We start from the raw sequence: 111,468 nt of genomic DNA, 5'->3' as shown, positions 1-111,468 counted from the left end.
CTGCTTTAGCTTGACATTCTCCTCCTTCAGCTCGTGGAGATTGCCAGCAGAGTCCATATCGATCTTCTACTGGGCCATGGTCAAGGTGAGTAAGGACTTCATGGGAAAAGAGACAAAAGTCAGTTTCCTTTTCTCAAAACCATAAAGAGCTAAGAAAGTTCTCAAAGGGAACAAGCTGTTTACCTGACTGTGCAACTCGAATGTCGTAACCACCAAGTCGACAAGTCGGGAAGCCACGAATTTCTCAAAGGTTGTGGCAAGCTGGCATTCCAGTAAGGTGTACATTATCGGCTGCAAGTGTTCCGACAGTTGCCCTAAGCAATCCAGCACAGATGGGTCTGGCCCCGAGGGGGCAGGTATATCCTCAACCCGTTGCTTGCCCACTCTCTTGTGAGCAGCCATGGTCGCTCCCGCTCCCTTGTGTGAGCTCCCGGGGGCTGTCGAAGTGCCAAAGAGGCCTATCGAGGGCACTCTCAAGCGAGTGATGGGGTGGGGCTGAGTTCTCTCCGATAGCACCCTGAAGCCTATTGGCTCTGACTCCGTTTCCTCCTCGGCGGTCAACTGTTTCCTTTTCTTGATCTTATGGCCCATGGTTTTTTGCTTCGTGGCACGAACAACCATGGGCCAAGAAACTTCTGCATATCGCTTCGCGGATGGTTGCCTTGCGACGCTAATCCGTACCCCTTATGCGGGGGCGACGTTGGGGGTCGCCTCGACTAGCTCAGTCGGGCTGTCCCGGGGGAATACAAATCCCCCAGCTTTTGTAGGTGGCTTCGGAACCCTTAGTAGCATAGTCGCTGCACGCCATGAAAATGTGTTAGCAAAAACGTCATCTTTGGTGCAAAGTTAAAAGTTCTTATGGATACGAAGATACTTACGAGCTGGAGTTTCTAAAGATGCCTCAGGGCTAAAGAATTTGTACTTTCGCAGGTTAGCAACAGTCACGAGCAGTTTTGCGTCGTGACTTTGATCAGGTAAGCAACCAAATGCCTCGATACGGCTAAAATATGCTAGAGCCGACAATATGGTCGTCTTGTTCTCTATGAAAAAGAAAAGTTCCATTAGTCTTAACTACCAAAAAGAAAGGTATTGTCACCCCGCATTTGAAGATTGACTCTAAGATCGTAGTCATTCCCTCTAAAGGGTCCTGAACAGTATGCGACCTATGCTGGTAGAAGTTTACGTTGATTGCAAACTGGTCTACTACTTTTTGAATCTCATCTGCAGTGGCTGCTGATAGCACCGCCTATGCGGGACCCGTCGAGGTGCTCAGGGGCTGCAAGCTGGTTCCAACAGCTACTTTCATCTCCGAAGCGTCCATTACTCCTAAAGTCTGAAAAGGTGTGACACGAAGAGGTGACCCAGTCTCTGTACACAGTGTTTCATATAACGACTCGAAAGAGTAAGAAAACCCCTAATTTTCCTTCCTTAGCCCTTAAAAACCCTAAACATCCTTGAGAATGAGTTCCTAAGGATTTGTGCCTCAGGTTTTTTATTTTTAAGAGTGTTCTTTTTTTAACACCACCAAAGGATGTGCATCATTAAAAATTTACCAATCGTTCAAACCCACTATTGTTATGAAAAAATCGAGTTTTGAACAGGAAAGAAAAGAGGAAAGAGAAGAGTATTCCTTACCTCTTGGTTGCTAAGGATGAACGTTTTATCGTAGCAGCGAGTGCACATCAACTGGAAGAAGGATGAACTGGTTTTTTTCGTGCAAAAAACTCTGTTTTTTTCTCTCTGAAGATTTAAGTTATGTGAAAATCATGATGTCGATGCTTGATTTCCTTTGCAAGTGACGTTTAGGCGGGATGCATTCCTAGCCGTTAGATGCGACCACGTGTTATTAATCCTCGTGAAGAGTAACCTTCACGCTTCATGAAGATCAATCGACGTTTCCTTTCGTTAGAGAAACCAAACGTCCGCGTGGTTATCTTCACCGCATTGAATGTGCCCTCATCCGCATTAATGCTTTAAAAGAGAATGTCGTTTCAACATGGCTTGCATTTAATGCTCATGGTTGACACTTATTGCGCAAAGACATGTCTGTCAGATAAATCTTACTTTATTGAACAGGCCAACTGTCAAACGCAACGATAATATCTGAAGAAGTCGTTTGAATAAAACACTATTCTCCATGTACTTAGCTCGAAATCAAAGTGATTTTTTATTTTCAGTGAGAATTTTCCAAGTGTTTTCAGGTCGAGAGCGATGAGCAAAGTTCAAAGCATGTTGGTATAACACTATGCAGAATCTGACCCCAGGTCATTGAACCTTTAGGGGATGATCATCTCAGGTCGCTTGTAAAGTTCACCAAGCCTACGTCGCGACCTCCACTCAGTTCGTTGGTCGAGTAAAATCGTGAACTTCGTGTTATTTCAGCTGTCCTCTACTTGTAGCTCCAGCAAGCGATCTTCAAGGTGAGCCAAATCATAGCATAGTCATGAAGTTTTCAAAGTTCAAGTCTTGAACCTTAAGAACTGGGGGGGGCTGCTCTTCTATTACGCCTAAAAAATCAAGGTTGACGCAAGCTTACGTTAGCAATGACCAATCAAAATTCAAGAAGGCATTATGTCATCCAGGCGTTACCACATCACCCAAGGACAGAATGAGTAAGGTTGTCATCAACTTGACAGGTAAAAGCCTGGCGAGTGAGTGGCTAAGAGTCACCCACTTGCCCAAGCCCTACGCGATTTAAGGATATCTTCGGTGCAACCGACCAATGGAAAGCAGTGTAAGAACCGCACCGCACCTGCCCACTGACAGACCCATAATCATTACTTAAAAACCTCTTACTATAAATAGAGGGCTCCTCTCTATTTTTCGGGATTCTAGTCTTGATAACAAAAACACTCTCTCTCCCCCTCTGTACTTCTGTTCTCTTGGATCGCTGCATGCGACCTAATTATACTCTTTCATAAATAAAAAGACAGTGGACATAGGATTCACTTTGACCATCCGAACCACTTTAAAAATCGTCTCCCTTTTATTTGTTTTATTTTCCAATTCACGTGTAATTTCTAAGTTTGCTTAGCACTTTACACATACGAATAGTTGGTGTCAAAATTCAGCATCAACGAAAAAGGTTCATTTCATTTTGTATATTAGGTCTATGCAATATATGCCATAAGAACAATTTTTTATTCATTCTATCATATCTCTGCCTAAAGGTTCTCCTCTGCTTCAAAGTCCAATCCTGATATGCGCATCCTTCCAATATTAACTGCACAGTTCAAAACTTTGGTCAGGCATTGAACAACCAATTGACACTGCATATATTGACAGAGCAAAGAAAATAAAAAAAAGTGGCAGCGATTATTCTAGTGAAGCTTCATGGTCACTAACAGTTTAGGATTAGACTCTATTGATGCTACTGTTGTTTGCTAAACATGAAGAACAAAGATAAAGGGAAATGACAGAAGGAACTCAATCTTTTTGGGAGAAATTGTGTTTGTGAAAATGGGTATTCAAAAAATGCAAATTCAAATCTAGCCCATATTATAGATTGAGCTACACAGCCTTTTTGATATGCATAAAGATCATATTCTTGTAGCATTGGAGATAAAACTTCAACTATTGCTGACGTAATCCCAGCAATGGAAGTTATTAGTTCTATGATCCCACTCCCAAATGGGTCAGCAGGAAAATAACAGGAAAATATTGCCAAGACAAAAACACATTGAGATAAACATGTCAATTAACCAAGCTCAACAAATTGAGTTGATAATCACATTTGCACTCTGGAGACCCATTAGGCAGGAAGAAGTCCGAACAGGTGCTTAGTCAACAAAAATTTATCATCCGGGTTATAAAAGGGGAAAAAGCAAAGACCGAGTACATACCAACAGCATCCATCCCAGCTAGTTTGGGCATGAACTGCTTAATATGATCTTCAGCTGCTTTATCGGCTTTCAGTGTCTCACATTCAAACGAAACTTGAATCTTATTCTTCCCATGCTTTTGTTCAACCATTCCTACAACATCCTTCTCCCAACTGTGTACAAATGAATCATTAGAAAAGAAAAACCATTTAATGGACATAGTGCATGTAACTATATACCATTAACATACCTATAAAAATTAAGACAAGCAGATGATACTTCAAAAATAAAAAAAAGATATAAATTAATTTTCATCATATTCTGCTTGTCAGTTCAATCAATGTAATTTAAGAAGGTATAAATGCTACTTCTCCCAAGATTTGTCTAATTTCATCATCCTCCATTATGGCAAACTCATTCCAAGATGGCTTACCCATGAGCATGATCAATGTTGTGGAACCGAGCAGCATCATGGCCTCTACACTCGACTACAACAGCTTGTTCTTTCTTTCTCTGTTACATACTAAAACTCATTAGAGAAAGAGAATTTTTATGGTGGAAAGAATGAATTAATACTCAAAGAAGCTCAAAAAATAATAGTACAATTAAATTTGAATTTAAGAAATGAGAAGGCAGATAAAAGAAAAGAAGTACAGCTTGTACATTGTAGTCAATGACTGTGAGCTTGATCAACCGATAATCCTCCCCTCTGCTGCATTCCCTTTCGCAAGATAACTCTAAAAACATGAAAGAGAATGACAGAAACATTAAAAACGAAATACAAAGTTATATTTTAGGAAAGCTTCCTACAAAAACTTGACTGAAACAAAATGAAAAGGCAGTGTACAGGCAGAAATTCAACATTCCATAAATTTCTGATAGTGTTAAAAAACCAGATGCATTGCTTCATCAATAATGCCCTTGCAAATGTATGAAGACTCTGCAATGTTTTTCCTAACCCAATTGAAAAATCTGACGGTACAGCTAACCCACATTCTCAAAAACCTCGACATCACTAAAGATGGATCAAGCAGCCAATCAGTCCGTTAGACGAAACTGCCACGATGAATCCAACTGCAACCTTTTGGGTACCATTACCAAGCCAGTTATAACGCCAACATGGTAACAGTTACGAATCATGCCACGTATATTATTAAAATGATATTTGTATAACGTTAAACATTACCAAAACGAAGTTGTGGGTTATCAAAACACATATATTCCAGTAACGTTACAGTATTACACTCCCGGGAACATAGCAATTCCCTCCAAATAAACAATGTTACAACTGAACAACAAACTAAACCTTTCAGGCCAATTATTAAAATTCAAAGAAAGAACCAAGAAAAAGTCAAAAAAAAATAAATACCAGTGCCGTGAAGGCCATAGCAGATAGAGTGAGGAACATGAATGAAGTGCCCAGAGATGGACCCACATGGCAATAATGCTATTGATGCTACTCCTTCCTTCACCTCTTCCACTCTCTCTCTTTCTTCAACTTCTGTTCTTTCATCTGCCACCGTTTTCATATGAAAAGGATTACAAAACATTCTCAGTATTCATTGACTAAAAATAAAAATTAAATTAAATTAAAAAAAAAAAACTTTACCCATTACTTCGAAAGCGACTCCGTCTCTTGTGAGCAGAATGGTTCTCACCGTTTTGGCAGGGAAAGACAGCAACAAACACAGCGTTTTTGTAAGAGGTGTCACTGTTAAGGGGAGGGTTGGTTGGGGGTAATAGTTACTGTTGGTAGTCCCGATTACCTCCGCTTAGTTATGGTAAGATTAACAAAGTAATATATTTTTTTTTTTTTTGGGTTACAATTCTATCTTTTAATAATAAAATTTTAAGGCAATGATATCCTTATTTTTAAATTTATTTAAATGAATGTTGCTTTTACTATTTCACTTTAATTAATTAAATTTTTAGCAAAATTACCCTTAAATTCAAAACAAATTACAACCCACCCAAGCCACCACCCCAACTCACCTGTCGTCGCCTACTGCGAGCAATCACCGCCACGGCCAGAAAGGCACACAAAAGGTCGAGAATAGCCACGGTGCACCCATATGGCCATTTCCGGCAAGATATCTGACCGAAAATAGCCAGATCGTGATAAATCTGGCCGTTGATAGCCAAATCTAATCTAACTGTCAATGGCAAGATCTGTCGATCTAGCTGTCAACGGCCAAATCCGTCAACCTAGCCCTCAATTGTTAGATCTGTCACAATCTGACATTTGACGACCAGATTGATAGCCGTTGACGGCTACAGACGTGACCGTTAACGACCATCAACGGTTGGATCGATGGATCTAGTCGTTGACAGCCAGATCTCTGGCCGAAAATGGTCATACGACGCACCAAGGTCATTTCCTACCTTCCGTGCTCCATTAGGTTGTCGACTACCGATAGTTGCCAGCAGTCAGCAATGGTTAGGTTGTGGGGGTGCTTTGTTGATTTTTCAAAGTTTTATTAAAGGGTTGTTTTTTCTAAGTTTTTAAATAACAGGGTTACAATAATCTAAATAATAATCAATATTAAAAAATAATATAATAATAATATTTAATTAGAGGACAATTCAATAATTTAAATAATATATCCACTAATTTATTCCTCCCAATTAAATATATTAATAAAGCATACCCATTAATTTATTCCAACTAAACAAACATGTTTTCCTAAAGATTTCCAGTAATCTTCAAGGTAATCTAATTTTTCAGTAATCCAACATTCATAATATTCCAATATTCCCTAACCAAACACACCTAAAGGGTATCATTGTCCATAGATGTTTAATTGGACTATTATTTTCAGGACCAAGACGACGCCGCTTTTGCTGAAATGTGACTCTATTTATCAAAACTCAAAAGCACTCTGTTTTGTCACTCTCTATAATCTATATAGCAGAGCAACTATCTTGGTTTCAGGTAACGTAGCCTCATCTAAAAGGGTTTTCTTTCTCAAATATTAGAAGGGTTTTATATGTTATATTGGCTGAATCCATATGGAGTTTTATGAGTCTCAAAGTTCACTGTGATATTTCATGAATTCAAGAACTTTTTTTTACTGGAAGTACTTTTTTTTTTCGGTTAAGTAACGAGGAAGTAGCTTTATGGTACAATGGGTTCAATTGTTTTCTCCAGTCGGGTTAAATGCTCCCAAAGTTGGCTCTTTTTTTATCTACGTTGAATGGGAGTTGAATGAATATATCTTTAAGTCATTTGCTTATTGTTCTTTCTGAGTTTTTTAGCTATGAGTGAAGTATTAATGAATTCAGGTTCTTTTATGATGATTTCAAACGGGTTTGCTTGCTTGGGTAGCTTTAATGGTAGGCCTAGTTCTTTTGATTATAGAATTTGTAGCAGAAATTATGGCTTTTACATATTTCAATCTTCAGCTGTAAAGTCAAAAAAGGGGCATGTTTTGTTTGGTTGTACGCAAGTTAAGAGTCCACGAACCAGTTCGATTATTGTATCAAACATGGTTGAAAGTATGGAACCTGAGTTGGACTGTAAGAATGAGGAAGATGACCAATTGATTGAAAAAAGAAAGGAAAATTTTGATTTGGTTTCTTTCGGACAGAATTTGCCTCCTTGGGGAAATGTTGAGGTTCAGCAAGGTTCAGATTTGGAATGTAAAAGTTGTGGACAAACAGTCCCACGAAAAGTGGTCATCGAACGCAAAATTAGATCGTATATGTTGGAGGAAAGAAATGAAGAGGTGCTATCAAGAAGGGTTTTGATGCTTAGTAGGTCCAACAAGGTGAGAAGTGCCCTGGAGCTGTATGAGTCCATGAAATTCTCAGGTTTATGGCCCAATGTACATGCCTGTAATTCTCTTCTTTCATGCCTCCTGAGGAATGGACTGCTTGACAATGCCTTGAGAGTCTTTGAATTCATGAGAATGAATGAGATTACTACAGGTCATAGTTATAGCTTAATACTTAAAGCAATTGCTGATGCACTGGGTTCTGATTTTGCCCTTAACATGTTTGTAGAATTTGGAGGATATTCTAGACAGAGGAAGGATTTTGATGTAATTGTTTATAATACGATGATATCAATATGTGGTAGAGTGAATAATTGGATTGAGACAGAGAAGTTATGGAGGAGCATGAAGGAAAATGATCTTATTGGAACACGAATTACTTATTCTCTATTAGTTTGCATTTTTGTTCGTTGTAGTCAGAATGAGCTGGCTCTTGATGCTTACAATGAGATGATCCAAAGTGGATTCACACCAGGGGATGATGTAATGCAGGCTGTAATTGGCTCATGCACAAAGGAGGGGAAGTGGGATTTGGCGTTAAATCAATTTCGAGATATGTTGAATGGCGGACTGAAGCCAAATCTAATTACTTGCAATGCACTGATAAACTCACTTGCAAAAGCTGGAGAGGTAAAGCTGGCATTTAAGGTCCACGGTATGATGAAACTCTTGGGTCATTCACCTGATGTGTATACATGGAATGCACTGCTTAGTGCTTTGTACAAGGCAAATCAACATGCTGATGCTCTTCAGCTTTTTGAGAGCATGAAAAGAGAACAGAGCTGTGAATTGAATGAACATTTATATAATACTGCTTTAATGTCATGCCAGAAGTCGAGTTTATGGGAAAAGGCTCTACAACTTTTATGGCAGATGGAGGCTTCTGGACAATCAGTTTCTACTTCATCCTATAATCTTGTAATTGGAGCTTGTGAGAGTGCAAGGAAACCAAAGGTAGCATTGCAAGTTTACGAGCACATGATTCACCAAAAGTGCACTCCAGACATATTTACATACTTGTCGTTGATAAGAAGTTGTGTTTGGGGATCTCTTTGGACTGAAGTGGAGCAAATTCTAGCTGTAAGTTTACCTTTGGATAGTTTTTCCATTGCTGTATTAAAGCTTTGGTCTGTGGCTTAGCTCATACATAATGAAATTTGACTAAGCAATTTTCTAATTTGATCTGTAGCAGGTTAACCCAGATGCCTCTCTCTACAATGCTGTTATTCAGGGTATGTGCTTGCGTCGCAAGTTTGACTCAGCAAAGAAGATGTACACGAGAATGCGCGAGAGTGGCCTTAAACCTGATGGTAAAACACGAGCATTGATGCTTCAAAACTTATGGAAACACCAAACTTAGCACAAGTAATCCATACCAATGGTTCTCGTTTCTGTGCTAACATCAGCAGAAGAGCAACCCAGGGAAAGAGACCTTACAGAAAATGCATGTGTATGCTGAAGTGCACGGACGGTGGAATTACAGAGTTCAACTGATCCAAAGTCAACACGGTTGTTTACCATATTTCTGTAAATTAACATGTTTATGTATGCTTCTGTACTGTAAATAAACACGATATAGATTTCCTATTTCAAATGTTAATGTCTTCTCTCATTTCCTTAATATAAGAATTTGACAAAAGGGATACAACTTCTTTCCTTGAGAGACTAGCATTAAAATGTTAGAAGAATATTTAACTGAAATATGAGACCGTTTTCAGAAACAGCAGATTATAGGCTCCAACGCAAGCTTTGGATTTTGGGTGCCAAAATCATCTGTTCATGCTTCTGTTAAGCGTGAATAAGATTAGAGGAATCTGATTCTTCAAATATTGACATACTGTATCACATGCAAGAACCATAATTCTCCAAAGACTGCACCAATAAGATTCATTGAGAAAAGTGTATTTTTATTCATTATTGCTCCATCAATACAATGCCCCTAATAGTAAGTGTTGCCAACCAGTTTTGTCATCACTTTGTTTAATAAACACATTATGCTAATCATAAAACTATACTATGGTGTAGGAATCTGATGAAAGCATTGAAAAAGAAACACCTCCAGGTTTGTAATTTCTATTAGAAATGATGACAAGTTCATCAAGTAAAGAAAATTCACTGAAGCAAACTTTTTGACCTGTGGTTGGATAAAACTAGTTACATTTATACAGACAATTAGACACTCCGTGAAACAGCTTCTTGGTTTTCAGGTTCAGCAGCTGAAGCATCAGAATTGGCATCAACTCTCCTGAAGACTAGCTTTTGCTGGGGAAGCTGGCCATTGGAGAATGCTGTAACTTCTGTGTCAATCAATACTGTGTCTTCATCCTTGAAATCTCCTCTCAAGATACCCTTTGCAAGTTCATTTTCAACATTCTGCTGAATTACTCGCTTGACCGGCCTTGCACCATAGTTAGGGTCATATCCAAGACTTCCAAGGAGTTCAACAGCTGCATCAGTCACCTTGATTTTCATCTTCCGATCTGCAATCCTTTTCTGCACGCGTTCCAACTGAGACAAGCAAACATAATATAAGGTGTTTTAAAACAAAGAAACTGATGCTACTACTTTCGTTAACAATGTTATAAGCAATTGCTCTATGATCTCATCTCTCTTCACACAGGAGGATCTAGGGGAGATAGGCTTCAGTGAGCCGTTGTAAAACATCCATTCTATCATAAGTTGTCAACGTGTTTTCACACAAAGAATGGCCTTGATTTGGGGGGTATTTGTGGGGCATTGCAGTTAAATTTACTTTTCATTTGATGAGTCACAATGCACCTACCATAAAAGTTAATGAAATTTATCCTGCATTTCCTTCATAATTAAAATGCCTAAAGAAAAAGACTAGACCATGAGTCAATCTGCAGAAACTTACCTGTAACTTCACAATAGTATTTATCTGTTCGCGGTCCAGAGGCTGGAAGACTATATACTCATCTACACGGTTCATAAACTCAGGGCGGAATACAGATCTTGCAGCATCCATTACCCGCTGTTTGATAGTTTCATAAGCTGTCTCCTTTGGTAAGGTTTCATCATCTGTATTGAGAATGTACTGCGAACCCACATTTGAAGTCATAATGATAACAGTATTGGTGAAACTCACAGTGCGGCCCTGTGAATCAGTCACTCTCCCATCATCTAGAATTTGAAGGAACACATTAAATACATCAGAATGGGCCTTCTCTATCTCATCGAACAGAATTACTGCATATGGCCTACGCCGTACAGTCTCTGTCAACTGTCCTCCTTCCTCATATCCAACATACCCAGGTGGAGCTCCAATCAACCTTGAAACTGCATGCTTCTCCATATACTCACTCATGTCAATTCTTACGAGTGCCTCTTCTGTGTTGAACAGGTAGGAAGCAAGTGTCTTGGCCAGTTCAGTCTTTCCAACACCAGTAGGACCCATGAACATGAAACTAGCTATTGGACGGTGAGGATCAGAGAGGCCTGCTCGAGATCGCTGAATAGCATCAGCTACTGCTGTCACAGCAGGATCTTGACCCACAACACGTTGGTGCAGCACTTCTTCCAAATGTAAAAGCTTCTCCCTCTCTGATTGTTGAAGCTTAGAAACGGGAATACCCGTCCATTTACTGACAATTTCAGCAATGTCATTTCCTGTAACTTCTTCTCTCAACATGGATTTTCCAGAACTCAGGTACTCATTTAACTCTTTTTCAGCACCCGCAAGTTGGCGCTGCAGAGAGTTCAGGCTTCCGTACTTCAATTCAGCAGCACGATTAAGATCATACTCCCTCTCAGCTTGCTGAATCTCAAGGTTTACCCTGTCAATCTGCGCATTACAAAATAGTCAGTTAATTTCCAAATTAAAATTCATGAGCATCTAGTTACTCTCGACTAATTTTCCACTGACATCTAACTAATCTAATCAAGTTAATTTGAAGGCCAGAAAAATAACTTCCCCATTAGATTTCTTTTTAAATGATGTTACTATCTACTGACAGAAAACTAAGCTGATGACATGAAGATGCAATTTCAGGAAAAACAGACCTCTTCTTTAATGGACTGAATGCGAGTCATGACAGACTTTTCATGCTCCCACTGCTCTGTTAACTGAGCTTGTTTCTCCTTTAAGAGTGACAATTCAGCCTCAAGGCGGCTCAATCTATCTTTCGAAGCTTTATCAGTGTCATTGGCAAGAGATAGCCTCTCCATCTCCAGTTTCAATACTGAACGATTGATCTCATCAAGGGCAGTGGGTTTCGAAGTAATTTCCATTTTCAGTTTTGCAGCTGCTTCATCCACAAGATCAATAGCTGCAATTTGAAAGCATATTAGTATCTGATGCAACTTATAGATGCTAAGATATTTATCCCACAAAATTATATCATATAAGAAAAAGAATGCAGCAGGAAATGACATCAATCCTAAACTAACAACAGTGCAGAGAATTGCTAAGTACTTCAGCACTCAATATAGCTGCTACATATTACTAGATTTTTTGTTGCTCCAAAAGGCACCAGATAAATAAACGACTCATCATGAGTGATGCATATTACAACGAAGTAAAACACTTTCATGTGACCATTGTGACAATTACCTTTGTCAGGTAAAAATCGCCCACTGATATAACGATCAGAGAGAATTGCAGCTTCCACAAGTGCACCGTCAGAAATGCGGACTCCATGATGCAGCTCATATCTTTCACGCAGCCCACGAAGAATAGATATTGTATCTTCCACAGTAGGTTGGTCAACATAAACTTGCTGGAAACGACGCTCCAATGCTGGATCCTTCTCTATATATTTTCGATATTCATCAAGTGTTGTTGCACCAATACATCGCAACTCTCCCCGACCAAGCATAGGCTTCAAGAGATTGCCCGCATCCATGGCACCATTTGTGGCACCTGAAAAAATCCCAATAGGTAATCTATTAGCATCTGAAGCATTTTCAAATCTCATTTCCACAAACTGGGAACTCAATAGTACTAGGCTGGGTGCCTTCAGTATCTTTAAAAAAAAAAAGTTTAAAAGATCTAAAGAAGTTCCATCAGTCAAGAAGATTTTGATATAAACGGAATTAAATGGCTGTTTTCATTTACCTCAGGAACTATTGGATAAGGGAAAGAACCAGAAAGAGATATAAAAAAAATTAAAAAAAAAAAAGCTAACTCACTGAGAAAAGGTAATGACAACAAGAGTTTAATTAACTTATAAAAACTTCAGTCATCTGAAAATAGAGATATAACAGCATATTACCTGCCCCCACAACTGTGTGGATCTCATCAATGAATAGGATAGTCTGGCCCTCTGACTCTGTTACTTCCTTCAGAACAGCCTTCAGCCTGTCTTCAAATTCTCCCCGATATTTTGCCCCAGCAATAAGTGCACCCATGTCAAGAGATATTAGCTGGAAAATGCAGTTGTGTCAGGAGATACTAACCAAAGTAAAGGATAATAGACCTTTGAAACTATAACAAATATGCCAACACATCTCTCCCCTCCATACTCCACCAACATAAAAGAAAAGAAAAGATAAATGCACAAACTTCTACATGGAGCACATACCTTACGATCCATTAAAGCTTGTGGCACATCACCGTGTACAATTCTCTGAGCAAGCCTGTTTACAAGGAATAATAATATTAGCACATAATAAATTAATGTGCACAAACACACAGGGTGAGTTCTCCCAGAAAGCCTTCAAACCAAACCAAAGTAATTCAAACTATGCCTCACAAACTATCAGCAATAATGGAACCTCAAACTAAGCTCATTTAACAGATTACCCCGCAGATATAGTGTTAATTACATATGGATGTGGGCTCAGACTCTCAACTTATGTTCTCACTACTGAAACATATATAACATGTCTCACACAACTCTCAAGCCAAATGCACAAGACTGCAGACCACTATATGAGCCCAGCAACCTGATTTATGGCCATGCTATTTGCCCACCATTTATGTAATATACAAGAAAAGACCTAAAGGCTTACCCTTCAGAAATTGCAGTTTTTCCAACACCTGGTTCACCAATTAGCACGGGGTTGTTCTTTGTTCTCCTTGAAAGAATCTGGATACACCTTCGTATTTCATCGTCTCTTCCTATTACCGGGTCAAGCTTTCCGGCTCTTGCCATAGCTGTTAAATCTTTTCCATATTTCTCTAATGCTTCATACTTTCCCTCAGGATCTGTACCAATTACATGATGTCAGACCTTCAGACAAATATAAGAACCCTGAAAGTTCAACAGGTGAAACTAAATGATGACTCAAACACTAAACTAAACTACTACACGGGCATACATGCATAAGAAAAGACATGTTCTCCTGCTCACAACATCAGCATGCATCCTGCAATGTAACTTACTATGCCCCTAAACTGAAAATAAATAATCAAGAAGGGAAGGGGGAAAAGGTTCCATTCTTTATCAGGAAAAAAATGGCGGTGTTGAGGGGAAGAGATAAATTACAATTCCAACTCAGATGACAGTGCCAAGTTGTTAGCTAGATTAAAAAGTCAAACAATAAACGGTGGCTTCCAACAAAGATACAATACCTTGCCATCACAAGTATGACAATTGGTATCAAGCCCAAGAGTAGTGAACCTCGGTATACTTGCTGAAGATAATCATGCACATCAGGCATACTTATCAGAAGATCAGAAAATATGCATCATGCACATTTTTAACACAGTATTTTAACCTAGTGCCTATGTTCCCAGTTCAGAATACTTCAAGTGTGGACACAACAGTAATACTTTAATCAATGTAAGGCATTTTTAAGTTTTGTATAGGAAATTCTAAATTGGACTGCCAATACATGTGCATGCTACGTTGCTATGCTAAAGGTAATGAAAGAATATATGGTTACCTTGGTCAATACCGACTGACGTCCCCTTATCGATTCAATTGCAGATTTCAAGGCCCGTGGAGATATTTGAAATCCCTGAACAATTGCTTCCCAAGCGTTGATCCTGTGTAAATCCAAGAACCAAATGCTCAACAGAAACAAATGAGTCCCCGTACTCTTTCTTATATTCCCTAGCTCGCTGGAATAGGGCTTCAAGATCACTTCCTAACATTGAACCAGCTGTGTCACCAAGCACCTAATACAGTTAAGGGAAAGCAATAAAATAATCAAAATCAGCACAATTATACCAGACTCATCAACGGAAGAATTGAAAGATAGAAATCCTTGCATTTGCTCACAGATTCTCAAGCGAGTAGAGGATGTTTTTTTTTTATTTGTTTTTTTTTTTTTTTTTTTTTGGTATGTCGGGCTATTTTATTTATTTAAGAAAAAACCAAAATACTGATTCCATAAAAGACAAATTCTGACAACTTAATACACATGAGGTGTAGTACTATCATGCCAAGCTCATGAAATGATCTTCTGGTCATCCTTTAGCTCATTCTTTCGATGTTAAAAAGTTCATCAAAACGGACCAAGATGGAAGTACCCACTAGCTTAAACAAGTAAGATTCAGTACCAATTTGTAAATAGAGTCCAAATTATGCCTGAGTTTCCAGCTGCAGCCCACAGTTATCTTTAGCTATTGCAATCACATTTAAGACATATAGCATATTGAACAGGACTCCAAGTATGTATCTTATTCATATAAAAAGTAGGTGCAACTTGCAAACCAAGTTCCCAGGACAGAACAGCTTTCAATAATCTAAGATTCGAACTTGCACCATTACCCAAAAAGCTCAACTAAACTACAACTTTCACATACTTGAGACGCTGCACATACACAAAAGCTTATGTAGGAAATAAAACCGCAATGCATGATAAATTACCTTTGGTTGGCGTTGGATGAACTTATCGGTAGCTTCAAGAAGACGCGTATTGTCAACTCCAACCTTGGAAAAGATCCGACGAGCGAGCCCATTCTTCTGCTCCAACAATGCCTTCATCAAATGCTCAGTCTCCACTATTTGATGCTTGTTCTCTTTTGCCACATCCGGCGAGGACACAATGGCTTGCCAAGCCATTTCTGTAAATTCCTGTTGTGTGATCTGCATAATATTGCAAACAAAACCAACTCAGCACAGCATATACAGCACTCAAGCTTGAATCTTTCATAATCTTACCAAAACAAATTGATATAAACACCAACAAGGTCACTTCAAAACTTCATCAAAATCTATCATTTCTTAAACAATAAAGAAACTAACATTCCCACATTATAGCATTTCTATTTCAATACATCATTTTATATCCATTGAAAACCTACCGAATTCAATCAGAAAAAAAAAAAAAAAAAAAAAAGTCGAATTCAATAACTAAAACAAAACAAACCCAGAACAAAAATTTTGAAAGAACAAGACTTTACTCTTCCACTTGTAGCTTCACATCGAACACCAAACGACCTCGACCTCCTGGACGGCCCATTACTGAACAATCCATTTGGCTTTAATTGAACCGACTTAAAGTTCAAACCTTTAACCCAGGTAGCTTTCCTTGGGAAATTTAGCAAGCACTGGGGCTGCGAAAACAACAGAGACGACGTCGTACCGTTCTGGTGACGTAGCAGCGGAGTAGCAATACCAACCCCACTAGTGGAGGCTATAGTGGCCATTGTAACCGATTCTCCGAGGTGGGTATTTCTGGAAATGGAGAAAAAGGCGAAGGGTTTGCGTGGGAATGTGGAAAGAGAAAGAAGAGAAATGTTGGGTCGATGTTTTTTGAAAGTTTTTTTCGTTGTCGTTAATATAAGGGAGATGGCTTCTTGTGGTTGTGTTATGGGGTACGGGAAGATGTTTCAGTTTGAAGTGTAGAGACTTCGTGAAAGCTTGCGAAGTTTCAGCTTTGTCGAGACACGTGGCATCATTCGACTGTGGATATGATGGAGAAAGAGAAAGTTACAGAAGACTGAGAATCATCTTTGCTATAATTAGCCTTGCATATGTATGAGTATGATTGATGGGTAATCTACGGTAACGTTACTGATCCGCCGAGTTAATGTTATTGACGGTATTACTTGATTCTTGAATGAAAATATCTGATACTATATTTTTCCAAAGAGAAAATGTGATATTCTGTAATCTCAAATTTCACAACCACAATTTTTTTGAATTTCAAAGGGATATTCGTTAAAAGATAAAATTTTGATTGTTATTAACAACTCTAATTGTTAGTTGAAGTTTAAATTTAGTGTCAACAATAAAATATTGATTATGTATATATGAGTTTCGATGATGGGTAGTGTACCGGTAAAGACGAACGAAAGGAGTTGTGCATGACTTCAATCATAATCTCATATTCGATTTTCTCTTGGGTGCAAAAATAGTAACTTTGCCCATGATTTATCTAGTGGACTGTAGTGGTGGCCAGGTGCGGACCCAGCCCCTTGGGCCTACCCTCACATTTAAAAAAAAAAATTATTTATATAGGCTTATAAAAAATTCTATTAATATATATATACATATAAGCTTATCTTCATATTTAAAAAAAATAAGAAATATTATACATATATCCATACTTATAAAAAGCTTGTTATTAATATACATATTACACGCCTATATTATATTAAAAGTTTAAAACTCTCTCCACTCTTTTTTACGTGCATCTGTTTTTTATGATTTTATCTCTAAAATTATTTATTCTCTCATCAAGGTGTTACAATTAGTTTCGTTTTCTGTTTTCTCAATTTTAGGTATGTGTATTGCTCATTTTATTTTAGTTTATTTTAGGGTTGAATCATGCTTATTTTTTAGAGGATTTTTATTCTTTTGATGGAAAAATGTATGAATTTTGTGAGTTTGTTTTGTGTTTTATGTTTAAAAATGCTTTGGCTTTCCCAAATTAAACCTTAACTATATTTTACTGAATGTTATTTTTCACCCTTCACCCATCACTTTCTTACATTTCAAACATCACCATTTAGCTGTTTAAAATTATTAAAGAAGTTTGAGTTATTATATATGTTTATACTGAGAAAAATTTCCTTTTTTTTATTAATTCATATTAAAAGTCAAGAAAATATTGACTTAATTTAAGTTTTAGTTGACTTTAGCTTAGGCTATGTTTGATCAAAGTCATGAAAATTTATACTATAATCTTTGAAAGAAAATTTAAAAAAAAAAAAAAAAAAAGAGAAATAAGAAATTTATGTAGAACATTTTCAGTGAATTGTGATTGTTGTAAACTCTTTTAATTATATTGGATTTAAGTGGACCGTTAGATTCTCATGGTCTTTTGCTCTCTTTAATTGAAGAGGTTTTTCCATGTAAAAATTTTCCTGTGTTTTCTCATTAATTGAATTTTATTTTCAACACAATTTTGCTCAAGGTTTTGCTTCTCATAGATTTATTCAAGTGGTAAAGTATTGTGTTATTGCATTATTTTCTTTCATATTATTAATATTATATTATTTCCTTTGCTTAAGGTTTGGTGATTTTTTAAAATTTTTCACTAGCTGTTTGACAAACAATGACGGAGCCATTGAGGCCCTCCCTAGGCAAAAATCTAGGGTCCGCCACTGGTGGTGGCGATGGATTGTTGTGGGATAATTTTCTCTAAAGATTAATTGAGGTGTGTGTAAACTGGTCTGGACACTTTAGTTAACAAAAATAAATAAATGATATGAAAACGTCTTAAAAAAGTTTATGTATAATTGAGGATGAACATTTTGATATATGCTACCACCCATATATTAATTATAATATTATGTTACGTTAATGGCATACGAAATAAAATGATAATTCATAAATATGGTCTTTTTATTATAATTTATCAATACTATAGTTGTATTTTTACATTTTGGTATTGAGGTAGGGAAAATTGTGTTAAATTAGGATTTAATTATGTTTCCCTTTCTTTATTTGATTTTCTTATTTATTTAGGGTTTCATATTAGGAATTCAAGTAGTTTTCTATTTTAATTAAGAGTTTAGTTGATTTAGGAAGTTTTAATTTAGTTTTTCTATTTTAATGAAGAGTTTAGTTTATTTAGGAAGTTTTAATTTAGTTAAAGTTTACTTTCTTATTTTATAATTAGTCAACCGTTATAATTTCTTGTTTTAATTAGTTTTCGTGTTTAAGTATAATTTTATTTCCTTGTTTAATCAGAGTCTTGTTAGAGTTGGTTGTAACCACTCTATATAAACATATTATTTGTTTCTTTTGAGGATATAGAGTTCAATAAATTATATAGTTTTTACTTCAGATTTTGCGATTTAAGTTTTTAGGTTGAGACTTGTGTTATTAGTTCTAAAGATGTAGTCGTGTGCTAGCCTTGTTTCATTACGCTACTCGCTGTGTCAGTTGGTATCAGAGCCAGGTTAAGTTCGTCTGATCTAATGCAGGTGATGAAGTTGTGGGTGGTTGCGGTTCTCATGACGAAGATCAGGGAGCTGAGACCTTGCAAGGGGTGGCGTTGAGGGCTTTGGAGCAACGAATGGATCTCATATTCTAGCGTTTAGAACGACGTTTTGAAGAAATTGCAGATCGATTTGATGCTTTGAGCGTAGATGCCAACATAAATAGGAATGACGAAAGGCAACATACCGAGGATGATATCGCTCACGGACGGCCTATTGGCAGACCTGTTTTTGCAAATAGACGTAGACATTCAGTTTACGTGGAAGAGTCAGACGAAGTAGATGGTTATTATGAAGAACCAGAAAGGAACATGGGGTGTGGCAGAAATCAGTATGGTGACAGAGACTCCAACGAATTCAGATTAAAGGTAGATATCCCTTGCTTTAGAGTAAATTTAGATATTGAGGAATTTTTGGATTGGATGGCAGAAATAGATAGGTTTTTAGAATATATGGAGATCCTAGAAGGGATAAAGGTGAAACTAGTCGCATGTAAATTGAAAGGAGGAGCTTCTGCATGGTGGGAAAGATTACAGGCCAGAAGATTTCGTGAGGGAAGAGAACTAGTTAGAACATGATATATAATGAAGCAACTATTACAAAGGGATTTTCTTCCTCTTGACTATGAACATATCTTGTTCCAGCAGTACCAGAGATGTCATCAAGGATAGAAATCTATGCATGAATATACCGCAGAGTTTATGAGGTTGGCGGAAAGGAATGACTTAAGGGAGACTAAAGACCAACAGGTTGCTAGATATTTGGAGGGTTTGAAAGCAGTTATCAAAGACAAAATAAGGGTGCAAGTAATACGGAATTTAGCGAAGGCACGAAACTTTGCATTAAAGGTTGAACTATTGTTGCAAGAGAAGAGTAAACCATATTATTCACGCAAGAATTACACCAGGGAGAATTATAGGACAAATAATAAAAAGAATAAGGCAAGTCAGAATGTTCCTACACGCAATGACCAGGTCAAAGAAGAAAAGGCAGCCGGAAAACAGAAGATAGTAGATGTGACGGAAGGGTAGAAAGCTGCGAAATCGATCCCTAGGAAGTGTTTCAAATGTAACCAACTTGGTCATAGATCGAGCGATTGTCCTCTTAGAAAAGCAGTCCATGTTGTGGAACCAGAAGAAAAGGATAATGAGGTTTATTGTGGTCCAGATGGGGATGATGACGAGCATGAGGATGACGAAAATGATGGTCAGAACTATGTGGTGAGGAGGCTGATGCTTAAGCCAAAACAGGAGGACAACACCCGATAACATCAATTATTTCAAACCAGGTACACTATCACCAACCTTTTATTTGATGTGATTATTGACAGTGGTAGTTGTGAAAATATTATTAGCAAAGATGTTGTTGAGAAATTGGGTCTGAAAACTGAAAAGCACTCCAACGCATACACTATTAGGTGGATTAAAGCAGTAGAGAAGATTCAAGTAACAGAACGGTATAAGGATCTTTTTCCATTGGGCAATACAGAGATGAGGTATATTTGATGTTGTGGATATGGATGCTTGTAATTTATTATTTGGCAGGCCATGACAATTCAATGTGGCAACACAACATGACGGAAAAGAAAATACCTATGAGTTGGAGAAAGATGGCGTCAAATTCACCTTGCTGCCAATGAAAAAGAGTTCCAAAACCAAAGCTTCTAAAGTGGAGGGGGTGGGCCATCTTCACTGTTACACATTCGAGGTCAGAGTTAGAAGCTGCTTTCAAGGCTTCAAGGGTGATGCATGCACTGATTGTGAAGCAAGTATTGACTACTGAAGAGGAGTTGAACACAGAAGAGTACCCAGAAGCAATCAAGCCATTATTGGAAGAATTTAGTGAGGTAATGCCAGAGAAGTTACCCGACGGATTACCACCCATGAAGGACATTCAGCACCATATTGATCTAATTTTTGGAGCTAGCTTGCCAAACCTACCTTATTACATGATGAGTCCAAAGGAGAGCGAGATTCTGAAAGAAAAGGCGGAGGAATTACTGGCAAAGGGGTACATCCAAGAGAGCATGAGTCCATGTGTAGTTCCTGCCTTACTAACGCCAAAGAAAGATGGGAGTTGGAGGATATGTGTAGATAGCAGGGCTATAAATAAAATTACTATAGGGTGCAAGTTTTCGATTACTAGGTTGGATGATATGCTTGATATATTACATAGGGCATAAGTGTTTATGAAGATTGATTTGCAGAGCGGATATCACCAGATTCGAATTAGACCTGAGGACGAGTGGAAAACAACTTTTAAGACAAATGAGGACTTATTACTCTACTTCAAGTATCACCCACCAGATTGAAACTCGAGGACGAGTTTATTTTAAGAAGGGGAGTATGATGTACGGAAAATAGTGTTAAATTAGGATTTAATTTTGTTTCCCTTTCTTTATTTGATTTTCTTATTTATTTAGGGTTTCATATTAGGAATTAAAATAATTTTCTATTTTAATTAAGAGTTTAGTTGATTTAGGAAGTTTTAATTTAGTTAAAGTTTACTTTCTTATTTTATAATTAGTCAACCATTAAAATTTCTTGTTTTAATTAGTTTTCGTGTTTAAGTAGGATTTTATTTCCTTGTTTAATCAGAGTCTTGTTATAGTTGGCTGTAACTACTCTATATAAACATATTAGTAGTTTCTTTTGAGGATATAGAATTCAATAAATTATACATAGCCCATTTGGTACACAATTTTTCCCTACCCTATTTCCTATCATATCCAAAATACACATTTATGCTCTTATTCTCAAAATATTATTCTATTTTATTCAATTCTTTTTAAATCCTCTAGTTTTGTTAATTTAACTAAACACCCTCCAAAATAAAGTTAGAAATTGACAAAAACACCCCAGCAACCCACATTTGCCAGATTCTGACCACCACCGTCGGAAGCTGGCTGGAATCTGGTATAATGGCGCACTACTAGCTGGATCTGGCCGATAATGCGTCGATCTAGCCTTTTCCGACCAAATTCACCGTAGATCTGGCCGGAAAAGGTTATATCAGCGTACAACCGGTCAGATCCAGCCGATCATGCTCTGATACAATGACTCAGGCCACCCTCCGGCGGTGATGGCCGATTGTCGGTATTTAATGGGTGGTTGGGGGTGCTTTTATTAATTTTTAAAATTTTATTATAGGGGTGTTTATTAAATAAACAAACCTATAGGGTATTTTTGTTAATTTTCAAATCTTATATCGTAATAACTACCCAATTTTACTTTTTTCAAAATATTATTCCAAAAAGTATAAGAATAATAAACCAAGTGCACCCACAGTTTTTACTTCAGATTTTGCGATTTAAGTTTCTGGATTGAGACTTGTGTTATCAGTTTTAAAGGTGTAGTCGTGTGCTAGCTTTGCTTATCACGCTAACTCGAATAAATCATACCAACTCGATGCATCAGGTATGATTTATTCGAGTTTTATATTTTGGTTCTGTTTCATACATTTTATTCGGGTAAAGGTTATTGAAGAAGAAGTTATTGAAATAAAACTCATGATGAAAATGTGTGAGTTAATTGGTTAAGAAAATGTAAATGAGTTTTATAGTATTAATTTAACAAAAAAGTTTTAATATATCCGTCAAGTCAAATTTATAAATATATAAATATTTTTAAAATTTTAAACACTTCTAAATAAAGTAAAAGAAATTACTAGAAAATAGATATTCAAACATGTATCATATTATTAGGGTTTTTTTTCCTTGTTTCTCACCTTCCTGTCCAATGAGTCATGATGTTCCAACCAACGGATACAAACTTCATGCCAAAACTTTTCACTCACACAACAGTTAAAAGTGGTTTCTTTCAAAATGATACAATTTCTAACGACTCTACATAAAATTATTCAAGGTCAAAAACAGTTCTTGATTGACAGACAGAAAATGCTTTAGCACAGAACAAAGTCATGATCAAAATTAAACAAAAAATAGACTTTATATCTTATCATGTTTGATTCACAGTTCCAAAATCTTACCATGTTGATTACTCGTTTACAAACTCAAATTGGTCAACTTCATCGACAATTACTCTAAATGGCCCGAACCACTCGCAGCCATTTAGCACAATTCCTCCGAATTTAAATTTATATTAATAAAATATGGTTTGCATGTCTGGATATATGAGCCTTGGGATACTGATTCAGTTGATGTGGGTCAAAAGGAGTGGTCCATGATCCAAGAAAATGAAGTAACTCATAATTCAATTTTAAAATATGGTTTATTAAAGCAAAAAGGGATCATTTATTAGAGTACAACTTAACTTTATTTGGTTGCGGATAGCCGAAATATCGGAATCAATTGACACGTATTTCAATTAATCTAATTAATTTCTGAAATATATCGAACATGCTACAAGTTTAATGGATCTCAGAGTCTATCAAACACAAGACATCAAAGTAATTCACCCAGATGACTAAAGTTTTACCATTTGACCACAAGATTAGTCGTTAACTTTATGTAATTTTAGACAATTAGTTCTCACAAAATTCAGTCTCATTGTCTCATCATTTAGATTCTTTGCTTCAAATGTATTCTTATTGTTAAAGGATCCAATGAGGCTTTGCCATGAAATGTATTATTGTTTCCCTCTCTCCTACTTGGCTTTTTGTTTTTGCTTTTAAGAATGAATAAAGGAAGGAAGAAATGCTTTTTTCAAAAGCACCTACTTGCTTTGCCAGAGTGAACAAACACTTCTGACTCAAGAGAGGCAAAGAGCCAAACAATAATAATCCCTTCTGGTCCAAAAGAAAGATACACAGAGTCACAAAGAAACCTCAAATGGAAAGCTAAAGCTAAAGCTACATATCACACTCTTAACTTAGTCAAAAAGCTGAGCCAAAAAAAAAAAAAAAAGGAAGCACTTGGTGTGACACTTGAAGATAGAAGAATCTATAACTACCTGGATTTGCAGAAAAAATGTACAAGAATCAACCTTTACAACCAAAGAATGTTGTATTTTGATGTTCAAGGAAAATCCAGGGTGGCATGGGGGGCAAATTGTTTAGTTGGGCAAAATCCAATTGGTTCAACAGGGCAAGAGTTTAAATATTCATATGAAATGGAATCAAGAGACATTCAATTTCCCAGAAATTGAAAAATAATAATATGCAAGTTGTAACATGGTGACACCACCAGTATCTGTATCATCATGAAATAAAATGTCAATGAAGTCAATCATTGAACATTTCAGCCATGGAATTTAATAAATTTCTTTTTGGATAAACATTGCTTCTTCCTCAAGGCATCTGGATGCCCATTAGTACATTTTTGAAGAAGGATATGTTTGAAGGTAGTAAAAAAGTATTCAACAATCGATAACCTGTACTGCAACAACTCAGAACTTCGAGCATTTCCACTTTGTAAAGCATGAAAGCATCAACAAGAATTGGAGTACCAAGTCTGATTCCAGAACCACCGATGATAATTATACATGTAAAACAGATTAAAAGCATTAAATATGGTAATAAACACAATAGGAGACACAAATTTCAGATACTGTATCTGGGTATTGTTGCTTGATAGTGGAGTCTAATCAACAACTTAACAATGGACATGGTAAACCAAATGGATGAAAATGCAACAGCCATATGAAGAGAGAGTAAACTTCCCAAAAACATGACCTATCCTAAACGTGCTTAGTGCCACTGCCTCTCATCTATGCGCAATTCACCAAATCAATTATCTATACCAGCTCCAATGCCGCTTATCTGTGGATAAATTTAGAACACAACAGTAAGACTAGTTTACTAACAAAAGTGATGAGAATAACAGCCAAGTACCAAACCCACCTGTGAATGATGTCTTGGCACTGCCGGAATCGAAAATTATAATATAACACAAACGCATTTGCTCTGCTTCGGTTGGCTAGCTGCTTTCTTTTCTGCTCCATCATAAAATAAGAAACAGTGTAATAAGAAACAAGTGGGAGAACAATTGCTGAATATGCTTTAAGTTGGGGAAAAGGCCAAAGCAATTAGGTAATCAGGTAGGGTAGTTGGCCTTGGCTTGGTTGGTTCTGTACTTGGGCAAATAATTTAAGCTTGTTAATTTACAGAAAATGTTTGAAGATTTCAACCATTTCAATGATTAATGTTTGGTGACTGCATTTTTCATTATGATGCTACATTGATTTTTCCACAGAAGGAAAGAAAAGTTGGAAGAAAAAGGAATCACATCATTCTTAAAACACATTTTTTCAGCTATCTTTTCAGTATTAAATCTGCATACTGTTCAAAAAAAAGTTAAGTAATTTATTTCTAGAGTTCACCTTAGAAAAGCCTATTGGAAAGAAGAGTATGTAATAAAAAATTGGTACCTTTCTCCTGAGATGGAGGTTGAACAACAACATGCATGGTTGTAACACCACCTGGGATATCACATAGGGGACTCTGGCACTCCCCCAATGTTCTACTGTTCTCCAATATCTTTCCCGCGCTTATTATCTTAACGTCTTTGACTGTCCGTGGACCATTGTCCTTTCCTGTCCAAACAGATAAATGCCTAAATACTTAAATGTAAATTAACAAATATTTACAATCGTAAACAGAATCAGAAGTCACAGAGGAGAGATCTTTTAATAAACAAGAAGAAGACAAATGCAGCCACATGGCAATCAACATCTGAATAGTTTTAACACTTACTACTTGTTCAAGGTCATATATTTATCACAAGATTCACACTTCTAGAATTTGTTTAACAGAAGGCTTATTATGTTTTACAAATTTTTGCCACAACTGTTACTGAGTTGTTGATGGACTAAGACCAAGGATAAACAGCAATGAAAGATGATTTCCAGACTTTCATGGACCTAACTTTTGCATCAGCTCAACCGAGTATAAAGAGAGAATTGCACCACATCACACATGAGCAGAGACAGAATACAGATGACTAAAGAAAATATATTGCATTGTCTTCGATAATCAGAAATATATTACAAACTTTGACTCTTATAATTTAGGTGCAAAACTAAATAAAGGAAATATATTAGTTTTTGACACTTATTAGATTGGGGCCGACATGATTATATTTGCTAAGAATTTCACTATGAGAATTTTCTCAAAAACTTCACATAAAACCCAATTATTGCAGGTCAATTATCCTGTGATTGGAACCAACTCACTTATCAATTACAATGCAACAAAAGCAAGAAAGCAAACAAATAACTGTAATAGCATCATTTAACTGGTACTACGTGTATCACAAAGCATTTTTTGAGGCTATATAGACGAGACAAGATCACATCAGAACGAAAATTACATAAGGATGTTTCATATAGCCTGGACAAGTTTCCAACTGTCCTTCCACAAAATTCACAGTGAGTTCTTTTAATTGCCTTGAAAAGATCACCCATATCCAAATTTCATCAAGCAGCCAGTTTAAATATTTTGACATTAAATTGAAAACACAAAAGCACTCCACAACTGCTCTGCTCTAAAAGATGGATATGTTAATTCATCTGACAGGTGATTAATAACACTAACACAGAGAATCATTTTCATAGGAGTTTCTCTAATCATACATCAGGAAACAATAACAGATTTCCTAATTCTAACAACAATACATACTCTGACTTCATCCCACAAGTGTTTATGCGTGGCCATATTTTAGAATGAAACAGTTACCCAAAAAGAAACTTGATGGGAAAGTAGCTACAAATTTTAAACATTGCCTAAAAAAAACACCCAACTAACCTTTAGGCCATTGAGCAAGAATGCTTTCCTTCAAGGTTGCAACACTTGTAGCAGTAGGAAAGCTCTTGGGACCTATATCCGATCCATCAGTCAACCGAAACTTGATCTCTAACTGATCTTGTACACCTGCCATCTAAAACCTCTTCTGATTGACTCCAAGAATCTCTCAGACTTAAAACTCAAAACTCCAGGATCCTTACTGGAGCTTTCTCCTAAAGTATATATCAAATCTCAATAAGGTTCACTATGAGTAATCAATAATCACAGAAGTACTCGAATCAGGTCCTGACACAGTTGCAGATTGATCAAAATTCCCACTTTAGTAAACTGCACAATCCAAAAACAAGCAGCAGAAGAAGAAAAAGTACTTTTAGTATGAATATAAATCACAATAGAATTCAACAATCTTAGAAATGGAAACTAACACAAGAAAGGAACCATCAGGAATGATAAGGACACGAATTCTGATTTCTAGGCAATCAAAATTAACATCAATATCCCCAATTGGGATAATCCATGGATTGAATAAAATCCACATAAATCCCACCAGAAAAATAACAGTACCAAAACCACACAAAAGTAAAAGCTTTAAACAGCAAAACAATCCCAATCATAACAAATAATCAACCAAAATCCTGAAGTGGGTCACCTCTAAAACAATCAAAAACCCAAAACAGACACTGAAAAGAATCCAAAAACCTTGATGGGTAATCTTACTTGCCTCCAAAACTGATCTGGGTCACTCTGTTTTTATCAAACCGAGGAAGCAGACGAGAGGAAAAAAGAAAAAGAAGAAAGAAGAAAAGAAAGGTGATGGCTTTTCAATAATTAATAACAAGAAAAAGAGAAGGAAGAGATAAAACAAGTTGCATGAGAGGGGGCAGTTTGAGAGTTTTCAAAGTCCGCTAAATCTAAGGTCAATGCTGCCATTTCTTGCCTTCTCCTTCCAATCTCCTAAGGCTATGGAAGTGGACAAATTTTCCTCTCTCTCTTTATTTCTTTAGGACTATGACCCTCTCCCTAACTTCCAATCCAATTCACAAACAAACTCTTATTTTGTATCTCACTCACACTTCACTTTTGTCCATCTCAAATCATCACCCTTCATCTCTTTCATCATACCCCACTATTCACCACTCTTTGATGTGTGACTCCCTCGACAACGATACCAACTCCATATTATAGTTATAAGTCACATTATTATAATCACAATGTTCGATAAGCATTATCGACTCATAAATCATCGTTAAATTAATATTTACTGATTCGATTATGTTATTAATTATGTTTTCGAATTATACTATCATAATGGAAACCATAGGTAATAACCTATGTAATTAGTAATGACCTAGTCGAAAAATCCCCTAAAAATATCTTAAAAACCTTTTTTTATGAGATATATAATACTTTTCGATGAAATTAATCAATTTTGAAGAGAGGTATATAATTAGGGTAAAAGTGTGACTGATTTTACATGAGTGACATATTGTGGTATTATCCATGGTATTAAACTATCAATTTATGGGAAATGGTCAAGTTCAAAATTGGATGAAGTCTACAATTCTACATCTTCATGGTTGGTTCATCATGTGAACTTCTGACCAAGGATTTATGGGACCCTATCATGAATGTTAACAACCCCAAAAATGACAAAATTCAAGTACAATTTCTTTGGCTCATGCAATGTAAAATTTGGGAGTACAATACAATGTACATATTTCTTCCATTTTGAGTTTTGAAAGAATCAATTGTGGCTTATATAATTACAAGTAGATGCCACTAACTATGTCTTAATCATTCAATTAGTTTATTGACAAGAGGGGAATCAAATTTTTTGGTATTATAAAGAAGCAAAATGCCAAGGAGGTCCAATCAAATGTGGGAAGGTTTTTGGATTTAGAAAATTAGGAATATGTCAGGAATGAAACCTCTCTGCCTTGAAATATCAGAATTTCCGAGTCTAATCTATGGATGCCAAAATTAATAAAGGTGTTAAATTCTAAATGGGTTTCTTGTTAACATCAACTTAGCAAATTCCAAGAACAAGAAGAATCCTTCTTTATAGTTTATACCCTTTTGTTAATAAATTTTCCTAAAGATTCTCTTCTTTGATTGGATCATATTTATGCAAAAGCTATTCCCAAACATACCTGAAATAAATGAAATTATATAACTCTTTTATCACATATACATGGATAACTGTATAAAAACTGTAAAATCATAACATCATCTCTTGGAGAAGAACAAAGTTATAGAATTGCAAATGGTAAAAGAGTAGTTATGGTGAGGGAAGGAAGATGGATAAGAAGTTAAAAATAAAAAATAAATGTTTTGAAGAAAATGAATTATCTGCACATTTTAAATGTTTATCAGGAAAAGTACATAACAAATACCAATATGTAATGTAACCTAACAGTAGTTCCCCAATTGAATGGGACCTGTAACAAAGCAATCTTCCATGACCTACTCCTAGAATTCACCGTGATACCAAAAATCAAGGGAAAGGAAAAATGGGGAGATACTAACAAAAAATGAAACAACAATAACCAAAAAGAAAATAATAATAATAATACTGAAGGGAGAAAAACGTTTATGGACTTATGAGGGGAGCATCACCGAAAAACTTTCCTAGCATTCCTCTTCCCATCATCGACCAGTATGAAGACATCAAAATAAGCAGTCTCTTGTGTATTTCACTTTATTCCAAATTATGGACCAAGTAATCAAAAGCAAGATTCCCAGTAGGAATACCAATAACAGTATCCTTTTCCCAAGCAAAGAATTAACCGTGGATTTGTATAATACAAAATCAAAGAATGAAACTCAACGTCCTTGTAGTGATGCAGGTCCAGTCCTGCAATAGTATGGGGGATGACAGCAAAATCTGAACCTGAAAGTATTGCCCCTTCCGGCCAATTTTTTCAACTTGCTTTCTCAAATATAACCTTCAGAGAAAGTTCGAGACAAAAAATGTATGTTAAACCCATATCACTAATATCTTTTTCCCCTTCTATCTCTAGTTCCTAGCTCCACTAGTTGATTGACTACGTCTCCAAGATGTGGCAGTTCCTCACAAAATCATTGGAGTAGTTGACATACTTGTTCCAAAATGGCCGGAGATGCTCGAAGCCAATCTGCAGCCACGGTTTTGACTGGCCATTGTAGTGGATAACTGCAGCCTTCTTCACACTCTCGATATTGGTCTTATGCTGATAGCCCAAGCCAAGCATGTGCCACAAGGGGTCAATTGGGTGAACATGACCTTTAAATGCTATTAAAGCAGGTGGTAGGGTTCCAAGCTTCCACATTGTTAGGTTTGAGTTCAGATTCTAGTACAGAAAACCTCACAATCAGAATAAAATGATGATAAAGCATATGTTATCAAAGTAATAATACTAGCAATGGTGCACTCAAAAAGAAGAGAAAGAAATGAGAAAACACATTTACAACTCTTTGCTCATTTAAAGTAAGTCTTAATATTAGTCCAGAACTCTATTACTGAAAATTCAAATTTCAGCAATCACTTTACCAGCCTACAAATAGACAATACTAACATATATAAATGAAGAAATGACCATGATGCGATCTAGTTGCAGTAGAAAAAAAATTGGCATGGATACTCTAGCAGATATGAATGTTGAATTTTATTTCCTTAAATAACTTATTCAGCCGTTCCACAATCCTCATTATGACTTATAACACAAACAAGGAAGGAAGATAAAGTTAAAAGCAAATAATTATAGCAAGAAATAGAGTAATCAAAAGTTTACCTCTTTCAGCCAGGAATGGTAAGTTTCTCTTATATTTGTTTTCCTCCATGCACGAAGATCAAAGATATTCATCCCATAAGCCCATGCACATTCCTCAGGGTCCAAATTCTTTGCTATAAGGGGATGTGAAAAATTGAAGTAGTTTCTAAAACGCTTGGACATTACCCACTCATCTTCACCTCTACAAGTTTCTACAGCTCCATTAACCTTGCCCTTAAGATCAATTTCCCAAAGAGGTGACAAATCACGCTGGATTACAACATCATCATCTAGAAAGACCACTTTGTCGAGGTGTGGAAAGAGCTGTTAAATACAAACAATTGGCAAACATAATTAAACCATTGCACTCTCAGGGCTATAAATGAAATGCACAAGTTCTGAGGACAGCAAACAATCTATTTTCCAGTTACTTGATTAAATCACTAAGGCCCACCTAAATAAGCAAATATTAGATGTTTTAACAAATTCAAAATCAATAAGAGATTGTAATTTTCTTTTTGGATAATTTCCCTGAATTATCCTACTCACTGTAATGTCAAATTTTGGTATACTTTTAAGTTATTTAGGAGTATACAAAACATGAAAGATTTTCATCTCCACAAAAGAGAAGCTAAATAGCTAATATCAATCTACTTACCTCTGGTAAATATATGCGGAGATGGTTGAGTAAAGATATGTACTTTGGACTTCTAGCCTGCAATTTTGAAGCAAAATGTCGAGGAGTGGTATCACTGAGATTGGCCCCAGCAATGTGATTCCCATGGTAGTAGTTCCTGATTCCATAATGGTTCTCAACAGCCTCAAGAACTGGAACATTCTCTCTTGTTAACCAATCAAACTGGTGAACGCCTCTCACTTCAACAATAGCAGGGGAGACAGGGTTTAGTGCAAACCACGAGTGCATACCCGCATAAGTTTTCTTGTCTGTGATGATATGGAACACTATCGTTTCGGGTTTTAGAGATGACTGCACTGCAGAAGCAACAACAACTGAAGCAGCCAAAATGTTATCAGTTGGCAGGACGAAGTGGTGGTAAGAGTTGTCAGAAAGCAAAGGGAGGAGCTCTGGAGAAGGCAATTGTATGCGTGCATGAGCATTAGAGGAATATTCATCAGTCAAACGCAGAGAAAGACAGTGGATGCCTTTAGGAACAGAACTTGCAGCAAAGTGCTTGTTCATCAGTTCTGCAAACTTAGATTCCCTAATTTCTCTTTCAAATTTCTCCATCTGTGAATAAACGATGGTTATCAGTCTAAACCAGTGCAATAAATTTGTTATATAGAAGATTTTTTCTAATTAAAATCCATATTCATAATATAGATGAGCATTCAAACATTATTTGACTACAACCTTAATTATTTATTTATCAGTCTCTTTTCTCCTAATAAAATAATGGCAAAGGAAAAAACCTAAACAAGCAGGGCTAAAACAAATGAGGACATACAAAAAAGGTTAATAGTTTAAAGACATCCTCACAACACACTTGTAGGTGAAGAAACTCAAGGTGAAAACATTATAGAGGAGGTAATTTATTATTCCTATTTCTAATTAGTGACACAACATTCATATTTTCCTCATTTGTTAAAAGAACACACTATCATGGTCCAAGAAACTTGGGACAATTTTTTGTTCTGAGGTTAGGTGGAGAGGGGAACACGCAGTGGAAGTCTCAGTTGACCAACGAAACAGCCAATTAGACAGGCAGTAAGCCAAATATAAAGAAAAAACTGGGCGACAATGAGAGATCCCAATAAATTGCCAAATGACAGGCAAAAACAGCTGTCATACTGTCCAGGAACAATTAAATTGCTTAACTCATAACTTCTCAAACAGTTGAGCAAACGAGTTCTAGAAGCCTTAAGTTCCTCATCCACCTTAAATCCCAATATCACATACTCTGGACACTGAAAAGTGCAATCTAACTGAAATGTAGTTGCAATTCAAGTCAAAAAAGTATATCAGCAATTAAAATCAACCGGCCCCTAGGTACCTTAATAATCAAGACACATATCCTTACCCAAGCAAGATAAGCAAGATAACAATGTTGTGATCATAAGATCTGAGCAAAGAACATTCAACATATATCCTCAAAAAAATTCAAACAAAACACACATTATCTGCATCATATCTTTATTTGAACCACAAATTTTATACATATCTGATAGTATACTGAAGGAGGATTGACAAGAGTAGGCATCAGAGTTACACAGAGAGAAACTAAGGTAACTGTATTAACTACTAGACATCTACAGAGTCATATTTACCAGTGCATTAATATTCTGCAACCCAATTGCTTGCAATGTTAATTTGACTTAACGAAAATGCAGGGAGCTTTGTTTAAAATTGAAAAGTTGGAACTTAATTTTGTTAACCAATTAAATTTCCACAAAATTTACACTGTGATTATTACAACCCAGCACCTAAAGGTGGGGGCAAGTAGTAGCTTCATCCTGCTTCTTCAAAATACCCTCTCTTTTTTTTTCCTCCTTTTTTGCAAAAAGTAAACATACAATTAGAATATCAACTAAATATTAGATGTTCCTGGAATTTTCTCTGAAGTTTAAGAATATCAAGGGCAGAAAACAATAATTTACTTCTCATTCTAAGCTGCCTAAGACAAAGGATTAGAACATCAATCTTGTTACAAAGTTTTGAATGAAAGGAGATGCAAAAAGTGTAGGCTAGATTATTTCTGGAAGCCTTAGTTTTCTTCACCCCACTCTTATCAAAATAAAAAATAAGTAAATGAAAAAAATTAGACAATAGACAAAAGCAAAACTAAATCTTCAACATACCATTGCTCTCAACATAATAGCAAAAGTCCTTGCATCATACTGATCGGTCTTCATTTCAGAAACAAGTTGACTAAAAGAATCTGGAAGCTTTAAATCATTTGGGATTTCCTCAGCGTTAACTTGATTAAGGATCTTGTAGAAGTCATTAACCAGTCTCTGTTACATCATCACCAGCACAAAGTGTAACCAACTTAATTAAACAACATAACAATTTGACAACCAAACCAAAAAGAAGGACTAAAAGAATGCGTTTAATGTAATTTGAAAAAAAAAAAAAGATATTTACCCCTGAATCATCAACCCTACCGAGAAGCCTCGGTCCTAACCGTCTGCCTAAACAATCTGAAGCAGAGAAGAACAGGACAGGTTAAGAATCACAAACAAATCCAGAACAAATAACTAAAAGCATAATCAATATAAAACCTGATCGCAATAAAGCAAGAAAGCAAACAAATAACTGTAATAGCATCATTTAACTGGTACTAGTGTATCACAAAGCATTTTTGAGGCTTATAGACGAGACAAGATCACATCAGAACAGAAATTACATAAGATGTTTCATATAGCTGGACAAGTTTCCAACTGTCCTTCCACAAATCACAGTGAGTTCTTTTATTGCCTTGAAAAGATCACCCATATCCAAATTTCATCAAGCAGCCAGTTTAAATTTTGACATTAAATTGAAAACACAAAAGCACTCCACAACTGCTCTGCTCTAAAAGATGGATATGTTAATTCATCTGACAGGTGATTAATAACACTAACACAGAGAATCATTTCATAGGAGTTTCTCTAATCATACATCAGGAAACAATAACAGATTTCCTAATTCTACAAACAATACATACTCTGACTTCACCCACAAGTGTTTTGGCGTGGCATATTTTAGAATGAAACAGTTACCCAAAAGAAAACTTGATGGGAAAGTAGCTACAAATTTTAAACATTGCCTAAAAAAACACCCAACTACCTTTAGGCCATGAGCAAGAATGCTTTCCTTAAGGTTGCAACATTGTAGCAGTAGGAAAGCTCTTGGGACCTATATCCGATCCATCAGTCAACCGAAACTTGATCTCTAACTGATTGTACACCTGCCATCTAAAACTCTTTGATTGACCCAAGAATCTCTCAGACTTAAAACTCAAAACTCCAGGATCCTTACTGGAGCTTTCTCCTAAAGTATATATCAAATCTCAATAAGGTTCACTATGAGTAATCAATAATCACAGAAGTCTCGAATCAGGTCCTGACACAGTTGCAGATTGATCAAAATTCCCACTTAGTAAACTGCACAATCCAAAAACACAGCAGAGAAGAGAAAAAGTACTTTTAGTATGAATATAAATCACAATAGAATTCAACAATCTAGAAATGGAAACTAACACAAGAAAGGACCATCAGAATGATAAGGACACGAATTCTGATTTCTAGGCAATCAAAATTAACATCAATATCCCCAATGGGATAATCCATGGATTGAATAAATCCACATAAATCCCACCAGAAAAAAACAGTACCAAAACACCACAAAAGTAAAAGCTTTAAACAGCAAAACAATCCCAATCATAACAATAATCAACCAAATCCTGAAGTGGGTCACCTCTAAAAAATCAAAAACCCAAAACGACACTGAAAGAATCCAAAAACCTTGATGGGTTATCTACTTGCCCCAAAACTGATCTGGGTCACTCTGTTTTATCAAACCGAGGAAGCAGACGAGAGGAAAAAAGAAAAAGAAGAAAGAAGAAAAGAAAGGTGATGGCTTTTCAATAATTAATAAAAGAAAAAAGAGAAGAAGAGATAAAACAAGTTGCTGAGAGGGGGCAGTTTGAGAGTTTTCAAAGTCCGCTAATCTAGGTCAATGCTGCCATTTTTGCCTCTCCTTCCAATCTCCTAAGGCTATGGAAGTGGACAAATTTCCTCTCTCTCTTTATTTCTTTAGGACTATGACCCTCTCCCTAATTCCAATCCAATTCACAACAAACTCTTATTTGTATCTCACTCACAATTCACTTTGTCCATCTCAAATCATCACCCTTATCTTTTCATCATACCCCACTATTCACAACTCTTGATGTGTGACCCCTCGAACGATACCAAATCCATATTATAGTTATAAGTCACATTATTATAATCACAATGTTCGATAAACATTATCACTCATCAATCATCGTTAATTAAATTATGATTCGATTATGTTATTAATTGTTTTCGATTATACTATCATAATGGAAACATAGGTAATAACCTATGATAGTAATGATAGTCGAAAAATCCCTAAAAATATCTTAAAAACCTTTTTTATGAGATATATAATACTTTTCGATGAAATTAATCAATTTTGAAGAGAGGTATATATAGGGTAAAAGTGTGACTGATTTACATGAGGTGACATATTGTGGATTATCATGGTATTAAACTATAATTTATGGGAAATGGTCAAGTTCAAAATTGGATGAAGTCTACACATTCTACATCTATGGTTGGTTCTCATGTGAACTCTGACCAAGGATTTATGGGACCCTATCATGAATGTTACAACCCCAAAAATGACAAAATTCAAGTACAATTTCTTGGCTCATGCATGTAAAATTTGGGAGTACAATACAATGTACATATTTCTTCATTTTGAGTTTGAAAAGATCAATTGTGGCTTTATAATACAAGTAGATGCCACTAACTATGTCTAATCTTCAATTAGTTTATTGACAAGGGGAATCAATTTTTGGTATTATAAAGAAGCAAAATGCCAAGGAGGTCCAATCAAATGTGGGAAGGTTTTGGATTTAGAAAATTAGGAATATGTCAGGAATGAAACCTCTCTGCCTTGAAATATCAGAATTTCAGTCTAATCTATGGATGCCAAAATTAATAAAGGTTAAATTCTAAAAGGGTTTCTTGTTAACATCAAATTAGCAAATTCCAAGAACAAGAAGAATCCTCTTTATAGTTTATACCCTTTTGTTAATAAATTTTCCTAAGATTCTTCTTTGATTGGATCATATTTATGCAAAAGCTATTCCCAAACATACCTGAAATAAATGAAATAATAACTCTTTATCACATTACTAGATAACTGTATAAAACTGTAAAATCATAAACATCATCTTGGAGAAGAACAAAGTTATAGAAGCAAATGGTAAAGAGTAGTTATGGTGAGGGAAGGAAGATGGATAGAAGTGTAAAAATAAAAAATAAATGTTTTGAAGAAATGAATTATCTGCACATTTAATGTTTATCAGGAAAAGTACATAACAAATACCAATATGTAATGTAACCTAACAGTAGTTCCCCAATTGAATGGGACCGTAAACAAGCAATCTTCCATGACCTACTCCTAGAATTCACCGGATACCAAAAATCAAGGGAAAGGAAAAATGGGGAGATACTAACAAAAAATGAAACCAATAACCAAAAAGAAATAATAATAATAATACTGAAGGGAGAAAACGTTATGGACTTATGAGGGGAGCATCACCGAAAACCTTTCCTAGCATTCCTCTTCCCATCATCGACCATATGAAGACCTCAAAATAAGCAGTCTCTTGTGTATTTCACTTTATTCCAAATTATGGACCAAGTAATCAAAGCAAGATTCCCAGTAGGAATACCAATAACAGTATCCTTTTCCAAGCAAGAATTAACCGTGGTTTGTATAATACAAAATCAAAGAATGAAACTCAACGTCCTTGTAGTGATGCAGGTCCCGTCCTGCAATAGTATGGGGGATGACAGCAAAATCTGAACCTGAAAGTATTGCCCTCGGCCAATTTTTTCAACTTGCTTTCTCAAATATAACCTTCAGAGAAAGTTGAGACAAAAAATGTATGTTAAAACCATATCACTAATTCTTTTCCCTTCTATCTCTAGTTCCTAGCTCACTAGTTGATTGACTACGTCTAAGATGTGGCAGTTCCTCACAAAATCATGGAGTAGTTGACATACTTGTTCCAAAATGGCCGGAGATGCTCGAAGCCAATCTGCAGCCACGGTTTTGACTGGCCCTTGTAGTGGATAACTGCAGCCTTCTTCACACTCTCGATATTGGTCTTATGCTGATAGCCCAAGCCAAGCATGTGCCACAAGGGGTCAATTGGGTGAACATGACCTTTAAATGCTATTAAAGCAGGGGGTAGGGTTCCAAGCTTCCACATGTTAGGTTTGAGTTCAGATTCTAGTACAGAAAACCTCACAATCAGAATAAAGATGATAAAGAATATGTCAAAGTAATAACTAGCAATGGTGCACTCAAAAAGAAGAGAAAGAAAGAGAAAACACATTTACAACTCTTTGCCTATTAAAGTAAGTCTTAATATTAGTCCAGAACTCTATTACTGAAAATTCAAATTTCAGCAATCACTTTACCAGCCTACAAATAGACAATCTAACATATATAAATGAAGAAATGACCATGATGAGATCTAGTTGCAGTAGAAAAAAAATTGGCATGGATACTCTAGCAGATGAATGTTGAATTTTATTTCCTTAAATAACTTATTCAGCCGTTCCACAATCCTCATTATGACTTATAACACAAACAAGGAGGAAGATAAAGTAAAAGCAAATAATTATAGCAAGAAATAGAGTAATCAAAAGTTTACCCTTTCAGCCAGGAATGGTAAGTTTCCTATATTTGTTCCTCCATGCACGAAGATCAAAGATATCATCCCATAAGCCCATGCACATTCCCAGGGTCCAAATTCTTTGCTATAAGGGGATGTGAAAAATTGAAGTAGGTTCTAAAACGCTTGGACATTACCCACTCATCTTCACCTCTACAAGTTTACACTGCCATTAACCTTCCCTAAGATCAATTTCCCAAAGAGGTGACAAATCAAGCTGGATTACAACACATCATCTAGAAAGACCACTTTGTCGAGGTGTGGAAAGAGCTGTTAAATACAAACAATTGGCAAACATAATTAAACCATTGCACTCTCAGGGCTATAAATGACACAAGTTCTGAGGACAGCAAAAAATCTATTTTCCAGTACTTGATTAAATCACTAAGGCCCACCTAAATAGCAAATATTAGATGTTTAACAAATTCAAAATCAATAAGAGATTGTAATTTCTTTTTGGATAATTTCCCTGAATTATCCTACTCACTGTAATGTCAAATTTTGGTATACTTTTAAATTATTTAGGAGTATACAAAACATGAAAGATTTTCATTCCACAAAAGAGAAGCTAAATAGCTAATTCAATCTACTTACCTTGGTAATATATGCGGAGATGGTTGAGTAAAGATATGTACTTTGGACTTAGCCTGCAATTTTGAAGCAAAATGTCGAAGGACGTGGATCATGAGAAATGCTTTTTTCAAAAGCACCTACTTGCTTTGCCAGAGTGAACAAACACTGCTGACTCAAGAGAGGCAAAGAGCCAAACAATAATAATCCCTTCTGGTCCAAAAGAAAGATACACAGAGTCACAAAGAAACCTCAAATGGAAAGCTAAAGCTAAAGCTACATATCACACTCTTAACTTAGTCAAAAAGCTGAGCCAAAAAAAAAAAAAAAAAGGAAGCACTTGGTGTGACACTTGAAGATAGAAGAATCTATAACTACCTGGATTTGCAGAAAAAATGTACAAGAATCAACCTTTACAACCAAAGAATGTTGTATTTTGATGTTCAAGGAAAATCCAGGGTGGCATGGGGGGCAAATTGTTTAGTTGGGCAAAATCCAATTGGTTCAACAGGGCAAGAGTTTAAATATTCATATGAAATGGAATCAAGAGACATTCAATTTCCCAGAAATTGAAAAATAATAATATGCAAGTTGTAACATGGTGACACCACCAGTATCTGTATCATCATGAAATAAAATGTCAATGAAGTCAATCATTGAACATTTCAGCCATGGAATTTAATAAATTTCTTTTTGGATAAACATTGCTTCTTCCTCAAGGCATCTGGATGCCCATTAGTACATTTTTGAAGAAGGATATGTTTGAAGGTAGTAAAAAAGTATTCAACAATCGATAACCTGTACTGCAACAACTCAGAACTTCGAGCATTTCCACTTTGTAAAGCATGAAAGCATCAACAAGAATTGGAGTACCAAGTCTGATTCCAGAACCACCGATGATAATTATACATGTAAAACAGATTAAAAGCATTAAATATGGTAATAAACACAATAGGAGACACAAATTTCAGATACTGTATCTGGGTATTGTTGCTTGATAGTGGAGTCTAATCAACAACTTAACAATGGACATGGTAAACCAAATGGATGAAAATGCAACAGCCATATGAAGAGAGAGTAAACTTCCCAAAAACATGACCTATCCTAAACGTGCTTAGTGCCACTGCCTCTCATCTATGCGCAATTCACCAAATCAATTATCTATACCAGCTCCAATGCCGCTTATCTGTGGATAAATTTAGAACACAACAGTAAGACTAGTTTACTAACAAAAGTGATGAGAATAACAGCCAAGTACCAAACCCACCTGTGAATGATGTCTTGGCACTGCCGGAATCGAAAATTATAATATAACACAAACGCATTTGCTCTGCTTCGGTTGGCTAGCTGCTTTCTTTTCTGCTCCATCATAAAATAAGAAACAGTGTAATAAGAAACAAGTGGGAGAACAATTGCTGAATATGCTTTAAGTTGGGGAAAAGGCCAAAGCAATTAGGTAATCAGGTAGGGTAGTTGGCCTTGGCTTGGTTGGTTCTGTACTTGGGCAAATAATTTAAGCTTGTTAATTTACAGAAAATGTTTGAAGATTTCAACCATTTCAATGATTAATGTTTGGTGACTGCATTTTTCATTATGATGCTACATTGATTTTTCCACAGAAGGAAAGAAAAGTTGGAAGAAAAAGGAATCACATCATTCTTAAAACACATTTTTTCAGCTATCTTTTCAGTATTAAATCTGCATACTGTTCAAAAAAAAGTTAAGTAATTTATTTCTAGAGTTCACCTTAGAAAAGCCTATTGGAAAGAAGAGTATGTAATAAAAAATTGGTACCTTTCTCCTGAGATGGAGGTTGAACAACAACATGCATGGTTGTAACACCACCTGGGATATCACATAGGGGACTCTGGCACTCCCCCAATGTTCTACTGTTCTCCAATATCTTTCCCGCGCTTATTATCTTAACGTCTTTGACTGTCCGTGGACCATTGTCCTTTCCTGTCCAAACAGATAAATGCCTAAATACTTAAATGTAAATTAACAAATATTTACAATCGTAAACAGAATCAGAAGTCACAGAGGAGAGATCTTTTAATAAACAAGAAGAAGACAAATGCAGCCACATGGCAATCAACATCTGAATAGTTTTAACACTTACTACTTGTTCAAGGTCATATATTTATCACAAGATTCACACTTCTAGAATTTGTTTAACAGAAGGCTTATTATGTTTTACAAATTTTTGCCACAACTGTTACTGAGTTGTTGATGGACTAAGACCAAGGATAAACAGCAATGAAAGATGATTTCCAGACTTTCATGGACCTAACTTTTGCATCAGCTCAACCGAGTATAAAGAGAGAATTGCACCACATCACACATGAGCAGAGACAGAATACAGATGACTAAAGAAAATATATTGCATTGTCTTCGATAATCAGAAATATATTACAAACTTTGACTCTTATAATTTAGGTGCAAAACTAAATAAAGGAAATATATTAGTTTTTGACACTTATTAGATTGGGGCCGACATGATTATATTTGCTAAGAATTTCACTATGAGAATTTTCTCAAAAACTTCACATAAAACCCAATTATTGCAGGTCAATTATCCTGTGATTGGAACCAACTCACTTATCAATTACAATGCAACAAAAGCAAGAAAGCAAACAAATAACTGTAATAGCATCATTTAACTGGTACTACGTGTATCACAAAGCATTTTTTGAGGCTATATAGACGAGACAAGATCACATCAGAACGAAAATTACATAAGGATGTTTCATATAGCCTGGACAAGTTTCCAACTGTCCTTCCACAAAATTCACAGTGAGTTCTTTTAATTGCCTTGAAAAGATCACCCATATCCAAATTTCATCAAGCAGCCAGTTTAAATATTTTGACATTAAATTGAAAACACAAAAGCACTCCACAACTGCTCTGCTCTAAAAGATGGATATGTTAATTCATCTGACAGGTGATTAATAACACTAACACAGAGAATCATTTTCATAGGAGTTTCTCTAATCATACATCAGGAAACAATAACAGATTTCCTAATTCTAACAACAATACATACTCTGACTTCATCCCACAAGTGTTTATGCGTGGCCATATTTTAGAATGAAACAGTTACCCAAAAAGAAACTTGATGGGAAAGTAGCTACAAATTTTAAACATTGCCTAAAAAAAACACCCAACTAACCTTTAGGCCATTGAGCAAGAATGCTTTCCTTCAAGGTTGCAACACTTGTAGCAGTAGGAAAGCTCTTGGGACCTATATCCGATCCATCAGTCAACCGAAACTTGATCTCTAACTGATCTTGTACACCTGCCATCTAAAACCTCTTCTGATTGACTCCAAGAATCTCTCAGACTTAAAACTCAAAACTCCAGGATCCTTACTGGAGCTTTCTCCTAAAGTATATATCAAATCTCAATAAGGTTCACTATGAGTAATCAATAATCACAGAAGTACTCGAATCAGGTCCTGACACAGTTGCAGATTGATCAAAATTCCCACTTTAGTAAACTGCACAATCCAAAAACAAGCAGCAGAAGAAGAAAAAGTACTTTTAGTATGAATATAAATCACAATAGAATTCAACAATCTTAGAAATGGAAACTAACACAAGAAAGGAACCATCAGGAATGATAAGGACACGAATTCTGATTTCTAGGCAATCAAAATTAACATCAATATCCCCAATTGGGATAATCCATGGATTGAATAAAATCCACATAAATCCCACCAGAAAAATAACAGTACCAAAACCACACAAAAGTAAAAGCTTTAAACAGCAAAACAATCCCAATCATAACAAATAATCAACCAAAATCCTGAAGTGGGTCACCTCTAAAACAATCAAAAACCCAAAACAGACACTGAAAAGAATCCAAAAACCTTGATGGGTAATCTTACTTGCCTCCAAAACTGATCTGGGTCACTCTGTTTTTATCAAACCGAGGAAGCAGACGAGAGGAAAAAAGAAAAAGAAGAAAGAAGAAAAGAAAGGTGATGGCTTTTCAATAATTAATAACAAGAAAAAGAGAAGGAAGAGATAAAACAAGTTGCATGAGAGGGGGCAGTTTGAGAGTTTTCAAAGTCCGCTAAATCTAAGGTCAATGCTGCCATTTCTTGCCTTCTCCTTCCAATCTCCTAAGGCTATGGAAGTGGACAAATTTTCCTCTCTCTCTTTATTTCTTTAGGACTATGACCCTCTCCCTAACTTCCAATCCAATTCACAAACAAACTCTTATTTTGTATCTCACTCACACTTCACTTTTGTCCATCTCAAATCATCACCCTTCATCTCTTTCATCATACCCCACTATTCACCACTCTTTGATGTGTGACTCCCTCGACAACGATACCAACTCCATATTATAGTTATAAGTCACATTATTATAATCACAATGTTCGATAAGCATTATCGACTCATAAATCATCGTTAAATTAATATTTACTGATTCGATTATGTTATTAATTATGTTTTCGAATTATACTATCATAATGGAAACCATAGGTAATAACCTATGTAATTAGTAATGACCTAGTCGAAAAATCCCCTAAAAATATCTTAAAAACCTTTTTTTATGAGATATATAATACTTTTCGATGAAATTAATCAATTTTGAAGAGAGGTATATAATTAGGGTAAAAGTGTGACTGATTTTACATGAGTGACATATTGTGGTATTATCCATGGTATTAAACTATCAATTTATGGGAAATGGTCAAGTTCAAAATTGGATGAAGTCTACAATTCTACATCTTCATGGTTGGTTCATCATGTGAACTTCTGACCAAGGATTTATGGGACCCTATCATGAATGTTAACAACCCCAAAAATGACAAAATTCAAGTACAATTTCTTTGGCTCATGCAATGTAAAATTTGGGAGTACAATACAATGTACATATTTCTTCCATTTTGAGTTTTGAAAGAATCAATTGTGGCTTATATAATTACAAGTAGATGCCACTAACTATGTCTTAATCATTCAATTAGTTTATTGACAAGAGGGGAATCAAATTTTTTGGTATTATAAAGAAGCAAAATGCCAAGGAGGTCCAATCAAATGTGGGAAGGTTTTTGGATTTAGAAAATTAGGAATATGTCAGGAATGAAACCTCTCTGCCTTGAAATATCAGAATTTCCGAGTCTAATCTATGGATGCCAAAATTAATAAAGGTGTTAAATTCTAAATGGGTTTCTTGTTAACATCAACTTAGCAAATTCCAAGAACAAGAAGAATCCTTCTTTATAGTTTATACCCTTTTGTTAATAAATTTTCCTAAAGATTCTCTTCTTTGATTGGATCATATTTATGCAAAAGCTATTCCCAAACATACCTGAAATAAATGAAATTATATAACTCTTTTATCACATATACATGGATAACTGTATAAAAACTGTAAAATCATAACATCATCTCTTGGAGAAGAACAAAGTTATAGAATTGCAAATGGTAAAAGAGTAGTTATGGTGAGGGAAGGAAGATGGATAAGAAGTTAAAAATAAAAAATAAATGTTTTGAAGAAAATGAATTATCTGCACATTTTAAATGTTTATCAGGAAAAGTACATAACAAATACCAATATGTAATGTAACCTAACAGTAGTTCCCCAATTGAATGGGACCTGTAACAAAGCAATCTTCCATGACCTACTCCTAGAATTCACCGTGATACCAAAAATCAAGGGAAAGGAAAAATGGGGAGATACTAACAAAAAATGAAACAACAATAACCAAAAAGAAAATAATAATAATAATACTGAAGGGAGAAAAACGTTTATGGACTTATGAGGGGAGCATCACCGAAAAACTTTCCTAGCATTCCTCTTCCCATCATCGACCAGTATGAAGACATCAAAATAAGCAGTCTCTTGTGTATTTCACTTTATTCCAAATTATGGACCAAGTAATCAAAAGCAAGATTCCCAGTAGGAATACCAATAACAGTATCCTTTTCCCAAGCAAAGAATTAACCGTGGATTTGTATAATACAAAATCAAAGAATGAAACTCAACGTCCTTGTAGTGATGCAGGTCCAGTCCTGCAATAGTATGGGGGATGACAGCAAAATCTGAACCTGAAAGTATTGCCCCTTCCGGCCAATTTTTTCAACTTGCTTTCTCAAATATAACCTTCAGAGAAAGTTCGAGACAAAAAATGTATGTTAAACCCATATCACTAATATCTTTTTCCCCTTCTATCTCTAGTTCCTAGCTCCACTAGTTGATTGACTACGTCTCCAAGATGTGGCAGTTCCTCACAAAATCATTGGAGTAGTTGACATACTTGTTCCAAAATGGCCGGAGATGCTCGAAGCCAATCTGCAGCCACGGTTTTGACTGGCCATTGTAGTGGATAACTGCAGCCTTCTTCACACTCTCGATATTGGTCTTATGCTGATAGCCCAAGCCAAGCATGTGCCACAAGGGGTCAATTGGGTGAACATGACCTTTAAATGCTATTAAAGCAGGTGGTAGGGTTCCAAGCTTCCACATTGTTAGGTTTGAGTTCAGATTCTAGTACAGAAAACCTCACAATCAGAATAAAATGATGATAAAGCATATGTTATCAAAGTAATAATACTAGCAATGGTGCACTCAAAAAGAAGAGAAAGAAATGAGAAAACACATTTACAACTCTTTGCTCATTTAAAGTAAGTCTTAATATTAGTCCAGAACTCTATTACTGAAAATTCAAATTTCAGCAATCACTTTACCAGCCTACAAATAGACAATACTAACATATATAAATGAAGAAATGACCATGATGCGATCTAGTTGCAGTAGAAAAAAAATTGGCATGGATACTCTAGCAGATATGAATGTTGAATTTTATTTCCTTAAATAACTTATTCAGCCGTTCCACAATCCTCATTATGACTTATAACACAAACAAGGAAGGAAGATAAAGTTAAAAGCAAATAATTATAGCAAGAAATAGAGTAATCAAAAGTTTACCTCTTTCAGCCAGGAATGGTAAGTTTCTCTTATATTTGTTTTCCTCCATGCACGAAGATCAAAGATATTCATCCCATAAGCCCATGCACATTCCTCAGGGTCCAAATTCTTTGCTATAAGGGGATGTGAAAAATTGAAGTAGTTTCTAAAACGCTTGGACATTACCCACTCATCTTCACCTCTACAAGTTTCTACAGCTCCATTAACCTTGCCCTTAAGATCAATTTCCCAAAGAGGTGACAAATCACGCTGGATTACAACATCATCATCTAGAAAGACCACTTTGTCGAGGTGTGGAAAGAGCTGTTAAATACAAACAATTGGCAAACATAATTAAACCATTGCACTCTCAGGGCTATAAATGAAATGCACAAGTTCTGAGGACAGCAAACAATCTATTTTCCAGTTACTTGATTAAATCACTAAGGCCCACCTAAATAAGCAAATATTAGATGTTTTAACAAATTCAAAATCAATAAGAGATTGTAATTTTCTTTTTGGATAATTTCCCTGAATTATCCTACTCACTGTAATGTCAAATTTTGGTATACTTTTAAGTTATTTAGGAGTATACAAAACATGAAAGATTTTCATCTCCACAAAAGAGAAGCTAAATAGCTAATATCAATCTACTTACCTCTGGTAAATATATGCGGAGATGGTTGAGTAAAGATATGTACTTTGGACTTCTAGCCTGCAATTTTGAAGCAAAATGTCGAGGAGTGGTATCACTGAGATTGGCCCCAGCAATGTGATTCCCATGGTAGTAGTTCCTGATTCCATAATGGTTCTCAACAGCCTCAAGAACTGGAACATTCTCTCTTGTTAACCAATCAAACTGGTGAACGCCTCTCACTTCAACAATAGCAGGGGAGACAGGGTTTAGTGCAAACCACGAGTGCATACCCGCATAAGTTTTCTTGTCTGTGATGATATGGAACACTATCGTTTCGGGTTTTAGAGATGACTGCACTGCAGAAGCAACAACAACTGAAGCAGCCAAAATGTTATCAGTTGGCAGGACGAAGTGGTGGTAAGAGTTGTCAGAAAGCAAAGGGAGGAGCTCTGGAGAAGGCAATTGTATGCGTGCATGAGCATTAGAGGAATATTCATCAGTCAAACGCAGAGAAAGACAGTGGATGCCTTTAGGAACAGAACTTGCAGCAAAGTGCTTGTTCATCAGTTCTGCAAACTTAGATTCCCTAATTTCTCTTTCAAATTTCTCCATCTGTGAATAAACGATGGTTATCAGTCTAAACCAGTGCAATAAATTTGTTATATAGAAGATTTTTTCTAATTAAAATCCATATTCATAATATAGATGAGCATTCAAACATTATTTGACTACAACCTTAATTATTTATTTATCAGTCTCTTTTCTCCTAATAAAATAATGGCAAAGGAAAAAACCTAAACAAGCAGGGCTAAAACAAATGAGGACATACAAAAAAGGTTAATAGTTTAAAGACATCCTCACAACACACTTGTAGGTGAAGAAACTCAAGGTGAAAACATTATAGAGGAGGTAATTTATTATTCCTATTTCTAATTAGTGACACAACATTCATATTTTCCTCATTTGTTAAAAGAACACACTATCATGGTCCAAGAAACTTGGGACAATTTTTTGTTCTGAGGTTAGGTGGAGAGGGGAACACGCAGTGGAAGTCTCAGTTGACCAACGAAACAGCCAATTAGACAGGCAGTAAGCCAAATATAAAGAAAAAACTGGGCGACAATGAGAGATCCCAATAAATTGCCAAATGACAGGCAAAAACAGCTGTCATACTGTCCAGGAACAATTAAATTGCTTAACTCATAACTTCTCAAACAGTTGAGCAAACGAGTTCTAGAAGCCTTAAGTTCCTCATCCACCTTAAATCCCAATATCACATACTCTGGACACTGAAAAGTGCAATCTAACTGAAATGTAGTTGCAATTCAAGTCAAAAAAGTATATCAGCAATTAAAATCAACCGGCCCCTAGGTACCTTAATAATCAAGACACATATCCTTACCCAAGCAAGATAAGCAAGATAACAATGTTGTGATCATAAGATCTGAGCAAAGAACATTCAACATATATCCTCAAAAAAATTCAAACAAAACACACATTATCTGCATCATATCTTTATTTGAACCACAAATTTTATACATATCTGATAGTATACTGAAGGAGGATTGACAAGAGTAGGCATCAGAGTTACACAGAGAGAAACTAAGGTAACTGTATTAACTACTAGACATCTACAGAGTCATATTTACCAGTGCATTAATATTCTGCAACCCAATTGCTTGCAATGTTAATTTGACTTAACGAAAATGCAGGGAGCTTTGTTTAAAATTGAAAAGTTGGAACTTAATTTTGTTAACCAATTAAATTTCCACAAAATTTACACTGTGATTATTACAACCCAGCACCTAAAGGTGGGGGCAAGTAGTAGCTTCATCCTGCTTCTTCAAAATACCCTCTCTTTTTTTTTCCTCCTTTTTTGCAAAAAGTAAACATACAATTAGAATATCAACTAAATATTAGATGTTCCTGGAATTTTCTCTGAAGTTTAAGAATATCAAGGGCAGAAAACAATAATTTACTTCTCATTCTAAGCTGCCTAAGACAAAGGATTAGAACATCAATCTTGTTACAAAGTTTTGAATGAAAGGAGATGCAAAAAGTGTAGGCTAGATTATTTCTGGAAGCCTTAGTTTTCTTCACCCCACTCTTATCAAAATAAAAAATAAGTAAATGAAAAAAATTAGACAATAGACAAAAGCAAAACTAAATCTTCAACATACCATTGCTCTCAACATAATAGCAAAAGTCCTTGCATCATACTGATCGGTCTTCATTTCAGAAACAAGTTGACTAAAAGAATCTGGAAGCTTTAAATCATTTGGGATTTCCTCAGCGTTAACTTGATTAAGGATCTTGTAGAAGTCATTAACCAGTCTCTGTTACATCATCACCAGCACAAAGTGTAACCAAATTAATTAAACAACATAACAATTTGACAACCAAACCAAAAAGAAGGACTAAAAGAATGCGTTTAATGTAATTTGAAAAAAAAAAAAAGATATTTACCCCTGAATCATCAACCCTACCGAGAAGCCTCGGTCCTAACCGTCTGCCTAAACAATCTGAAGCAGAGAAGAACAGGACAGATTAAGAATCACAAACAAATCCAGAACAAATAACTAAAAGCATAATCAATATAAAACCTGATCGCAATTTAAGTTAATAAAAGCAAGCATACAGTAACTGCATACAGATAACAATTTCACGATTTGTAATACCTGGGAATCACAGTTAAAGCTGATTCAATTTGAAACATTGAAAAAGACATATAATGCAAGTAAAATTTAAACCCATCAACCGGGGAAGGGATGTTCGACAGATGCTTGAAAAGATAAAACCAGAAGAACAAATTACGAATAGTGCTTGTGGTAGGTCTCCAATCAATCTCTAGTGTCACTGATCATCTAAACAATCAATGGGTCGACGCAACCTATTTGAAACCAATGCAAATAATTCTAACATTGACAATGCAAGCACCTAGATTGGCCATAACCCCATAATTCTACTGATTCTAGCACTGACAATAATAAACCAGACAATATGACTTCACATTAGAAGGTCAATTAGTTGGTTTCAAAATCATTTCCTCCGCATATCAACAACGTATTATATTAACTCAGATTCAGAGTTGACTAAACAAATCAATGCCAAACTCAGATCTTATAACAAAACCAAACTCCATAAATAATCCAACCACTAAAATCAATCCATTAATTCTAATCAACCATCAAAATATCCCAAATACAACGACAACCCGAATCCCAAATCTTATAAAACAAACTAATCAACAGATGGACCCAAACCCACAAATCAAAAAGCAAAGTTCAACACAAAAAAAAGAATCAAGATCCAAAAAACATACCAAAAGAGGAGCACTTGTTGACACCTTCAAGAGTAACAAGAGCGGTGAGAATGAAGACAAAGGGCAACAAAAAAGCAAGAATAAGAATGGTATGAAAAAGGGTCCTATAAGAAATGTGACGAGCTGCGACCTTGATCTTCATCAAGTCAATAAAACCTCCTCCATTGCTATTAATACCGTTGCTGCTACTTGATAATATTGTGATGCTTCTCATGCTAGGCGAGAAGTGAAGCTGCATCCTTGTCTTTGCAGCCTCACTACCACACCACAACAAAAACCACCACTCACCTCTTCTCTAACACAATTTAACCAATCCAAATAACAAAGACACCAACAACAATAACTCAAACTCACACCCACCATCAGATCTTGATTCCTCCCCAAATTTCGCCTTCTGGGTCTCCCTCAAATTTGGCCTTTTTCTCAAAGACCGCATTGAGTTTCTAAAAAGAACCCCCTCTCACCCTTCCCTCTCCGCCCCTCTCGCCACAATAACAATATTAAAATGGTAATAAAAGATTGAATCTTTTCAATCAATTAATGAAGGACTCTCCCGTTTGGTTTTCTGGGTCTTCTTGATTTCCTCTTTCCTTTTCTTTTCCCTTCCTTTCTTTTTTTTTTTTTTTTCTTTTTTTCTTTTTCCTTTTCTCTCCAAGAGGGAAGATGAAAAAAAGATAAAAAATAAAAAAATGATTTTTTGGTTGTTCTTGTGTTTTTGTTTTTGCTTTGCTTTGTGTTACGATTAGCTCTCTCTCTCTCTCTCTCTCTCTCTCTCTGTTTCTCACTGCTGGATCCTCCGATCTAATTTCATTTTCTTAAATTATTTCATAATTAAATTCATGTAAAATTAAAAATTTGATCAGTCAAAACAGGAAAACGTGTTGGGTAAAGAGAGAGAGAGGTGTTGATGTTTGACCTTGAGATCAGGAAGGAGATCTTGGAGCTAAATTTAGATGATTTGTTTTTATTTTAAGCTTGATTAATTAATTAATTAGTTGTTAGATTAGAGGTTATTAATTTAAAGTTTAAAAAAAGATTTGAAAATATTACTATTTCTAAGAATGTTCATATCATAACCTACCTATCTTAGCTAACTTCCCATATTAATTAATCTTTACTTTAATTCTACTTTAAATAAATTAATAATATTTGATCGGTTAATTAAACCCTTGTTAATTTTGTCGGTTTTTTATGTAATTTTGAGGGAATGAAAAAGGGTATTTAAGTCAAAGTTCAGGGGTGTATAATATAAAGTTGATTTTTTTTAGTCAGAATCTACATAAATTTCATTAGTTTTATTTTTTCTTCTTTTTAATTGTTAAATTAATATAATACAAGTTTTTTGATAAAAGGGTCAATTTACTGGTCAAGCCTCTCTTAATTTTGTATTTTTTTTTTTTTTTTGAATAATCGAGGGTATCTGAACCAATTTATGTGCACCTCAACTAATTTTTAGGATCCTGAAGTTAACGGTCAAGTAAATCTTCCAATGACCACTCATATTAGCAAACCTCTTGAATCATACACGCAAGTCTCTATCGTCACTTAGATGGGGAATCGAACCTATCCCTATCCACATGATCCCAATTCATCCTAACCATCTGGGCTACCCACGGATAGGGCTGTGCAAAAAAAATCTGATATCCAATATCTGAATCGGATTCGTTTCGATTCAATCCGAAAAACTGGATATCTGATAATCCGAATCGGATACGAATCATAATTTTAGAAAATCCGAATATCCGGATCGGGGTTGCTAAAAAAGCCGATATCCGTCACCATTTCAATTTTTATGCACACCCCTTTCAAATTTCAAATGATGGTCAATTTTGTATTAATGAGCTTATATTATGGTTGTGACAAATTACATTGAATTTAAACTTACCATTAAATCAATATCATTAAGTATTTAGAGAGAAAATTTGGTATAAAATCTTTATACCAGATTTATTTAATAATAATAATATTATTATTATTATTGTAATCAAAGTTGAAAAAGAAAAGTGATGAAATTAAATAAAATTTTTCTGTGCCTGGCTGGTGTTGAATATTCTAATAGTTGGCACAAACAAGAATAAACAAAGGCTGAATGCCAGCTAAGGGTATTTTTCAAAAATGACAACTCAAAGTCTTTAATTATAATTTAATTCTATCTATTATAAGGTTAGTTCTATGTGTTTTGGGGATAAATAATATTTAATGCTTGATGCATTTAATTTAATTTAATTTATTTTATGTAGCATTAAATTTATTTTGTATTCACTTTCAGTATTAAATCATGAGTTATTATAGATAGATACACTCTCACATGGAAATCATAATCAAAAGTTAAATTTAAAAAAAAAAAAAAAAAAAAAAGATTGAAATATTTAAATTATATTAAGATAAAGTTACTTAAATTCAACTTCCCACATGAAGAAGGATAACATGGAGCAAGAAAAAAGGCTCATTACAAATAGCATGTGGATGCTTCAATTGGGAACATTTCTTGGTGACCCCAAAAGTTTAATTAATTATTTCTTTTTTCCCCCCTAATTTTTAATTATTTAATAAAAATTTACAAACCAAAGGGTCCGTTAGTGGTTCATATGGTTAGGACAATTGGGATAGTGTGAATAAATGTACTATTTTAAGTTAGATTCTCCATCGGTATCCACAATTTAAGTGGAGAATCGTGGCAGTGGGTTTTGATATGAATTTTTAAAGATTTTGAGCTAAAAAAGAGTACTTCCTTTCCATCTCTGTTTTAAAAACCGGATCGGATCGACTTGTCAAACCGGTTCGACCGGGACCCGAAAGCTTCTCCAGCTCGGTTCATGTCTTAAGGGGTTTTTTGTAATATTTCAAAATTATAAGGGTTAATTAATTTTACAAGGGTTTTTTGGAAATATGTCAAAAGTTTAGGGATTAATTAGTAATTTTTTGGGGCATTTTTGAAATAAATAAAAATTTTAGAGACTAATTTAAACTTTTTTAGGGGAATTTTTGTAATATATTAAAATTTAAGGGATTAATTTATCATTTTTTAAAAATAAAATTGTCGCTGATGTCATCAATCCAATCAGTTGGACCGGTTGACTTGTGACCCGAACAGCAAAACAGGTTACCCTCCGGCATGGGTTTTAAAACAGTGCTTTCCATATTAACTCAATAACCCTCTTCTCGAACATATATGTAAATGGAAATGGAATGGTTAGGTAGAAATTGTGTGTCAAAATATACCACGTTGCTTTCAATTGCTCTTGTCATAGTTAGGTGTATTTGGAGCCTAATGGAAGTTGTAGGATGCATGTGCCGCTTAAAAATATTGCATTTTGAGTGTAGGAGTTCCAGCTTGTTCTTTGTTGACGCAATCTTTTAAGACTAGGTCATAAGGAGCAACAACTACAATTTTAGACCCTTTTGTATCTTAACAAAGCATCTATCGAATGATAGTGTATGCGCAACCAATCAATCAATCAATCATAAGACGTGTGTATGTCCCGTCCAAAAATATAATGTATTTTCATATTTCACATACAAACAGTTTGTAAAAGGTCAATCATGATTCATGAGGCGAGGGAAGGGAAGGCATACCATATTCTCATTGATCGGTTGGATATATGCAACGAGCCAATTATGGGGCGAGCGAATGCATGCCCATCGACATGGTATATTCTCATTGGCGGGTTTCACGTACATCCGATGTAGGGAAAACCCAAATATTGCAATTTTGTCCTCAGTCTCAGACTATATTGCTTCATCAAGGTGGGCCAATAAAAGGGCACATGAGTTGTAGCATTGAGTTGGAAATAGTGGATTTTAAAGCATTATTGATTCATTGAAGAATTATTCCAAAGCCAAGAGGTCAAACAACTATAAGTAAAATCACAACACAAAAGTACATGCTAGCTGCAGATAAAACTTCCACTTACTACATGGCGTGTCCATTGTTTTCATCTGTTTGTTTTCCTTCCAACACTTGAATTGCCTGCAGAATAATTTGCCTCAGACTCAGAGCATACCAGGAATGATGCTAAGCTTGAAAATTGAAACCAAAAAAAAGAAAGAAAGAAAGAAACTGACAAGGAAATACAACTATAAAGAAATGGACATTTTAGGTGACTTGCACTTGGGACAATAATGTCAGAAATAAAAATCAAACACAATAAACTAATCAACAGTCAATGAATACAATTTGGCCAAGTCCAGCAGCCAATCCTGTTGGCAGTTTCATTCTCTTTAAGCTGTCATTGTCTGTGGAAATCTTACTGTTTGAATTTAATTAGAAGATCTACATTTAACCCATTTATGGATTCAGGAATGAAAAATCCTATGTGTATTGCTTTCGATGTAAGGCACTTAATTAGTAGCTTTACAACTCTTAAATTAATGAAACAACACAATCAAACCTGTCTAGTTCTATAAAACACGAAGTTGACGTTAATCGAGAGCGTGCATACTAAAAAATTAGAAAAATAAAAGTCAAATAGTAATCCACCTAACTTCTATTCAATCTGATGAAAGCCAAAGTTGATCAGTCATTTTAAACAAATACATTAATATTTAGAGACAATTAAGAAGTTTGTGGGTATATACAGGGAAAAGATTAGAAAATAATAAAGTCAATTTGAAGATATCACGTGCAAAATAGTATCTAAGACATACTTTGCAAAAAGGAAAATGTAACACTTAGCATATTCCAAATCAACTTTCTCATAAGCCAATGATTCTAACATGACCATCAAGGCAGACAGCAAAACTGTTTATTGTCTTGAATCACATGACCACAAATGGAGTCGTCGAGACCTAGGAGCCACAGCATTGTCATAAATCACCTGATGAACCACATAATCGGTGATGGACCCATATACAGAATTTTTTGGAAAGAAATCGTCTACTTATGTGTGTATTTATAAGTATACTGATGCACCTATTGGACCCCTCTGTGCAATTCAATCTGACAGGAAGATCATATTGAATAACAAACTTATATGCCTAGTACTAGCCACTGAGATTACCTATTCTAAGTAAAAATGACCATTCTTTCACCTGAAACACTCCCATCATCCATACATTTCCACGAGGGATGGAAGGAAATGGTTCCTTGTGCTGCAAAAGTGCTATGACAAACCAGTCGCCTTGTCCATCAGCAATACCGATGTAGTTGAGACAACAGCAGTAACACAATCTTAGTTTCAATGATATAGAGGCATTTCCATCCTAAATACATAGTTATTGATGTTCAATAGTCTCTTCAGAAAAAAAAGAAAGACTATTTTAAAAGGAGTTTCCTTCAGCTCCACCAATGAGTCTTCCAAACATTGCAGTAGCGTTCACTGTTCTCATACTCTTCAATTTGGTATTAATATCACTTATGATTAAACTTTTCCACTTCATGGATGCATGAGTTCACCCTGATGCTTAACACATCAGAAGCATAAACAATCATGTACCTTACATATTCCTAACCTCGATTAAACTATGAGCTGGTGTTTTTCTTAATCCTATCTCGTTCATCCTATCTCTCACATTCTCTACATCTTTCCACCTTCCCACTGCTGCATAAATCTTTGACAATAATACATAGTTCCCTGTGTTCTCTGGCTCAAGCTCAAATAGCCACTCTGCAGCCACCTCTCCCAATTCAACATTCTCATGTATTACACAAGCACCAAGCAGTGCACCCCAAACAGCATGAGTAGGCTTAAGAGGCATTGTTCTAATCAGATCATAAGCTTCATCCAGTCGACCTGCTCTACCAAGAAGATCAACAATGCAAGTGTAGTGATCAGCACAAGGGCTTGGGTGGTGGTTTTCAAGCATGAATTTAAACAAATCCAAGCCCTCATCGACCAGACCAGAGTGGCTGCATGCATGCAAAGCTGAAGTAAAGGTAACATCATTTGGTTTCATCCCAGATTGAACCATTTCTTTGAACAGTGAAACAGCAGCCTCACCATTTCCATGCATTCCATAACCAGCAATTATTACACTCCATAGTATAATATCTTTGTCCTTTGTGGAAATCCCACTGAAAATCTTGTGGGCAGATTCTAGACTCCCACACTTCGAATATATATCAATCAGCCCTGTAGCAATTTCTACGTTTGAAAGAAACCCAGATATTATTAGATAACCATGTATATTCATTGCTTGCTGCAAATCTGCAAGAATGGCATATGCCCGAAGAAGACTGTTTAAGGTTGCATCATTAGGTTGTACCGCTGCCATCTGCATTTGTTTGAAAAGTTCCACAGCTTCTCTTGTGAGCCCATTGTGAACGCACCCCGACAAAATTGCATTCCATGGTACTGTTTTCTTTTTTGATGTTCTTGCAAACACTCGGAAGCTGAGTTCAACACGATTACATTTTGCATACATATCAATCAATGCAGTTTCCACAACTACCTCACACTCAAGCTTTTGTCTTATTGTCCACCCATGCAAACACCTTCCATTCTTCAGATAATGAAAACTGGAGCAAGCTGAAAGAAGTGATGCTATTGTCACTGAATTAGGCCTCACCCATTCGAACTGCATCATACGAAAAAGCCCCAATGCATTCCTCACTTCCCCATTCAAAATGTACCCATTAATCATTGACGTCCATGTAATTACATCCCTCTCACTCATCCGATCAAAAACCACCTGTGCTTCGTTCAAATTACCACACCTCACATACATATCAACCAACGCATTCCACGCCGTAATTTTCTTCCCTAAATCTCCATTTTCCATCAAGGCATGAACCCTTCTCCCCACATCAACTTCCTTCAAATAACCACACACAGGCAACACTGAAACCACACTAGCACAATCAGGCTCCTGTCCACTCTTCACCATCCAATCAAAAACCGTCAAAGCTTGCCTAGCATACCCATTCCTAAAGTACCCACTTATCATAGTATTCCACGTCACCACGTTGCGGTCCCTCATTGCATCAAACACCTTCCTCGCCACCTCTACCTCTCCAAAACTCATATACATTGCAATCAAACAATTCTGCACAATACCATCCATATCAATCCCATCAACCAACGTTCTCCCATGAAATGCAACGCCCAATTTGCGCAAACCCACGTCACTACACGCTTTAATAACAAAAGGGTACGTATAATTATCAGGGCGGCACACTTCAAACCTGAGCATTTCAACAAAGAGGTTAAGAGCATCATACGACGAACCATTACGTGAATACATCTTTATCAAGGTGTTATAAAAGAACAAGTTTCGCTTGGGCATTTCTTCGAACAGTTTGCGTGCGTAAGAAGTGCGACCGCACTGCGCTTTGGCAGTGACGAGGGGGAATTGGAAGTTGGTGGACTGAAGGCCTGAAGTGACCGTGAGGGCATGAAATTGTTTGGTTTTTTTGAGACATTTTGTGGGTGTGAATTGTTCCAGGAGTTTAGTAAAGAGGCTCTTGGTTTTTTTGAGAGATCCTCCATTCATCAACTCACTCTGGTAGTCTTCTCTCAACCGTTGTAAACACAACTTCGAGGTTGCGAGGTTTAACACTTTCTTTTTCTTCTTTTGAAACCTACAGGATTTAGGAAATCTTAAGGGACTTCTAAAATATTTTACACATCCAGTGGGATACTGAATTATTATTCCAATAACAGTTGACTAACTTTGAACCCTTCTGTTTTGAAAAGTGTATTAATCACACCCTTTGCCTTATAGTGGCCCCTCAAAGTTTAAAAACTTTATGGCGAATACCCCCTTTGCTCCAAAGCTATAACGATGCAGTTAAGCACACAAAACACTTTCTTATAAGATAAAAGTTTATCATTTTACCCCAACACTTTTTTATAATACTAAAATTACCATTTCACCCATTTACTATACTAACCCTCTTCTCGAACATATATGTAAATGGAAATGGAATGGTTAGGTAGAAATTGTGTGTCAAAATATACCACGTTGCTTTCAATTGCTCTTGTCATAGTTAGGTGTATTTGGAGCCTAATGGAAGTTGTAGGATGCATGTGCCGCTTAAAAATATTGCATTTTGAGTGTAGGAGTTTCAGCTTGTTCTTTGTTGACGCAATCTTTTAAGACTTGGTCATAAGGAGCAACAACTACAATTTTAGACCCTTTTGTATCTTAACAAAGCATTTATCGAATGATAGTGTATGCGCAACCAATCAATCAATCAATCATAAGACGTGTGTCTGTCCCGTCCAAAAATATAATGTATTTTCATATTTCACATACAAACAGTTTGTAAAAGGTCAATCATGATTCATGAGGCGAGGGAAGGGAAGGCATACCATATTCTCATTGATCGGTTGGATATATGCAACGAGCCAATTATGGGGCGAGCGAATGCATGCCCATCGACATGGTATATTCTCATTGGCGGGTTTCACGTACATCCGATGTAGGGAAAACCCAAATATTGCAATTTTGTCCTCAGTCTCAGACTATATTGCTTCATCAAGGTGGGCCAATAAAAGGGCACATGAGTTGTAGCATTGAGTTGGAAATAGTGGATTTTAAAGCATTATTGATTCATTGAAGAATTATTCCAAAGCCAAGAGGTCAAACAACTATAAGTAAAATCACAACACAAAAGTACATGCTAGCTGCAGATAAAACTTCCACTTACTACATGGCGTGTCCATTGTTTTCATCTGTTTGTTTTCCTTCCAACACTTGAATTGCCTGCAGAATAATTTGCCTCAGACTCAGAGCATACCAGGAATGATGCTAAGCTTGAAAATTGAAACCAAAAAAAAGAAAGAAAGAAAGAAACTGACAAGGAAATACAACTATAAAGAAATGGACATTTTAGGTGACTTGCACTTGGGACAATAATGTCAGAAATAAAAATCAAACACAATAAACTAATCAACAGTCAATGAATACAATTTGGCCAAGTCCAGCAGCCAATCCTGTTGGCAGTTTCATTCTCTTTAAGCTGTCATTGTCTGTGGAAATCTTACTGTTTGAATTTAATTAGAAGATCTACATTTAACCCATTTATGGATTCAGGAATGAAAAATCCTATGTGTATTGCTTTCGATGTAAGGCACTTAATTAGTAGCTTTACAACTCTTAAATTAATGAAACAACACAATCAAACCTGTCTAGTTCTATAAAACACGAAGTTGACGTTAATCGAGAGCGTGCATACTAAAAAATTAGAAAAATAAAAGTCAAATAGTAATCCACCTAACTTCTATTCAATCTGATGAAAGCCAAAGTTGATCAGTCATTTTAAACAAATACATTAATATTTAGAGACAATTAAGAAGTTTGTGGGTATATACAGGGAAAAGATTAGAAAATAATAAAGTCAATTTGAAGATATCACGTGCAAAATAGTATCTAAGACATACTTTGCAAAAAGGAAAATGTAACACTTAGCATATTCCAAATCAACTTTCTCATAAGCCAATGATTCTAACATGACCATCAAGGCAGACAGCAAAACTGTTTATTGTCTTGAATCACATGACCACAAATGGAGTCGTCGAGACCTAGGAGCCACAGCATTGTCATAAATCACCTGATGAACCACATAATCGGTGATGGACCCATATACAGAATTTTTTGGAAAGAAATCGTCTACTTATGTGTGTATTTATAAGTATACTGATGCACCTATTGGACCCCTCTGTGCAATTCAATCTGACAGGAAGATCATATTGAATAACAAACTTATATGCCTAGTACTAGCCACTGAGATTACCTATTCTAAGTAAAAATGACCATTCTTTCACCTGAAACACTCCCATCATCCATACATTTCCACGAGGGATGGAAGGAAATGGTTCCTTGTGCTGCAAAAGTGCTATGACAAACCAGTCGCCTTGTCCATCAGCAATACCGATGTAGTTGAGACAACAGCAGTAACACAATCTTAGTTTCAATGATATAGAGGCATTTCCATCCTAAATACATAGTTATTGATGTTCAATAGTCTCTTCAGAAAAAAAAGAAAGACTATTTTAAAAGGAGTTTCCTTCAGCTCCACCAATGAGTCTTCCAAACATTGCAGTAGCGTTCACTGTTCTCATACTCTTCAATTTGGTATTAATATCACTTATGATTGAACTTTTCCACTTCATGGATACATGAGTTCACCCTGATGCTTAACACATCTGAAGCATAAACAATCATGTACCTTACATATTCCTAACCTCGATTAAACTATGAGCTGGTGTTTTTCTTAATCCTATCTCGTTCATCCTATCTCTCACATTCTCAACATCTTTCCACCTTCCCACTGCAGCATAAATCTTTGACAATAATACATAGTTCCCTGTGTTCTCTGGCTCAAGCTCAAATAGCCACTCTGCAGCCACCTCTCCCAATTCAACATTCTCATGTATTACACAAGCACCAAGCAGTGCACCCCAAACAGCATGAGTAGGCTTAAGAGGCATTGTTCTAATCAGATCATAAGCTTCATCCAGTCGACCTGCTCTACCAAGAAGATCAACAATGCAAGTGTAGTGATCAGCACAAGGGCTTGGGTGGTGGTTTTCAAGCATGAATTTAAACAAATCCAAGCCCTCATCGACCAGACCAGAGTGGCTGCATGCATGCAAAGCTGAAGTAAAGGTAACATCATTTGGTTTCATCCCAGATTGAACCATTTCTTTGAACAGTGAAACAGCAGCCTCACCATTTCCATGCATTCCATAACCAGCAATTATTACACTCCATAGTATAATATCTTTGTCCTTTGTGGAAATCCCACTGAAAATCTTGTGGGCAGATTCTAGACTCCCACACTTGGAATATATATCAATCAGCCCTGTAGCAATTTCTACGTTTGAAAGAAATCCAGATCTTATTAGATAACCATGTATATTCATTGCTTGCTGCAAATCTGCAAGAATGGCATATGCCCGAAGAAGACTGTTTAAGGTTGCATCATTAGGTTGTACCGCTGCCATCTGCATTTGTTTGAAAAGTTCCACAGCTTCTCTTGTGAGCCCATTGTGAACGCACCCCGACAAAATTGCATTCCATGGTACTGTTTTCTTTTTTGATGTTCTTGCAAACACTCGGAAGCTGAGTTCAACACGATTACATTTTGCATACATATCAATCAATGCAGTTTCCACAACTACCTCACACTCAAGCTTTTGTCTTATTGTCCACCCATGCAAACACCTTCCATTCTTCAGATAAAGAAAACTGGAGCAAGCTGAAAGAAGTGATGCTATTGTCACTGAATTAGGCCTCACCCATTCGAACTGCATCATACGAAAAAGCCCCAATGCATTCCTCACTTCCCCATTCAAAATGTACCCATTAATCATTGACGTCCATGTAATTACATCCCTCTCACTCATCCGATCAAAAACCACCTGTGCTTCGTTCAAATTACCACACCTCACATACATATCAACCAACGCATTCCACGCCGTAATTTTCTTCCCTAAATCTCCATTTTCCATCAAGGCATGAACCCTTCTCCCCACATCAACTTCCTTCAAATAACCACACACAGGCAACACTGAAACCACACTAGCACAATCAGGCTCCTGTCCACTCTTCACCATCCAATCAAAAACCGTCAAAGCTTGCCTAGCATACCCATTCCTAAAGTACCCACTTATCATAGTATTCCACGTCACCACGTTGCGGTCCCTCATTGCATCAAACACCTTCCTCGCCACCTCTACCTCTCCAAAACTCATATACATTGCAATCAAACAATTCTGCACAATACCATCCATATCAATCCCATCAACCAACGTTCTCCCATGAAATGCAACGCCCAATTTGCGCAAACCCACGTCACTACACGCTTTAATAACAAAAGGGTACGTATAATTATCAGGGCGGCACACTTCAAACCTGAGCATTTCAACAAAGAGGTTAAGAGCATCATACGACGAACCATTACGTGAATACATCTTTATCAAGGTGTTATAAAAGAACAAGTTTCGCTTGGGCATTTCTTCGAACAGTTTGCGTGCGTAAGAAGTGCGACCGCACTGCGCTTTGGCAGTGACGAGGGGGAATTGGAAGTTGGTGGATTGAAGGCCTGAAGTGACCATGAGGGCATGAAATTGTTTGGTTTTTTTGAGACATTTTGTGGGTGTGAATTGTTCCAGGAGTTTAGTAAAGAGGCTCTTGGTTTTTTTGAGAGATCCTCCATTCATCAACTCACTCTGGTAGTCTTCTCTCAACCGTTGTAAACACAACTTCGAGGTTGCGAGGTTTAACACTTTCTTTTTCTTCTTTTGAAACCTACAGGATTTAGGAAATCTCAAGGGACTTCCATAATATTTTACACATCCAGTGGGATACTGAATTATTATTCCAATAACAATTTTTTAACTTCTAATGAACCCTTAAGTTTTGAAAAGTGTATTAATCACACCCTTTGCCTTATAGTGGCCCCTCAAAGTTTAAAAACTTTATGACAAATACCCCCTTTGCTCCAAAGCTATTACGATGCAGTTAAGTACACAAAACACTTTCTTATAAGATAAAAGTTTATCATTTTACCCCAACACTTTTTTATAATACTAAAATTACCATTTCACCCATTTACCACAAACAGCAACATAACGGAGTTAGGGCAAAGGGTATCTATAATACAGTTTCAAACTTAATAAAAAAAAGTTAGGTATAATATCAGTCCGATCCCTGTAAAATATATATAAGCCCCTATAGGTTTTACAAATTATGGTTAAATATAATTAAATATATTTTTTTAAATCCATTCATATTACTATACCAACTCTCTAGGTCTACGGTATCAAGTCTCTTATAGAACTTAATTCCAGTCTATAAACAAAACATCAGCCGTTTGATCTCTTAAACATTATTAACACTCACTAATCTGACGGTCAGCATTGTATTGTCAACTTTCCTTATCCAAAAGATAATAGCAGATGGTAGTTTTCGTCCCCTAACGCTATCTCGTCCGCGGCGGCCTCTTTGTACTTTGTTCTCTTACGAAAGGTAACTCACAACCAAAATCACAAACACCCTTTGGTTTCTCTGTCCTTTTTCAGTTCTGGGTTGTCTTTAGTTTGCCTTTTAATGTTGTTTTTGGTTTCAAAAAGTGTTCTTTACTGGCAATGCTACTTATGAAGTGTGTTTCATTTCATTTTCTGGGTTCAAGTATTTGTTATTAGCTTTGCTTAAGGTGTTTCTAGTTATGTTGTACATGGTTTCTCTGTCTTTTTTTGCTGTTTTTGTTTTCAAAAAGTGTTTTTGACCCGCAATGTTACTTGTGAAGTGTGTTTCATTTCATGTTCTGGGTTCAATTATTTGTTCTTAGTTTTGTTAAATTTGTTTGTAGATTTGAAGAAGCACTTTGAGCTATGTGCCTATGTGTGGTTTGTTGTAAAAAAACTTAACTTTAAGTTGTGTTTTTGTTTGATTAGCTAATTATGTTTTAGAAGATTTTAAAGAAGGATTAGCCTTAGTTGTTGCAATTAGTCATTATGTATCGTTTGATTTTGGATGTGGCAGGATCAATAAACTGACATGGAAAAAGAGGCTTCCAGTGAAGCCATAGAATTAGTTGATTCCTATGTGCCCTTGGAAGATGATGGTAATGAATGTTGTGGTCTGGAGGTTGTTGAGGCTTCTGTGGTTGTGGATGATCACTCAGAGGGGGTTGAGGATTATGGGAGTCTTGAGTACTCTAGGTACTTAGCTGGTGGGATTTTAGAGCCTACATTAGGGATGGAGTTTAGTTCTGAGGAAGATGCAAGGAATTACTATAATGCTTATGCCAAGCAAATGGGTTTTAGTATTCGTGTGAATTCTTATTATCGTTCTAAGAAAGATAATTTGATTATTTCTAGAGAGTTTTGTTGTTCAAAGGAAGGGTTTCGAAGGGTGAAACGTCTGAGAACTTCAGTTTCTGAAGATGGTATGAAGAAGAGGCGTGCTAGGCCTATTATGAGAGAGGGTTGCGAAGCACTTATGACTGTGAGGAGGCGGGATGATGGGAAGTGGTATGTGGCAAAGTTAGAGAAGAACCATAATCATGAGCTGGTGACACCTGCAATGAGGCATTTTCTTCGGTCACATAAGCAGGAGCATAATCAAAATAATAGTCCAAGTAGCTCTTTTAGTTCCTCGGGATTGGGTTTGACTGCTTCTTTGAATGTCTTGACTGAAGATTGTAACGGTTTTGGAAAAATGGGATTTGCTGCCCAAACTAGTGTTAATTACATTGGAAGAGGACGCCTAAGCACTTTTGGAATAGATGCCCAAAGTCTTCTTGGGTTTTTTAAGTTAATGCAAGCCAATGATCCTGCGTTTTATTATGCAATACAAGTCGATGAAGAAGATCGGCTGAGTAGTGTTTTTTGGGTTGACACTAGATCAAGAATCGCATATAATTGTTTCTCTGATGTTGTAGCCTTTGATACTACTTATCAAGTGAATCAGTATAAAATGCCATTTGCGCCTTTTACTGGAGTAAATCATCATAAACAGTCAGTGTTGTTAGGGTGTGCACTGCTTGCTGATGAGACCGAATCTACTTTCATTTGGCTTTTTGCAAGCTGGCTTGAGGCAGTGTCTGGACGGCAACCAGGGTTAATCATAACGGACTATGACTCTGCAATCACTAGAGCAGTACAAAGGGTTTTTCCACAGTCTAAACATCGATATTGCAAGTGGCACATCATGAGAAAAATGCCAAAGGAGATGGGGCAGGTGTACAGTGCCCTTCCAAAGACATTCCAATTGGAATTTGAGAAATATGTTAACAAGACTGAGACGCCTGAAGAATTTGAATCTGCTTGGCAGTTGCTTCTTGATAAGTATAACCTACAAGGAAATGAATGGCTTCAATCACTTTATATTGATCGCAAGTTGTGGGTCTCAACCTATTTAAGAGACACATTCTTTGCTGGTATGCATGCTACTCAGCAAAGTGGAAGTGTGAACTCACTTTTTGAAGGCTATGTGAATGCAAGGACTACCTTACAAGATTTTGCGGAGCAATATGAGAAGGCTTTGGATGATCGCTATGAGAAAGAAGCGAGGGCAGAGTTTGAAACTTTTTACACAAAACCAATATTAAAGACTCCACTTCCTATGGAAAAACAAGTAGCGGAAGTTTACACAAGAAAATTGTTCTCAATATTTCAGGATGAAATTTTTGAATCTCTTGTGCTTGCTGTGAAACTCAGTGAGAGCAATGGAGAAACCAGCACATATGAGATAGCAAGATTTGATGAAGAGGAGAAAGCATACTTTGTGACTTTGAATGTATCTGAACAAATAGCTAGTTGTAGTTGCAAGATGTTTGAGTTTGAAGGCATCCTCTGCAGACATGTGATTGCAGTATTCAAAGCAACAAACATCTTTATGCTTCCACAACATTACATCTTGAAGCGATGGACAAAAAGTGCTAAGGATGAGGCTGTATTGGATGTGCTGCCCTCTGTTGCACTGCAAAGTAACTCACAGAAAGGCAAGAACTCATATTATGATATTTTACATCAGGAAGCCGTTAAATGTGCTGAGGAAGGGATGGTGTCTGACCATAGTTTTAAGGTTGCTTTAGATGCTTTAAGAGAAGCTAGGATTAAAATTGTTGAAGTAAAGAAAAATGCTATGAATGCCCCAAAACTTGAAACCATGACCAGCACTAGCAATCAGGAAATTGTTAGTCAGGTAGATAGTTCATCGGTGCTGCTGACTCCTGCTGATCACCCAAAAGCTAAAGTAGGAGAATCCTGTACAGAAAGTATTATCTCTGAATATGCATTGGAGCAGTCTTCAAGTTAAGTTATGTGCTCATTGTAAGTGCCCCTGCGGACAGATTCATTCCAGAAAACTCCGTAGTATATGAACATAGTTTATTCATCTGTGGATGAGCTTATGTTGATCTTCAGTGAGTATTCTTTCGTAGGACAAGAAAACTCAAAAGTTTTCCAAAGATTGCTCCATCTGGGATCAGGGATGACATCCCTTCCAATTGAAGGTTTTGTTCAATATATTGTTGAACATGTGAGGTTCCTTTCATGAAGGTGTGATATAATGTTCTTTAATAGAAATTAATACTAAGTTGACTATATTCTTTGCTGTAGTTCGGGATTTTGGGCAATTGATCCTGATGCAGAATGCATCAAAGAGTTCTATCTTCAATTCCTTATGTAGTTTTTCTGTGAAAGTATCTGTTTAGTTTTTGCCAATTCTTATCATATAATTAAATGATTGTAGAATTGTTTAACTGAAGGAACATTTTTACAGCAGTGAACATACTATGGCCCTATTTGGTCATGAACTCTTCTTTGAAACGTAGTTTTAATCCTTAAATAGCTCAGAATCTGGCATCTGCTGGGTTAAAAGAATGCACGAAACGGAGAGGGACATTTTCCTGCACCATTATATAATTCTTTCTTTCAGTTATGCTAATTCTATGGACATGATAGAACTGATCTCTGATTCATCCACATATCCAGATTTGTGCAAGGAAACACTATTCACAGCAATAAATATAAGGATGGAGACATCAAATTGATAAACGCCAAAAAAAAAAAAAAACCAAGAATTATTATTTAGTAAAAAAAAAAATACAATTACAATTGCAGGAATTGAAGGCTACAAACATATCCCACGAGAAATAAAGCCCCATTACACCTCTTTCAATCTAGACTTCTCACCATTCTAAACTAACAATCGGAATCATAATGTGGAAATGGAACCAAACATCCACTCAACTGCCTCAAAATTGAACCTATTATGCGACAATTTTCACAGCCTTTCTCTTCTTCATCAAATCAATTCTAGATTCCATCTTCAAAGGCAATGGTGCAGAGAACACAAAGTGTCCATCTTGACCTATATAATCACCAATAATCTCATCTGAATCTTCACTTCTCAAACTCATTCTAGGGTTTCTTTCCTCATCACTGCTCTGCACTGATCCTCCATTTTCCAAGTACACTTCCTCACCATCCTCAGTCACTTCAGATAAACCTTTACTTCCTTCAACTTCAGTGCAAATATTCTCCAAAATTATTCCATTATCATCACTTGAAACACTCTCATCAGTTAATGTACCATCCCCACTTGAATTTGGTTCATGAGAATTGTCATTGCTAAAAATCCTATACACATTCCCATTCTCAGCAAAGCTCACACTTTTCTTCACTTTTGGCTGAGCCACAATATGCTCTTTTACCAAAACCCCATTTTTGTTTCTGTAAACCCTAGGGTTTTCTAGCTCCTCATCATCAATGAATTGGTGAAAACCTTCAAGCTCCACAACTTCATCCTCAGTTTTAGAAACCCTAGAATACCCATGAATCCTGTCCACTCGCTCCCTCAATTTTTTCATTAAGTCAATCTGATCCTTACTAGAATCTCCACTATTAGACCTCAAAAACCTAGACTTGTTACCATCATGCCTTATTAATCTCACATTCTTTGAACCTTTACATGAGATCTCATTCCTTCTCACTGCAAACCCATCAACAAATTCCAAAAACTTAACCAAATCCATGCTAATTGACCTCTTCCCATCTCTGATCATGGGGTCATCACCCTGCAAACAAACCCACCCATCAAAACCCTAAAATGGAAAAATAGTAAAGTTAAGAAATTGAGGACTCCCCATGAATGGCATACCTGAATAGAGTCGAGTTTGAGAAGCAAGTCCATAGCTTTACGAGAAACAAGGTGAAAATCCAAATGGGTTTTCTTGGAAACTGATAACTTGAGAGAGTTGAAGCTAGATTTGATTAAAGCAAGCTCTTTGAGCTGTCTAAGGGTTCTGGATCTACGCACAAGAAAGGCTCGGAAATGGGTTTGAATCACACGCGCCGCCACGTCTCTAAGAGAGCATGAAGAAGAAGAAGAGTACTGATTGTATGCAGCAGAAGATAAAGAGAAGTTTTGCAGGGAAGTTTCAAGAGCATCAATACGGCTAATAAGAGAAGAGAGAACCAATTTGGCTTGTGGGCAATCTTCTTGATGCTGAAAGTTGCAATTTTGATGTTGAAAGCTTTGATTTTGATGGTGAAAGTGATGGTTTTTGTGAGTTTGGTTATGACTAAGATACTGATAATGAGGTTGTTGAGGTGATTGTTGTTGCTGTTGTTGTTGTTGGAGAAGGTGAGAGAGAATGGTTTGGAGAAGTGGGTCAGTGGAAGGAGGAGGTGGTGGAGCAGGGTGGTGGCTACAAGTGTTGCTGCAGCAGCAGCAGCTTGATGTGGTGGTCATTTGGTGGTGGTTGTGGTGGTGAGAGGCCATGTTGTGGCGTGAACAGCTAGAAGTGATTGAGTTGAGGGTTTTTGACAAGCTGGTGGCTATTAACTATTTAGCAAAACAAAAAACCTTTAATGGGGAATAAAGTTGTTGAATCAAAGCAAGTGAAAGTGGCTTTTGCCATGTGTTTTTTTTGGGACATTTGATGTTACGATTCTGGACATATGAGTGGTGGTGCCCGATTGAGAATTGACTCATTGATCTGCAACTGCACGTGACCAAAACAAAAGCATATCTTGTCTAAGGAGTAAAGGACATATTGCCACCCAAGGTTTTGCAAAATCCTCAGTTGGTACCTTTGGTTTTATAAATTCCAGATTTTCACCCTTAAATGGATGTCGTTTTCTTTTTTTAACCCTTAAAGGCTAAAATGGTCTTTTTATTTCCTTCACCGTGGCACCCTCTCTCCCTCTTTGTTCCTCTCGTTTTGGGCGACGGCAGGTGGTGGAGTTATGGCTGCATCGTCAACACCTTTACCACCATTGGCCAGACATCCCCTCCACCAACAACCCCAGTCGCCAACCTCGCCACCCAACTGCACCGTTTCTTGAGGAAGAGGAAGGCTGGTGAGTGGGAAAATGGCGACGAAAATAGCTTCCAACCCCATTTTCCCACACATCGGCACTTCCTCTTCCATCCCCACCCATCCCTTTATCGCCTTAAACCCCCAATAGTTGCCAGTCGCAACAACACTCACTCGTGCGACTTTGCGGCTTTAAACAGACGCGCCAACCCCACTTACCAACACCACCATCTTGCCCACCTGTCATCCTCTCCTTGCCAACCATCCCTTCACTGTTGCACCCTTCATTTGCCCAAAAAGGGCCTAGGCTTGACTGGGAAGCTGGTTGAGCAATTTCCTCAAACAGTTGGTGGGCATGACTTTGAATGGAGATTTTGGGTTGGTGGAAGATAACCGATGGCCAATGAATGCACAACAACCACAACAGAGCAACAAAGAGGAGGATAGGGGTCAAAAAGGGTGGGAAAGATGTGCAAAAAAAGTTGTGGCATGGCGGTGGGAATGGAACTTGGTAGCAAACGACGAGTGACGACGACCGAAGAGAGGGTGGCTTTTATGGAGGCGATGAAGAGGTTTCGATTGGTGGCTTTGGGGTGCATTTTCAATGAGTGAATCAACCTGAATCTGGCTGCAAAGTTGGGAGAAAACTCGAAGGCCAAGGAGGCCATTTTCTGGTGATCGAATGGTGCAATGGTGAATGGGTTTGGTGGGTTTGGGAGTTGGGGTTACAAGGAAGAGATTAGAGGTGATTTTGTGTGAAAAATCAACTGGAACAAGGCTAAAAAATGTCGACTGTTGGGTGATGGTGGTGGTTGGATGGTAATGGTGGCTGGGTGGGGTGAAATCAAAAGTTAAGGGTAATATGGTAATAGCACAAGTTAGAAGTCAAACTTTTTAGTAGTGTTAGTTTAAGGGGAGAATCTGAAATAAATGCAATAGGGTATGAAGTTGGGATTTCACTTAACCATGGGTGGGAACATGTAGTTTGCTCTTTGTCTAAGCCAATAATATGACATGTCATATATTCTCCAACTAGCAGACGACATGTCATTTTCCGAAGAATAGTACTGCTACTTAAAGTAAGGAAATCTTATAAGCCTTCTTGATTAAGGAAATGGAGTCCTACATAAGTTAAGGAGACTAATTATCCCACTTGATTACGGAAACCTCAGAAGTATTATAAATATACATTGGTTCAACACGAGAATCGAAAGCAAGAAAAAAGAAAGGTCAGTGCAAGATTTCAGGTTGGTAAAAGTATGGTAGCGAATTTCTATAGTATTTTCAGTACGTTATGTCTCAGAAGGAAATTTGTATACAGATTGGTTTCATATGCTTTTGTTCATGCCTTAATCCAAGAAAGATGAAGAGATTGTTGCAGTTTCTTTTGCCTCTGTTACATGTAGAGTCGGAGATGAATAGTAAACGTTTCTATATATGGAATATTGGTTTTGTATCTTTTTGTTCATGGCTTAATCCAAGAGGAAGAAGAAGAAGAAGAAGAAATAGGAAAAGATCCGATGGACATTGCAGTTTCGATTCTTTTTTGTGAAAGAGAGAATTTCTTTGACCGCTATTACGTGTAGAGATTAAACAAAGAGTTTAATTGACATAATCTTTTAAGTCTTCGTTTTTGTTCTATCTTTTTATTTCTTTTGTTTCTGTCAAGAAACCTGCAGAAAATCCAGGTATCTCTCTTTTGATTTGATGAATTTTAGGAATATATATAAACATGTTACTTTTTATCATTTAATTTTGTACATAAAAGAAAAATTATATATATGTTTATATCTTAACTGTTTTGCATACTTAATCTGTTCATGGCATTCAATAATTGGCTTAGATTTAGTGATCAACTAATACTAAAACTTTCTCTAATCTTTAAGTAAATTAGCTTAGAATTGACCATCAAAATTATGTAAAGGATCTGAATTTTAGAAATATATATATACATGTTGATAATAATAAAATAAAAAATTAATTCGCTTGGGTTAATAACGCCATGTTAATTAGTTGATTATGTGATTCAAATTATTGGTGAATTGGGTTTTTGACAATGGTTGAGAAGGATGAGCAATTGTATGAAGAAATGTGTCGGAGGTGAGACATAGAGCCTATTTGGCTGAGTTTATGAAAATTAGCTTATAAATAGTTAGTGTTTATAAGTTAATTTGGGCTTATAAGCATTTGAAATTTTAAACAATTACGTGTTTGGTTAAAGTACTTATAAGTGATTGATAAATCATTGATGCGTTTGGTAAAATGTGGCTTATAAATATATTTTATTACTAAAATAACTAAAAAATATATTATATTATTTTATCAATTAATAAATTATACAATGAAATTTTAAAATTAAATAAGGATAATATGGTAATATACTTAGTCAAACTAACTTATAAACAGAGTGCTAACTTATAAACAGAGTGCTTATAAGCTGCAGAAAAAAAAAACCTCCCACTAACATTATTATTATTATTTTTTTTTGCTTATAAGTTCAGCTTATAAACCCAAAAAGACTATAAACAAACATGTCAACTTAATTTTAGAGCTTATAAACTAGTTTGATCAGCTTATAAACTCAGATAAATACCTTCATATAAGTTCTAATTTGGACGTGTCATAAGAAAAAGAGTTAAACTCTCACCGAAAGAGAGATAAAATATACACGAGAGAGAGAGAGACGACTTTTTTATCGATGTCCTCTTACTCATTTCTTTCATGTAATTGCTCATTTTCTTTAAGCCATGACATAAAACTTACTGTTACTGTTGGAAATTCATAGAATAACATATATCCTAAAACTAATCCCAAGATCATAGTCACCCATTGCAATCACATTTTGTATATAAATGAACTACAATGAATTTACACAGCATAAATACCTCTTCTCCTTATCTCTGAAGCCAAAAATTGAATCTGAAAGAAAACCATGAAGAATATTTTTCTTTTCCAATTTTAGAGAGAGAGAACGTATTTTTTCTTTGCGTATTGGTGAGTGCGTTAATGGCTAAAAGAAAGAACTTTTCTTTTTATATGGCAGCGGTTCGTGAGAAACTGCCTTTGGCAGTTTCCACTTCTCACGCCCCTTCATCGTGGGTGTACTTATCCAATATCTCTCACTCACACATGATTGGACTTTCTTTCTTTGTGCTTCTTTAAGGTTCATACTTTAGTAAATATGTCGTGTGACCATGCATACTTCGAGAGCACGTTAGTCATATATCTGTTAGGAATATATAACTTCTCGAATTGTGAAACTCAGGTTGTATGATGTATGCAATACCCTAGATTACTTATCACATTTTTCTAACAATCTCATTTATAATAAATATTCGTTGTATTCATAATTATGTTCTGTCTTTACATAAAAATAAACATAATTGGTCGACCAATGAATACACGTGATTATAGTGTGATAATTCAAAATCGCAATCTTTCTCTTTTCTCGATTCTTGCAACTTTCATTTAACTTGCTTTTCTAGAAATGTCCCAGCAGATTGAATTTATCTTAATCCTTTCGTAACACTCTAAGATAGCAATCATTAAATGAGGTTTTCAAGAAACAGAATAGAGTAATAAGGTTATTCTATGAGATTTTATTCTTAAAAACTCAGGGTCTCACACAATGTTAAAGTTGAGATTTTGACTTTCATTACCCATTTGATCAATGTTTTGCACATGTGGTATGAATCACATGCTACAACATTTCTTTTTTTCCCATGGAGTGCATGTCTCTTTTCTTGTAAATGCTGTACAGATTTTAGTTCAGACATACCTAATGTCTAACTTGAGTTCACTTTACATACTTTTAATTCATCAAAACTCTAATCTAGCAATTAGACAGATAAAGTGATTATTTATCACTTATGGTCACATTTCATTATGACATTATTTTAATTCTATTTTTAGGCGACGTTAAACATTTTAAGCTTGGCTCTGTATTATCACCTAGATAATAAGCTTAAAATCGTCTCATCTCCATTCCTACGAAATAATGGAGGTGATTGTATATATATATATATATACTTCTTCATGTATGTTCCATAATAATCTAAATTGAGCATTGACAATATTGTTATTTAATATTGATAAGACAAATGTGAACAATTTTGGAAAATCTCAAAGTATGAGTACATTCAACACCTACGTAAGCCTAGAGATCTAACATGTATATTGAAAGTATCTCTTGGTATAGGCTTTGTGAATGGATCCGCAACCATGTCATGCGTAGATATGTAATTCATGTTCACCTCCTTTTGAGCCATCAAGTCTCGCACAAAATTATATTTGATATCTATGTGTTTCGTTTTACCATGATATTTGGGATCCTTAGTGTATGCTATTGCTGCTTGACTAACACAGTTTATTCTTACTGGTTCAATAGCAACATTAATTATTCCCAGATGATTCATGAACCGTCTCAACCAAACCGGCTTCTTGCACTGCAGCTGAAAATGCTACAAACTCAGCCTCCATTGTAGATAAGGCTATACATGATTCTTTCTTACTGCTCCAAGATATGGCCCCACCATTTAGTAAGAAAACATATCTGGAAGTAGATTTCCTTTCATCTAAATCTCCTCCCCAATCAGCATCGGTGTAGCCTCTCAAGTGTAAATCATTTCCTTGATAACATAATGAGTAATCAGCTGTCCCTTTTAGATATCTTAAGATTCTTTTCACTACTTTCCAATGTGCTTGTCCTGGATCGGACTGGTATCTACTTACCAACCCAATGGCATAACAGATGTCGGCTCTAGTGCACATCATGGCGTACATGAGACTTCCAACAGCACTTGTATAAGGAATATTCTTCATTTTTTCCTTTTCTTGAGGAGTCTTCGGACACATTTTACGACTCAAAGTCTCATCTTTCGCGATAGGGTTGTCTATGGGTTTACAATCTTGCATATAAAATTGTTCAAGAATTTTCTTAATGTATGGTTCTTGTGAAAGAGATACTAATTTTCTTGAACGATCTCTTGAAATCTTGACTCCAAGAATATATGCAGCTTCACTTATATCTTTTATCTCAAAATGAGATGATAACAATCCTTTGATTTCATTGACAAATCCCTTATCATTTCCAGCTATAAGTATATCATCAACATATAATGATAATATAACAAATTTGTAATTGGATCTCTTTGTATATACACAGTGATCTTCATCTATCATTTTGAAATCATACGACATTATCGCATTATGAAATCGAATATACCACTGTCTTGATGACTGCTTGAGGCCATAAATTGACTTTAAAAGTCTACACACTTTGTATTCTTGACATTCTTTAATAAAACCTATTGGTTGGTCCATATATATTTCTTCTTGTAATTCTCCATTGAGAAAAATAGTCTTTACATCCATTTGATGCAATTCAAGATCCATACTAGCAACTATAGCTAGAATAAGTCGGATTGAGGTAAACCGCACAACAGGCGAAAAAGTTTCTTCTTAATCTATTCCTTCTTATTGTGTATACCCCTTCGCGACTAAGCAAGCTTTGTATCTTTCAATACTGCCATCAGGTTTACGCTTGATTTTGAGAACCCACTTGTTCCCAATAGCTTTGCGTCCTTTTGGTAAATCACCAATTCCCTCCTCCATTACACTAGCTACTTCTTGTATTATCAGTGAAGTTAAAATGGCAGTGTGCACGTATGCATTTTAGAAAGGAAGGTAATTACTTGTCAATTCTGTTTCGAATTCTGTGCAACAATCGGAGGTTATCATTTTTAATATGTTTGATGAGCTTGTCAATGAACATATGGCGCTCCTGGGGTCCAAGTTTGGTAATATTAACAACACGTTTCCCGTGGCATCTTCCTCTTTTTCATCAAACAAAGCCGTGTTAATCCGTTTAAAAGTTGGTAATCTTTGAAGAGCAACCCATTGCATCTCATTTTCACCACCCTCGTCCTCCTCCTCGTCATCATCAGGAGCATAGTTAACTTCAATAATACTACGAAAACTTGAAGTGTAACTTCTAAACAAGGACCTTAAACTTCTTCCAATTTCCGCTAACTCAATTCTGAGAGACTATTTCATCAAGACCTGCCAGCTGAGCCATTACTATTGTTGTTGTTGGAAAAAATATAGAATAACAAAAATTCTAAACTAATCCCAAGCTCATATTCATAGTGACCCATTGCAATCACATTTTGTATATAAATGAATTACAATGTATTTACACAACATAAATACCTCTTCTTCTTAACTCTGAAGCAAAAAAATGAATCTGGAAGAAAACCACGTAGAGTATTTTTCTTTTCAATTTTTAGAGAGAGAGAGAGAGAGAGCGTTTTTATATATTGGTGTGTGTCTACTAAAAGAAAATAAAACTTTTCTTTTTCATTTTCTTTTTTATATGGTGACGGTTAGTGAGAAACTGCCTTTGGCAGTTTCCACTTCACACGCCGCTTCATCATGGGTGTACTCTTATCCAATATCTTCCACTCACACATGATGGAATTATCTCTCTCTGTGCTTCTTTAAGATTCATATTTTAGTAAATATGCGGTGTGACCATGCATACTTCGAAAGCATATTAGTCATATATCTGTCAGGAATATATAACTTCTTGAATTGTGAAACTTAGGTTGCATGTTGTATGCAATACCCTAGATTACTTATCACATTTTTTCTAACAATCTTATTTATAATAACTATCCCTTCTATTCATAATTATGTTCTGTCTTTACATAAAAGTAAAACATAATTGGTCGACCAATGAATACACATGATTATAGTGTGATAATTCAAAACGTAATCTTCCTCTTTTCTCGATTCTTGCAACTTTCATTTAACTTGCTTTTCTAGAAATGTCCCAGGAGATTGAATTTATCTTAATCCTTTGGTAACACTCTAAGATAGCAATCATTAAATGAAGTTTTCAAGAAACAGAATAGAGTAATAAGGGTATTCTATGAGATTTTATTCTTAAAATCTCAGGGTCTCACACAATGTTAAAGTTGAGATTTTGACTTTCATTACCCATTTGGTCAATGTTTTGCACATGTGATATGAATCACATGCTACAGCATTTCCTCCTTTCCCATGGAATGCATGTCTCTTTTCTTGTAAATGCTATACAGATTTTAGTTCAGACATACCTAATGTCTAACTTGAGTTCACTTTACATACTTTTAATTCATCAGAACTCTAATCTGGCAATTAGATAGATAAAGTGATCATTTATCACTTATGGTCATATTTCAATATGACATTATTTTAATTCTATTTTTAGGCGACGTTAAACATTTTAAGCTTGGCTCTCTATTATCACCTAGATAATAAGCTTAAAATCGTCTCATCTCCATTCCTACGAAGTAATGGAGGCGATTGCCTGTGTGAGAAGGCCAATCTTTTAACTGTCCGACATGCTTTTCAAAATAGACATATATAATATTTACATAACTAATACGTGTGTGTGTGTGTGTGTGTGTGTGTGTGTATATATATATATATATATATATATATATATATGTATGTATGTATGTATGTATGTATGTATGTATGTATGTATATACTCCTTCATGTATGTTCCATAATAATCGAAATTGAGCATTGACAATATTGTTATTTAATATTGATAAGAAAAATGTGAACAATTTTGGAAATCTCAAAGTATGAGTACATTTAACACCTACGTAAGCCTAGAGATCTAACATGTCTATTGAAAGTATCTCTTGGTATAGGCTTTGTAAATGGATCTGCAACCATGTCAAGCATAGATATATACTTTATGTTCACCTCCTTTTGTGCCACCAAGTCTCGCACAAAATTATATTTGATATCTATGTGTTTCATTTTACCATGATATTTGGGATCCTTAATGTATGTTATTGCTGCTTGACTATCACAGTTTATTCTTATTGGTTCAATAGCAACATTAATTAGTCCCAGATGATTCATGAACCGTCTCAACCAAACGACTTCTTGCACTGTACCTGAAAATACTACAAACTCAACCTCCATTGTAGATAAAGTTATACATGATTGTTTCTTACTGCTCTAAGATATGGCCCCACCATTTAGTAAGAAAACATATCCAGAAGTAGATTTCCTTTCATCTAAATCTCCTCCCAATCAGCATCGGTGTAGCCTCTCAATTGTAAATCATTTCCTTGATAACATAATGAGTAATCAGTTGTTCCTTTTAGATATCTTAAGATTCTCTTCACTACTTTCCAATGTGCTTGTCCTTGGGTCGGACTGATATCTACTTACCAACCCAATGGCATAACAGATGTCGGCTCTAGTGCACATCATGGCGTACATGAGACTTCCAGCAGCACTTATATAAGGAACATTCTTCATTTGTTCCTTTTCTTGTGAAGTCTTCAGACACATTTTATGACTCAAAGTCTCGCCTTTTGCGATAGGGTTGTCTATGGGTTTACAATCTTTCATATGAAATCGTTCAAGAATTTTCTTAATGTATGGTTCTTGTGAAAGAGATACTAATTTTCTTGAGCGATCTCTTGAAATCTTGACTCCAAGAATATATGCAGCTTCACCCATATCTTTCATCTCAAAATGAGATGATAACCATCCTTTGATTTCATTAACAAATCCCTTATCATTTCTAGCTATAAGTATATCATCAACATATAATGATAATATAATAACAAATTTGTTATTAGATCTCTTTGTATATACACAGTGATCTTCATCTATCATTTTGAAATCATACGACATTATCGCATTATGAAATCGAATATACCATTGTCTTGAGGACTGCTTGAGGCCATAAATTAACTTTAAAAGTCTACAAACTTTGTGTTCTTGACCTTCTCTAATAAAACCTATTGGTTGGTCCATATATAGATTTCTTCTTGTAATTCTCCATTGAGAAAAACAATCTTTACATCCATTTGATGCAATTCAAGATCCATGCTTGCAATATAGCTAGAATAAGTCGGATTGAGGTCAACCGCACAACAGGCGAAAAAGTTTCTTCATAATCTATTCCTTCTTGTTGTGTATACCCCTTTGCGACTAAACGAGCTTTGTATCTTTCAATACTGCCATCAGCTTTATGCTTGATTTTAAGAACCCACTTGTTCCCAATGGCTTTGCATCCTTTTGGTAAATCAACCAATTCCCATACTTGGTTTGATTTCATAGACTCCAATTCTTCTTGGATTGCTTTCATCCATTTTTCCTTAGAAGGGCAATTGAGAGCCTCATTTATATTCCTTGGCTCTTCCTCATCCTATGGAGTAACTAGAAAAATTTCCCCCTCAATCTCAAATCATCGACGTGGAACTTGTTTCTTGTTTGATCGACGTATTGGAGATTGATTGGTGTACTCCCACTTAGACCAACTACCATAGTTGGATCGTTAGTGGGGAACGATGAAGGATCTGAAACTGAGTCATCGACTTCCATATCGCTCCACTGGGATGTAGTATAACCAACTGGTTTTCGACAACAGAATTGCCTTGGTCTTGTGTTTCATATAGAAACAAATCTCGACCTATCTCGCCCTTCTTAGGAAAATCGGTTTCTAAGAATGTGACATCTCGTGATTCAAACTCAGTGATGCCACCACGTTCTTGTTCTCCTATGAAGACGTATCCTTTTGCATGTTCTGAGTATCATATGAAGATACATTTCTTCCCCCTTGGACCTAATTTTTCATATTTATGGGAAGGATCGTGAACATATGCAGCACATCCCTATGGCTTTAGGAGACTCAAATCGGGTTTCCGATTTGTCCATAACTCATATGGTATAGTAGTAATACATTTGGAGGGTACTCAATTGAGGATATATGTGGTAGTCAATAAGGCATCACCCAAATGCAAAAGGTGATGGGCAATTTTGCTTGTGCCATCATAGACCTCACCATCTCAAGTAGGGTTCTGTTTCTTCGTTCTGCAATAACATTTTTTTACGGAGTTCTTGGAATAGTTAATTGACGTTCTATTCCCATTTCTTCACAAAAATTTCTGAACTGATCAGATAAATATTCACAACCTCGATCGGTTCGTAGAACTTTTATCTTTTTATCTAATTGATTCTCAACTAAGTTTTTAAACTTCTGAAAGCATTCTAAAGCTTCTGATTTTTGAGAAATCAAGAAAACATAACCATATCGAGTGAAATCATCTATAAATGTAATGAAATAAATAGCCCCATGTCTTGCCCTCACATTCATTGGACCACATATATCAGAATGAATTAGTTGCAATGGAACTTCAGCTCTTATCGCTTTTCCAAATGGTTTTCTTGCTATTTTTCCAACTAGGCAATGTTCACAAGTAGTCAAGTCTACTTTGTTAAGGATCCTAACAAGCCTTCTCTTGCTAGTATATTCATTCGTTGTTGGCCAATATAGCCAAGCCTTGCATGCCATATATTCACATCATCATTACTGGAAGATGTTATGAGAGAAAAACAAACATTACTATAATTATAAGCAATGTCAAGTACTATAAAACCATTAGAAATATAACTACAACCATAGTATGTTGTGTCCAAAAATAAATGGACACCAGTACTAGAAAATTTTAAATTAAAACCAAGTTTAACAAGTTCTAACACGGAAATCAAATTTCGACGAATATCGGGTAAATATAACACATCATGTAGGTATAGGAATCGACCTCCACGCATGATCAATTTGCATGTGCCGATCCCTTTAACTTCCACTTTTGAATTGTTACCTACATATATCCATTTTGTTTCCCGTGGTATTTGTCGAAATTCCATGAAAGCACTCATGTCTTTTGCTATTTGGTCTGTTGCTGATGAATCTACAGTCCACAAAGGATGAGATTCAGTTAGAAAAACAGAACTGGAAACATTTATATAACTTACTTGTGCAAACAAGTAATTTACCTTCTTCGACTTACTACAATCGCGAGCAAAATGTCCCTTGTTACCACAGTTATAGCATTCCACCTTTGCCATGTTTCTCTTCCTAGCAGGATGCTTTCCTTTTTCGTGTTTAAAAAACTTTCTCATCTTCCCTTAAGCCTTATCAGTATTGCCTTTTCTTTGGGATCCACCTTGGAATTTACGTTTAAATCCCTTCCCACCATGTGAACTGGAACCAGCCATATACACATCAGTATTTGTCTTACTCGCATTAAGGTGATCTTCTTCTAATTCCAAATGTCGTATGGCATCTTATAAATTTCTGATGCCCTCATTATGGGTAAAATGTATTTTCATGTGTTCCCAATTTTGAGGCAATGATCTTATGACAGCTTGAACCTGTTGTTCATCAGTTAGGACATGACCTGCATCTTTTAACTCACTTATCATGTTTGACAAGTGCCGTAAAGTACTTCTCAAGGTATGTCAGACTTTTTCTTATATGTGTCAAACTTGATAGTGGTGACCGAGTTGGTAATGGACGTACGCAAACTTGTAGCAAGAGCGGACCACAGTCCTTTGCTAATTCGTAATCTCGGTACTTTTTACGAGATCATTGTCCATACTGCTCAACAAAGTGATGCGAGCAGTGAATTCTTCTTCTTCATATGTCATGTTAGTGTATGCCCTAGGAACCAATCGTGTCATCGGTTCCGAGGCATTATGTTTTGTATAATATGTGAATGTTATAGTTTGTATATACATTTTATCTTATCAATAAAAGAAAGTGTTTTATTTCACATGTGGTTTATTGCTTCATTTATATATATGTATTACATATGAAATGTCCGGATGATACAAATCTTTAGAATATCAAAATCATCAAAGTATTCCCTACATAGGTAATATTAATTGGGCAATAATATTATATAGTAGGCATGCTGAATGCCTCGTAGAATATCATGTGATGGTATTGGTGTGGGTGATTATAAAAGTTATATCACTAGGGCATTAGCATGGATACGCGGTTAGTGAACTGTTTATCGAATATGGTCATTTGATGAATCACAGGACATTTAAAATATAGTCAAGATTTATCATAAGATCGTACTAGGGTATTATTAATCCTTAGACCTGAGATATCACGGTTGGATTTACATAAACGCATATGGTTCATATGGTGTTAAACATGAGGGTAATCATGCCATGTGTTAAAAGCCGATTGGCCATGTGTGAGGACAAGTGATAGTCAAGATGGGATCCGTTGACTTGGTATAGATTGATATCAAGTTCCTAGACAAATGTCAAGATACATTGGAAAAGGAAAATCTTCGGCCGGGGGTATAAAAATATTACATGAAAGGTTGTTTCATGGTGACACGTTCCGTATATTGATTAAAAAAGATAAGGATTTTGACATACCATGACATTCTTAATTGGGATTAGACAACGGAAGGATTTGATTATACAACGTGTATGATTGTAAAAGGTTCATTGGAGTATATCTTCATTGTGACTTAGGGGTTATGGAGCATTGCTAGATGCCACCATAATCAGTGGGAGTTTTATTCATAAAGAGTTATGACAAAACATATAAATAGTCTGTGATATTGGGCCCACGGCTAGGACACAGTGAACCTAAGAGGTCACACATAAAAACTAAGGAGAATGAAGAAATAGCCAAAGAGCGTTGATTATCAAGGTTGGCTAGCACACTACTAAAGGTAATAAAGTTTATATTAATCATTTTTTATATTAAATTGGATTTTATAAGGGGTTGTAATTGTAAACAATTTAATTGTGATTAAATGTTAATCCAATGTTATAATTTAAAGAAGTTTAACAACTTCATAACAATTATGGAATTGTTTAAGGAAGTCCAAAATAATTATTGAATTGTTTACAAGGATTCCTATATAAAGAAAATGATATATGAATTTTTGTGTAGAGAAAAATCTCTAAGAACCCTAAATCTCCCTCTTGGTCAAATCTCTTCTTCCCTTGGTGTGGATACTCTTTTGCTTAATTTCTCTTAAAATTAAGAGTCTCCAAGGTTGCTAAGGACTTAAGGTAACATGTTCTACCTTACTTATTTCAATTTGATTGAATTTTTTTTTTTAACTATGACTATACTTGTTATAGCATGATATGCTTGATTCTTCATGCATCCATCTTTCAATCATAAGCTGTACAGTCTCGTCTATGTTGAGCCGTGGCTCTTTCTTCAGGCTCTTCCATGGTTGTAGTAAGAGCTTCAAGAGCCTCTTGTTCTTCCAAAACATATTGGATTTTCATGCTCCATATCTCATAATTGTCGCTGTTAAATTTTTCTCTTTTATTAAGTTCGGCGACAATGTTCTTAGATGCAGATGCCATTTCTAAAAAATTACACATTGGATAATGCAAGTTATTCAATGCTCAGAACATACATATATATTTAATTAATTATATCAATAATAATTGTATATTAGATTTGGAATCAAAAGTTAACAATGTCAACAATCATCATCCAAAATTCCAATTTCCAATTATCATAGATATAATTAATTACAATTCTAAAATTATATTAAGACACAATCATATAAGTATAATTCAACATAAATTCACATAAAATTTTAAATTTTAATAAAAAAATAATAAATAAAAATAATTCCATTATGTAAATAGAATTCAACATGTAATGATTAAAACAAACAATTTCCAAAAAAAAATTAAGTGTATTGCCACATTCCTAAAACTAGGAAGGATCTGATAATCTTTATCCTAAGGTCTTTATCTAACTTGTAATTAACCCTAGGCAAGGGAACTCCCAGTTTCTTGTAATGTCTTTTACGAGTGGAGACTCCTATAGATGCACCAGCTGTCTTTTTGGCACCCTAATCTATGTACTCCTTAATTTAGTTGTTGACTAAACATCTATAATTTTTATTGTCATCTTTGAAGTTTTGAACTTTCAGCTTGTTCCAAACCATATCAAGGAGACCAACGAGACCAGGGTAACCAAGAGTCTCTCTTAGGACTTTGTATTTCGACTCATCTTCCTTTAACCCCCTATCCAGACAATTTCCTGAATCTTTTCATTCACATGAATGAAATGATTTACGAGTTGCACCAACTCATCCTCTGTGTCTCTTAATATCAATGTGTGACTTTGTAGAGTTCTAATCATGTTCATAACCCTTTCCTTTTGAGCGGGTGTTCTAGCAACCATTGCACGTCTATAACGTAACATTTTTCTGTAACAAATACAAAAAAAGCTATTTATTTATCAAATAAAGGTTGACTATATTTGATAAATAATATATATACGTATTTATGGTTTAATAACAAAAATTAGACTCATAACAACATACCAAATATGCATTTTATTCTTTACAGCAAAAGAAAAAAAATTAGAATATTTCACACGCCGCCCACAAGCGGCCACGCGTCCTCACGCGCCGGCAGGAGCTCCCACGTGCCCCCATGCACCGGCAGGGCATTCCAAGTACCTTACACGGATTCGGGTTGGGTCGACCCGTTTCACAATTAACCGGGTCAGTTTTGACCTGAGTTTGGCCCGTTGACTTGTTTGACTTCATGGGTCGGGTGTTGATCGGGTTTGACTGACCTGTTTGGTCTTACGGGTCAGGCGTTGATTGTGTTTGACTGACTCGTTTGACCTTATGGGTCGGGTTTGACTAACTCGTTTGATGTACTAGGTCAGATCCGCAGGTCAACTTGACCCATATTTATTTTGGTTTTGGGTTGGGCCGGAGTTGAATATATATGGTTTGTAAATATGACTAACACAAATTAAATAGGTCGCCCAATGGTTAGAGTGTTGGGCTTTAAACTCGGAGACTTGGGTTCAGGTCTCACCAACCACACTTGTTTGCATTTTATTTTAAAAAAGAAGTAAAACAGAAAAATAGCATGTCTTATATAAATCTTTCGTTAAAACAACATGTTGGTCGTTTGTCATCTTCAACCTCCATCTGGGTCTGCAACTTGGTAACCGATCCGGAAATTAAACCGTACAAAAACCCGAAACTTTAAAGATGTATATCTTAGTCATTTTAACTCCATTTTTTATGATTCAAAAACCATTTTCTTTATAATTTCATAAGGAATCTTATAGTCTAATTATCATTACCAAAATAACAACTTTGTACACACAAAAGTTCAAAATTCAGAACTGCATTACTCAACAAGCAACATGCTTTAACAAAACAGTACGAATTTAAAACAATATATAAACCAAATGCTCTGATACCAATGTTGGAAAAACATAGAATAACATATATCCTAAAATAATCCCAAGAGCATAGTCACCCATTGCAATCACATTTGTATATAAACGAACTACAATGAATTTACACAGCATAAATACCTCTTTTCCTTATCTTTGAAGCAAAAAGTTGAATCTGAAAGAAAACCACAAAGAGTATTTTTCTTTTCCAGATTCAATTTTTTGCTTTAGAGATAAGGAGAAGAGGTATTTATGCTGTGTAAATTCATTGTAGTTCGTTTATATATAAATGTGATTGCAATGGGTGACTATGATTTTGGGATTAATTTAGGATATATGTTATTTTATGTTTTTCCAACACATACCTTTATTAGATTTTACATTAGTGGTACTGACCCGATTAGAAGTAACATCTTCCACGTGCTTATTTTTGTTGCTTCTCCACTTTAAACACCAGCTTACGAACATCATTGTAAGACCAGTAAGGTTGCACATATCTGATCTCAAGCCTCCAGGACAATGAGCAACGGTTTGTTCTTCTGCTTCCACAAGATCACACTTCGTCATAAGATGATCAAACTCCGCTGTATACTCCTCGACGAACAGCTCCTTTTGTTTGAAGTTGTGAAATTTAAGGAAAACATCTTGTCTATATTTATCTGGAATTAATTTTCTCTTAAGCTCTCGTTTCATCTTCTCCCAAATCACACTTCTCAATCCCTTTGTTTCTTCAGATTTTCCCACCATAAAGTCTTCAACTTTATAGCAACAAGTTTCACCTTGCGATGCTCTACACCATATTTGAAATCAAAAATTTGCTCAACAGTATTAAGCCAATCAACAAACTCATCAGGTGGCATTCGTCCTTCAAATTCTGGAATATCCACCTTTACATCAAAGTCGTGATGTAGAAATCAGTTCCTCAAAGCCCGAGGATGAGGGGGAGTGTTATCACCAGACGTTTGATTGTGCACATTGTGAATTGCATTGTCATTCTCCCCATTGTTGGATCCATTATTTTCTTGGTCATTCCGCCCAACATCTTGATCATGGTTCTCATATAGTTGTAGACGTTGCTAGAGTTGCTGGATTTGTTGCCTCAAATCATCAATCACGATGTCATGTCGATGTCAATGTGATTCATGATCTTCTTCATTAATAGGTGTAAGATGATGATGATAAACCATTGGAACCTTAAGCTCGCATACCAAACTGATGCCGGAATACCAAAATAGATCTCAAACACAAACACAAAAGGGATCACCACCCAAGTAGAAACACCAAAGGGATACAAAATAACACCACTCAAAAGAGTTCAACAAGGGATACGGGTTTAAAAACTCACCACTCTATGGATATCCACCGAAGAGATACATAGAATAAGGAAAACCTAATTTCCATAATAGAAATTCTCTTTATTAACTTCAAATATTCTTAGAATACTTGACCCTTTGGCTATAAACTAATAAAACTCATAAGACTCGTAGAGAAACTCAAAAAGACATTGAAAATAACAAGGAAATAACTGGAATGCTTCAAAACCCGAGGAGCTTTCTTTTGTAGGGAATCTGGACAGGTTGGAAAGCTTTCTCTATAGAACTCCAAAGTTAACTCTGTAAAATGCATTAGAAAGCTGACTATGATAGCTTTCCAATGTTATAGCTTGCACATTAATTCATTCTACATCAATACCAGTTTCATTCCGAATTTTCCCTGGAATCTGGTTCTTTTTCACCATTAATCAATGTAAGGATCTGAAGCTTATTTGTTATGACAGTTGCACCCATGCATTGGAACACTCCTATGTCAAGAAGCCACGCTGGAGACCCCATCGGTGCCCTCTCTAACGCTAAATTAGTCTTTTGTGGTTACATAAAACAGACTTAGGGGCTCAATTTGGTGGGAAGTTGACACCTCAAATTTCCTTTCCAAAAAGTCATCAATTAAAATCGTAAAACCACCATTAGTGTTACATATACAAATTATTAATACTTTTCCTAGAAATTGATGTGACAATTTTGTATGTTTTAACATGTAATCTCCTTTAATTTGCTTTGAGTTTAAATTTATCTAATTATCTTAAAACATATTACTTTGTATGATAAAGTTTTTTTTTTTTTTTTTAATGGATCAAATACTTTCACTCTATTACATGAAGGTCCATAAATTCAATATCAAAATTATTAGGGAATGTAATACTTGATAAAAAAAAAGTTAAGAAATTAATTAAATTGCTAATGTTTATGTTAAAGGGTTTTTTTTTTTTTAGTAAATTCCTGTGTGTTTGCCTTTTCTGTAGTTGGTTTCGGAAATGATATCCTAACCTTGTGTGTTTGATATTTTTTGTAGTGAGGAGTGGGCATTAGTTAGTTTTGAAAATGCGACCTTAGTCTCCATGTGTTTCCCTTTTCTTTACTGGGTATCTACTGGTTTTGAAAATGTGATCATTTCAACCTTCAATTTTATCTATAATTTCATTAATTTAACCTTCAAAAAATATATTTAACCTCTTAACATTGTTGACAGATTTTGGAAGCTAGATTGAATGAGTTTGGGTGAATAATAAAAGTGTCATTTTCTTACAAACTTGAGCAAAATAGTCTAATAGTACATAAAAAATGGAGGTTATAGGTGCATTTCGAAAACCAATGGTAGTCACTAAAAATAATAATAATAATAATAAAAGCCAAATACATGGGGGTTAGGGTTACATTTTCAAAACCAATGGGAGCTCACTATAAAACTACAGAATTTGATGTCTCCTGCATTAAGAATTATGATTTCTTTTTCTTGTTTTGCTAGTGATTTTATGTAGGGGAAAAGCTGCAATAATGGGAGAAATAAAAAGTGACAATTATGGACAAGAAAAGCTTCAAATTTAAGAGAGAACTGAAATAAACTTTTAATTTTAAAGTGGTCCCTATTTGGGAAAAAAAAAAAAAAGTAATCTGGAGATAACACTTCCATCAATAATAAATCAAGACAAACTTTATATATGTCATTGACATAAAGATAAATATATGATTACACATACTAATAATCAAATTAACACAGACTAATAATCCGGGAGTGTGGCAGGGATAACACCCAATACATGATAAAAAAAAACATGTGCTATTCCCCTGTCAATCTTGATCAAATTTCTCTCTTTAACCTTTATGCTTTAAAGAAAAGTAAGAGATATCTCACGACTTCCAACAAAGCATGTATGTTTCAATAAATAATTTTGTAATATCGATATATGAAACGTTGTTTTGTAAGAATAAACCACACAAAGCTATGAGATGTAATTCTTCAATCATATAGATATAGTCCGCGTTAAAGTCCAAAATAGGCGTAGGACTACAAATGACGTCTTGTCCCATTTAACAAAGTTTGGCTGCTAATCCCTAAGCAAAAGGTAATGTAAGAAAGCCACACGGAGGGACAATTATCATGCATATTTTAATGCTTCTGAGGGAGTTTCTTCTATTATTTTTCCCTTAACTAGCATTTTTAATTAGACTTAATAACCTTTTATATTCCCCATTTTCTCATAAAATGACCACTTTCCACATAGTTGATTCGTGCTTCACCTTTATCCATTGCGGGCTATGACATCTATGATAATCGGATTCCATTTGCATGTGTTACGGGGGTGATAGTCAAACTCAATACAAGCACGAGTGTGAATATACATGTAGACAAGTTCAAGATAGACCTTTCGGTTGATAAATTCGCTCTTAATATTGAGGTATGAGTTCACACATGAATATCCTTTATGTGCCCTTTTAAAGAAGTGCCTTTTATTTAACAACAATGCTACAGACACTGGAGTTTTTACACTGAAATCTTGTACCGGCCTACGTATCAAGTGACTCACACCATTCAACACATTTCACGTTATTAATTTTTTTTTTTTTTAGTGAATGGCCGTTCATCAAATATGGATGACCGTTCACTTACATGGACTCCCGTCCATATTATATGGACAGGCATCCCTATTTAAAGGATGTCCATTCATCAGTAAATGGAATAAAAAGTATAAAAGAAAATTAGGGACGACCGTTCATAGGTTATGGACGGCTGTCCATAAATATTGGACGGGTGTTCATATGTTAATGGACGCCCGTNTCACACCAACTTTATCTCATTTCAAAGAAATGAATGGATGAGAGCCTTCCATGTGTCAAGGCAACTTGCAAAACACTCATTACATTGAGTGTTTAGGTGTATAAATGGGCACTCCTCTTCCCGAAGAAGGAGGCTAGGCTGAGATTTGAGCTTCATTTCATTCTCTCTCTGTAAACACTGTATTCCTTCATATTTGTATGCCTTACGGGCAAAATCATAGAAATAGTCGGAGATCAATAAAATAACAGTGGATGTAGGAGTCGCTTGTTGCATCCGAACCACTATAAAAACCCCTCTTGCCATCTTTTATTTATGTTTTCTGCAACATATATAATCTCAGCTCCATATTCAATCTCATGGATCCATCACGTGTGATTCCTAAGTCCACTTAGCGCTTCTCACGTGCGAGTCGTTGGCATCCAAAATCAAGCGTCAACAATATATATATATATATATATATATATATATAAGCAGTTTTGTGCTTCCAAATCTCCATAGAATGATCTTGAGCTTCTTGCTTTGCAGCTTCTCTCAATTCTTCTGCAATACTTTCTGCTTTTGTTAGCTTCTCTTCAACCTCCTTCCTTTTATGTTCCTCTTCCTCCAATATCTTATCCCCCATTATGTATCAAGATCCTATGGCTGCTCACCATATGCGACGCATGGAACATGAATCCAACCATTTTGATCTAGCGGAGCAACTTTTGTCTAAACAATTGCAGCAACAGTGAAATATGTTTCCTCCTACATGCCTGAATGAATCAGTTTTAGAACAGTTGCCAAATCAGAATCTGATTCATCAATAACAGTTGGCAAACCATCCAGCTCCAGATATGGAACATCTCTTGACCCTTCATCTGCAACAACAGCGTTAGCTTGAACTTCAACATCATCAATTGCAGCAACAATAGCAGTTTCATCAACAACAAAAGCTTTTGTAGGAGCAACAACAATCACAAGCTCGATAGGTGGGAAAAAGTTAAAATTTTAACACGAAATGGACGCCAACGTGGGAAGAAGTTAAAATTTTAAAATTTTAAACATAACATGGACGCCAGTCCATCTAATTTTTTGTTTTCATTTAAAAAAATAATTTTTTTTTTTTTTTGTATTGCTTATGGACGCTAGTCCATCTATTATGGATGGCTGTCCCTATAATAGGACAGTCGTCCATTCCACTATGAACGGTTGTCCACTTTGTTTTCATTGTTTTTTTTTTCTTTTCAAAACAAAACAACTTTTTATGGACGGTCATCCATTCCACTATGAACGACCATCTAGGATGTTTGGACGGCTGTCCGAAACTGTTGGACAACCGTCCATTTATGTTAACATTCAATCGTCCAACGTGGCAGTCTCCACGTGCTTCGGTGCAATTGTTCGGTGGATATAGTATTTTTGTTTATTTAAATAGTGTTAATATGTTTTTGGTGTGCATTAGCTCCTTGTTTAAGTTATCCTAATTCTACAAGATATTCTCATTGAAAGTTATGAGTTGGACAAGATCCAGTCACATTATGAGGCTACCTTGGTGATATCTCCACAAGATGAATTGGCGTCAGTTTCAATTCCATGTCAAGGTATTCTAGTGATCTTAACAGATTTGCATCTAGAACCTGTTTCAATCTTTTTTCTAACATAATCTTGCCATTGTACTCATATGCTTATATATGATTTATGTATATGTATCAGTTATTCTTGGATCTTTAAAGCATGTCACTATCCAATCACCAAATTTTGGGAACAATTTGCTTCTAGACTTTGTGGTTAAGCCGCTTAAATTTGAGGTATTTTGGGGATGTTGTAATTTTCATGGCTAGACTTGTTTTGGAAAATTTGTAATGTCTTATGATTGTAATTAAGTACATTGTAGATTAATGAAGCAAACTGGAGTGGTTGACAAATGATTAGGCTCAAAGATTAATCTTATAAAAGAGGGCTTAGTTGAACTCAGTTTAAAGTTAATTCTTATATATTGACATGATATATATTATACTGGGAACACAATTGATTATGCAGATAATTATATGTTATTTGACAACCGGAGCATATCGACTGCATCAATGGGGTAGATTCCTTAATACTGCATATGTTCGGTATTGATTCTTTAATGATTGCTAATACAATATGGGAGTTCTAATTTTGCTAATACATAATGTCCCAAATCCCACTTCCCATTCACATTAGTGCATTTGGGACTGTATTGTGTGTTGATTAGGTTCACAATGAGACCGTAACTTGGGCAAGCACTAGGCCATGTAATATTAAAGTTTTAATGTTGTGCAATATAATGTAACAAAGACACACTAAAGGTCCATCTGAAAGTATGTATGTCTAAATTAGTAATGTTCAAAAGTTCAAAGAGTTAATCAAATTCCTATTCCCTTATACGACAATATGATGTGCATCAGCATGTTCTTATTGTTTATCTAACATCTTATGCATGATAAGTTAATACTATAATTGTGCTTTGAGGTTCTATTGCATTTGGAGTTTACCATTTTTGTCTGTTACCTGTTGATCTGAATGTCTAATAGTACATAAAAAATGGAGGTCATAAGTGCATTTTGAAAACCAATGGTAGTCACTATAAATAATAATAATAATAAACATAAAAAATGGAGGTCATAAGTGCATTTTGAAAACCAATGGTAGTCACTATAAATAATAATAATAATAAAAAAAAAAAAAAAGCCAAATACATGGGGGTTAGGGTTACATTTTCAAAACCAATGGGAGCTCACTACAAAGCTACCGAATTTGACGTCTCCTGGATTAAGAATTATGATTTCTTTTTCTTGTTTTGCTAGTGATTTTACGTAGGGGAAAGGCTGCAATAATGGGAGAAATAAAAAGTGACAATTATGGACAAGAAAAGCTTCAAATTTAAGAGAGAACTGAATTAAACTTTTAATTTTAAAGTGGCCCCTATTTGAAAAAAAAAAAAAAAAAAAAAGTAATCTGGAGATAACACTTCCATCAATAATTTAATCAATACAGTTATCAATAATAAATCAAGACAATCTTTATATATGTCTTTGACATAAAGATAAATATATGATTACACTTACTAATAATCAAATTAACACAGATTAATAATCTGGGAGTGTGGCAGGGATAACATCCAATAAATGATAAAAAACATGTGCTATTCCACTGTTCAAATTTCTCTTTAACCCTTGTGCTTTAAAGAAAAGTAGGAGATATCTCACAACGTCCAACAAAGCCACACAACTTCCAAACAAAGCATGTATCTTTCAATAAATAATTTTGTAATATCCATATATGAAAAGTTGTTTTGTAAGAATTAACCACACGAAGCTAAGAGACGTAATTCTTCAACCTATACCTTGTCAAGGATCGGTCCCAAGTGGGACCAATCGCTCATGGTCCTAGGCCCATGAGCAATTTTAGGACCTGGACCGGTCCCTAGGGCCGATCCTATGGGCCTATAAAATTTCTTTTCCCCCTTTATCTTTTTTTATATTTTAGGGGTGAAATGAAATTCTGTAGGGGGTTTTAGTAATTTTCAGGGGTAAATTAGTAAGTTTTTAAAAGTTTAATTAATTTAAAAAAATAAAAAAATAAATTAATAGTTAATTTTAACATAAATGTAATATTCACACAATCACACAATCACGCTTCACAAATAAATAATTAAATAAATTTTTTATATTAAATTATTCATCTTCATCTTCATCGTCAACAATATTTAAATCATTAAAATTTGTGTTCCTAAAGAGTTCGAGTAGTTTGAGATCTTCAGGGTACTTGTTGTTGTAGTCTTCTCTCTACATGAGTCCAATCCCGTAAAAACGTTATTACTTCAATCATCTCATCGGTTAAAGAGCATCTTCTGTCTTCAACAATTCCGCCACTCGTTGAAAATGCTGACTCGGATGCAATTGTAGAAACCGACACAGATAAAATGTCATGTGCCATTTGGGCTACAATGGGAAATCGAATTTCATGTTGGTTCCACCATTGAAGCAAATCCATCTCACATTTCTCCTTCATCGTCATGTAGGACAAGTCCATTTGTAGGTAGCGATTCAGCTCTTTTGGTCCATGTATGTACGAGCTGGAGCTGCTACTTCCGCCATGTTCCATATACGTCCACTTGCTCGATCCTTGATGGAGGTTTGCATCAGGGTCCTGATCATCTCTCCTGAACGTTCCATTTCCACTTCCATTGTACCTGTTCTGATATAAAGAAAAAAGGCTTTCCAATTTTTTCTTAAAGTCCGTCAAATAAGACGTATAATCATGTCTTAAATGCTGGGCTATCTCAGTAATTATACAGTTAACTACATGTAATTTAAACCTAGGATTACAACAAGGCCTAATTCATATAAGAATGGAATATCTAACCAATATTTTTAGTATTTTTTGTCGAACCGGTCGTCACGACCATAAAATTAATCCTAAATACCATAGTTAGCGGTAAGCAGGGTCGAATCCAAAGAGAGCAAGACTAACGACCTAATGAATATTTGAGTTAACGAAAGAGAAATTGGCAAATTGATTGATTAAAACTAAGGAAACTAATTAATTGCAAGAAACTAAAATCATCAAATAAATTGCTTACTAAAACAAAATATTAAAAGCGTTACCGCTACGGGTTTGGTTTGACTCAAGACCAACTCTCACAATTCCTCTCGTTCGCTCTTCAATTTCCTAAACCTACAAGGCTAGGCAAATTAATAAAAATATATCTTGGCAATCTAGGTATAATCTATCCTGTCTCCCCGTCGTCTTAGTTACAAATCGATTGGTTAAAGACTATCGTTGACTAACCGAAAAATGATAAACCCTTAAACACCACTAGTTGGTACAACATTAACAAGTACAACCTATCAACTTGTATCATCCAATCAACTAATTACACAACAAATGCATTCCTAGTAGAAATGATATTAAACGCTAATACAACTTGATTGCAATCAATACTGAAGTAGTTTAAAGTCATAATCAACATTCAATAATCTCAAATCGACATTCAATTATGCGAAAAGTTCTATATCAACAAACGTTCTCAATGGACATTATCAATTCAACACGCTGAGCATCAGAATAATATTAAAGCATCGCAAATAAACTGAAACGAAAACAAATATAATATGAATACAAGTAACTTAACCAAATGTCCAACATTCGAGCTCATCCAACTAGTCGAGAGCTGATGAGGAGAGCTGTGCAGTCAATCTCGATCTCGCCTACATCGTAACAAACAACCGGGAACTCAGTCACTCATGGTGGTGTCGACGGAGGCTGAAGCGGTGGAAACGAAGCTGATCATGGCGGAGAGGAAGTAACCGACAATGATATGTGTGAAGAAAGGGCGAAAACGAATGAGATCCGAAGGTACCGATGGAAAGCTCAGGTGATGGGGAGTTCAGATCAGGTCCTGGGGAGATGAAAGGTCCTCAAAAATGGGAGAGATTACGTCTGGAAGGTGAAGAGGCACGGCGGCGGTGATGGTGGATTTCGATGTTTTTGGTGGCAACTGAAGCTTGGAATGGATAAATCCGGCTGTGGAGGAAGCTAGATCGACCACCAGGGAAGTGTAACATTGCCAGAGGTCATCGAAAAATGGCCCAACGACGGCCAGAATGAGAAGGGTCATCGAAAAATGGCGTGATTTGCAGTGGTGAGTGCGGGATGATGATGATCGGTGTAAGGGGAAGCCGAAAGGTCGTCAGAGGTCACCGAAAAAGGAGATGAAGAGTCTCCGAAGGTTGATCAGAGAAGTTGAAGGGTTTTGGTGGGCGCCCGCCACCAATCTACGACCTTGTGCTGCATTTTTGTACAAAATGTGGCAAATCTCAATTTGGTCCCTGCATGATTGAAAAGTTACAAAATCAACCCCAAGTTTTATGACAATTTGACCCCTGAATGGCATAAATGAGACAACATCAACCCTAGAAAATAAATCACATTCTAATATCAACTTTCACAATCTCAAAATTCAATCCAAACATGCCAAATTAGTAAGAAAAACTCAAAATATGATTTTTATACATAAATTGATAATTTCTCTTAATTATCTCAATATGATTTCATTTTAATCACACATAGGGTCTTTTTATCACCAAATAGAGTCACTTTCATGAATCTAACATTTTTCTTCCATCTTTGAAGCAATTTCCATTAAAACGTCATTATATCTATATTTAGCAAAAGTTTAGAAATTTGAAGTAAAATATCTAACGCTAAATTAGTAGTTGGATAATAAATACCACTTAATGTATTAGTAGAATCATAAAATTTTTTAAGAAATGAATAAAAAAGTTCACAAACCGCCCAATCATCATAGCTAACAACTTCCTCTAGATAGTTTTTCCAGTTGACAAAATTTGTAATTTGTCTTACGGTTGGCAAAGCTTTTTCCAACATCAATTCGGTGGAGTTCCAACGGATAGGCGTGCCCGTACATAACTTCAAAGGTCGAACCGGTGGGTCCTCTTGCCTACAATATTTGACGTATTCCTGCCATCTTTTATTGCTACCGCCAACGATAAATCCAATAGCCACGCGCACCCTCTCCATCTTCGAATGTATAGCATCTAAACCTGCTCTGACAGTCAAATTGATGATGTGGCAAGCACATCTCTGGTGAAAAAATCTGCCTTCACCACGCGGATCTAATATCTTTTCAAATAAAGAGATTACCGTGATGTTAACAGCTGAAATTATCAAGCGTTAGCGCTACAACTCTATCCGTTAATAGATATTCTTGCAAAACTTCAAGAATTGTAGAATAAATAGTGTCAGCACTATGTTTTTCATATAATGGTTTAAAACCCATCAATTTTTGTTGTAAACCCTAATTATGATCTAAGAAATGTATTATGACAGTTAAAAAATCTATTTTTGATCTACAACCCCACATGTCTGATGTAAGTGCAATAGATATATTCCTAAAATTTTGAAATTCGTTTTTAAGTTTATTATTTATTTTGTTATAAGGTTTTAGTATATCTCTTCTACTTGTACTTCTACTAACAGGGGTATATGCTGGACAAAATGTAGTTTTAATCATGTGAATAAAATAAAGATTTTCAGATAAACAAATGGGAGAGTCCGTAGCAACTATGAATCTTGCTATTTCCTCTTGTGCAACATGTGCATTGTATTGCCATGTTAAGAGAGTTAAGGATTGTGGATTAAAATTAAGTTGAGTTTGAATTTGCCTACCTGATCCGGTTAAAGATGTACGGGACAATTGCATTATTTGGGGATGCTTCTTCTCCAAGTGTCGTCGCATCGTCGAAGTCTCATTCTCAGCGCCAATATGGTTCCACATAAATTACATACCCCACATGATTCTTCCCCCTCCTGTTAGAGTCATAAAAGTGACTCCATTTTGGTGATAAAAATACCCCATTTGTGATTAAATTGAAGTATATTGAGACAATTAAAGAATTTATGAATTTATTCACAAAAATCGCTTCCTAATATTTTTCTTATGAATTTAACGTGTTTGGAATGATTTTGGAAAATATATGAGTTGATATTGGGTTGTGATTTATGGATTAAGGGTGATTATGTCTCATTTATGCTGTTTAGGGGGTAAAATGTCATGTTTTAAAAGGTTGATTTTGTCACTTTTCAATTGTGCAGGGACTAAACAAAATTTTACAATATGTTCTATAAAACAAAAGTGCAGATCGCGTGAACAGGGGGGGCTGTTCATCATCTTTTCCGGTGACCCTTCGTCTTCTCCGGCGACGTTTCGTCTCCCTCGTGCACGGCTCATCATCATCCCGTCAAAACCACGGCAAACCACCACCGAGAACCACCACGCCACGACGCTTCGCCTTCCACCACCGTGACTTTTCATCTTCCAGGCGAGATTTCGCTGTTTTCCGGCGACGTTCCAGCTCCCCAAGGGTAGATCGTCATTCCCCACGGCCGGATCTACACTTCCCTAGCTTCAACAGCCATGAAAACCGCCGGAATCCGTGATTTGGCCGCAGCGACTCTTCATCTTCCAGGCCAGATCCTGCTCATTTCCGGTGACTTCTCACCTCTCCAGGACCTGATCTGAACTCCCCATCACCAGAGCTTTCCATCGGTACCTTCGGATCCCATTTCCGCCACCGTTTTCCGGAGACCCGCCGAAAAATTAACGCTTTCCGGCGAACCGCGGCTGTTAGTATTCCGGGCTATTTGTTGGTCGTTTTCGGCCCTTCTTCGCATCATATCGCTGTCGGTTACCTCCTCTTCGCCATGATCAGCTCCGTTTCCACTGTTTCAGCCTCCGTCATCACCAACATGAGCGGCTGAGTTCCCGGTTGTCCGTTACGGTGTAGGCGAGATCGAGATTGACTTCACTGATCTCCTCATCAGCTCTCGACTAGTTGGATGAGCCCGAATGTTGGATATTTGGTTAAGTTTCTTGTATTCAGATTATATTTGTTTTCGTTTCAGTTTGTTTGCGATACTTTAATATTATTCTGATCTCGACGTGTTGAATTGTAATGTCCATTGAGAACGTTATTGATATATAACTTTTTGCATAATTGAATGTCGGTTTGAGATTATGAATGTTGATTATGACTTTAAATTGCTTCGGTACTGATTGCAATCAAGTTGTAGCAGCGTTTAATATCATTTCTACTAGGAATGCATTTATTGTAATTAGTTGATTGGATGATACAGGTTGATAGGTTGTACTTGTTAACGTTGTACCAACTAGTGGTGTTTAAGGGTTTGCGTTTTTTGATTAGTCGATGATAGTCTTTACCAATCGATCTGTAACTAAGACGTGGGAGACAGATAGATTATATCTAGATTGCTGAGGATATTTTTATTGATTTGCCTAGCCTTGTAGGTTTAGGAATTGAAGAGCGAGGAGAGGAATTGTGAGAGTTGGTCTTGAGTCAAACCGAACCGTAGCGGCAACGCTTTAATATTGTTTTTTTAGTTAGCAATTTATTTAATGCTTTTAATTTCCTGCAAGTAATTAGTTTCCTTAGTTTTAATCAATCATTTTGCCAATTTCTCTTTCGTTAACTCAAATAATTAGTCGGTTGTCTTGCTCTCTGTGGATTCGACCTTGCTTACCGCTAACTACGGTACTTAGGTTTAATTTTGTGACCGTGACGACCGGCTCTAACACCTCCCCATTTGTCTTTGGTCATTTTTATGTGGTGAAATGTCGCCAACATCGAACATGACCCCCTTTGATGGTCGGAGGGGTTGGCTATGCCTGTGCTCGTTAAGTTGCAGCTCACTTGTGTTTGCTGTACCTCGTCCCGGCCGAAGGTGGTTGTTGAATTACGTTGCTGCCTCTGGAGGAAAGGTTGAAAATGAATTGAACCCTTCCATTTCTTCGATGGATGGAACGTAAAACATTTGGGGATGATCCTCCGAATGCTCATTTCGGGAATCTATTATACATTTATGAAAAAATAATAAATAATTAAAATGAAAAAAAAATAAATATAATATGAATAAGAAATATATTGAAAAATAGAAAAAATAGATATAAAATAAATAAAGAATAATATGAATAAATTATAATATAAATATAATTGAATGAGAATTTGATTGGAGATTTGGAGTAGAGAAATAAGAGATTGAGTGGTGGTGTAGTTGGGCAACCCCACCCCCCCCCCCCCCCCCCCTCCCAAAACGACCGTTGGCAGCATCCAACAGTTATTAAACAAATATAAAATTTCATTTTAACCCCTACAATTTATGCTTATTTCAAAATTTATAAGAGGTTTTATGTAATTATCTAAGGGCTAAAAAGAAAAAAACCAAAAGTGCTTGGGCTTGGAGGAGGGCCCAGTGGAGGGACTGGGCCTTCCTCTTTAGGCTTTGTCCGATTTTGGGACCAAACTTACTAGGACCAGTCCTCTCAAGGTTCAGGTTTTTGGGCAGGTTTTGGGACCTTGTCCCAAATGCCCAGCTCTACTTTAACCATATAGTTTGCCTTAAAGTCCAAAATAGGCGTAGGACTACAAGTGACGTCTTGTCCCATTTAACAAAGTTTGGCTGCTAATCCCTAAGCAAAAGGTAATGTAAGAAAGCCAAATGGAGGGACAAGGACCTGTCAACATTAAATGTTGTGCACTACCCTAGGAAGAAATGGTAAAAGTCAAAGGATAAAAAGCACGAATGCCACATGGCAACCAGGTTAGCCACATTGAACACATGAACGACATATGGCAGCCACCTAAAGCGCATGCGGACTACATGGACATGGTATGCATGTAGGTTGCGTAATAGCCACATAAGCTGCATGATATGCACTTAGGTCGCATGGCAGCCACATGGCAGTCACCTAGGCTGCATGATGGCTACGTAGGTTGCATGGCAAGCACCTAGGTCACATGGTAGCCACAGGGCTAGGCCTAGGGGTGGAAAAATCTGGTTAACCGAACCGGAAAGGGTAAACTGGAAATCGAATCGATTATTCTGTTTAGGCAAAAACTAAACCGAAACCGGACCAGTTATAGAATAAACCAAATTTAAACCGAACTGAATATTCGGTTCAATTATCTAGTTAACTGGTTTTCAAATCGGTAGTCAAATTCATGTGAACAAAATTGATAGGAAAATAGTCATCATGATCCTAGTAAAGAAAAGCTTAGCGAAACCGAAAACTGATGGCAAAAGCACCTCAAATTTCATAGAGATAATATAAAAAAAAGGGCCCTGCTAAACCAGAATTACCTTTTGCTCAACATAATATGGTGATAAACATTAGATTTACCACAACCAAACTAAGTAATGTGTTTGAATAATTCATATCATTAGAGCCTCTAAAAAGTAGAAGCATCCATCAAAATATTCATCAGATCTCTTGCTGAATTAGAAGATCATTAGGTTGCTGAATTGGTAGTGGATTATTGATCGTGGAGCAGGCGAGCAGTTGAGGATTGAAGATCTGAACGACCGTGGAAACTGGAGCTGTGGTCGACTGTCATCACTGTTCCTGGTTCAAGGAATTGTAGCACAGCAGTTGTGGTTGTCGCTGGGCGAGTGGGTGGTTGTGGTGGTCATTGGAGGTGTATCAGTGAAATGGTGTTGGCGATATTGCAGATGGATGGGTTTGGAGTTTCAATTTGGTGGTGGGTGTGGGTGGCGCTGGCGAAGATGGAGTTTGGAGAGTGGAGTGGAGGCGGAGAAGAGAATTAGAGATATTGAAAAGTGAAGATGGGGTCTGGAGAGTAGAGTGGAGTGGAGGCGGAGAAGAGAATAAGAGATATTGGAAAAAAAAAAGGGCAAAAAAATTAAAACATATTTTATTTATATGCATAGGGTGAAACCGGTTTGGGAAACCTTTCAAATCGAAAACTGAACCGGTTTACAAAAAAACCTAATTTTCGGTTAGATCTCGGACTGGTTTTCGGTTCGGTTTGGTTTTTGGATTATTTCTCCCTAGTGATGGCAATGGGCCGGGCCGGGACTGGGTACCCCTTGGCCCAGGCCCAAGCCCGACCTCATGACACAGGCCCAAGCCCGGCCCGAGCCCGCTACGGGTATGATAGGCAAAGCCCAAGCCCGGCCCGACGGGTTTTTTATAACCGCAGGCCCGGCCCAAGCCCACCTTTTTTAATAATGTTTATTTTTAAATATTAATAAATTTCAAATTTTTTTATATTTTTAATTTTAGAAATGGTTTTTAAATATTAATTGAAGCTATTTCCGCAAATAATTTAAGCAATAAGTGAGCAATTAAAACTCTATAATAGTTGATTATACTAACTTTTCAGCTGTGCATAATATGTTATGGTGAAATCCACTTTAATAAGTTGAACTAAACCCATCTAACTCATTTAAAGGCAATTTTAACATGTTAAACCTTTAATATGGGATGAAAATTGAGGTTAGGGTTTGGGAAAAATGGATATATATATATATATATAGAGGATAATATTGTAATTAAATATATAGTATAAGGGTAAATTAGTAAAATTAATACTAAAATTTTCGAGACGGGCCGGGCCGGGCCGGGCCTAAAGATATACCCATGCCCGGCCCGTACCCGAGGTCGGGGCTTAAAATCAAGCCCAGGCCCAAGCCCAAGCCCGCCAACCTCGGGTAAAGCCCGCCCCTTTCGGGTCGGGCCGGGCCGGGTACCCGAAAATGTCGGGCCCATTGCCATATCTATTTCTCCCACCCCTACCTAGGCCGCATAAGAACAACCTAAGCAGCTACATAGGCTGCATACATTCAATTAAGGCGTGACTTGGCAAACACCTAAGCTGCATGGTAACCACCTAAGAAGCCACACAAGTCTCATTCATGAGCGACATGTGGCAGGCCTTATACGATCTATAAACTAAGGCAAATAAAAGAGAGAAATGATGAATTCTCATTTAAGTCAATTATGTCCAGAATGGGAAAACAATTCTCTAATTAAGGGAATGATAATCCCAACAATTACTCTCTCACCCCAACGGGGGAACATTAATAGCCCTTGGCCATTACACATTCTCCACTGCAAAATCCCTCACAATCCAGCAGTTTTGTTCTTATTAAAAACTAGATGGAAGGTCCGCATGTTGCGCGGGTATGTTTATTATATTTTGTTTACATTAATTTTTTTTTTTGGTTGTGTTTTAAATATATGTTTTCTGTATTGAAGTTCAATTGATATTTAATTACATTTTTTTTTTTTGTGTTTTAAATATTTATTTTTTGTATTAAAGTTCATTTTATGTTTAATTGATACTTTAAGAAATCAATAAATAAAATATTATCTATTTATTGTTGATATAAAGAAATAATTTTCAATTTGTTAATGTACTATAGAAACTAATGACTTTACATCTTTGACTGTTAACATCAAACATGATTGTTAAGCAATGTTTACAATTGTTGGATTAAATAGGATTGTTCAACAATGGGGACAATTATATGGAAATGGTCTAGCCAATTTTTAGTAATCATAGCAACATGTTTTAGTAATTCACTAAATTATTTGTAAGTGTGAACCGACATGTCTGGATCGGTTTATTTGTCATTGTTAAACCCATCTTTTTTTATTGGGTATTTAACCGGTTTATTTGTTTGTTTGGGTTTCTACTTTTTGCATTTCCCTTTTTTGATTTGTGTTCTTTCAGTGGCATTGTTAATTTATTTCTCTCTTCGAAGATTGAAAGTTGTGTGGGTGGCATCTGGAGTTGTTGTTGCGACTTACTTTGAAGACGATTACAGCGTTTGTCTTATTTCTTTGTTATGTTTTGTCTTGTTTATTTTTTTGTTACTATTGTTGACTGTTAAGATTATGAAGAGTAGGTTTATTGTGAAATATAAGTTTTTAATTTGTTAAATAGTCTATTTTGAGAGAATGCCAAAAAATGGAACGATTATTTTGTTTTTTCATGTAGAATCTGTTGCTATTATTAACATAATAGTGAGTTAGGGTTTTCTATTGTAAGGAAATTAAGTGAAGTTTGATTGTTGTACGAGTAAATCAAGCAAAAACATCAGTTTAAAGGATATTTTGTTACCAATTTTTTCAAAGTTGTCTTTGATGTTGGTCCTTAGAAGTCAACTGGTTAGATATAGTATTTAGGCATTTTGGTAGTGCCGCAGAATATGAGTTAGTTGTTAAAAGTTGTTACTATTTTTTAGTTTATTTTTTGTTGATGTGTTCCTTATTTAAAAGACTTTTACTTAATTGAATAATGATATAACAACAAAAGTTATATTTTAACCAAATTAAGAAAAGTTTTATTGTTGTAGAGGTTTATCTTGTTTTTTTTTTGGTTGTAAATCTTTATTTTGTTATAATTAGTTATTAATATATTTTAGTTATTTGTTTTTATTTATTTAATTTTTTTTCTTTTTGTCTTTCTAGTAAATTCTTGATCTTGATAGCTTTGAAAAAGGAAAACAGTGACGTAGATGTTTCTTCAAAAAGGAAAAGGAAGAGAGGGATTAATGCTAATGTTAGATGTTCTGTAAGGATTGAAGGTTCGGTTTCAGATAGTCGGCAACAGGAAATTGATCGTTTGATTGATTCAATTGTGTTTACTGAAAGTAACAGAGATGATGAAGTTGCTGTATTTGAGGAAGTACTAGACAATGTAGCAGTTTCTGAAAAGAAGAAGTTGGAAGACAAACTTGATCAGTTAATAAAACTCTTACAAAGTCAAGAAACAAAATATTCTCCTGATGAGAATGTGTGTCTTTGTCATGCAAAATATAGAAGCTTGTATTTTGACTTGAGAAAGAAGGTATCAGAATTGTTTTAGAATATGTTTGTTTTTTTTAATTATTTTAAATGTCATATTTTATGAAGAATTATTTATCCTTTTTTGTTTTTTTTTTTTTTATTGGAACACAGATAGAAAACTTAATAAATGAAAAACATCAACTGGTTTTGAATGTAGAAAATTTGCAGGGTAGACTTGAAACAGTATGTGTTTCTAAATGTAATGTATTCTTATTTAACTTTTAATTTGTTGATATATAATTTTAAATTTATTGTTTTTATTGGAGGCTGAAAAGTGTTATTTAGAGGTGTTGAAGCAAATGAAGGCTATGTCTTTTTGTTCATATGAAAGAATGCCTGATAAAAATGAAGTACAAGTTTCACCTATAACAAAAGATGTGGAGAAAGAAAAAAGAGGCAGAGGTAGACCATAAAAAAGAGGGAGAACAAAAAATTAGTGTTTCTATAATCGAAGGATGCGTGCAGGACTTCATAGAAGATTTTTGTTTTAATACCTCTTTATGTTATGAGGTTTATCTATTTCAGATTTTTTTGATAGCTTAATATAATATGCACTCATGACATTTCTGAATGAATGTGTTACTTCTTGTCATCGATTGATTTGGACTACCGGGGAAAAGGCTTTGCTTCATTCATCTTGCTTTTTCTATTATTATTGTTGTTGTTACACTCCAATAAGTTTGTATTTGATGCCAAGCTAAGTCCCGAATATTCTGATACAACTTGGGATTTGTTGCCAAACACTGTTTTCATACTTTGGTCATCAGCTTATCAATGACCTTCATTTCTCTTTCCAAAGTAAATAATCTTTCTTTTCCTTAAAGTTTAATGACCTACCTACACTGAAGATATTGGTTTCTCATCTTATAATGTTGCTTTTTTCTTGACTCTTATGTTGTTAATATAATTATGTAGTAAGAGATAATAGACAAAAGAATTGTTAAGCCTGCTTAATGATCAGCATTTGCGAACAAACGTATTGTTCGGCAACTTCATTGCATCAATTATCATGAAAGAAAAAACTTTTAATATAATATTAACCGAAAAGAGGATTACAATATTGTTAGGGCCAAAAATCATCTTGGGCTTGACGAGGCCCAATAACAAAATAAACATGTCATGGCCCAAGGCCTCAACCCAATCCTGATTGGGCCTACGCTTAAAATCATCTTGCGAGCTACCCACTCTATGAGTTGGGCTATCCTATAAGTTAAGCTAAACTGAGTTTCAGCCCATTAGCCTGCAACAGTCTATAAATAGGAAATCAGAATCCCATTCTATTTCCTCTTCTACTAAGATTTTAAATCTCACTCAAACTATTAAACTTGATCTGATAAGGTCAAGAAATCATATCTCTTTCATGATAAGGATTATCTCTCAAAATAGGACTTAGTGTCCTACTAAGATTCCAAATCTTATTTAAACTATTAAACTTAATCTGATAAGGTCAAGAAATCATATCTCTTTCATGATAAGGATTATCTCCCAAAAATAGGACTTAGTGTCCTACTAAGATTCCAAATCTTATTTAAACTGTTAAACTTAATCTGATAAGGTCAAGAAATCATATTTCTTTCTTGATAGGGATTATCTCCTAAAAAAGAGGACTCAATGTCCTACTAGGATTCTAACCCCTTAGGTTCACTATAAAAACAGAGGCTTGCCTTCTCATTAGGGAGCAATCTCTCATAGTAAATCTACACTACTCAAAACCATCTATTTGCTCCTAAGTTCTTGCTCCCAAGAACCTGATGCCTTTGCCGTAGTCCTAGCTTCCGACAAGACTCTTGGTAATTCTTCCTCTCCTTAATTCTTATCAAATAACCTCTTTCAGTCTCGCTGACTTGAGCGTCGGAGTGCCTATGACAAACACCACCTCGGTGTTTTCTGGAAGCTTCACGCTTGCCCTTTCATGTGTGCAGGTATAGCGGATTGTCAGTGGCCTCAACCTCACGGGATCAGACCCTATTTTCATGACGGTAGATTTTTTGCATCTACAGTTTGGCGCCCACCATGGGGCCCTGACAATCATCTACCAACGATGACTTACAGCATGGGAGGCGATAAGAAACTCCTTTTGACTGACAATGTTAATCAGAAAATCTCATCATGATAAGATTTTTTTTCTTTATTTTTCTTCGTTTGTTTTATCTATTCACATGCCATATTATATCTATTCGGCATATCGTAATTTATTTTATATTTTATCCATTCAGGGGGTAGTATAAGACCTTGAAGCTCATATTATATATTGTTCTAAATTAATAATAGCTTCATATTATTGTTCTAAATTAATAATAGAATAATAATGTGTCAGAGTTTAAAGTGGTGTTCTTAAAACAGTTGATTCATTGACTTTGCTTCAACAATCTCTCTTCTCTAATCCTCTGTTCAGATAAGGCAATAGCTTCTGTCTCTAACCTCTCTACACGTGCCTTTTCACTTCAATCATCAAACCACCAGGTGGTCCGCCAGCATCATCAGAGCTTTGCAATGCATTACCTGCCACAAAACCAGTCAATTTGTTCATTGAAGAAGATGTCGCAATACGCCAGCATCTCTAAGACCTCCGCTCCATTAGAAGGTAACTCAAACTCGACCAGCCTTGATCCAATCCCAATTCAACTTCACGGAGATTTGCCACCACTTTGAAACCCAAAACCCGTTCATCTGTTCTCTTAAAGTCGCCCTAACAGCTTCTCCAATCACACATTAAAATCCTAAAAATACAGCAGTAATCCTCTCAAAACACCTAAAGTCATCTACTAAACACGAAGGGAAAACTCCCCAAACAAAACCTACTTAAGTGACGCCACCCCACTCTCACCTAATCTCCTTACCCCACCGTATTCCAAAACTCCAAACTCAAACCATCGCCCCTTCCCAACCAATACATATCAACTCAAACCACATTCACATCACAATCTCCAACACAACTGTCACAAAAGCCCTCACGCTCCCCACTATTTGCAAACTTTCCACTCCCCACTACAACTCAGCACCACTAAACAACACGAGTAGTCCACTCAATGATATTTGGGTTTGCACATACAATATCAACATGCTCATTTGGATCAGCCCAAAAGTGAATCACGTGCCCACTCAACTTCAACTGGTTCAGCTCCGACATAGAAAGTAACATCCCTCTCTCCACTCGGTCCAGCAAGCATGGGTGGCAGCACTTGAAGAGGAAAGGTATGTGTCATTGTCTCCTTTTAACTACCACTCTATTTGGTTAAATCATTCTCTATTCGAACCATTACTTAAATACATGCAGCCAATTTTTCCATTTAGCTCACTCTTTATTTAGTCCATAACACATGCACATCATGCATATTAACTCTCAATTCGACTATTTGCTTAAAACATGCATGCCATGCATGTCATTGCTCCAGCTTCAATCGAATGTTTTCAACTACAAAGTCGATCACGCCGACTGGGTCACATAGCCTCAAAGGTTTCAACTATAAGTCGATCACGCCGACTCGACTGCAAGCTCCATACAAGCTCCACTTGGCATACACTATCGGATCGACCCTACCCGATTCACAGATTTATACCATTGGATCGGCCTTACCCGATTCACAGATTTACACCATCGGATCGGCCCTGCTCGATCCATGGATTTACACCTTCGGATTGACCCTGCTCAATCCACGGATCTACACCTTCGGATTGGCCTTGCTCGATCCACGGATTTACACCTTCGGATTGACCCTGCTCGATCCACAGATTTACATCTTCAGATTGACCTTGCTCGATCAACAAATTTACACCTTCGGATTGACCCTGCTTAATCCACAGATCTACACCTTTGGATCGGCCTTGCCCGATCCATGAATTTACACCTTCGGATCGACCCTGCTTGATCCATGAATTTACACCTTTGGATTGACCCTGCTCAATCCACGGATCTATACCTTGGGATCGGCCCTGCCCGATCCATGGATTTACACCTTCGGATCGACCCTGCTCGATCCACAGATTTACACCTTCGGATTGACCCTGCTCAATCCATGGATCTACACCTTCGGATCGGCCCTGCCTAATCCACGGATTTACACATTTGGATAGACCCTGCTCGATCCATGGATTTACACCTTCGGATTGATCCTGCTCAATCCACGGATCTACACTTTCGGATCGGCCTTGCCTAATCCACGGAGTTACACCTTTGGATCGACCCTACTCGATCCATGGATTTACACCATCGGATTGGCCCTGCTGATCCATGGATTTACACCTTCGGATTGACCCTGCTCGATCCACGGATTTACACCTTCGATCGGCCTTGCCCGATACATAAAGCTACACATTCAATTAGCCAGACCGGTTGAAGGGTTCTTACACCTCAAATCGACAAGCCATCGACCCAATCCACACAACGATCCATCTGACCTAACGAGTTGCTACACTAATCCGCTCAGTCTACACTCATTCGATTAAATCTACTCTCTAAGCTAAATATTCTTTAACTTATAGAGTGGAGGGCTAACTGTGAGGGCAAAAAATCGTCTTGGACTTGACGAGGCCCAATAATGAAATAAACATGTCACGACCTAAGGCCTCAACCTAATCCCGATTGGGCCTACGCTTAAAATCACCTTACGACCTACCCACTCTATGAGTTGGGCTATCCTATAAGTTAAGCTAAACTGGGTTTCAGCCCATTGGCCTACAACAGTCTATAAATAGGAAATCAGAATCCCATTCTATTTCCTCTTCTACTAAGTTTTCAAATCTCACTCAAACTATTAAACTTGATCTGATAAGGTCAAGAAATCATATCTCTTTCATGATAGGGATTATCTCCCAAAATAGGACTTAGTGTCCTACTAAGATTCTAAATCTTATTTAAACTATTAAACTTGATCTGATAAGGTCAAGAAATCATATCTCTTTCATGATAGGGATTATCTCCCAAAAATAGGACTTAGTGTCCTACTAAGTTTCCAAATCTTATTTAAACTATTAAACTTAATCTGATAAGGTCAAGAAATCATATTTCTTTCTTGATAGGGATTATCTCACAAAATAAGACTTAGTGTCCTACTAAGTTTCCAAATCTTATTTAAACTATTAAACTTAATCTGATAAGGTCAAGAAATCATATTTCTTTCTTGATAGGGATTATCTCCCAAAAAAGAAGACTCAATGTCCTACTAGGATTCTAACCCCTTGGGTTCACTATAAAAATAGAGGCTTGCCCTCTCATTAGGGAGCAATCTCTCATAGTCAATCTACACTACTCAAAACCATCTATTTGCTCCTAAGTTCTTGCTGCCAAGAACCTGACGCCTCCGCCGTAGTCCTAGCTTCCAACAAGACTCCTGGTAATTCTTCCTCTCCTTAATTCTTATCAAATAATCTCTTTCAGTCTCGCTGACTTGAGTGTCGGAGTGCCTACGGAAAACACCACCCTGGTGTTTTCCGGAAGCTTCACGCTTGCCTTTTCATGTGTGCAGATCTAGCGGATTGTCAATGGCCTCAACCTCATGGGATCAAACCCTATTTTCATGACGGTAGATTTTTTGTATTTACAAATATAACATTTGGTAATAGTAAATGTTTGGCAAATAATCAATTATAATCGCACTGTACAAACCAACGAATTTGCAACTTGATTCTTAACAGTAAACAGGATTGTTCAGCAATGACTACAATTATAGGATTAAACATGATGAAGACATTATGATCATTAAAAGTTTAATAATAAATTTAAAAAGCCAAAATCAAACAATGACAAAAAAAACTATTATATAATCGACCTATATATATGGGATTCAAAGTAATTAATTCTGTAATTGATACAATGCATCTAATAGGTAATATCCAAAACACCTTTGAATAACACTTTTCAGTTTACAATAAAAACACTTTGTTCTCTAGAACTCTATGATCAATGTCAATTCTGTATCAGCCATGCTTCAAGTTTTGGGTGGTGGTTCTATGGACTTTAACAACTCTTTCATAATAATGGCTTCAAGTGTTGGTCTGATATAATTGGTAAGGAAAGGTTGAAAAAGAATTTCAAGCCTTAGTTACAGAAGGAAACTAACTTATGTATTTCCTGGCAATAAGTTGGGTGGTAGGTATAATGTAACCTACCAGGATAAATTAAAATGGTTTTCTAATTATGTTGCTGCTGGTTTTGGAGTTGAAGATTTTTTGACAGCAATCAAGATCTCACTTCGAGTTAAGTCAGAGATAATATCTATGGTTGAATCCGTTATTTCTAACAACGCATTGATAATATCTCTCAAATTTATGCAAGCACCATTTAGATTGTCCATGCTGGTGTTAATATTCTGTAGAATTTGTGTGCTTTGCATCTGTCTACGTGACAGTTGTGTTGGATTTGTAAAGAATAGAGAGATATGAGAATAGATATGTAACAATGAATATCTATAAAGAATAGACAGATATGAGAATAGATATGTAAAAATGAATATCTGTAAAGAATAGACAGATATGAGAATAGATATGTAACAATGAATTAGCAGACATTGTCCAATGTTCATTACCGTATGTTGTGGTTGCTTGTGAAGATTCCGCCATTTGAAATAAACTTTTGAAACAAAAACAATGTTCATAATTGTATCATGATTGAAATTGTATTTTCTTATATATATTTATATAGAATCAATAGAATCTGAAAAGATAGAATATTAATAGGCAATTTATCATAAATTTACATATTTATTGATGAGACTTTTGGGATAATCAGTTGTAGGAACCGACGTGGTGTTAACTTAATAATCTGCAATAATACATTAACATTATATTGTGCAGGATAAATGTAAATATTAGAATACCAACCTATAACTCACATATACAAAAGCAATATAACCATCAAAATAATTAATGTGAATAAGAATGTCAAAGGTTTGTACAAAACAATGAATAGAAATGCTAAAGGTTTATACATATAAACAAATGTGTCTCTCTCTGAAATTAATGTGAAAAAGGTTCACACATTTCTTCAATTTCTTTCTTTAGTTTTTCAGTTTCTCATGGTATCAGAGCCTGAGACAAGCGTCGACGGCAACGATCTGAGCAATTGATTTTGTTCTTTCTTCTCAGCTTCAATGGAGAAAACGCAAAATGTTTCAGCTAGTCCTCAGCTCTCAATTTTTTCGTCAAGCCTTCAGGTCGTTACTCCCAAACTGACGAGAGATAGCTACACTGATAACTACCGATTCTGGCGATCGCAAGTCCTCTTCACTGTAGGAGCTCATGAACTCAAAGAACATTTGACAGGTTTAATTCCCTGTCCAGCTCCCTTTATTAGCTCTGTTTCTTGTTCAATCGAGTTGAGTGATAATAAAGAATCTGAAACCCTAGCTAAAGAAAAGCTGAATCCAGCTTATGTAAACTGGAAACGAACTGACAAGTTTCTTGTCACTTGGCTTCTCGCCTCAATTTCTGAGTGCATGTTCACTCTTGTTGCAAAATGTCAGTTTGCGTCTGAAGTATGGTTTAAGCTAGAAGCTGAGTTTGTAACTGAGTCAAAGGCCAGAGCATTACATTTGAAGAATTTGCTTCAGATAACTCAAAAAGGCAATTTGAATATTCATGAGTATGTTAAGAAAATGAAAGGCATTGCTGAACGCCTGTCTGCGAGTGGTCAAGTGGTCTCAGATGAAGATCTTCTTCAACATATTTTAGATGGTTTAGGTCCAGAATTTGACGCTGTTGTTGTCAATCTGACCTCCAGGGTAGAATCTAAGGTTGATCCGATCACTTTGCAAGAGGCTCAGTTTTTGTTGCAAAAATATGAGCTGCAGCTTGATAGGTTTAACTCTATAGAGTTTCATGGAGGTTCAGTTAATGTTGCTTCTCTGGAGAATTCAAATGGTTTACCTGGTCAAAATTCGTTACCTATCAATGCTAAGGTTTCCTCTGCACCTACTGATACTTCTAGTTTGGTCACACATAGTCAGCCTCAACTGCAAGGCTTACCTCATCCTCCTATAGGTTCTCAGAGTTATCCTCAGTTTAGTTCGAATGATCCTGGATCAAACAGACCTGTATTTGGGAGAGGCAGAGGAAGAAACAATGGCAGAGGCAAGCCTATTTGTCAAGTTTGTAGCAAAATTGGCCATACAACGGCTCACTGTTATCACCGCTATAACTCCACTTACACTGGTGTACCTCCTCAAAGTAACATGTCAGGACAAGGTGGTTCTGGTCCAGCTTTTCACAATGGATTTTATAGACCTCAGTTTGGAAATCAGCAGCACTGTCATACTGGCAGTCCATATAGTCCTCATACTGGAAGTCAGCATGTTATTGGTCCCACTAATGGATCTTATGATTCACCATCTCAGTCAACTATAAATTCCAACTTACACAGTCAACAACAGCACACTAATTTGCAAGGCAAACCATTTTTTACTCATCAACAGCAAGGGTTTCATGTTCCTAGTCAGCAAAGTTCCTACCAAAATGCTCCTAACCAAGCTTTACTTGTGTCTAACCACATGCCTTCCTCAAACCATTATCCTCAAACACACATGACTGTCCCAGTTCCTGCTCCTGTTGATCCAGCCTGGTACATGGATTCAGGGGCTACTGACCATGTCACTCCTGATCCTACTCAACTAATTTCCAGCAGACCCTATGATGGAGTTGAGCAACTACAAGTTGGTAACGGTGAGTCTCTTCATATATCTCATATAGGTTCCACTTTATTTCCCAATTCATTTCATTCTAAGTGTTTACATTTGCGCAATGTGTTGTGTGTTCCTAAAATAACTAAAAATCTCCTTAGTATTTCTAGATTCACTAAAGACAATCAAGTAACTGTGGAATTTGACTCTGATTGTTGTGTTGTTAAGGACAAGGCTACCAAGGCAGTGTTACTGCAGGGAGGACTTAAGGCTGGTCTGTACCAATTGCACATACCTTCTTGCTTCTCCTCTGGTTACCCTTCTGGTGGTCTAGAAAAGTCAGCTGCTTTGAGTTCTAGGTTTTGTAATACTTTGTCTCCAAATAAGTCAGTAGGTACTGATAATCAGTATAGTCATAGGTTGCCCCAGTCTATTAGTTCTCTGAATACCTTTCAAGATGAAACTGCCAAGTGTAATATACTGATTAGTAGTCCCATGAATGCTGTTGTTAATAACAATCATAGGATGAAGATCCACAATTACTTTGTAGCACTCAAAGTCCTATCTCATATGCAACCGATTGTACTCTTGATTTCATTAATAAAACTCAATGTTTGGAACACTCTGGTTTATATCCTGTTAATTTACATCCTGTTAATTCTAAGTCTGGTATGTTTGTTTCTACTGCTGCTATTTCTGACTTGGTTGATAGTTCTGGCAGAATTTTTGATAATAATGATTCTAGTCTGAACAAAACTGATTCTGATTTTGTTTTGCATATTACTTCTGTGGTTGATGCTGATGCAAATTCTACATCTATGTTGAAAGATAATGAAAATTCTATGCTTAATGTTAATGCAAATTCTGCTTCTATGTTGAATGATAATGAAAATTCTGATTCTGTTTTGCATATTACTTCTGTGGTTGATGCTGATACAAATTCTACATCTATGTTGAAAGATAATGACACATACCACTATCACCCTATAACAAATCATTCTATAGTTTTTCAGGCTAGTAATACTGGGAAAAATGCACTGTCCCTTTGGCATAATCGTTTAGGCCACCCACATGCTGATGTATTAAGCAAAATCTTACATAACATTCATCCAAGACCTTCAGAACCAGTCTCCTCATTAGGTTTTTGTGATGCATGTAAATTAGGAAAACTACATAGAAATCACTTTCCTAGTTCAACCTCTAGAGCTTCACAGCCACTTGAAATAGTTCATAGTGACATTTGGGGCAGTAGCTTCCTTAGAAGGCTTCAAATATTACATTCATTTCATTGATGATTTCAGTAGGTTCACCTAGATGTTCCCCTTAAGAACCAAGGCTGAAGTTCAGTCCATTTTCATCAAATTTCACCATCTAGTTGAGAGACAACTTGGTTATAAACTTAAAATCTTACAGTCCGACCAAGGAGGAGAGTTTAGGGGTCTAATTCCTTATCTTACCACTATTGGGATCCAGCTTAGGCATTCTTGTGCCTATGTACACCAACAAAATGGGAGAAGTGAAAGGAAGCATAG

General features: G+C 36.0%; 11 protein-coding genes across 17 annotated transcripts; 2 read left to right on the top strand and 9 right to left on the bottom strand.

Annotated features, from left to right (window-relative positions):
* Nucleotides 1-2,999: 2,999 nt before the first annotated feature.
* On the bottom strand, nucleotides 3,000-5,601 carry LOC116145473. Of its 2 annotated transcripts, none has more exons than XM_031430927.1 (6): nucleotides 5,431-5,601; nucleotides 5,191-5,334; nucleotides 4,476-4,558; nucleotides 4,255-4,334; nucleotides 3,843-3,994; nucleotides 3,000-3,223 (listed from the first exon to the last, which is right to left on the bottom strand). In XM_031430927.1, the coding sequence occupies exons 1-6, from the start codon at nucleotides 5,432-5,434 to the stop codon at nucleotides 3,165-3,167; spliced, it is 522 nt and encodes a 173-aa protein (XP_031286787.1). In that variant the 5' UTR covers nucleotides 5,435-5,601; the 3' UTR covers nucleotides 3,000-3,164. The 2 variants fall into 2 exon arrangements, with proteins under 2 accessions (XP_031286787.1, XP_031286788.1); XM_031430928.1 differs by having other exon boundaries at nucleotides 3,003-3,223; nucleotides 4,485-4,558.
* A 1,139-nt stretch (nucleotides 5,602-6,740) lies between these two features.
* Nucleotides 6,741-9,198, top strand: LOC116145362 (pentatricopeptide repeat-containing protein At3g29290). 2 transcript variants are annotated; one of them, XM_031430819.1, is made up of 2 exons: nucleotides 6,741-8,674; nucleotides 8,787-9,198. In XM_031430819.1, the coding sequence occupies exons 1-2, from the start codon at nucleotides 7,079-7,081 to the stop codon at nucleotides 8,952-8,954; spliced, it is 1,764 nt and encodes a 587-aa protein (XP_031286679.1). In that variant the 5' UTR covers nucleotides 6,741-7,078; the 3' UTR covers nucleotides 8,955-9,198. The 2 variants fall into 2 exon arrangements, with proteins under 2 accessions (XP_031286679.1, XP_031286678.1); XM_031430818.1 differs by having other exon boundaries at nucleotides 8,784-9,198.
* Nucleotides 9,199-9,614: 416 nt separating this feature from the next.
* Nucleotides 9,615-16,457, bottom strand: LOC116145329 (chaperone protein ClpB3, chloroplastic). Its single transcript, XM_031430776.1, is given in 12 exon segments — nucleotides 9,615-10,102; nucleotides 10,470-11,396; nucleotides 11,615-11,880; nucleotides 12,165-12,473; nucleotides 12,826-12,976; nucleotides 13,135-13,189; nucleotides 13,565-13,760; nucleotide 13,806; nucleotides 14,441-14,525; nucleotides 14,527-14,675; nucleotides 15,370-15,588; nucleotides 15,906-16,457. Coding segments are annotated over 12 exon segments (2,940 nt in total). The 5' UTR covers nucleotides 16,152-16,457; the 3' UTR covers nucleotides 9,615-9,766.
* A 7,624-nt stretch (nucleotides 16,458-24,081) lies between these two features.
* Nucleotides 24,082-27,578, bottom strand: LOC116145476 (membrane-anchored ubiquitin-fold protein 1-like). Of its 3 annotated transcripts, none has more exons than XM_031430935.1 (5): nucleotides 27,294-27,578; nucleotides 26,595-26,921; nucleotides 25,220-25,384; nucleotides 24,693-24,784; nucleotides 24,082-24,611 (listed from the first exon to the last, which is right to left on the bottom strand). In XM_031430935.1, exons 2-4 carry the CDS (start codon nucleotides 26,725-26,727, stop codon nucleotides 24,729-24,731), a joined length of 354 nt encoding a protein of 117 aa, XP_031286795.1. In that variant the 5' UTR covers nucleotides 26,728-26,921; nucleotides 27,294-27,578; the 3' UTR covers nucleotides 24,082-24,611; nucleotides 24,693-24,728. The 3 variants fall into 3 exon arrangements, with proteins under 3 accessions (XP_031286795.1, XP_031286793.1, XP_031286794.1); XM_031430933.1 differs by having other exon boundaries at nucleotides 27,312-27,578; XM_031430934.1 differs by lacking the exon at nucleotides 27,294-27,578 and adding an exon at nucleotides 27,020-27,159.
* A 1,345-nt stretch (nucleotides 27,579-28,923) lies between these two features.
* Nucleotides 28,924-37,314, bottom strand: LOC116145419 (probable galacturonosyltransferase 13). The gene is made up of 7 exons (XM_031430881.1): nucleotides 37,106-37,314; nucleotides 34,388-34,447; nucleotides 33,447-33,519; nucleotides 33,161-33,316; nucleotides 31,002-31,592; nucleotides 30,365-30,667; nucleotides 28,924-29,923 (listed from the first exon to the last, which is right to left on the bottom strand). Exons 1-7 carry the CDS (start codon nucleotides 37,312-37,314, stop codon nucleotides 29,639-29,641), a joined length of 1,677 nt encoding a protein of 558 aa, XP_031286741.1. The 3' UTR covers nucleotides 28,924-29,638.
* A 1,694-nt stretch (nucleotides 37,315-39,008) lies between these two features.
* Nucleotides 39,009-42,505, bottom strand: LOC116145474 (membrane-anchored ubiquitin-fold protein 1-like). Of its 3 annotated transcripts, none has more exons than XM_031430931.1 (5): nucleotides 42,221-42,505; nucleotides 41,522-41,848; nucleotides 40,147-40,311; nucleotides 39,620-39,711; nucleotides 39,009-39,538 (listed from the first exon to the last, which is right to left on the bottom strand). In XM_031430931.1, exons 2-4 carry the CDS (start codon nucleotides 41,652-41,654, stop codon nucleotides 39,656-39,658), a joined length of 354 nt encoding a protein of 117 aa, XP_031286791.1. In that variant the 5' UTR covers nucleotides 41,655-41,848; nucleotides 42,221-42,505; the 3' UTR covers nucleotides 39,009-39,538; nucleotides 39,620-39,655. The 3 variants fall into 3 exon arrangements, with proteins under 3 accessions (XP_031286791.1, XP_031286789.1, XP_031286790.1); XM_031430929.1 differs by having other exon boundaries at nucleotides 42,239-42,505; XM_031430930.1 differs by lacking the exon at nucleotides 42,221-42,505 and adding an exon at nucleotides 41,947-42,086.
* A 1,345-nt stretch (nucleotides 42,506-43,850) lies between these two features.
* On the bottom strand, nucleotides 43,851-49,866 carry LOC116145364 (probable galacturonosyltransferase 14). Its single transcript, XM_031430821.1, has 6 exons — nucleotides 49,230-49,866; nucleotides 48,374-48,429; nucleotides 48,088-48,243; nucleotides 45,929-46,519; nucleotides 45,292-45,594; nucleotides 43,851-44,850 (listed from the first exon to the last, which is right to left on the bottom strand). Exons 1-6 carry the CDS (start codon nucleotides 49,465-49,467, stop codon nucleotides 44,566-44,568), a joined length of 1,629 nt encoding a protein of 542 aa, XP_031286681.1. The 5' UTR covers nucleotides 49,468-49,866; the 3' UTR covers nucleotides 43,851-44,565.
* A 4,799-nt stretch (nucleotides 49,867-54,665) lies between these two features.
* Nucleotides 54,666-56,660, bottom strand: LOC116145438 (pentatricopeptide repeat-containing protein At5g39350-like). Its single transcript, XM_031430896.1, has one exon. The coding sequence runs from the start codon at nucleotides 56,658-56,660 to the stop codon at nucleotides 54,666-54,668; it is 1,995 nt and encodes a 664-aa protein (XP_031286756.1).
* Nucleotides 56,661-57,797: 1,137 nt separating this feature from the next.
* LOC116145395 (pentatricopeptide repeat-containing protein At5g39350-like) lies at nucleotides 57,798-61,336 on the bottom strand. The gene is made up of 2 exons (XM_031430861.1): nucleotides 58,906-61,336; nucleotides 57,798-57,875 (listed from the first exon to the last, which is right to left on the bottom strand). The coding sequence occupies exon 1, from the start codon at nucleotides 61,334-61,336 to the stop codon at nucleotides 59,342-59,344; it is 1,995 nt and encodes a 664-aa protein (XP_031286721.1). The 3' UTR covers nucleotides 57,798-57,875; nucleotides 58,906-59,341.
* A 661-nt stretch (nucleotides 61,337-61,997) lies between these two features.
* On the top strand, nucleotides 61,998-65,389 carry LOC116145317 (protein FAR1-RELATED SEQUENCE 5-like). Its single transcript, XM_031430764.1, has 2 exons — nucleotides 61,998-62,144; nucleotides 62,661-65,389. Exon 2 carries the CDS (start codon nucleotides 62,676-62,678, stop codon nucleotides 64,938-64,940), a length of 2,265 nt encoding a protein of 754 aa, XP_031286624.1. The 5' UTR covers nucleotides 61,998-62,144; nucleotides 62,661-62,675; the 3' UTR covers nucleotides 64,941-65,389.
* A 298-nt stretch (nucleotides 65,390-65,687) lies between these two features.
* On the bottom strand, nucleotides 65,688-67,454 carry LOC116145344 (BAG family molecular chaperone regulator 8, chloroplastic). The gene is made up of 2 exons (XM_031430797.1): nucleotides 66,786-67,454; nucleotides 65,688-66,702 (listed from the first exon to the last, which is right to left on the bottom strand). Exons 1-2 carry the CDS (start codon nucleotides 67,407-67,409, stop codon nucleotides 65,896-65,898), a joined length of 1,431 nt encoding a protein of 476 aa, XP_031286657.1. The 5' UTR covers nucleotides 67,410-67,454; the 3' UTR covers nucleotides 65,688-65,895.
* Between the last annotated feature and the right edge of the window lie 44,014 nt (nucleotides 67,455-111,468).

The sequence above is a fragment of the Pistacia vera genome, unplaced genomic scaffold (assembly GCF_008641045.1).
Source record: "Pistacia vera cultivar Batoury unplaced genomic scaffold, PisVer_v2 Contig461, whole genome shotgun sequence".
In the NCBI taxonomy this organism is placed as follows: Eukaryota; Viridiplantae; Streptophyta; class Magnoliopsida; order Sapindales; family Anacardiaceae; genus Pistacia; species Pistacia vera.
This window is presented reverse-complemented; position numbering and strand designations above follow the sequence as displayed.

Bases quoted from the DNA above. Each gene is read 5' to 3' on its own strand.
- LOC116145364 (XM_031430821.1), bottom strand. From the start codon at position 49,467: ATGCAGCTTCACTTCTCGCCTAGCATGAGAAGCATCACAATATTATCA. The intron at 48,244-48,373 runs GTAAATATCTTT...ATGATGTAACAG, and splicing joins GTAGGGTTGATGATTCAGGG to AGACTGGTTAATGACTTCTA. The intron at 46,520-48,087 runs GTATGTTGAAGA...GTTTATTCACAG, and splicing joins CTATTATGTTGAGAGCAATG to ATGGAGAAATTTGAAAGAGA.
- LOC116145476 (XM_031430935.1), bottom strand. From the start codon at position 26,727: ATGGCAGGTGTACAAGATCAGTTAGAGATCAAGTTTCGGTTGACTGAT. The intron at 25,385-26,594 runs GTTAGTTGGGTG...CTGTTTGGACAG, and splicing joins TCTTGCTCAATGGCCTAAAG to GAAAGGACAATGGTCCACGG. The intron at 24,785-25,219 runs GTACCAATTTTT...ATGATGGAGCAG, and splicing joins ACCTCCATCTCAGGAGAAAG to AAAAGAAAGCAGCTAGCCAA.
- LOC116145473 (XM_031430927.1), bottom strand. The intron at 3,995-4,254 runs GTAAGCCATCTT...ATTTGTACACAG, and splicing joins AACATTGATCATGCTCATGG to TTGGGAGAAGGATGTTGTAG. The intron at 3,224-3,842 runs GTATGTACTCGG...TGAACTGTGCAG, and splicing joins AGCTGGGATGGATGCTGTTG to TTAATATTGGAAGGATGCGC.
- LOC116145419 (XM_031430881.1), bottom strand. From the start codon at position 37,314: ATGTGGAAGCTTGGAACCCTACCCCCTGCTTTAATAGCATTTAAAGGT. The intron at 33,520-34,387 runs GTGATTATTGAT...TTAACCTGTCCT, and splicing joins GGACCTGATTCGAGACTTCT to GTTCTTCTCTGCTTCAGATT. The intron at 30,668-31,001 runs GTAAGTAGATTG...TGTATTTAACAG, and splicing joins TCCGCATATATTTACCAGAG to CTCTTTCCACACCTCGACAA.
- LOC116145317 (XM_031430764.1), top strand. From the start codon at position 62,676: ATGGAAAAAGAGGCTTCCAGTGAAGCCATAGAATTAGTTGATTCCTAT.
- LOC116145474 (XM_031430931.1), bottom strand. From the start codon at position 41,654: ATGGCAGGTGTACAAGATCAGTTAGAGATCAAGTTTCGGTTGACTGAT. The intron at 40,312-41,521 runs GTTAGTTGGGTG...CTGTTTGGACAG, and splicing joins TCTTGCTCAATGGCCTAAAG to GAAAGGACAATGGTCCACGG. The intron at 39,712-40,146 runs GTACCAATTTTT...ATGATGGAGCAG, and splicing joins ACCTCCATCTCAGGAGAAAG to AAAAGAAAGCAGCTAGCCAA.
- LOC116145438 (XM_031430896.1), bottom strand. From the start codon at position 56,660: ATGAATGGAGGATCTCTCAAAAAAACCAAGAGCCTCTTTACTAAACTC.
- LOC116145344 (XM_031430797.1), bottom strand. From the start codon at position 67,409: ATGGCCTCTCACCACCACAACCACCACCAAATGACCACCACATCAAGC. The intron at 66,703-66,785 runs GTATGCCATTCA...GTTTGTTTGCAG, and splicing joins TCAAACTCGACTCTATTCAG to GGTGATGACCCCATGATCAG.
- LOC116145395 (XM_031430861.1), bottom strand. From the start codon at position 61,336: ATGAATGGAGGATCTCTCAAAAAAACCAAGAGCCTCTTTACTAAACTC.
- LOC116145362 (XM_031430818.1), top strand. From the start codon at position 7,079: ATGAGTGAAGTATTAATGAATTCAGGTTCTTTTATGATGATTTCAAAC. The intron at 8,675-8,783 runs GTAAGTTTACCT...TTTGATCTGTAG, and splicing joins AAGTGGAGCAAATTCTAGCT to CAGGTTAACCCAGATGCCTC.